The 118,744-nt window shown below is 39.8% G+C and overlaps 2 protein-coding genes and 2 non-coding genes across 7 annotated transcripts; 2 read left to right on the top strand and 2 right to left on the bottom strand.

The window, feature by feature from the left end:
• Nucleotides 1–23,007: 23,007 nt before the first annotated feature.
• Nucleotides 23,008–72,080, bottom strand: OSTF1 (osteoclast stimulating factor 1). Its single transcript, XM_036893425.2, has 10 exons — nt 71,814–72,080; nt 47,399–47,445; nt 40,004–40,054; nt 37,429–37,492; nt 35,729–35,782; nt 33,829–33,936; nt 32,849–32,898; nt 29,867–29,945; nt 28,862–28,960; nt 23,008–23,593 (listed from the first exon to the last, which is right to left on the bottom strand). Exons 1-10 carry the CDS (start codon nt 71,845–71,847, stop codon nt 23,535–23,537), a joined length of 645 nt encoding a protein of 214 aa, XP_036749320.1. The 5' UTR covers nt 71,848–72,080; the 3' UTR covers nt 23,008–23,534.
• Nucleotides 72,077–110,388, top strand: NMRK1 (nicotinamide riboside kinase 1). Of its 4 annotated transcripts, none has more exons than XR_008996502.1 (10): nt 72,077–72,499; nt 76,414–76,467; nt 80,521–80,611; nt 80,889–80,937; nt 82,495–82,639; nt 82,719–82,790; nt 83,400–83,506; nt 87,234–87,317; nt 97,330–97,440; nt 106,245–110,388. XR_008996502.1 is itself a non-coding variant. In XM_036893426.2 (9 exons), exons 2-9 carry the CDS (start codon nt 76,439–76,441, stop codon nt 97,347–97,349), a joined length of 597 nt encoding a protein of 198 aa, XP_036749321.1. In that variant the 5' UTR covers nt 72,077–72,499; nt 76,414–76,438; the 3' UTR covers nt 97,350–97,903. The 4 variants fall into 4 exon arrangements, 2 of the variants coding, with proteins under 2 accessions (XP_036749321.1, XP_036749323.1); XR_005026380.2 differs by lacking the exon at nt 106,245–110,388 and adding an exon at nt 83,687–83,979 and having other exon boundaries at nt 97,330–97,903; XM_036893426.2 differs by lacking the exon at nt 106,245–110,388 and having other exon boundaries at nt 97,330–97,903.
• Nucleotides 84,010–84,128, bottom strand: LOC118916480 (small nucleolar RNA SNORA5). Its single transcript, XR_005026405.2, has one exon. It is a non-coding gene; the product is annotated as a small nucleolar RNA SNORA5 (small nucleolar RNA).
• LOC118916481 (small nucleolar RNA SNORA12) lies at nt 89,660–89,740 on the top strand. The gene has a single exon (XR_005026406.1). It is a non-coding gene; the product is annotated as a small nucleolar RNA SNORA12 (small nucleolar RNA).
• Nucleotides 110,389–118,744: the final 8,356 nt, after the last annotated feature.

Raw genomic sequence — 118,744 nt, forward strand, 5'->3', positions numbered from 1 at the left:
TTTTGTTTTTTTTAAACAAATTCTAATGGTCTTGGTGTTCCTCTAATAATATCACCTTTATTCCCTTGTATTTAATGCCTTCATTGATTGAGAAAGGAAAGTGAGAGCTAGCCGTGGGTACCATGAACTGACACAGCACGTGTTGTACTCAGGACTGTTATCCACCATGTGTGTCACTGTGGGAACAAAAAATCTGGGATCATACACGCAGTTCACAGAATTTGCTCAGAGAGACTATTTGATGATTTACCTCTTGTGTTGTTCTCTATTCTTCAGCTGCAGGAAGCTCAGCCAAGGTTTGGCCCACACTTAGGTGAACGATGAGTGTGAAGGATAACTCCCTCAGGGTCCTCACACCCAAGCCAGCCTTGATATTTTGGTGGGGCAACCATAGCAAACTAATACATTCCTCAAGGCATCGTGGTGTCTAATTTTTAATTTTCTGTCACCTAAGCTAGGCTTACTACTATCTTTTTTTTCTATCAAAGTCAACCCACCAAAGATCACCAAAACACATCTGCGGTAAAAATTTTAAAAAGTGAAGGCTCATTAGCTTCCTGTAGCACAGGGAAACACAGGCCGTGAGAACTGTGACACCTCAAATGAGGGCAGTTCGGGAAGGATACTTACAGAGTTTAGGGGACTGGTGCTTATCTGCAGGTGGTTTTAGGGCAGAAGAGAATGAGCAAGGGCTGGGCAGGGCTGCGTCAGAATTTGTAGACAAGGTGAGTTACTGGAATGATCAGTGGTTTTTTACTCAGAAGATACAAGTCCTTATACAATTACCATTAGATCAACTGTGTGACTTATCTTGAACACTGGGGTCTGAAGGGGCTGGTATTCAAGGGCTTAGCTTGTTTTCCATGCCAAGGGCTGGTACAGTTTGTGGGTTTTGCAAATTATGGTATAGTTTTGCAAGTTGTGGTTTCTCTTTCATTTCTCACCACTTAGAACTTCTTTGTGCTTACCTCAGCGATCTCAGACGTGATCCAGAGAGCTGACAGGGGTAAGCGAGCACCACATCAGTGAAAAGTGACAATGCTTACTTTCTGGGTAATTCCAAAAGTACTTATCTACTTAGGAACCACCGTGATCATAAAATCTAAGAGACAATGTGTCCTCTGGAAAACTCAAGGTTCAACACACTCAATTAACACAAATTTACTTTTTCATGTTAACCGAGATCCAAACAGAATTACTTTAATAACTGAGCTCAAAAATCTAAAGTGGGGCTCTAGAGTCAGACAGACCTTGACTCAATTTTCCTCTCCTTGGCATGTAAGCTGTGGGATGTTGGGCAAGTCATTTAACACCTCTCGTCAATTTCATCACCAGTAAATCAACAAACAGGACTTCTCTCCTGGGGTTATTGTGAGAACTAAGTAAGTTAATGCACATAATCTAGTTACCTGTTGCTACATAACAAATAACTCTAAAACTCAGTGGCTCAAAAAAGCAATTTTATTTTGCTCATGATTGTGGGTCGGATTTGGTAACGGTTTGGCTGGGCACTCACCTCTACTCCACAAAGCATCAGCTGAGGTGATGCCAGAGGTTGGAGGAGCCACTTCCAAGACTTCTGGCAGGTGGGAGTTCACTCACTGTTGGCCAGAGGCCTGGTTCTTCTCCGGCGGGCCACTCCCAAGGGTTACTTGGGCTTCCTGACAGTCTGGCAACTGGGTTCCAAGAGGTCTGAACACAAGCTGAAAGGCTTTTTTTAACATAGCCTTATGTCCCAGAGTGTCACTTCTACTGCATCCTACTAGTGATACATGTCACAAAAAACCAGCACAGATTCAAGGGGAGAAGAATTAAACTTTACTGATCACTGGGTAGAGTGGTAAAAAAATCTATGGTCATCTTGTATCTATGACACATATTAAGTGTTTAATATAATAATGACAGCACTCTGTGGGCTAATACAGTCTTGAGTTATTACTGAACTGAATATATGACACAACACAGCTTTAGTTTCCTAAAAGGAGCAAAGGAACATAAAGTAAACATATATTTTGACTTTCACTTACAGGAACTCTATATTGCCCCAGGAAATGTTTTCCCAGGCTTCTTCAATAATCATAGCCACTATAGGTGCTACTGATGGTTTTTCGGAGATGTATGAATTCTAGCAAAGCTAGAATTTGTTGTAACATTTTTAAAATATTCAATTGTCTCCAGATTTCTTAAAGTCATATATAAAGCATTCTCTACATTGGCCATCTCTTGCAATGGTTGTCAGGCAGAAGGTGGGGAACAGCTTCCTCAGACAGTAAGTTAAATCTCTCCTCTCATCCCAACCCCTATCCAGCTCTCTGTTTCCATGGGATTAAGCTATAACTGATGAACTAAGTGCCTGTGTCCAGCCTTGAGAGACTAGAGGTGCCCTACTGATTATTTTCCAGTCCCATTTTTAGAATGGGAGGAGAGAAGACTTAGGGTGACAATAAAAATTGTCTCCAAATATCTGAACGGCTATCATATAAGAAAAGCAAACTTAATCCCAAGGGAAAAAATTTCATTTTTCAAACTTGAGTCAGTGTGTGGAAGTCATAGGACAGTAGACCTTGCTTCAATAAAAACATATTTTCTGTGTTTTAGAGATATTTGAAAGTGGAAAACAGAGAGTGGCATTTTCCCACTCCCTAAGGGTTGGTAACAGGGTCTGGATAACTCTGTTGTGAGGATGTCACACACGATTCCTGCAACTGTTGCTCATCTCCAACATCTCCTGTTCATGTTGATATGTTTTCCCTCTTCCATGAACCACAAATGTTCTAAATGACATCTAGAATGCTGAATCCTTTCCAGAAGGTTTTAATTTTACTTTGCCACAATCCATCAGCCAGAAGAATCACTGTCTATGGTAGCTACAGCCTTATGACATATATTTCCTCATAAGACTTAAAAGTCTCAATGACTCCTTGATCTATGAGCTGCAGAATGGATGTTGTGTCAGCTGGCAGGAAAGAAAACATTAAGCTTGTTGTACACCTCCACCAGAGCTCCTGGGTGATCAGGTACGTTGTGAATGAGCAGTAATACTTTAAAAGGAATCTTTTTCTCTGAGCAGTAGGTTCCAACAGTGGGCTTAAAATACTCAGTAAGCCATGAAGTAAACAGATGTGCTGTCATCAGGCTTTGCTGTTTCATTACAGAGCACAAGCAGAGTAGATTTAGCGTAACTCTTAAGGGCTCTAGGATTTTTGGAATACTAAATGAGCACTGGCTCCAACTGAAAGTCACTAGGTGCCTTAGTTCCTAAAAGGAGAATCAGCCTGTCCTTTGAAACTTTGAAGCCAGGTACTGATTTCTCCTAAGTTGGAGACCTAATTGGCATCTTCTTCCAATAGACGGCTGTTCCATCTACATTGCAAATCTGTTGCTTACTGTACCCACCTTCACTAATTCTCTCAGCTAGATCTTCTGGATAACTTGCTGCTTCACCCTGCACTTTGGTGTTATGGAGGTTTCTGTCCTTAAACCTCATGAGTCAACCTCTGCTAGCTTCAAACTTCTTCTGCAGATCCCTCACTTCTCTCAGCCTTCACAGAATTGAGGAGAGTTAGGGCCTTGCTCTGGATTAGGCTTTGGCTTAAGGGAATGCTGTGACTGGTTTGATCTTCTATCCAGACCACAAAAACTTTCTCCACATCACCAATAAGGCTGTTTTGCTTTCTTATCATTCATCTGTTCACTGGAATAGCAGTTTCCATTGCCTTCAAAACTTTTCCTGTGCATTCACAACTTGGCTGTTTGGTGCAAGAGGCCCAGCTTTCAGCCTATCTCAGCTTTCAACATGCCTCCTCACTAAGCTTAATCATTTTTAGTTTTTTATTGAAAGTGAGAGACATGTGACCCTTCCTTTCTCTTGAACATTTAGAGACCCCTGCAGGGTTATTAACTGGCCTAATTTCAGTATCATTGTGTCTCAGGGAATAGAGTGACCAGAGGAGAGGAAGTGAGAGAGAATGGAATAACGACTGGTCAGTGGAGTAGTCAGAACACACACAACATTTACCAATTAAGTTCACCATCTTATGTGCATGTGATCTATGGCACCCAAAACAATTACAATAGTAACATCAAGATCACTGATCACAGATCACCATAACAAATATAACAACACTGAAAAAGTTTGAAAACTTTTGAGCATTACCAAAATGTGACACAAAGACACTAAGCGAGCAAATGGGTTAGATGGTACAGATAGATTTGCTTGATGCAGGGTTGCCACAAAACTTCAATTGGTAAAACACAGAATCCACAAAGTTCCATACACAGGTATGCCTGTATCTGATTCTGCCTCTACTAACACTGTTCCCAGTGCTCCCACCAGCCCCACCCCAAAATCTGTTCTTAAGTCTTCCCTATATTAGTAAGGGAAGAATCATCACATAACCAGTTTAACCAGACACTTAAGATTTCTTATCATCCGTGGCTCCTACATCTCCTTCATTCTATCAGATTCAATTTTCATTAACAAAGTTCTGTTGGGTCCACGTACGAAATAAATCTAGAGTCCATCCACTACCTACCTTTTTGCTGCCAGAACCGTAGTGTGAGACACCGCGTTGGTCTTGGAATGGTCATTAAGAGGGTCTCCCTAACAGTTCTCCTCATCCTTCCCTTGCTAATTCTCATTCCACTTTCCACACAGCAACCACTGTAGCTCTTCTGAAAATAATTTTTTTTCTTACACATGCAGTTCCACTTATTCTCCTACAAAGGGCTCAAGAAGAAAAAGGCTTACAGAAAATTAACCTAACTGTAACAGCAGCTTAGGTATCAACTCTTACTACTTCCAAGAGGCAATGTTTCTGTTCTCATTAATCATCTTTTCTATTGTCCATTTCCTTATCATATGTCAATGAAAAGCCTAAGGAATATATCCCTCATCTGCCAAGGAAATCCACTTTTTGACCTGTGTGCTGATCAAACTTCCATCATAGTGGTCTTTTAAAAAGATTAATTGATGCACATGATTCTTGCACTTAAAACTTTTCAATGACTTCCCTGTAGACTGAAAAGAAAATCTAACTCTCCAGTGGGGCCTACAGCCCCCACGGTACCTCTCAATCTATGGTAATGGACCAGTTTATTTGTTTTTTTAAATTTCCAATCCCTTTCTGATTGGTACTTTTATAACATACAATAAAAATGAATTACTAGAAAAGAAATGAAACCAGAAAACAGGACATCAAAATACAAGTCAAAAAATTTTATTAAATAGCTCTGTCAAATCATTTAAAAAGGATTAAGTGTTTACTTTCAATTTCTGTATTTATCCCATCACAGGCCAGTTCAAGGATCAGCACTGACCTAGATGATCTGGCACCTGCCTAACCCTCCAATTTTGGCTTAAGGACTCTCTTGTTCTTTCACTGTGTTCCAGCCCTACCTTCTATATCTTAAACAGAACTTCAGGACACATTCCTTTCCTGGATCTGGAGCTCCACCATTTCCCCCTGGATATTACTTCTCATTCAATCCCATTTAACTCCATCTTCTTAAATGCCTATCTCAACTGTTGTAAATAAACCTGTTACTCCCTAATGCGACACACAGTATGTTTTCGCATACCACTTATCGTAACTCATACTATTTGTTTACTTGTTAACTATCGCCTAAACTAGACCTCAATTCAATAAAGGCAAGAAACGTATTACCTTTATTCACCACCAATCCTTGGCATAAACTGGGCACTCCATAAATATGCAGCAAATGATTGAGTGAATGTGTAAATGACCGAGCTTTTCTGAGAGAGCACACTGATAGCCATGCTATCTGTCCTCAAATATTCAGCATTTGGGCCAAGTCAACCCAGTCAAAACAAAATACAAAAGTATGCCATTATTCTATGACTTTGTTCAGTGGTTTAAATTCAAAACTCCCTGAAGAATAGCACTAAATCCAAAACTATTATATAATGGCACAACTGTCTGCCCTTAACCAACATCAGTGGTACTTTTGTGCAAAAGAAAAATCATTCTGAGTCTCTCCTATCTTTTTAAATAACTTCACAAATACTCTTTTACTCAGTGTAAGACTGTGGTATTTATACTCCAGTCAGATAATAACATTAACCCATAGGGGTCAACATTTTAAAGTTAAGATCTGTAATAGCACAACTAGAAGAAGAGTAGAGACCTGCACTACAGGTTTTTGTTACATAGCAGTTTTGTTTTAAGATGTTTTTGCTGTGTCTTTTATTTGTAAGCTGTTGTACAATTATCTGAATATGAAAGACAAGTCAATCAAAAACAAAAATCTCCAAGCATATAAGAATTCTCAAACCTTTATTGAAAAAAAAAAACCTTGACAAATAGGTAGTGTCCTAGCTGACTACTCTGAAAAAAATTAAGTTATTTCATTTTTCTGCTTATAACTCTGGGGGAAAATCCCAGGGCAAAATACTTTTGAAACCAAAATCAGTCAAAGGGAGAAATAAAGTGGGAGAAACCCATTTATTGCCTACAAGTAGATGTCCACTTCTGCTCACCTGTGTCTCTTGCGACCCAGACCCCAACCTCACCTGTCCAGATAAGCCCTCCTCACCCCCTCTTGTAATTACCTATTCATATGGAGATGGCTACTCCTCTCCACCCCTTGGAAATACCTGTTGGTTTGGAGAGGCATTAAGGCCAGGCAAGAGATTCTGAGAACACTGCAGTTTTACCCACACACACTAACTGGTGTCAGTAACATGGTAGAGTAGGCAGCTCCAACCTCTCATTTCCCACAGAAACATTAATAAACAAGCAGAAACTCTCAGAAGCACCTCTGTCAGAACTCTGGCAAACAAATACAAAATCAAGAAAAAGGCACTTCAAAAAGTCAAGTCAGTTTTGTGGTGATTTTACATGACTTTGCCTCACCTCCTCCCTTACATAGCAACTGTTTTGGTCTTGAAGCGGTGGCTGCCTGTGTTCCTAGTGTGTGACACTTTTGTCTAGTTCAGGAGGGAATAGGGCATACTTTATTGTGAATTGTGCATGTCTGTTCTAACCAGTCTGGGGACTACCTGCAGGACTGATGCAAGCCAATTGTCTCTGTTTGCACAGGTCAGAAATCAGGTCAGAAAAGTGGCAAGCAATGCTCAAAAACACTGCAAGCCAAACTAAAAATTATCAGACACCTGAGGCCAAAGATTACTGTCTGAACATTTGATAAACTGCCTAAGGCAAAAATTAAGTAAGAGGTTTTTTTTTTAGCCAATTAGGACTTCCAAAGCAGCAATGTATAGTGGAATATTTAGAAAGTCACATGCATGCCCAGGGCAAGACATATGCAAAGAAAAAAAATCTGAGAAGTCACTGAGTTTTCACCTTGTGCTGATCTCTAAATTAGAAGCCAGCCTGGCCAAAGTACTGAAAGAGAAACCCAGCACAGAACCAAACTGCAAAGACTGGGCGAGGTGGTTTTTTTTCCTTTCCTTTCCTTCCCCTTCGCACCCCTTTCTCTTTCTCTCCCTCTCTCTCTCCTTGTTGTTTATTTTGTTTAGTTTCTGGCTTCTGACATTCAAGGATATCTGTCAAAACACTAGCTCAACACAAGCTAAGGAATAGAGACTGCAGTTACCTCAAATAATAAGAAAGTCTTTGCAGCAAATTTTCCAAAAACCACTTAACAGACTACTACAGCCTCAGCAACAACAAAAAAGCAAACCCTAGGGAAAGAGAAGAATCTGACTTCCAAAGTTATCACTTATAATATTCAAATGTGTGGTTTCAACAACAAAAAAGGAATCACAAGGCATAAAAAGAAACAGGAAAGTACAACCCATTCAAAGTAACAAAATAGATAAGAAACTGTCCTTAAGGAAGCCTAAACATTAAACTTATTAGACAAAGACTTCAAACAACTGTCTTAAGTATGCTCAAAGAGCTAAAGAAAACACAAAGAACTAAAGGAAATCAGGAAGATGGTGTATGAACAATTCACAATATCACTAAAGAGATAAAATTTGAAAAAGAATGAAATAAAATCTGGAGGTGCAAAGTAACTAAAATGAAAAAAATTCACTAGAGGGTCCAAAGCAGATGTGAGTAGGCAAAAGAATCAGAAAACCTGAAAACAGGACAATTGAAATTATTGAGTCTGAGGTGCAGAAACAAAAAAGGAAAAAGGAACGTGAGCAGAATCTAAAAGACCTGTGGGATACAACATCTGTATTGAGAACCTTAGAAAAAGTAAGGGGCAGAAAGAATATTTGAAGAAACAATGGCTAAAACTTCCCAAGTTTTGTGAGATATCAATCTCCAAGTCCAAGAATCTCCACCAACTCCAAGCAGCATGCTCAGAGATCCATACTTAGACACACTGTAAGCAAAAAATCAAAATAGCTCCAGGTGGCAAAGGGTTCCCAGCCCAAGCTCCCTATGAATCTGCTGAAACCAAAGGAAGACGAGAGGAAGGGCAGTGCTGGGGAAAAAGCTTTTATTGCTCGTGGCTCAGTCTTTCACTCTGTGCTTTCTGCCCCCTCTTACTCAAGCTCCTCTACCCAGTCCAGCTCTCTCCATCACTGCTGCTGGGACATGAGGTCTCTTCCCCTGCCCACCCCTTGGGCACCAAACCAATGATGTACCAGGAATGGAGGAGAGGAGAGAATGGCCGTTTTCTCTCCACCCCTTGCCTGGGCAGTGGCCCTGCCATGGTCCATTGATATGCAGACAGGCCCTTACCCTCACACCCCTATGAAAGCCAAGCGCACTTGGGTGAAAACTTCCATTTACCCCACACTGGCAAAAGCTAAGACAGAAAACTTTGAAAGCAGCAAAAGAGAATGTCATTATATATGCAGGATCCTCAATAAGATTAACAACCAATGTCAGAAACCATGTGGGCTGGAGGACAGTGATATGACATAGTTTAATTGTTAAAAGAAAAAAAGTGTCAACCATGAATTCTACATCTAACAAACCTGTCATTCAAAAATGGTGGTGAAATCAAGACATTTTTAAATAAACAGTGAAACAGTATTTTTTATTTTTATTTCCTACAGGATTAAAGGCAAATGCAGTAAAAATATATAAAGTAATGTCACTGGACACACAATATATAAAGAAATATGTGACAAAAAATTACAAAGAGGGAGAGCACAGCAGTACAGGAACAGTTTTTGTATGCTATTTAAGTTATAAATTTAGGATGTTAAATATAATCCCCACGGTAACTTCAAAGAAAATATATTAAATATATACAAAAGCAAATGAGAAAAGAATTAGAATGATCTGCTATGGAAATCAATGAAACACAAAAGAAGGCAGTAATGGAGGAAATGAGGGACCAAAAAGTTATAAGATACATAGAACACAAATAACAAAATGACAGAAGTCCTTCTTTACCAGTAATTAAATATAAATGGATTAAACTCTCTACTCAAAAGGCAGAGGTTAGCACGATGAATGAAAAACATGATCCAACTACATCATGTCTAAGAGACTCATTTTATAGCCAAAAGCACAAACAGATTGAAAATAAAAGTATGGAAAAAAGTATTCCACGCAAGTAGTAATCCAAAGAGCACTAGGTCCAAAATCAGACAAAATAGAAGTTGAAATTTGTTAAAAGAAGGAACAGAGATATTATATACTGATAAAAGGGCTAATTCACCAAGAAGATAAAACAATTATAAATGTATATACAACAGACACAGAACCTCAATATATGAAGCAAACACTGACAGAATTGAAGGAGAAAAAAGACAGTTCTACAATAATAGGTTGAGACTTTATAATACTTTCAATAATAGATAGAATGTCTAGGCAAAAGATCTGTAAGGAAATATAGGACTTGAACAACACCATAACCAACTAGATCTAACAGACATATATACAACCCTCCACCATACAACAGCAGAATGTACATTCTTCTGAAGTGAACATGGAACATTCTCCAGAATAGAGTATGTAAGCCACAAAACAAGTCTCAATAAATTTAAAAAGATGAAGCTCATACAAGGTATATTTTCTGATCACAATATGGGGATGAAACAAAATCAATAACAAAAACTGAAAATTTCACAAAAATATGGGTATTAAACACATTCTTAAACTACCAATGGATCAAAGAAGAAATCACAAAGGAAATTAGGACATACCTACAGACAAATGAAAATGAAAACACAATGTAGTGAAACTTACGGGAGGCAGTGAAGGCAGAGCTCAGAGAGAAATTTATAGCTACAAGCAATTACATCAGAAAAGAAAAATAACTCAGTTCAATAACCTGATTTTATACCTTGAGGAACTGGAAACAGAAGAACACACTAAACCCAAAACTAGCAGATGGAAGGAAATAATAAATGTTACAGTGGAGAAAAATAAAATGGAGAATAGAAAGATAATGGGATCAACAAAATCAAAAGTTAGTTCTTTGAAAAGGTCAACAAAATTGACAAAACTTTAGCTATACTGACAAAAAAAGACACAAATGACTAAAACTGAAATGAAAGTGGGGAACATGACTACCCAGAAATAAAAAGGATTATAGGTGAATAGCACAAACAACAGTACACCAGCTAACTGGATAACCTAAATGATATTAACAAATTCACACAAATTACCTACACTGAATCAAGACGAACTAGAAAATCTTAACAAACCTAACTAAAGAGATTGAATCAGTAATCAAAAGCTTTCCAACAGTGTCAGTCCAGCAGTGCCAACAACCCAAAACCACAGATGGCTTCAGTGGTGAATTCTAACAAATATTTAAGGAGTGAACATAATTTCATCTCACATTTTTTGAAAAATTAGAGGAGGAGGAACACTTTCCAATTCATTCTATGAGGCCACCATTACCCTGACACAAAAGCCAGATAAAGACATCACAAGAAAATTACAGACCAATATTCCATATGAATGTTAACACAATAAACCTCAACAAAGTATTAACAAATTGAATTAAGTCTGTAAGCATCATATTAAAAGGATTGTACACTATATCACTAAGCAGGGTTTATCCCAGGAATGTATGGCTGATTCAACAAAAGTAACCAATTAATACATAACAGAATGAGGGGGAAAATTTCATGATCGTCTCATTTGATGCAGAGAAGCATTTGACAAAATACAACACTTTCATGATTAAAAAAAAAAACCTATTGCCAACTCTGATAAATTCAGGGATAGTTGTGAACTTGCGGAGTTAGATATCACACAAAAGGCGTGGCTAACCCAGAGCAGAATGGGTAAGGAAGTAAGATTTTAAAAGGTAAAAATATTCTGGGCAAGAAAAGCAGCTTTAGCAAAGTTGTTAGTGGTTGAGCAAGATTGGAGCAGAGTTGGGAACAGAGTGGTGGTAACTGAGGGGTAGTGAGGAATGAGGTTAAGGAGATAGACAAAAACCAGACTTAGCAAAGCTGAGAACTTCTTATCTTATCCTATAGAGAAACTGCTGGATTTTAAGCAAGGGGGTAATATAATGATGGGCACTCCGTGAAGAAAACTGTGGCCTTTGGGTGGTTATGATGTCTCAGTGTATGTTCATCAGTTATAACAAATGGACCCTCTGCTGGAAGATGGTAATAACGAGGGAGGCTATGCATGTGTGGGAGAGGGGGTATAGAGAACTCTTCTGTACCTCTCTCTTAATTTTGCTGTGAACCTAAAACTATTTTAAAAGAATTAAGTATTTAAAAATAAAAGTAGATGACAGACTGAAAATGTTATAGGGTGGATGGGAATCCTTGAGTTTAAAGTAAGACATTTAAAGCCATTATTCCTTATCTACCACTAAGTACCTTCCTTAATTTGGCAGCCTGGATCACTGTACCTAATTAACCTTCCACCCTCCCCAAAGTAACTTCAAACAGAAAAAACTTATCATTAAAATGTGGAACTAAGACCAGATGATTAATAAAACTTCTCTGCCTCTGGATTTTTTTTTTCTATAATTGGGTGAATTGTGAACAAGTATATCTTCCAGGCACACAAATTTCTAGATCAGCAAGTAAGATATGTCCTACATCCTTTTATACTCCAGTTTCACCCATGGTAGATAACTGAAAATAAAAATCTTAAAATAAAGAAGTTGAAATTCAGAGAAGAAGGCAGGAACTTAACATTTACTGAATGAATAATAGGACAGGCATTTTTCTGTATATTATCTCTTGAAATCTGCACAACTGTCCTGCCTGGTGGCCAACAGTACTCTCATTATTTAGATGGGGGAATAGAGGCTCAGAGAGGTTCAGTGATTTACCTGAAGTCACCAAGCTAGTTTAAAGCTAATCCAGGACTCAACTCCAGCTCTCCCTAAAAGAGAATGTATTTTTCTCTATGCTATGTTTTGTTAAACTACTGCCTCCTATAACAGAGGAAGTCAGAATGTTCCCTCTGCTTTGACACTTTCTGAGAATGTCTTGTTCTATCTGAAATTTCTGAGAATTTGTACAGTGACAAGTTCTTAAGAAATCTATATTTAAAGTATTCTGTACTTTTGAATCATGGGGAATGATTCTGTCAAGGATAGAAACAGACATTCTGGACTTCTTACAAGCATTTCAAAAATGGCCAATTTTACATAAATCACAAAATAAACATATCTTTATACAAGTTTATGTATTTCCTTGATTTATAGTGACAAGCCTCTGTTTGGAAAGCCATTTTTGATTTCAGAATCCAAATAATATTGATTATACCTTGGTGATACCTACAATTAGCCAAAAGTAATCCTATCTTTTCCTGAAATCTGAAAGAACACTTCATGTTTACTCATTATATATATATATAATTTGTATACATGATCTTGATAGATAAGATATATTAATTTTACATGTATACATAGTACATAATAAGAAGTATGCATTTGGCTCCCCCCTTTCCTGGCACACAGATCTTAAACCCCTGGGAATCTCTGGAGTGATAAATATCTTTTTGCACAGTATGACCAATGGGTGGGGGCTCTTGAAGAGCCCCAGGATGGAGTCTTGCTGACAGGAAACCAATCATGTGATTATAGTGTTGGAATTTTCAGCCTCACCCTCTTCTTCCAGGAAGAGGAGTGATGGTGGGGTTGAGTTAATAACCTACTGCCAAAGATATAATCAATCGTGCTTCTGCAGTGAAGCCTCCACGAAAAACCTTGAAATAAAGGGTTTGGAGTAATTTCTGGGTCAGTGAATATACAGGTGCTGGGAGGCTTCCCCTGAGAAAAGTCATGGAAGCTCCTTGCCTCTTCCCCCATAACCTGCCCTATGTATCTCTTGCATCTGGCTGTTAGACTAGTAAATAAACTGTTTTCGTGAGTTCTTTGAGCCATTATAGTAACTTACCAAACTGGAAGACAGGGTCATGGGTACATCTGATTTATAACCAGTGAGTCAGAAGCACCGGTGACAGCCTGGAGTTGTGACTGGCGTCCACAGTGGGTCTCAGGCAGTCTTATAGGAGTGAGCCCTTTACCTGTGGGGTCTGGCACTAGCCTGATGTAGATAGAGTCAGAACAGAACTGTAGGACCCCAATTGGAATCCAGACAGTTGGAGAATTGCCCGGTGTGGAAGTGTGCACACTGGTGTCTGGAGTGTGTACCGCAGAGGGAAACAGTGTCCCTTTTTAGCCTGCAGTGAGGCCTGTCGCAAATTCTGCTTACACACGGCAGTCCATAAGACCAAGTGGTGAAATTATACTGACCTTATTCACCTGCTTATTTTCAAAAGCACTTACTAGGTGGCTGGCCATCTGGGCTGAGTCTGGAGGCCTCACTACAGTCCTGGGGGGCGAGAACAGGAAGGAAAGGAGGCCAGAGGCAGAAACCTGCTTTTGAAAATGGTGCAACAGCAGAGACGCGGGGTACTCATCGCCGCTCCACGGCACAATAATGAGATCCAGGTGCCCAAGCTTCAATTGCCCCTCCATGCCTGGGTCGTGTGCACGTGCTTAAACGAGCCTTCTCCAACCAGATCTGGCGAGATTACCCAGCTCAGGTGGGAGGGCGCCAAGTAGCACATGAGTTCCCCGCGGTGGATCAGGCCGCGGGTGTCCCCTCCCCGGTGCCAGACGAGTGAGTGACCCACGCTAGCCCAGAGGGCGGGCCCTGAGTGAGTACTCTCAGGGGTGCCGAGGATGCCCAATGATTACAGAAAATTGCCGATGTACATACAGATAAAGCCCAGTTATTATCTAGGCTGTCGCAGAGATCTGTGCACCTGGGCCTTGGGTGTGTTGCCCAAGAAATGGTTCCCAGAGAAAGAAAGAACATTTGAAAGACAGGCAGAGAAATCATGAGTGCAGGAAATGATCCAAGCAGACGTGGGAGGTTAGAGTCCAGGCACCTAGAACATTTCTGATGTCTCACTCCCTAGCAAAGATGGAGGGTAATCTGATTTGCAATCAGTCTTTTAAAAAAGCACGTACTAAACACTTACTAAATGTGTACATAAATGTTTATAGTTTTCCATAATTGCCAAAAGCTGGAAACAACCCAAATGTTCAGCAACAAACTGTTACATTCATAAAATGGAATAGTAGCAACAAAAAAGGAAGGAATTGCGTATTGAAACATGCAACAAATTTGGATAATCTCAAAGGCATTATGCTGAGTGAAAGCTAATCTCAAAAGATTACATACTGGATCACTCCATTTATATGACATTCTGGAAAAGACAAAATTATAGGAATGGAGAACAGATCCATGATTGACAGAAGGATAAAGTAGGGGGAAGTAACTACAAAGGGATAGCACAAAGAGTTATTTGGAGTGATGGAACTATTCTGTATCCTGGTTGTACAAATCTATATAGTCATTAAAATAAATAGAACTTTACATAGAAAGGGGGGGGAGTCCACTTTACTGTGTAACTTTTAAAAAATTATTTACAATTATTCCATGCCAGGCATTATACTCTCTGAGACAAAAGCAGTGATGGACTCTATCAAAAACAACGAGAGAAGGCATGATGGATATACACACAAAGTGACTGTGGCACAAAAATATTTGATATAACTGAAAAGTAAGAACAGCAAATATTATAGGAGATTAAAAGAGAAAGATCCTTTCCAGCTTAACTAAAGAGAAAACGCTTCTCAACAGAGGTTGCGGTGGATCTGTTTCAAGATCAAAAGAAGGCAGATGATCATTTCCACATGGAAAAGGGTCAACTAATAATCATGCCACTAGTTTGCGTGAATGAATAGCACGGAACGGGCCTGAAAGCAGAAAGTATGCCTGGTCAGACAGAAGATAAGGAGTTTGGGGAGAGCCTGAGCTGTGGTGCAAACCATTTAGCACAGCAAGGCTTTCTGAGTAGCAGGACCCACCCCTGGGACCATATAGAAAGTTAACCTGGTCCCTTCTTCATTTTATTCCTACCAGTTGAGTGTTTGCTTTATTTATAAGTGTGGGGCACATCTTCATCTTCCCTCCTTTTGTTGTAGCAAAAGATAATTATGCTCTCTTTTCTGTAGTTCAATTCTCAAATCTCCAAGAATATCTCTCCCCACTTATTTTATTTTCCAGCAACCTCTACTCAGATGCTCCCCTCATAAAAAGGGACACAAACTCCCCCTTAAGAATCCAGGCAGGTGTAGTGGAAATGGAATGGAAAGCACGTATTTGAGAGACATCATTTTGGAGTTAGGATTGACAAGACTGGATTGCAAACTTGATGCAGGAATGAAGGGACAAGGAACAGGGAAGAAAAAACAAACACAGGTGTAGAGACAAGGTTTTAAAAGGATGAAATGTAGCTAGTGATTATCTTGTTCTTGTCCAACAACTGCATTTAAATATAGTTTGTTTTAATCAATATTTAGAAAAATCTTTATTAAAGAAATACATGCTGGACTAAACTATGTTTTCTACCTTTATCTTGCATCTACCTACCACTTCAGCATTTTATTAAAAATAATAATAATAATAATAATAATAAGGGAGAAATGTGGGATTCACATATAAATCAAGTATAAAAATCAAACGAATAATCACAATTGACCTGTTTATAGTTCATGATGCGTGATCAAAACCGAAAGTTTCTGTGATGACTGCCCTTGCACTGTTCACCATGTAAGAACTTGTTCACTATGTAAGAACTTGTTCACCATGTAAAAACGTGTTCATTATGCTTCAGAAGATTGGAGACTGTTGAGAATTAGGCTTGGGGTTGATTAATGATTGTGCATTGAGTCCCCTATACAGAATTTTATTGTTGTTAACAACCATATGATCAATAAATATGAGAGATGCCCTCTCAAAAAAAAAAAGAAAGAAAGAAAGAAAGAAATACATGCTGGGCAGTAAAACAATATTTGAGAATGGGCCATTCCAACTTTAAATAAAAGCTTTTTTTCAAAGGCAATAATATTAAGTATTGTAATCCATTTTTTAAAAGCTCAATAGACCACCCCTTAAATCACAATTAAAAACTTATTGATGTGGAGATGAGGTAAGAATTTTCAAGGATTTTACAAAATAGAGAACAAGAAAATAATACATGATTGAAGAATTCTTTAAAAGTGTGTATTGGTAGCTTTTCTCACAATAAAGAAGTTATGTTGAAAGAGAAAAGTGACATATAGAGAATAAAGTTTGTTATACAGCTTGCAATAAAAAGGAAAATTTGATACTACTGAATGTATATTGTTAGTTTTAGTATTAAAATGCAAGTGTATACAAAGGAGACCTACCAACTGATATGAACACAATGAGATTTTTCCTATTGGTCTGAATTTATGTGAAATCATTATTAATACTGCAATCAACAATATATGTAAACCATTAAAGTAAGGAGCCACATCAATAAACACTGAGAACATGAAACCAGCCTTGAATTATTCTGAAGTTATTACAAAGTTTACAGGGCTCTTGGTTCAAAGGAAAACATAATAGTCACAAGTGTTTACTGAAACATTCCCTATTCACCATGGTTTCATTCTTGGGATTCTTCAGTGGGTCATAACAAGGCTGCTAGAAAAGTACTAAGTAAAACCATTGAACATATGTAGTTACTATTTTAAAAAAATGTTTTAATTGCAGTATAGTTGTCAAGAGTTTTAGGTCTACAACATGTGATTTGACAAAACGCTCATCTGTCACCTATGAAGTTACTATATTATTGACTATATTCTCCATGCTATACATTTCATCCCTGTGACTTATTTTATAATCATATGTTTGTACCTTGATCTCTTTCCGTTTTGCCTGTTACTATTCTTCAAGTTAAAAAGGAAGCATCTTAAACATTAAAATCTTAATGAATATTTGCTGAATGTCCAGCAATATTCACGGCTGACAGATGAAACAGAAAGCAATGAACACTGATATCCTGTCAATGGACATATCCTGGAATTGTGTCATCTTGTTATTGCAGTAGTTCAGACACCATAAAAACTAGGAAACAGGCATTTCAACTCCTTTTCATCTAGGATAAGTCATAGGGGTCAGCCACAAAACATGGGTAATAAACTCAATCATTTCAAATTTCATGTAAACTAACATTTCAATGTCTTCCCATATCAACCTATCGGGAGATAAAAGGTTTAAGAAAAATTTTTTAGGCTCTTCCCATTCCCTGTGTGCGGCTAAAATGTTGAAGGAAAAGAAAAGGAAGCGTAGAGAGAGCTGAAAATACGAGACCTGGAAAATCTACTAATGGAAAAAGTGCCTACAGTGGGAAAATGAGCTCTCACACAGCAACAAGATCTAGAAATACCCATGGCAACTATCTCAAATCCCTCACATCTGATTCCTCATCAGTGATCAGCTCTGTCATCACCGTGTGTTTCTAATAGGAAGTCACTTCTGGGTCTCAGCCTCCATCTATTACAAAACTGGGAGAGGGGCCAAACATTGGACTGAATAAGTAACATCTGAGGACTTCACATACTAAGGACTGTTCAAGGACAAATCTTAAGAACAATTCTCAGCAGTTATCATTTTCTTGCTAAAACTTTCCTAATGAGGAATAAATGCTTAGTAGTTAAAGGCAGTAGTTATAGTAGTAACTTATGAGCTCATATAGCAGTACAGAAGTAACCATGGCTAGGTAATAATGAAAAATAGATAAAGCACAATTTCCAATTTTAGGAGAAGCAGACAGGCATTCACAAATTTCAAACAGTATCTGTAATCAGTGACCAAAAGATTAAAAATACTTGAAAATGCAGGTGTAAAGATACAGTGAAAACCTCCCACTACACACATTCACATATGCAGCTGGGTCCAAGTAGAAAACCTCCAAGTGTCCTTTCATCCTGAGATCCACCATCTGTCCCCCAGTTCTGAGATGAAGGGGTTCTTCATGAGTCCTGCCACAGATGAGGGGTACCACACGCTGAAAGTTGACAAGCACCTACAGTGGGTTATGCTGTAATTTGAGCTTCTCAAAAATCAGCTCTATCATCAAGTTCCTCTAAAATATTGATGCAGCAGTGACACGCGAATTCACATGAGAGCCCAACATCACCTGATCCTCATAACAAGTGCACCAAGGGGACCAACAGTCCTGGCCAATGTCACAGGACTCAGAAATGACAGGGTGAGAGCTGGAGGCCAAGTTTTCCCTGGGCCCTGGTGTCCTGGTGATGCATCCTCTCTACTGGAGAGCTTCTAAGAGCTGTGGATTTCTCTAAAGCTATTTCTATTTTCAGTCAATGACTGGCCTTTGGTTGATTCTTCACACCAACCTGTCTCCAAGCAGGCCTCACTTCCTCACAGACTTACCCCTGGCACAAGAAGGCATTTCCTTGCGGCCCTAGCAGTTCTCCCTCTGGAATGGGAAATGTTGAAATACTATATCCAATTTAGTTCTTAGTCTACAGCCTTCTTGTTCAAAGGCTTATATGCTACTTAACTTCTGTCTTAGATCCTTTACCTCATTGACAGTGGGAAACCAAATTCTTGAAGCCTAGACCTTATAAGGGAAACGTGAAGTTGCAAAGCTAATCCATTTGATAGATGGAATGTGTACATTTTGAAGGCACGTAAGACCACGATGATAATACCAAATACTTTTCCAGTTTGAAATCATCACATACCAAATGTCGGGCTCCTGGTCTTTCAAGCCCATTGAATCACTCCAAACAATGTAAAACTGAACCTACAGCAGACATACTCCTTGCTTGACCTTTGAATTTTCCTGATAACAACAATAACCAGGTCTTTTCAAGTTATCTATCTCTTCCTTGTAGCTCTCAATTAGTAAATTGAAAAATGCTACTACCACATGTAAACATAACTAAATGACTGGAAGGAAACATCATTTCCTCCACTCATTTTTAAAGTATTTTAGGAAATCCCACCTTCACAGTAATGGCAGTGTACCTTTGAAAAAACGTGTTGACATATCCTTCATATGCACACATTTATTTGTTTTTAATGAAAATTTCCTCATTCAGGCTTAGGAGTATAGCAAAATTTTTTGAGCATTACTCTGTCAGGCATTATCCTAAGTCATTTCCATAGGTTATTTTATTTAATCCTTCTAACTTTAAGTAGTAGGTACTTTAACATCCCCCATTTTTCAGCTAAGGAATCTGAGTGTCTAGGTAATTTGTCCAAGGTCCATCACTCAGCAATCAGAAGCTGAGACAGTCTTGAATCCAGAGAGTTCCACTCTAAACCGAGATTCTTAGCCACTTTTTGAAGCATTCTTGTGACTTCATATCAGAACTATGGGTAACTTAGAAAAGGTTACCCTTTCTCCTTTGCTGTTCAGTCTTTCCTCTTTGCCTCTTCCACTTTCCTTCCTGCTTCCTTTCAGGCCCTTTAGTTCATACCTTTGAATTTCTTCAGTTCTCCTTTTCAGCCACAGCTAGGAACCTGACTTCACTCCATTCCCCCTCAGGGGGCAACAGTGCAAGTTTATGCAGGAGCCTGAGCCAGTTGGGAACCCTAAGCAGACGACCAACGGCAGAAGGCAAGAGCAGAAATGCCTGGGAAGTCTGAGGTTACCTGCCTGTCCACAACAAGCTCCCAGACTTGGGTAAGACAAGAGTCTCTGACCCCTCCCAGGGACACACTTTTTTTCATGGTTACATGGAAATAGGTGAGGAGCTCTTGGACTGTCTGAGAGGCATGTTGTATGTAGCAATGCAAACTCAGAGCAAGGTGAAGAGCTGCTAGTCTAGCTTGCCTTCTTTAATATTTACTCATAGTCTCTGCAGAGAAAGGAAATTTTGGAAACTTGTTCATTATATCATTTTTCTTCAGGGTTATTGGGAACCAAATAGGTTTGCTGAAAATTTTCTGAGAAAAAAAAGGGGGGAGGTGATCCTTTATTTATTGGTTTAAATTACACATTTAATTAAATTAGCAGATATGCTGAGTTTATCGGACACTACATCCAGGACTTGAGTTGGAAAAGGAGCTGGTCTGTTTCTGCATATTTTTCTGGCAGAATATGAATGGCCTCATCTGCCAAGGGTAGTGGGGAGCAGGTGCATTAGTCAGGTGTTGGCCAGACCTGCCCTTCCACCTTCAAACAGTGTGACCTTGAGCCAGTTACTTCTTCAAACCTCAGCTTCTCTTTAAAAAGACAGGGGCATTAACGTTCACCACCCCAGGTTTCTGTAAAGATCAAATGACATCATGTCTATGAAAATGCCTAGCACAGGAACTGGCAGACAAGGCATTTAATAAATGGTAGTTCTATTTAATTTTATGTCATTTTGAGGGAGGGGCAGATGCAAAGGCTTGTTATTAAGAAATAAGGAGACAGAAACCATGAACTTGTGGTCTGCAATTTTTCCTTCACTTAAGAAACCTTCACCAAAGCTATACTTTCAGTTAAGATAGGGAGTGCAGACTCTTTTGCAATACTTCTCCCACCAAAACCTCAACTTTCAGTAATCAGACACTTTGAAGTTTTACTGTACCATGTATGGCTGTCTGGTGCATGACTGCTACATACATATTTACAATGTAAAATTCAGGAGAACAAGCACAAAATCAAAGTCAACCGGGAAATGCTGATGATCAGATGTGAATGTTAGGCTTTGTAGCCTATCAGAAAAGAAGTCATCATTTACAGAAATGAGAAATACAGGGCTCACAATAAGAAGGAATACCAGTGAATCAGAAATTCTACACCATAAAGAACGTTTATGAAGAAAGCACACAAAGGTGTTATTTTCCTGCACCTAAAATAACCTAAGAGTTTCATTAGCACTATTTCCAATTTGGTTTTTAGATTAAAAAAAAAGATAGGGTCACTGCTGCCTTGTTCAACATGTCCCTTTGGGAAACAACATGGACAATCTACTGAAAAAAAATAAGCCAAAGGTAGGCTCACTAAAGAAACACAGAAACTGACAACTGTAATGCATGGTAGTCCAACAGATACTTTGCAACAGACCGGTTCCAGAAAGGAAACTAAAATGGGAAACTCTCATAAACTATTCTTCGCATAAGGCTACTGGGCACATGGCTGGACACGTATCTCACTGTACAAGGGGCTGGAAGGCATTTTCTATCTAAAGTGTGCAATGGCTGAGAAGGAGTTCAGGCCACAGTGACTGTCAGAAAGCTCAGGTTACAGCAAAGCCTCCAAAGTCATTTCCAGAACATAATCAAAGCTCTCTCTGCACAGCATCAGATCAGTGACAAGTTCCTAGAACTAAATTTTGTTGCTGAGCTCAGCATTAAACAATCTCTGAAAAACTCCGATCAGCTAGTCTGACTACACAAGAAGCAAAAGTAAATTTTCTCTTGGAGTTTCAACCACAGCTAAATGTGTTGTCCTTTTTTTTGTTTCACCAAAAAATTCATGCATATATCTAGGTTTACCCTCCACCCCCACAAAAAAAACTATAACTGGCCAACTTTTTAGAATTCTCATAAGTTCAATAATGTTAAAAGCAATAACAGTAAAGCCCCGCTATTCTTTTCCTCAAATATATAAATAAAGTATCTATGTCAAGCACAGATACTTTCATAAAATGATTTAGATTCACGCAAATGGTATTACCCGCCCATGTTAAAATATGAAAAGTGTTTAGTTGGCATCTATTTTAATTACCACAGGCCCAAGTAAGTATGAGCACACAGTTAAAGATTTCTAAAAGCTTTTTGTGAAAGTACAAACCTGATTAAGAATGAATCTAAACATTAAGTGGGAAAAGATATAATTTCAACAAGGATTTCCTATCTTCAAGTTTATGCTTATGAAGAAATATAAATGTTTAACTCAAACTTAATGAACATATTTGTTTTAAGACTAAAATAGCCTCTTTTATAATAAATTTCAGATTTTGTGCGCATCCTTTGCTATCACTACATACACAGATTTCTTTCTACTAAAATTTAGTTGGGGTATTTGAAAGACCTAAAATAGGCTTCTCAGGGTTTCCTTTCTCAAGGCACCACAAAGAGAAAAACCAGTCACAGACAGAAGAAACTCTTATAGAGGCAATTGTTCACTTCCTGAGCTTACCCACTTCCTTCTTCAAACATTTCCTTCTCTTCACCAATGTGTTTTTTGAAATTAGTATCAAAGTGTTCTTGCAAAATATGCTTCTGGGCCTAAAGCCTGGAATCTAAGCAAATGCCGATAGCCCTGTCATTTTTAGTATCATCACTGTAGTGATACAAAGTTAGACTTTCAAATGAAGAGTCACTTCAAAGGTACAGAAGGCTCCCTGCAATGTTAACTGATATTTTAGCAAAATAATCTGAATTGTTATAAGCTAGAGCCATGCTTTCAGAAAACAAATGTTATCAAAGTGAAAAAACTGAATGAAAAAAAATTTCATGGCTCATGGCTACTCCATTAAGGAAAACTATAGTTAATCTTCCATGATAAGTAAGGAAGCCAATTTTTAATCTTTCAAACCTTAAGCAAATTATAATTAGTTGCTAGGTTTCTTCATACTACATATAACCTTGGAAATAAAACTGAAAGTCTAATAACTATTAAAGTTATATATTTTATTAGAAATGTACCTTCTCAATGATGATTGCCCTGACTTTAATCAAAGCAGATATATAAAGCTGAACAGAAATTTGGCTATTATAATTCTTCTGTGTTAACAAATATGATTTAAAAAAATAAAATAAAATCAGTCTTTACCTAAATATAAATATAAAAAGCTTTATTTATTTACTGGCAAAGAGAGATTACAACAAAAACAGACAAAAGGAATAAAGTCTCTCAAAATGTTTATTTTTGTCAGAATAGCTGACAATTTTCTGCTAAGTCTTTTGGTCTATTATTATAATAAGCATTTCCCCCTTGAAAAATCCATTTAAAATATCTCAATCCTTGAGGTAAAGAATTTTTTAACTGAAAAAAAATCCTGATTTTTTTTAAAGAAAAAAATACTTAAAATTCCTTTAGCTTGATAAATAGAAATAATCTCTTTTTGTTCTACTCTGGTGAACAAAAATGTACTTTTTACAGCAAAGTATCCAGTCACTTATTGGCAAACCGAAGGTGAAAACTACTCATTTACACATGCTACTCAAACACAGTGCAATACTGCCACGTTCATACACACTTTTTTTTTTTAAACAGTTACCAAACACTCTTCTGGCAAAGACAAGGTTTGGGAATGGCAAAAGCAACAGAAGTTTTAGATCTCATAGCTCCAGAAGGGAATTAATCTGAGTCTTCATCATCGAGATAATCCTCGGCATTGCTTAATGTTCGAACAGCATCTAAAAGGAAGATGGGTGGGGGAAAGCAACACGGAGAAATTACAAATTGCTTGGATTTTGTTTTCACTTTCAAAGCTCTGACAACTCAACAAATTCTAATCTTTCCTCACAGACCCAAGACTATACTTTCCCCAAGGATCTTTTCCAACTACTGCTCTGCAGCCTAACTGTTCAGTGTCTGCTGCCAAGGATGCTGACAGATGCATTTGTCTGCATGTTCCTCAGACATGCAGAAAAGTAAAGCATGTGGAGCTAAGTACCAGCAGTATATTCTGCATGAAATGCAACCAGCCACATGCACCATGACCAAAGTGGAACATACTGGAGGGCCCTCCACTCTGACAACTCTGCTCCCAACCTCCTCTCCCAGTGACAAGTGCACTTGTGGCTTCAGTCAGTCGACAGCCTGCAGCCTGACCTGAGGGCAAGGTCACTGGGTAGAAAGACAGCTAATGAGGGGAAAAAAGGAAAAGAAAGAGAAAGAGAATGGAAACACAGAAGCTTCAGTTTCATTTTAGAAAATACTGATTATAAAGTATACTCAGAAGCAAGAGACCGAAATGAAAAATAAATAAAAGTTTGAAACAGAAAGAGCTGAATCCCATCAAATATGAAATCAGCCTTGAATAAGGTTCAAAAAGAAGACATCTGATCTCTAGCCACCTGTTCAACCGTCTAGTCAAATTCTTATCATCAACAGGTTACACTAGGAATAGATTTAGGGCATGTGAGCATAAGTATGATTAGAGCTCAAAAAAGGATGATAGCACCCAGATCATAGTCTGTAAATACTATATTCCCCAAGCTCATTGGAGATAATTTCTGATTCCAAGTCTGGCATAGAAGATGTAAAAGATGGACTTGGAACCTCTTGTCATGCCATAATATAAGGAACCTATCAAAGAAAGCGTTACTCTGAAAGGGTCCTGGATCCAACCTGAAGATTATCAGTAAGGATACTAACTATAATGGATTAAAAAAGCAAACATTTCAACATGCATCAAAGAGAATTCATTGGTCCCCTTCAGAGTATAATATGGAACCAGCACATTATTTTTGAAAACTTTTAAGTAATTGGCAAAAATAAAACCTTTAGTCTGCCCCTACTACACAAACTATTCTTCTGAGTAACCAGACAGTTGAGGGGAAATCTTTTTTCATAGAATATTCCCGCTAATAACTGTGAAAGAAATGACAGAATTAGAGTATCACCATTTTGCAACCATTAGTGAAATAATGGATCTAGACAATAATGATCAATGGATGTGAACATCACAGAATGAGTGATAACCAGGTATTATAGGCCTGTGATGGAAGAACATGATTTTCTTTATGAAGTAGTCCTTCCTCTACCCCTAAGACAGATAGACAGATAAATGAAATCTAACTCCAATTGAACCTCTAGATCTAACACCAACTAACAAAAAACAGAGAGGAGAGAAGACATGACAGACACTCCCACGGGACTGCGTCATGCAATGCGCACACTGGAAAATCCAAGGAAATAGACCAGTTTCTTTAATAAATAATTGCAAAACTAAAAAATGGGGGAAGGGAAAGAAAGGAAACACTGATTTTTTAAAAAACACCTAGAAGACAAATCTGTCAATCAGAAACTGACCTTATTTAGACTCTGACTTAACTGTAAATAGATAAATAAATAAATAAATAAATAGGTAAAGGATAAGCATATATGAGAAAAGTGGCAAGTTTGGACAATGACAAGATATTTGATGATAATAAGGAGTAATTATTAATTTTAAGTATGCCAATGATATTGCAGGGTTTTTTACAGAATCATTATCTTCACAGGTTTAGGAAAATAATTATTGAGAAAAAAGAAGGGACAAGAGAGAGTTAGTACAAGGGAGGTAGAAACTTATTAATCTTAATACAGGAGAGAGACAGACAGAAAAAGGAACAAATGCAGAATAGAAACAATGATTTTCACATCAGCTTCCGAACTACTAGAAGTTTCCAGGTTGAACTGTATTCTTCTCCATTCTCCTTAAGAGGAGCTCTGGAGACCTGGGAGGAATACATTTTGTTCCACAAACCTCAGGACTGGCTGCAAACTTGGTAAACAAAGCCTTTTAAGCATACAATGGTTACTTCTGCACTTTATTTTAGCCTCATTTCTCTAGTTAGCAAGAGAAAGGTGACTTGCCATGGTGCATACTGACTGAGCAGAAATCAAGAGACAGGAGTGAGTTGGGTAAATAAATTCTGCCCCCTTCCTTCCTTTCATGGACTGCTCTGAGGCAGTTTCTCTGGAAACTTCTCACATAGCCAAGTGCTGTGTGATGAGCTCTGTCTCTTCACAGCCCACCTCGGGGCATGGCCAACATGGTACTGCAGCTCCTAATGGTGCCTTCCACTCTCCCTGACCTCACTGCCATTTTTCCTCAGTCTCACTGCCCTCAATTTACACAGTCAAATCCAGCATCGGCACTTAAAAAGTAAATAGATGGTGAACAGATAAACACAGTGACATGGATAAATACCATATACAATATTAAGTAAAAGAGGTCGGACACAAAAAAGTACATACTGTTTGATTCCATTAACACCATGCTTGAGAACAGGGAAAACTAGTAAGAGAAAAGGATACTGAGGGAGACTTCTGGGACGTGAGAAATGTTCTCTAATTTGATCTGGGTGTGGAAACAGCTGTAAGCATGGTTAAAAAAAATTCATCAAGCTGTAAAGTTAGGATTTACATACTTAGATTTATGTACTTTACAGCTCAGTTTATAAAAATTGGAAAAAATATTTAAAGGGCTGAATCCTCAAGTATGGTCCTGACTCAATCCCTATATCCCAAAGTTACCCTTCATGGTAACTGCCACACTTGAATTATTTTGTTCCTATAAGACATCCAAAATGTGCTTTCAAAAGGGGATGACAATATCAGAATATACCTTTTCCAGCTTAGAGTTCATACTAGTAATTGGCTATATGGCATAATATTCACACTCTCATTGCAGCTAGGATCAAAATGCAAAATAAAACTTATTTTTAAACAGGATGATTGGGGAGATAAAGCAAGAAAAGAACAGAGAACATGATACCATGAAAAGTGAAATAGGAAAATTCATTTCTTGGTTCTATATTGCCAGGCCTCAAGATTACTTCATTAATGAATCCACTATCTAATCAATACAAATTCAGGAAGGTAAACTAAAGGCACTTGGGAGTGAATAGAGATAAAGAACACCCAGCTCTGAGCCCTATTCTACAAAAACTCAAAAAACGTGAGGGAAGAGAAAAGTACGCCACCCGCCTCCTCCAGCCCCAGCTGCTCATGCAGAGGCTTCATGGTGCAGCTCTCTGGAGCCTGAGTGAGTGTGGTATTTTACTTGCCTGTCATGATTAAGCCCAAAGTATACATGAGGCTCCCATAACCTTCAGCTCATAAGAAACCTTACTTCTCAGCCAGGACATTCTGAAGGTCCCATACAGCAACAGGAAGTCTGTGGCAGAGAAAGGAAGTTGGGCCATAGTCCTACTTCCTGGCCCAAACGAGCCAGCAGGAAGGACGAGGCCCATTCCAAGTAAAAGTACCTCTCCCACGTGGCTGCAAATATGACCTCTCAGTCAAATGTAGCAGGGGAGCACCACTCAGTCAGTAAATACTTTCTCCCTCATTTAGTAGACCTTATATCCATCTATGCACGGGTAATGACTTTAAAAAAAGACTTGCTCTGCCAGTAAGCATTCATGGCTTAAATAATTAAGGAATCTCAAGCTGCTTAATGGTTTACACTATATCTGAATTGAAGTTAAAGAAAAATCTGAAACAAAGACATTTGTTTAAAGGGAATAAAGGACAAAAGAAACAGCAGATTTGTGGGGAGGGTTGTATGGGAATTTGATGATCAATAAGGTGGATAATTCTAGGACGCTCCCTTAGTGAGTCATGAAAAGAGGGAGGCTATTTGCTATTTTTGATTGACTAAAGCAAGAGACCAGGAGACTGACTTCATCTTATTGCTTTTGCTAGGAATAGAATATGGGACAGTATAATACTGTCTTTTCTCATAAATCAAAGGATACCGGAGGGAGAAGTAAGTTTACCAAAGGTTCAAGAATTAATGGGAATGCAATTTAAGTGATAAAACCAGAAATCAGTATCTCAGTACACAAGTTTGGGAACTCTGTAAGTGATAGTACCCTCACGTTAAAATGGAAACAAATGCACTGAGCCTCTACAATGGAAACCTCTCAACAGCTGTTTTGGTGATTTTCCACCAACATGGATTAGTCTAAACTTTAGACTCTAAAGCAATACAAAATGGGCTGCAATGGCAAACGGCAATGCTGAAGACTTGCAAAAAGAAAGTCCTCCATTATACTAGCTCCTTTCTAGAAAATAGTATCAAGTAGTGGCTTATACTTCAAAGTGAGCTAAAGAGAAGAGACTGAACATCCCCTCCAACCAAATCACCTTGGACGGTTCTTTTTTCTGCCTCTCTGGGTTTCTCATGGGCCAGGAGGCTGATGATGACCAGAGGAAGGAAAAGAAGAAGTGGACAGGAAAGAGTTCAAGGCACATGCTCGCTGCATTTCTTTGAGGAATTGTATTAGAACGATCCTGGAGGGACAGGTACTGAGAGGTCAAATCAACACCCAAATCTCTGAATACTAATCATAAATGATGCAAGTGTGCTTAACACCTTTGTTCTAACACCTTCCCTTCAGCACTTTCAAAACAACCACATAAACCTTTTTTTTTTCAAACCTATTGTTCCATATCAGTAGATATTTTTTATCTTTAGAACATACACCTAAACTTTACCTTTAAAAACCACCCATAATCTATGGATATCAAAATATTCACAGAGTCTAGAATAACTTTGATGATAACTTACTGATATCCTCATTTAAATTAGGAACAAAATATAAACATGGAGTTCTTTGGTGCTTAAGTTAGAAAATATTTAGGGATAACCACTCATAAAAACACATCTGAAATAAGAGACCATGGTTCTCTGATAAGGAATGTAATGGAAAGCAAAGTGATTATAATTTGATTGTAAGGAACAAAAGAAACATGCAAAAACAGTAGAAGATCAATGTCAATTCAAATTCATTTGCATGAAGAAAGGTACTCTTCTATGTTGAAGGTTCCAATTTAAATTAAGGATATAAAATCTAACTTCAGAATCACCTGAAGAGTTTACCCAGAAAAAACTTTCCCCCAATACTGACATGATAAACCTCAGTCATGATGGCACCAGAGGAGAAAGAAGGATTAAAACAAAATACCTGTTCCCTGTTTCTTTTTGAGGAGAGATGCACAGGCAGCGTTAGTAGCCATGTCCAGGGCCAACTTCTTCTCATTGTTTCTTAAATCTGTTCTAGCACCTTTCCCAACAGAAGAAAAAGCAAATTAGGTGTTTTTTGAAGACTAGAGTAGCAGCCAATCCACTTTCCACCAAAACTAATCACTTTGGGCAAAGCTAACTAGAGAATCATTCTGGCCCTAAAGTAGGCTTTTATATTTGGCATCTTTAATCAGGGAGCTTATAATTAACCTGTGATAATTATGCACAATTAAAACATGGCTTTTCCTTTTGAATCTGTCTAGAATTGGATGTCAACTTTTCAGCAAGGGACTTTACTATCCCCATGGTAAATCAGACTCCAGAATGACTTGGCAAGAGCGTTTGGGAGACTGAATTCAATATGCCCTCTGCCTCTTCTTCTGTACACCAAGGTCTTTAGATAAAGACCAGGTAAGTGGAGGTGGATGGGATTATATTTTATATCTGCAAGCATACCCCCATGCAAATCAGCAGTACAGCAACATAATAAAACCTAGAGGCAGTCCATTGTTCCCACAGGCCATCTTCTTAACACCACAATCCATGATACATTCTTACTGTTGAAGATTCAAAAATACAGAAATGTGCTGAAGAAAACCATTTCAGCCCCCAACTCAACCACCTCCTTCCTCATCTTCTACCTTCTGCAGAGGTAATGTTCCAGCAAAGGGCATCAGTCCTTGTATTAACTAATAAGTAATTTTCAGTAATTCTTACTAAAGTAATAAATGTGATATTAAAGCTTACCAAGCTTTTAATTTAAAACTAAAAACTTATACAATTACCTCAATTTCATATCATAACAACTCTAATACTAAGTAAAAGTTAAAATCTCAGTTTTAAAATAAGGTGCCACCTACTCTTTCTCCTATTTCAAATGGTGTAATTGGATGCAGCCTGTTTTTCACAGTAAGTGAACACCAAAGAAACTGAGCACACACTTTACCTTTTGCCAGAAGCAACTGGACAATATCTGCATAACCCTTCCAAGCAGCAGCATGCAAAGCTGTGTCCCCTAACTTGTTCTATGGTGGTAAAAAGAGAAAACAGCACTTTGAAAACAGAATGGGGACTGAAAACACATCAATTTAGGGTTACTCTAAGTAAACTTAAAATGAGAACAAAATTTTAAAAATCATATAAAATTCCAGAGGGAAAGGAGGCTCAGAGACGTGAGATGAGTCATTTGGGGAGACGGAGTGGGATGAAGGCGTAGAAACTGACTTGGCAGAGCACAGGTGGAAACACAGATGCCTGCAGATGGAAACTCCAGGAGGAAGCAAGCAGATTTGTTCCAATAGAAACCTAGTATGAATTAGGAACTGGAGATGCCTGGAGACACTGGAAAAGGAATGACGTGTGGGGTGAAAACAAAAGGGTACCGGGTGAAAGTGTTTACAAGAAGGAATTCGAACTCCAGAACCCCAGATCATCTTCCTCTCTCCTTGCTGCCAGGTGACCCCATACAGATGGTAGAATTACTGTGTTGAGAAATTAGCCAGATGGTGTCCAAGCTCATGGAACTTGGAGGAACAAGAGAAGGTGGCAAGAAAGCCATGAACTAAAAACAGGGGTTAGCTGAAAAACCCCCAATCTGAGCAGCAAGACCCCTCCTCGAGCTGCCTTTAACTATCCCACCGCCCTTCTGTGTACCGTCTAGCAGCTACCTCCAGGCAGGAGGCTGTAAAACACATCTCTGGTGGAGCTGACCGGCCCACATGCAGGGGAGGGAGGGAGTCCTCATACTGGCACCTGGGTATTAAACCAGCAAAACAGCCAGGACCTCCCCACTTCACCCGAGAGAAGCCCCACAAGCATGCAGAACCTCCAATCACATTTAACATGAATGGATGGACAAAAATACCAGTCATCTCAGGAACGCCTCCACTATTTAAGGAAAGATAAAAACAAGCAAAATTAATGAATCTCAGAGGTAAAAGACAGAATACAGTGAATAGCAGAAAATGTTTTAAAAAGCAACAATTAATATATCAGAGACATAAGATGATACAGCATAATGGAATAAGAGAAAGATGCCATTTAAAAGTAATAATCAGAGTAAAAGAAAGGTAGACAGAATTCTAAGATGGTCCCCAAAATCTCTGCCCCCTGGAATACCCCCTGAATAATTCCTACCCACTGAGTGTGGGTGAGACCAGTGAATGTAACAGGATATCACTCCAATAATTAGGTTTCTAACTGGTTTATGTTGAGTTCATCAAAAGGGAGATTGTACTGGGTGGGCCTGACCTAATCAGGTGAACCTTTTCCCAAAAAAGGTGAGCACCAGAGACGCAATCTCCTGCTCGCCTTGAAGCAGAAAGCAGATGGCCATGTTGTGAACTGTCTATGGAGATGGGTGGTCTCTGAAAGGTAAGGACTATAGTACTACAAGTCCAAGAAACTCAATTCTCCTAGCACCAGGAATGAGCCTGGAATAGGATCTGAGCTCCAGGTTAAGGACCCAGCTCTAGCCTACCTCAATTCCAGCCTGTGAGACCCTGAGCAGAGAACTCAGCTATGCCATACCCAGAATAATGACCTACAGAAAGTATAAGGTAAATGGTGTTTTTTTAAGCTGCTCAATTTGTAGTTTGTTAGACAGCAATAGAAAACTACTACAGTTCTGAGTTATTAAAAACATTACCAAAATAAAACATAAAGATAAAGGTGAGAAAATCACTGAGAAAACCTAAGAAAATTGGAGGCTCAAGCTAAGAGGTCCAACATAACTACCAGTGGGAATTCTAGAACCAAAGAACAACAACAAAAAGCCAGATTAAAACTATGAAAGAAGGAATACAAGGTATTTTTCTAGGCTAAAAGAGTTCCCCATCATTACTGGGGAAAGAACAACACTAAAGCACACCATTGTGAGATTTTAGAACACTGAGTAGAGAGTAAATATTCTGAGCAAGAGAAAAGCAGGTCACACACAAAAGAATGGGAGTCAAAATGGCATCAAACCTCTCAAAAGTAACCCTGGAAACCAGAATCCCATGGACCACATCTGCAGAACTCTCAGGGAAATCATTTTCAACCTAGAATTCTGTCAGCCAAATCATCAATCCCAAGGTCCTCTTTCTCTGGAATCTCCTTGAAGATGTTCTTCCACAAAGGGAGGCACAGAATCCAGAGAAGTGAAGACACAATAGAGGAGAGAGGTAAAGGGAAGGTTTCCCAGGAAGCCAGCCAAGGACAGCAGAGACCACACTGCTCAGCTTAGAGAATGAGGATGGAGGGCTTCGGAAGTGCCAATCCAGTGAGAAGAAAAAGGCAGCTGACTATCTTCCACATTTTGGAGAAGCAGATCAACAGAGTATATATATAAAACAGTGTAGGTCTTAGTGAGATACCAAACGAAAGAACATAAAAAAAAAAAAAAACAGCTAAATAAAAGTCAATAATTATAGAAACAAAAGTGTATGCAAGCAGTAAACAACATTTAAATAGCCATAAGACTGTAAGCATTATAGAGTAATAAAACCAAAGACTATAATATGGGTATGACACACTGAGGGGACCAGATGAGGGGAGGCTGGGTGCTGTGGGTCTGGAAGATGAGAGTTGAAAAGCAGCTGATAATCTTGACCCTTCACCTACCAGACACTAAAATACTCATGAAGATGATGAATTATGAGACAGCCCTGAGGCACATTCCTTAGTAACAGGAAGGTAAGAGGCAAAAGAAGACTAAAAGCCAAAGTGACTTATGAGGAGAACAGTAGGCATTTGGGGCTTTATGCAATTTGTATTTTAGAATAATAATAATTTTTAAACTATGGCTTATAACATTTTGATGAATGATAATAAATGGGAAAAGGTCAGTTGAAGACCCTAAGACAGGATTTTACACGCCCATAAGCTGCACAAAGAGAACAAGGCAGGTGTGTTGAATGACTTCCGACTTCTGTGTAAGCAATCTCACCTGTTGGTTCAGTTCAATGTTTGGTTGAGCAAATAGCACTTCCACTATATCTGAAATTCAAATAGAAGAGATATATTTTTTTTTTGGAATGAGAAGTAAAAGTCTGACAAGATGAAGCATAATAATTTTAAAAGAGAGGATTCTATATAATAATCTTCAAGAAAATCCTCATAACAAGATTTTCAAAATTTATGTAAATACAAGACTTCAGAATCTAAAAAGTAGAATTATCTAGGGAAAAGGGTGTTTTTTTTTCCCCCAAATAATTTGCCCTTTCCATTTCACATGACATGATTACAGAAATGCTTCTACATTCACTATGATACTTAGTGAATATAACTAATATAACTTATCTGTGTTCATTAGTTAAAATAAGATAGGCTTCTTTGGGAAGATAGCCATTAATTTTCCTTTGGCTATGCTATATAATTTGCTGGGTTCTTTTTTTCACTGTGTTTATTTTCTGTGTGTATTGTAGAGAGAGGTAGAAAGAGAGTGGGTGTTGAAGATTTTTGGTCAGGCTGAAATACATCTTGAAATTTCAGTTGTCATAGTATTGATTATAACTGAGAAAGTTATACTAAATTATTAACTTCAGCAAATGCTCTTTTATCTCCTGAATACAACAGTTTACACTAAACACAAAAGCAAATTTTGGGAAAACTAAGCTACAGGAGTCAATTCTGCCCCTTTCTTCTGTAAGATTAGATAGTGGGGTTTGTTTTTCTATTACCATTGTGTTCCTATAACATTTCCTAGAATAAGGGAGCAAAGTAAGTTTCCACTCCTTCAAGTGAGAGGGGTCTATGCAGTGAGGCTGACCAAACACATTCAAACTACTGTTTCACAGAGCTGCCAGGGACAAGGCTTTGTAGGATTTGATAAGAATAGCCAATTCTTTTCTTCTGTAAGTCCAGCTTCCCTAGACGAAGCACACATTCAGTAGCATAGACTTTTATGATAACAAACAAATGTAATACCTTTGTGACCCCCATGACAAGCCCAGTACAGTGCAGTGCTTCCAGCTTTGTCTAAGCCATTAACACCAACTCGGTTGTCCAAACACTCTCTCAACCAGCTCAAGTTGCCTGAAAAAAATTTTACATTTATAAAATCACAATTAGAGTTTTGTTTTTGTTTTGCTTTTAAATCAATTTCATTCTGCATACATTTCCACTTCCAATGGATTAATCAGTAAGTCTGAAATTAAGACCTGCCCAGTAATGAATTCATTATAGTACATTTAATTTCCAGTTTATTAATGGAAAAGATTAACATACATTTTTTTTTTTTTTGCAGGGCTTGGGTGGCTTAAACAACACAAATTTATTTGTCACAGTTCTGGTGGCTGGGAAGTCCAACATCGGGGTGCCAGCAGATTGAGTGTCTTGTAAGAGCCTGCTTTCCTGGTTCCTGGACACTGCCTTTTCACCCTCTTGGTGGAAGGACAGAGAGAGCCCTCTGGGGTCTCTACCAGTTCCATTCATGAAGGTAGAGCCCTCTCAAAGGCCCTACCTCCAAACTGGAGGTTAGATTTCAACATATGAAATTTGAGGAGACACAAACATTCAGTCTATGGCATGCACACGGCCACACTCAACCACGTAGTTACAACTGGTAAAATACAAGTAAGTTCTATGGACTGTACAACATCAGTTTTTAATGGTGAGTTAATGGGAAGAGGTGCCTAAATAAGTATGTGTATAGTATAAAAATATATATATATATAAAATACATGTATATATATTATATATATGTATACATACATACATATAGTGAAATCCTGGAACTTAGGGAAAAAACTAGACGAACCTAAGAATGGGCAGATACTACTCATTCCCCTTTAAAATGCATTTTCCATTCTTACAAGAAGGGAAACACTAAATAACCTACTAAAAGTTCTGCTCTTATACATTAAACTATAACTATTAATTTAAAATCCTCCAGCTAATGCCCTAAATATCTAATTTACAAAGAATTTTTTAAATGTCAGTTTAGTAGTTCTACTTATGTACAGTTCCAAAACAATAATTTTCTTTTGCACATTCAGATTCAAAGAGATCTAAAATAGAGTGAAAGAGAGTTCATTGAGACCTTATGGAAACTCCCCTTCATCTTAGTAGGGTTTCTCAACAGCAGCCTTAATTTGGGTTTGGAAAAATTATTTCCAGTGGGGCTGTCCTGTACACTGTAGGATGTTAGCAATATACCCAGCCTCAACCCAAAGAGTGCCAGTAGCATTCTTCCAGTCATGACAGTCATAATGTCTCCAGATATTGCCAAGTGTCCCAGAGTTTGGAGGGAGCTATCAGCCCCAGTGCAGAACCACTGATCTACAGGATAAAGCCCCAGGCTAATACCCATCCCTCCTTCAACCTCCCTCTCCGACTTTACCCTCACCACACAGGGCACTACACCAACACTCCCCTAAATGCTGTACTCCCAAAAAGCCTCCATACTCGTGCACCTCCATTCACTCATTCTGGCCTCTATATCCTGCTTAACTTAGAATTTATCACACCATCTCATAATGATCTGTCACACACCTCTCTCCCCTGCCAGATTTTGAGCTCTGGCAGTTACACACCATGCCTTTCCACTTGCCACTGAGCACTAGGATAGGTCAAGTGCTTAGAAGTGTTCGTTGACTGACATTTAAAAAATTTAAATCACATTTCACCTATCTAGGGTGAGAGAAGGCAGAACAGAGATTGCCTCTGCGGGAGGAAGGGAAAGGAACTTCCTAGGATGACAGAATGTTCTAGATATTGACCTGGGTGTTGGTTATGTGGATGTATACATTTATTAAAAGTCAATCAACAGTATAACTAAAGTCTGTTCCACTGTACTGTGTATCTCATCAAAAAGAATCACACCTACCTCTTTTTGCAGCCTCATGCAATGGATTGTCAATGGATTCTGCTTGCTCAGCCACTAGATGGAAAATAAAAAGTACAAACCCAATGCTGACAGTGCCACTCAAAGGATTCACTGAAGCCACTTCACAGTCACCTAGCTTCTAGAGTGCTAGGTCCTTCCCCCAAAGAGCTTCCCAAACTTCAAGTGGTTTAAAAAATAGCAGAAAATCAAATGGATGTTTTCTCCTTTAAAAGAAGCTGAATTAAGTGTTAGAGGGAAGCAAGCTAAGTAATAAGGCAGTAACACAGCAATTAACTGGAAGTATAAATAAAAACAAACACACAATTAACTAGAAGCATAAATAACAAACAGAGCAAAGGCCTACCCATCAATACACTCAAGTATTAAATAAACTTAGCCACAAAAATGCAAAAGAAAGCATCTGATGTTCATTTTTATAGTCTGTAAAAACATCCTATTGTGAAGATGGCTGAGAATAATTGTTTCCCTTGTGTGTGTGCACATAGTGCCAGGGAGAGGGAGAAATAGTTTGTTCCCTGTGTTCAGAAAGGGCAATCAGCATATTACCTGCCTCTAAGGAAGGTGTGTTCAGAGTTGTCCTAGAATCAGGAGGAGCGACCACATGAACTCTGTTGGTCAAATGAGACTTCGGACCCACCCTCCCAACCACAAAAGGCCGTAACTGGACACTCCCTTGGCGAGTGCCAAAGCAACAGAGAACACTTTATACCCTTGGTGTCTATGACTGACTGGAAATGGAGTGCATAGTGGAGATATCTTTGGGATTTCAAAGGTTAGAGAAGCATAGAAATGTTTGAAGTCTTTTTTAACCCAGAATGGCATCACACTTAGACCAGGGCAGTGGAGCACCCATGTTGGGATCCAGGCTTCAGCCCTCGCTCCCCTCTTCCCTAGGGGCTTTGCACTGCCTTCCCTGAAACAGTCTAAGTCCCACTCCACTACTTGGAACTGGTAGCTGACGCCAGCCCTGTTGGTCTGAGGATTCATCTAATACTACAGTGGAAAGGAACCTTAGAAGTGACTGGAATCAGACCCTCTCATTATATAAATGGGGAAAGGTCCTGGGGGAGTAGTTAAGGGCCTTCACTAAGGCCCCTTGTTATTAGGAAGTAGAAGAGAAAGGCTTCAAACCCAGGACCCTTCTTTACAAATCCTGGACTCTTTTCTTTCCTGAGCCCAGCGTCAGTATTTCTGTTTGTCCCTCTTCCAGCTAGCAGCAGTTTCATGGCAGGGGCCACAGCTCACTGCCTGAGCTTCCCAAACTGCCTGACAATACATTTAATGAGCATCACTGCACTAAATGTGAATTAACAACGCCGGGTTACTTCATCACAAAAGAAAGGGCAGGCCTCATCAACAATCTGTGAAATTCAGTTTAATAGCAAAAAAAAAGAGAGAGAGAAGGAGAAAGAAAAAGAAAAATGTTCTAAGAGTTGACTAAAGATAAACATTTCCTTGGAAACCGTGGTTTCTTTTGCAAGAATGCTACAATGCGTTTTCTTAAGCCAAGGAGACAACTTCAGGTACCTCTAGGGTCCATGACCATTCTACTGACAGGAGGCTCACGGAATAGAAAGTGTTCTAGACTCCACTGATTTCTCAGTGTGGCAGCAAGCACAGAGGGCTCAGAAACCAGACAATTGAAGTGTACAAAGTAAAGCCACCATGGCCAAGCTTACCATAGTTGCTTGGGATTAATCCAGTCCTGCCTTTGGAGGTGCCTTTCCACCAATTGGTATCACTCTAGTGAAAGAAGAGTTAAATGAATGGTACCAAATCCAGCTGACATTCCATCACTTTTAAAAGCATTTGGCACAAGGGGTGCACCTGCTCTACAAAATGTCCACCAGCCCTGGTTTCACTGATCAGGCTTCCTCACTCCCTAGTTATGGATGTCCATTCCCCTTATCATTAAATTACAAATAAACACACATCGGCCTACAACAGATCAAATACACTTCATCATGCAGCCTCAACAATCAAATAAGCCAGGGATAATATGATAGCATAGAAAGAGAAGAAAAAAACTTTGTATTATATAAACTACCAATAGGATTTTTTTGTCCAGAGCCTAATTTCTCTTAGTTTCAAGATTTGAGGATTTTTTATTTGTTTAGTTGCTTTTCTAAAGGTCTTTTTATTTCACATGTATTATTTTTGGTAACTTTTTATTATTATTTTATTATAGAAAAACTCAAACCTATACAAAAGTAGAAAGAACAGTAAAGTAAAATGAACCTGTGTATCCCCATTTCCCAACTGCATGAATTATATACTCATGGTCAATACTATTTCATACATATCCTCATCCACAACTTCCCTCCCCTTGGGATTATTCCAAAATAAATTCTAGACATCATATTATTCTATCTGTATTTCACTATATATCTCTGAAAGATAAGGACTTTTTCAAAGATGTAATTATAATACCAATATCACAGTTTAAAATTTTTTTCAACAATAATTCCTTAATAGCAAATATCTAGATCAATACTCAAATTTTCCAGTTGTCCCATAATTTAGAACCCAAATACAAGCCATACAGTATGATTGACTGATTTGCCTCTTAAGACTCATTTAGTCTATAGGTTCCCCCTCCACTTTTTTCCTACTCCTTCATAATACATTTGCTCAAGAAACCAGTTTGTTTGTTCTCTAGTTTTGAAGTTTGGATTTTGCCTGTTGCAACCCTGTTTACCCAAAAATGTGTTCCTCTGTCCTCTTATTATCTATAAATGGGTCATTTCTAAGTTCTAAGGCTTAATTCGATTAAGATTCTTTTTTTTTTTTTTTTTTGGCAAGACTGTTTCATAGGTAGTTTTGATTTCTTCCATCAGGAGACACACAATGTCTGGTAGTGTCTCTTTTCATAACGTTAGTAGTCACTAAAGAGCATTGTCTGGATCTATTATTTCATGGGGGTTACAAAATGGTGGCTTTCTGATTCTACCATTCCTTTTTCATTTAAATCATAAGAATATCTCTTTAAAGAAAAACCTCCCTTCAGCTCTCAGATTACCCAGAGATGAAATTCCTGGAGAAAAGGTAGAATAAATGCTGATTCTTCTCCTTAACAGTTGTCAGAATAAAACATTGGTTCCCTAACATTCTCAGAGAGTAACCAAGGAGGACTGGTTTTTTTCTCAAGTATCATTAGGAACTCATGAATTTAAACATAGTAAATGTGTTTCAGTCCTTGGGAACTGTTGCCCTAGCTGCTCAAACTGTCCTATCTTTCACTAGTGACACTCTCTTCAACTCAGTTCCCAGGTCTTTCGAATGTGCCCCTAGTAGTCTTTGGTGGTTTCCTTGCTTTCTAATAACAAGACGTTCTGGGATTATCTTGTACCTTTGCTGTCCCCAACCTGGTACCAGACATTTCTCAAAGGAGGCTTGTTCCTTTTAATGGGAAGTAACATTATCAGGATGGTCATTTTCTAGGCTTTTTCAAAAGGCAGAGCATTTAGATAAAATACAACATACTTCAATTCACATGCACAGCTACAGGGTTTTGACTTAACCTCATTGATCTGACTTCTGTAACTCCTTCTCCTTTTTTACAGGCTGAAAATCCCAGTTTTCAACATGACTTGACCTACTGATTCATTTGCTCTAAATCACAATATACATGTAACAATCTCAGAATAGCAATACCAACATTTCTCCAACAAGATCATGATTTAAAAGAGCTTAAATTTTGTTTTTGGCAGGTCTCCTTCCTATATATTCTACTAGAGTGTTGAGTCAAACTGCTGAGTTTTAAAAGCACTTGGAATAGTTCCTTTCTGTGTGGTTATGCAAACTATCTGGGGTAAAATTAAGCTCATTTGATTCACTCTGCTTTTAATTTTCAGGGATTGCTTTGTACCATTTAATTTTATAACTATGCAAAACAAGAGTTTACATGATTCCAATCAGATCCCCAAAACAAGGTATAATATTTTTCAAGTTTATATTCCATCTATGTTCCTTCTACACTATTTCCCTTCCCTCACATAGAAGAAACTATTTATAAAATTTTATTTTGTAACTCTTTACAAAAGTTCATCCAACTATTTTCCTACTTAGAGTTGTAAGGGCTATTTCCAATCTTATGCTATTACAAATTTGTGCTAAAATGAACAGATTTGGACATATGTCTACTGGGCATATATAGATAAACATTTAAAATAATTTACAAAATCACAGCTACACAAAGCAGTCTTACACATATTTAGTTCACATAAGGTACTATAAAATATTAGTTGGGCTTACCATGTCAGTAATGTAGATAATATCACCTTCCTCAAAGTATAATTCATCTGGCTAAAAGAAAAAAAGCATTTAAAAGTTTGACTCCATGTGATTTCTCATGAATATAATGATCATGATAATAATGATACAAATTCCAATTCCTAAAGTATCCTTATATACAATGTGGTTTTTATATACCTAAATCTGCAAATAAACCATATAACAAACCATTACTGACAAACTAACACATGTGTAGAAAGCTGAATTTTCCCCAAGATGAACTTCAAAGAATAATATATATAAACCAATAAGAATTCCCTTCCCTCACCTCCCCTACACATCTTCTATTCTTCCACAATAAAAGCAGGGCATTTTTATGTCAGAACAGCATATTAATAAAATTTATTCCTTGTAAAATTTCCAAAAGGTGATACATATTTTTTCAGAAAAGGATGTCTAGAATTAAAACCATGAAAAATAGCAAGAATCATGTCTCTTTCCTAAATGATTAGGTTTCAGTGCCTAAATACTTTTATATCAACATCTGCTATCTGCTTATTTTGAGAAAACCATTATCTATCTCTTCATGTTCAGAAAAAATGAACATTTCATGTATGAGAATAGTTAATACATAATGCAACAATTAATAAGGGTGAAGAGCAGCAAGACATGAAGCAGGAATCAGACAGCCCAGACCATAGGCAGCTCTAAGGGGTTAACTGGTTATATAGACAGTAAGTGCTCTGCCTTGCACCAGCCAAATGTCCTACAGACTCTGAATAAAGCCACATCCTTTAAACATCCTTTCTCCATCAGTAGATAACACTTGTCAGAATGACTTTGAGTAAACAGGACAATGTCTATTGGCACTGAGTTTCAGATATTGGGAAATGCTCATTTACATCATCACACTGAATGAAAAATGTAAGGCAGAAAATTTCACATGGGATAAGATCATAATTATGTGTGAAATATGTATAGAAAATTTTCCATATTTTCTATCATGAGCATGTATTGCTTTCACAATTTTGGTTTTTAAAAAAGGCTTTTCTTTTTCTGATTATACTTATTCCACACAAACAAAAATTATGCTAGTGAAACAAAGCATCTCACCCATTCCTTTTTCCATTTGTATACCTCCTCTCTCAACTGCAGGCTAGGGCCATAAATGTGATGCTACACTAGTAATTTATTTCATTTCAAAGCTGATTTTTATTATTACTATAAATATTTCCTCTTGAATGAAGACTGTATCAGCTATATCATACTTTAAGCAACCACATACATACTTAGATGCATTATGCTCTGAAATATAAAATTTAGCAAATGATGATGAATGATGGCAAAAAAAATGGCTGAATTCCTTTAAAAGACACTTTCTGAAGCATTTGTTGCATTTACATTTTTATTTACAGAGACTAGACCTACACATAATGAAAGCTATGCAAAACTAGTTGAACCTATGTAGACTTGATGACATACATTTTAACATTATTTGAAACAGTTACTTAGGAGGAAAAAAAGGTAAAATACTTTAAGATTTTCTAATCTTTCTCCAAAATGTTCTGATGATTTATGATCAGTATTACTGCCAATATGGGATGACTACAGAAAGTAGGCAGAGAAACAAACTATTTCCTTTACTTGTCCTGCTTTCATTTAAGTTAAAGGTCATCTCTACCTTCAATTCTGGCTGCTTCTAAAATCGCGGAAGTCAGGTTTGCCTAAATTTCCACACGTAATAAAATCATTCACCCCTCAAACAAAAAGGCATGTTTTGAAAAAGTACAAAATAAGTAACTTAAAAAAAAACAAAGCACACACACACACAAATCCCTGTGATTAGTCTTTCTCATTAAAAAAGAATAAAGCCCCAAAATAAGTGTTTAATGGGCACAGGGTATTCAGTTGGGATGAGGCAAATATTTTGGAACTAAATAAAGATAGTGGTTATACAACACTGTGTGACTATACTAAATATCACTGAATTGCTCACTTTAAAATGGTTAATTTTATGTTACGTGAATTTTATCCCAACCTTCAAAAAAAAAGTAATAAAGCCAAGAACAGTTAAACCTCTGAGTGTCCTTTAGGTAATTCTTGTCCTCTGTGGTTTGGCAAAGTGCATCACTTGCAAAATGTCACTAAGTCATTTTGTTACTTCTCAGTGCTATTTTGGTTTTTAAATGAAGGGCTGCTGTTCAATAGTGGCATCTGCCACCAGCCACCTATGCCATCAGACTTGTTTGTCATCTGAGGCAATCGGCAGTCAGTATGACTCAGGTAAAATAGAAGGTCTCGCTATTTTTTCATCTTGAGATAGGAGAGTGGACAGTGTATTCTCTTTTTAATCAACCTCCAAGACACACAATACCACTACCAGTAAAATACCTTCTCCCACAGAAACCAGGGCAGTTTTTCCTAACCTCGCCAAGGACGAGGTCCACCAAATTCTTCAAGCTGTTGGTGGCAGGAAAGGCAACAAGCTAATCTCCTGAGTTTTAAAAGGTAGATGGATTTTACCTACAATATTCACGCTTCCCATTAAGAAACCACACTGTGGGCACTTAATGTGAACTGTTTGATGAATATCTACTTTTAAGTTCCTGGCATCCTATTCATGGAACAGAAATGGGAAACAGTGACCCAATCGAGTAAGCACTTCTCTGTGTCTAATTTGTTCTTGCATTTTCAACCACATTCCCCCTTTCCTCTCTCCTTGAAGAACCACAGGATATCTGAACATGTAAACTGTGGGCCCCTGGGCTGTAACAGCAGTGAGTACAAACTTGGTAATGTATTTTTTCATTCCTGGTCCATACATTCTTGCTAGCATGTAATTCCCAGGGCATTAATTTTGTTAGCTTATGCAAATATATATCTTATGAAATGTTTTACAAAGGCTGTGACATACTTTTGAAATTTTTCAGATTTGTCAATCTGGAGCCCCAAGAGTTAATATGAAGACAAAAACAAAAACAAATCAAATTCTCCACAGATGTTTTTATTTAACACTGCACAGTATTGTTACGTGGCAGGCATTTGTCTGGACACTTACAAATAGTAACTAATTTAATCCTCACCAGCAATACTGTACATCCTATTCTTATTGCCACACTATAGATGAGAAACTCGTCCATGGCCACAAAGCAGCCACATGGAAGAACCTGGACTTGAACCACAGCAGTCAGATTCTGGGCTCACTACTCTCACCACCACCTATGCTTTCTCTTATGCAGAAGGTCATGTGTTGCCATTACTGGTCATTATAGAGTCGTTTCCAGGTTCAAGGCAGTGGCCGTGGAAATACGTCATCCCTCCCACCTCACCACCAATGATGCAGCACAACAAAACCAATAGCACACTTTACACTTATACTTAACCTAACTGGATCCTCACAGCAACCCTTAGGGCAGGGCTGGGGCGTGGATATAATCTCCATTTCATAACCAGGCTCTGAGATGTTGAAGAACTTGCCAGAGATCACACAGGGCTGGGCTTCTACTTCAGCTTTTGGAATCCCATTCTAGAGCTCCTTCCTCTACATCTAGTGATACAAACCCAGTGAAGCCCAGCAAACACATGTTTGTTTTCTGAGCAGGGTCCCACTGGTCTCCCCTTAGAAATCAGGCTGCCTCCAGCACACAGGAAGTGCTGTCCTCTCTCCATCAGCTCCTCTTCACACTGGTCTCTCCAGTCCAGCAGGTCTCTGTGTGACACCTTATTGGATTGGGGGTTGGGCAACAATAAGAACCAAAGGGCTGGGTGGTGCCAGGACTACCTTGTCTTCAAGAAAGAAAGAGGAGAAATGGGTTGGCATGAGGAACTGGGGGCCTCAAGCTGCCCCAGTGGATCAGCAAAACTGGAGTAGGACACTGCTGTCCCTGGCGGTACAGTTGCTAAAAACTGGATGCAGACCTCCCTGGAGTGCTGCACATGTTAGCAGCGGTCCTGTGGAGTCCAGCTCAGCCTTCCATCTTGCCTGGCCCCGGTGTTTACGGAGGCCAGCTCAGTGGGGGACGTACAGGGGTACATCTCTCCTACTAGAGAAGATGGTGACTGGTCACAGGGGAGAAAAACTGATCTGAGCCTCCAGCACTGTCCAATGGAAATTCTCAGTTAGAAAAAGAATGTAAGTTCCAGCATGGTATTCAAATATTGAATAACTAGCACCACCCAAGCACTTACCCAGTCAGGAAGGCCCATGGGAAATAGAGGCTACCTGCCCAGCCAGATGCTTCCCCTTTAACATCTGGATTGAAGGGAGGTAGAAAGAGATGGAGTGGGGGGCAAGGGGTAGTCACCACTGACCACCCAGCACACACAGGATGAATTACCAGTGCTGTTCTGCAGCTTAGGACCCTCGGGACCCGAGATATTAAAAAATAACATTTTAAATATGGACTATTCAAAAGACCTAATTAATTAAATATCTGTTTTCTCCTGTGCATTCAATAATTACTAAGGTTTTTAAAAAGCAGTAGAGAAACTCCATCCTGGAGCAGAACTGGAGATGAATTAAAGTTATCAATATACCAACCAATCAAAAATATTTATTAAACAACTATGAATACAGCAACCATTTCTCCTTCTAATAATAATAGCAGCTTCACACAATTTGCCTCATTTAATTCTCATTAAAACTCTATGAGATCATTTGTGTTCTCACTTTACAGATGAGCACCCTGGGGCACAGAAGTTAGGTGATTTCCAAAGTTACCAGGTCCACAGCCGCTCAAGAGGCAGAGTGGGTCCTGAAACCTAAGGACAGCTCTGAATCCCTGTGTTCTTCTGCCCCCCAGACACTGTCCTGCTGAGGACTGAAAAGCCAAGTGTAGAATTTTGAGGGGGGAGGGCACCCCACTCCTAGCGAGTGTGGTCAGAGAACCTTTATGGGAGAGGAAGTATGTAATGAGTCAGGGCCTGGAGTGGGGCAATGCAATGAGTCCAGACGGACTGGAGATGGGTTCCACCGGGCATCAAGTCCAGACTGGAAAGGTCCAGGAATGGAAAAAAACAGAGGAAGGCAGGGCTGAAAGGAGTCTGAACCATAGAGGACTCTGTCCTTAGTCAAATAATGGGTTGAAGCAAGTGATGGGACCAAAGCTACATTTTAGAAAAATTAGTCAGGCAGAAAATGCAGATGGAATGGAAAAGCTGGTCCCTGTGTTCCAGAAGCTAGGAAAGGTTGCAAGGTCATGGAAACCGGAGGAGGAGAAGGTCAGTGAGAAAGGACGAAGTTGATGACCAACAAGATATTGGGGGGAAAGAGGAAAGCATCAGGACTCACCTTAGGTCTCAAACTGAGGAAATGCAGGTCTCTTTCTAGAGTTAGGGAGGCAGCAGAGAATGGTCTATTCATTGCCTGGGCCCAGGAGGGCAAAAGATGACCACCTCCTCTCTCCCTCCCCTATCCATCTCAGGGTTCTTGCAACCCAGGGAACAACTGATGAGGACAATCAGAGGCATGGAATGACAGTCCTCCCTGTGCACAGGGGACAAAGACAACTTCTGGGCCTCATACTTCCTTAGCTTTTTGTGTCCCCACCTCTGCCTGCCCAAAACTTGTATGCTGAAGTTCCTAACCCTCAGTAACTCAGAATGTGAAGGCATTTCCAGACAGATTGTTTAAAGAGGTAAGTAACTTAAAACAGAGATCCTTGGAGAGGGCCAAATCCAGTGAGACTGGTGTCCTTTTAAGAAGAGGAGACAGGGGCACAGACTAGTACAAAGAAAAGACCATGGAGAGAAATTTTAAATTTAAAACTTTAGAGGAAATTCTAAGAAAATAAATCTCTGTTGGCTAAGCTACATAGTCTGTGGTGCTTTGTTACACCTGCCTGGGCAAATGAACACACCACCCATTCCCACCGTCACCGACAAAGAGGAGACTAAACACCTGAGACGTACTGCGACCCACCCAACCCCTTTCTTGTTTCAGAAACATTCTGTTTACAGAGTCTTGGGAGAGCTCATCTGAACAGGAGCACCACTCATACCAGCTGTATTAGGAGCTGCCCTTTAGTGGCACTCACCATGTGGTAGGCTTTAAACACTGATCCCAGTCTCTGCTCACAGCAAGGTTCTACCGTAGGATGGCTAATATCACTCCCATTTGCAAGGGAGGAAACCGTGGCCACAGGTTAAGTAAATGTGCACCATGAGTAAATGACAGATTTGGCATTTGAAGGCAGGCCTCAGCCTGATGGCCGTGAATCAGTGCTCAGTGTCACTTGTTCTGAGCTGCCCTCAGAGGTGCCTGACTCTGGGGACATCAGGGTCTAGGTCAAACCCAGACAAGCCAGCAGCAAGCTGAGCCCACAGAAGTGATGCTCTTGTCTCTGGTGGGGAGGGGGGAAGTCAAGGAGGGGTTTCCTTTCCTGGTCTCCTTCTTCTCTGCCTCCTGATTATCTAGTCTCCTGGCTTCTACTTTTGTTCTCTTAGATGGCTTTCTACACCTCCGGCAGAACGATTCTTCTAAAACTTAACTATCTGATGAATCCTGGACTCAAACCCTCCAACTGCCTCCCATTGTAACCAACGTGAAAGGCAAAATCCAAACGACACCCCCAAGGCCCTACATGATATGCCCTCCCTTGCCTGCCTCCCTGACCTCATCTCCTTCCTCTCTCCCCCTTGTTCATGACTTTCTAAGCCCTGCTGCCCTCGTTGTTTGTAGAAATTGCCAAAGAAACTCCTAGCACTGGAACTCCCTCTGCCCTCCTTCAGGTATCTATTCAAATGTCACCTTTATAGAAAAGCCCTCCCTGACAACCCTACTGAAAATACTCCTCTTCCCGCCATGAACCTCGTGGCCCCTACTCTTTATTTATCTTCAGAGCACTTATCAGGCCCTGACAGTCACATTCATTTGTCTATTTACTGTCTGTCTGAGCCCACTGGGATGCAAGCTCCCTAAGACTGCCCTTTCTGTTGCCATCATACTATCCCATGGCCTGGACCAGTGTCTGGTACATAATAAGTGCTCACTAAACTACAGGTGGATGGGTGAATGTACAGATGGACACCAGAAACTGTAACAATGGAAGATGGACATAAAGTTGCTCTGGACAGTTGGCAAAAGGTACCATTATAATGTAGCTTGAGGAAGAGGGTCAATGGGAGGAAAAAGGAAGGTTAGCATGAGATTCAGAGGAATGATGACTAAGGGTCATGTGCTTTATATTTTAAAGTGGGTGGTATCACCACATGGGGACAGGCACCACAGGGGAGAGACCTCAAGACGGGAAGACACTCAGGTCAACCACGGGGCTTAGTGGGAATGACCAAACATCCATTCCTATGAACTGTTTATGGCCATCAAAGGAAAGGCAGGCCCATTAGGCACAGGAAGTATCTAAATGAAATCACCTTCATTTTTCATGCCAATTTTAAAGTTAAAAACTGAATACTTACAGTTCTGGGTTCAAACGTATAAAGAGCTCTGAACACTTTAACTTGCCCTAAAAGAGAGGAAAAAAACAACACATGACCAATTCTTTCATTTTAAATTTGCTCTAAATAGTATTCTCCACTATAGTCTTCAGAATTCCGAATTAAAAGCCCATGTGAGAAATTTATTTTGGAATTAAGTGCCTTTTTCCACACAGGAGGTTATTTTTTTTACTTGTTAAATGGAAGCATGAATAAACACACTCCTCTGGGGGTTGATTTTCTTCCCCCTCTCAAACAATAGGAGCTACATTAATTATGTGGACTTAATGTCTGTTCTATCTAGAGCCCTTCCAACTCTAAGATGTAAGTTTAAAAATAAAAGACTGGTGTTTCACATAAATACGTAAGTGACAGTCAACAGTGGTTTAATATTCTTAAGTCAGTGGTTTAGGTTGTCATATTTTCCAAAAGAAAAGAAAATACCACAGAGAAGAGAGTACCTGTTAGAGAAATCTGTGATTCCACTAAGTCCCTACACAGGGTGTAATAACCAAGCAAAGAGGAGGTTATGCTCATGAGAGCTCTTCTCTATTCTGCCAAACACTCTCTGTCCTTCTATGCCCCTGTGCTGCTTTTCTGTAACACCCTGTATTAGAATAATTGATCTGCTGGCCTGACTCATTTAGGGGCAGAAATCCAGATTTCTTCCATTTCCCAGCATCTACCTGGCACACAGTATGCTTGCTAAATAAATACGTAAGTAGAAGAACAAACTCAAAGGGAGGAAAAAGCCTACAGATCAAAAAAAAAAAGGTCCTTTTTTTGTGAGATAGATGTAGAAGGAATATCAAAACAGGCTACCTATTTAAAATGTGATCACAGTTCATTTTTAGCACTGGACGACCTCTGGAGATGACCACTTAGTAACCTTGTACATGACCAGCATTCAGAACAGTGGCCCCAGGGTGGGATACAGAAGACTACTTTGTAAATTATTGACATCTTTATTTTACTCTTTTTCATTCCTGTTTTAACACATTTTATAATATAACAGAATACATACACAATTTATAAATACATATACATTTATTAGGAGTACTCAAAAACTTTTGCTGATAGAATATTAGGTGTTCTTGGGACAAGTGTTTTTGTTTTATGAATGAGATATCCAAGTAAGTAGCACAGTGCCTGGCACACAGAAGGCACTCAGTTATTTATTGAGTGAATGAAGAATGAATGAATAAAGGAATGCAAACATGCACTTAAAAAAAAAAGTCTAAAAACCAGTAGTTTTGAACAGGACTGTCCGGTATAATTTCACGCAATAATGGGAAAGTTCTATATCTGTGCTAGTCACATATAGCTCCTGAGCACTTAAAATGTGGCTGGTGGGATGGAGAAACTGAAATTTTTTCTTTAATTTTAAGTAAGTTGAATTGCCACACATGGCTGGTGTCTAGAACATCAGAAAATGAGAAATGATGTAATATCCATTAAGAGGGGACTACATAAATCAACTCTCATTCTATCCACATGACAGAGTCATTAAAAAAGTATGTTGCAGACGGATCCACACACAAACATAGCAAAGAGTGTGTGCAAAATATTCAATGAAAAAAATGTACATTACAGAAGAGTATGCCAAAAACCATCCTTTATGTTGACAACACAAACACACACACTCACACACACTTTGAATGACAGCACAAATTCACATTCTCTTTTACATTAATGTTTATATTCATTACATTAGCAGGTATTGCTTTAAAAATCAACTAAAACAATACCTTCATGGGAGGGGGAGGGGAGGTCATTCTTTCTTCTAAACGCCCTAATCTAAGAAGAGCAGCTCACATCCCCTCTTAGTGTGTCTGCAAGAAACATTTTTGTTATATGAATTCTAGTGCCACCTCTTTCCGGATCTACTAGGGGGAGGTAAATAGACGGAAGCAAAAGTGAAAATTTTTTTTGTTTGGAGTTTATTTACCCACATCTACAGGCCTGAGAAAGCAAACATCAAAAGGAAGGACAAGCTGCCAGAAGAAATATTTTCTGCTGACCTGACTGTCTCTCTGAGAGGGGAGATTAGTTATCTTGATTATTTCAAATGTGCCAAAGAGAAGTTATACAAGGAAGCAGTCTTCTCAGGACCAAAATCAATAATGACAGAACTTTCTTGCTCCTTTGAGGAAATGGCAATGACATGTGCTATGGTTAACTTTGGAAAACAAGATCCAATGTCAGCAGAGTGAGCTTAGGCAGAATTCAGGACAAATTAAAGAAACTGAAAGAAAAAAATGTGGAGTGTGACTGAGCCACTAATTTTTGTAATTGTGTCTTTTGTGATCATCTTATTTAAAATGTTCACAACTAAAAGGAAGTGGGAGGTTTATTTGCATTCTGACATATTAAACATTGAACTTCAGGCAATTATACAGGAGAACATTCTCTGTGTAACACTGTAGAAAATACTTTCACATATACGATCCTATTTATCGATTTGTGTTGCGCTCCTTTTAATCTATATTATTACAGAAGTTCTGAGCCTTAATTTACTCCATTCTCAAACCTGAGTCAAGCAGAAATGAAAGAAAGCACAAGAAACAGCCAGCGGATATGAAAGAACTGCATAAAAAACAAAAACACAAGACTTTCATCATCACAGTTTACCAACCTGGAGAATTTCTCAAGAGAATACTACTACTACTTAATTCACTGGTCACTTTTATATCATATTTAATTCAACAATGAGCAATGTTCCACAGGTGTACAGGTTTACACAGAGCACAGAAGCAAAGAAAACATGGTACTCTGTGTTTCTATAGTATTGTCCTTGCAGACATCTAAAACAAAAACTAAACATCTTGATAAATCATCAAGAGCACGCACTGATCAGTTCCAAATTTACTTGAAGGCAGATTTACAAAAGTAAAACAATTATGTCATTGTACATGAAGGGAGGCTACATTAGGTGCCTTCTGTGGGCACCTTCTATCTTGATCTTTTTTCTCATGGAAGTCTGGTTACACATAACAGAGAGAGAAAGTGGAGCTGAGAGGCCCTGAAATCACCTTGGAATTCACCCTGAATGTAAGACTGGAAAGAGGCCCAATCTTGTGTCTGATGCTTGATGGGACTTTTGTGTGAACTAGCATGTGAATGGTATTAAGGATTTCAGTAGGGATAAGCAGATTACCATTACACCAGCAGCAGCTGGCCCCTGGGAGCTTTTCATTTTGCTGGCTCCTCACCTTGCCAGGCACACCATTCCATTTTCTCTGTAATCCCACTCAGCCCCCATACAGAAAGGCTGAGTCCAGTGGTCATCCACAAAACAGTATTTCTCTCTCCATTTACGCTGACCCCAGACTTAAATAAACTAATCCTTGTTCATTGCGGTTGAGGCAGAGAGAGGGAAGGGGATCTTCAGGATGGGGTCTTGCATAGGCAAAGGGTAAGAGAACTTTCTGTTTCTGTGGTTTGCAAACAGAATATGTCCTGGCGCACATCCAAGGCCCTGAAAGAGCACTTAGAAGGACGTGGGGCTTACAGATGTGAACATAACCTACTTTATTCTCTGTTGATGAAGGAGTGGAGAAGTCTCTAGAGTGAGCCCCTAAGACAGCATTAAAAAGGGACTGCTCGCTGTAATGGATAGACAGATGGTGAACAGCAAGAGGAACGACTACTTAAAGTATCAGCACTTTGTGATCTGTTAACAGAATGACTCTTTCATTTACACTCTGCTTAAAAATGTTTCGAGGCATGTGGCATTTTAGAAGGACTCCATTTAAAATGGCTACAATTACTACTACACACCCACTAGGTAGTTACAACTAAAAATACTGACAAGTGTTAAGAGGGATAACAAAACAACTGGAATTCTCAGACACAACCAGTGGGCATGTAAACTGACACAACCACTATGGACAATTATTTGGTAGTAACATTCATTCAGTTTTTAGAAATCTTAATAGGCCTTTGAGATCTTAAATTGCGTTTCTGGGAAAGGAACATCACTAGAAAACCCTCCTGGCATCTTTAGTGGGACTGAAATATGGCATACAAAAATGGCCCCTCCCGAACCACGCCACTACTCCCACAGTACAGTGAGTCTCAACATTTTGAAACTGAAGATTATAACTTATTCATAGACTGTGAAACTTAGTGTCTTTTAAAAATATTAAACAGAACAGAAAAGGCCAGAGTCCTCTGTACATAACAGAAACAGTTATGGTTTGTGAAATTTTTGTTTCATTGGGACTAGACAGATGGATAGGAAGACAGATGTTTATTTTAGAAATTTACCAAACATATTTTGGCATGACGCCAAACAGCCAAATATTAAAATCAAGGTTTACCAAAGCCAAATGTTGCCTTTATAGAAAAAATGACTGGGAAACAAGAATAAATCTGAAACTTTATTTAAAAAATTAATTATGATTACAGTTTTATTAATAAAAATTCTGGTAGATTCATGTCCCTTGGTGCCATCAACTGCAACCTGATGAGACTTTTGCAAAACTAAATAAATGTGCTCTCTAGAACAAGACCTGCGTAAAAGCAAGGCATTTTGGTGCTAGCTCTGCCAGATAATATTGCCTATGGTGATTTTGCCACCAAGTACTTTCCTTCCTTCCTAATAGGAACTGACTCAAGTCGAGACTTAGCCTCAGCTCCTGGGCTTGAAGGTTGGCTTAACGGTGATGATGCAATTTCACTGAAGACAATCCCACAAAGGAGACAATGCCAAAATGAGTAGCAGTCATGCTCCCTCAACATTAATTCTCAATCTATACCTATTATCTATATAATAATTTGGGGGTGGGGCACATAAAATTCACAGCCTCACAATCACTGTTGATTATTGCAATGCCTTAAATTCTCCAATAAGAAATAAACATTTATACTTTCAGTTGACTGAGAAGAATTTCCACATTAAAGAACAAAAAGGGGACATAAGTGAATCTAGACATAAGAGAATATTAAGATAACAATACACCCCAGTGTCATGCCTACTCTGTATTACTGGTGCCACTACACTGGTTACACAGGAGTGTTTCCTGCGTAATCCACAATCCTTGTTCAGGCACAAGTCTGTGCTTGTTGTGCCAGGAATGACAATGAAGTAGGCATTCCACCATTTGGTCAATCAGCCAAAGCTGAATGGCAGATTGAAGAAGAAACTTAAGGTTAAGGTGAACTACTATTTTGCGTCCCCTCATGGTTGTATGTGTACACGTGTGTTTATTGTACCAGGTCATCAAGTAAAATATGCATCTTACTGAAAATCAAGGTCAAAAAAAATTTGAAAGCCACTGCTCTAGGTTATCTGATCAAACCAGGGACTTGCTACAGATCTCTCTAAAGAATGAGTAATACTTCCTCATTCCAAAATTCAGCTAGCATATAAAAATACTCTCCCATCTTCCCCAAAGGCAGAGAGCTAAAGCCAGTATTAAAGCTTTCAAAAAGAAAGGAAAGGAAGGGAATTATTTGAACAGGGAGCATCATGGAAAAATTAGAATTTACCATATGTGTATAGTTCTCACATATGTCTTAGAGAACAAAGAGAGCATTAACTTCTTAATTTATATCCTAGTGGTATGAAAAAAATGTGTCCCCACCTCCAAATATTCCCAGGATAAGTGAAAGTATTAATGTTATTTCTATCAGACATATTTAAATTATTCTACTAAGCACACATGATGAAACAGGATGTTTTCTGCTCAAAAACAAAACAGGAGTCTATGTGACAGTATCCAAGAGTCAAGGCCATCATTTTGATTGCTGGGGTAAAAGGAAACAGCTGTGCTCCGGTGGGCCAACAAAGGGCTCCCCTGGGCTTTGTGGATTCCAACGCCTATATATGAAGTGCTTAGTTCAGAACATGCTTCTTGGTGAAGATCTCTACTCCTGTCATTCCACAAAAGCACACTGCTTTGGAAACTAAAACACAGAGGCTATAATCTTTGCAAGAAAATCATTATAGTAGTACAGCAATGTCCCAAAGTTTCTGACATAAAGTTTCCTACCTCACACTCACAGTCTTGAATTAATGAAATCAATCCAGTGAATTCTATTTGCATATATACCTTTAAAGGATATAACTAATAAAAAGAGACTATGAACATAATGTTTTCATCACTCCTTACTCCAATGCCACCTTTTCCCTGCCACCTCCCATTGTCCAGCCCCCTCCCTGCAAAATACCCTAAAGACTTTGAAACGCGTCTTGATTTCAGCTGCAGGAATGGCATTCTCATTAAAAACAGTAGCCAGTGTGTTTTCTGACAAGAGGGTTCTGTCTATTAACAGTGTGCCTTTCTTATCCATTTTTCCCTTTGCTTATAATTTTCAGTGCCTTTCAGCAACTTGGTTACTTTTACATCTTGAGGGGCCACAGCTGTTGGTCACTTTTATTGCTTCTCCATGGTGTAACATAAAAGTCCCAAAAAGCAGAGTTCAAAATGTCAAATGACATGCCCCTTGCCAACCATGTCTTGACTACCTAAACATCACAGAGAGGAAGAGATAGCCCCTACAGACTCTTCATCCCAAGAAGAACTGCTTCCACAGCCAGTTTTAGGAGACTGTGGGGAAGAAGGAAAGAAAAGTCTTTCAGTCCTCGGAATTTAACTAAAAAAGGCTACACTGGTCATGCCACCTTCTGCAAAAGGCAAGATGAGTCTAAGGGCTAATCCATGACATCAGCAATTGTTTTTGTATGATCCATAAGCTAAGAGTAGTTTAATATTTTTAAATGGTTGGGGGTAGGGTGAATCAAAGAATAACAATTCAAGATGTGAAAATTATCTATAATGCAAATTGCTGTGTCCACAAATAAAGTTTTATTGGAACAAAGCCAGTATTTGCCTACTGTCTTTGGCTGCTTTCCCTCTACAATGACAGAGTTAAGGAGGTGCAACAGAAACCATTTATGACCACAAAGCCTGAAGTATTTACTATCTGACCCTTTATAGAAAAAGTGTGCCTCTCTCTACCATAAGGGTCCCCTTTTTCCTTAAGTTAACAGTGAGACCAAAGGAACATTATGCCATAATAGGAAGGGTTCTGTCTGTCTCTCACTGACCCATGAGCTGTCTGGGTCTCAGTCTCTTCCTGTAAGAAATGACTGGTTGGGCAAGAGAGTCTACACATCTAGGGTTGAGAGAGAAAATTATCTAATGCTACAATCTCTAATCCAAAATGGAATTACTCATTTAAACTCATGTTTATGGGATACCATGCAAAGTGCTGACTTGGCAGCAACTCATTAATCTTCAGAACAATCCTGGGATGTAAATACCTTCTTAAACCCATTTTGCAGCTGAGAAAACTGAGGTTAGAAAGGGTAAGTAAGTAGTCCAGGTCTGCATATCTAAGGGGTAGAAATGGGGTTTAAACCCTGGCCAGCTGGCTCCTGAACATTCTGGATACAGTTGAAAGAAATCTGAGCTATTAACGCTGGCATGCTAGGATTAAATGAGACTAAACGAATCAATATACATAAAGTATTGAGTGCAGTACCTGAAGCGTTTTGTTTGCCCGTGTTAGGTATTATTTAATTATTATACATTTTACCTTATTTGAGGGCTTAATCATTGTGTCTTTATCCTTCCTGGCAAGACAGTCTTACCAAAATCCTATTCCTAAGCAGAAGGATATTTTATCATTTACAATTCCCCAGCAGAGAAATCTTAATGTCTTCATTAAGCAAAGCATAACATTTAGTATTCTCTTACTGGCTATTAAGGAATTAAATGTGAAGTTTAAGTTGTCATTTCTGAACCCTATAACTATTGTCTTTAGTCAGCTCAGGCTGCCGGAACAAAATGCTAGAGACCGCATGGGTTAAACAAGACAATTATTTCTCACAGTTCTGGAAGCTGGGAAGTCCAAAATCAAGGCACCAGCCAATGTGGTTTCTAGTGAGAAGTCCCCCTGGCACGCAGATGGCCCCCTTCTCACTGTGTGCTCACACGGCCTTTCCTAGGTGCGTGCACACAGCAAGATCACCCTCCCTCTTCTGGTACAGCCACTAATCCCATCAGGTGGGCCTCATCCTAATGACCCCATCTAACCCTAATTACTTCCCAGGGCCCCATCTCCAAATACCATCACACTGGGGGGTTTAGGGTCTCACATATGAATTTGTGGGGGGAGGGAGGATATACACATCCAGTCCATAACAGCTATGAATGTAGAGCTACAAAAAACAAGAATGCAGAACACATAAATGTATAATATACTGGAATACAGGGTACCACAATAATAAAAAAAATGTTTATCAAAACCTTTGAAAATTAGCTTTTTGGGGATTGCTTATGTTTTACTGTAATGTAAAAAGGGCTGGAGATAACATCACATATATAATTAGCTATGTAAAACAAAGAAACACTGGAAGGAAACATCTAATGTTAACAGTTACCTTTCCATGGTAGAACTATGAGTCATGTTTATTTTCTCCTTTATTTTCTAAATCGTCTACAAAGAATAGGAATTCTTTATATAACCAGAAAAACATGTTTTTAATGCCCTATGGAAGGACAACTTTAAAAGATATTTGTCCTTAAGCAGCAGAATACCTTTTATTATGAGTCCTCTTTTGTCCTCTGCCTCCCCAGTCTCGCCACCAAAAAAAATTTGGCAGAGAGAGAACCAACTGCAATACGGTGTATGGTCACAAAGGTGAGGATACAGGAAACAGGTAAGCAGCACAGCCAGTGGGGAGACTCCTAGGTCAGGGAAGGCTGTACAGGAGGTGGCATCTACTTTGCTTTTGGAAAGACACCACAAGTTACCAATGCAAAAAGAGGGGTGGGAGCAGGGTATTATTACAGAGTAGTTTGTAGACAGAGGCACTAAAGGCCAAGAAGGCTGGTCTAGGAATGTCAAGTAGATCAAAGTGCCTGAAGCCTGGCAGGAGAAATGGTGGGAGATTAGGCTGGGGACAGGAGCACAGATAGGCTTGCAGGTGCTCACACTCTTCTGAGACCCACATTAAGAAACATATTGCACATCAGAACCCAGTAAACACACACACACACATACATACACACACACTCTCATAAAACTAAAACAGAGTTTGCAAGAAATACTTACTTTGAGTGATTATCATATTTATGATTCTTGTTTTGTTCTGTTCTCTCTCTTTCTCTCCTACTGGCCACCTGCCCCCCTCACAGATATCTACATCTCTTGGCAACAATAAAATGCTCTCCAAATATATGAAAAGCTTTGGAAATTTTTTTTTCAAAAGAATTTTTAAAATTTGAGCAAACGATAAATAAACAAGCTTAAACATCAGAGTTCATGAAGGTCCAATTCCTTGGAAAATTACAACTGCAATGTTTAGGAAATTAAAATTTGTAACAATAACAAAAAAATGACCTTGGTGCTAGCCCTCTATAAAATCACATGCTAGCAAGACAACATGATGATAAAAACATCTCCTTTATGTAAAGCAGAACCCCTTAAAATCTGATATAGGAATAAAGATATGCATTGTATCTAAGAAGAAAAAAGAGACTCTCTAGAGATAGAACTGAGCTTAAGCAAGATGCTCACTCCAAGTTTATCTGATGGACACATAGGGGCCATATGGGTAGCTGAAGGCATTTTACTATTTAGTTAATAGTAGTGCTCTGTGGGGAAAATGGCAATATTTCCAGACTCTCTCCCCTGGCCTTAGTCCATCTCCGTATTAATAGGTGTTTACAAGGGGCGGGTGGGACGCGAGTGCTGCCAGGACAGGAGAGAAACAGACAAGCGAGAGCAGTGGCCAGGGAAAGGGATGAATAGAGCCAGGCCTTCAAATAAAGATTATTTTCCCCCTTGACTGATTTCAGGTTTGCAGGTTTACTTGCCCCGAGGTGGGAACACGCTTTCCCCTCGGAGTTACACCTACCGGTAGTTGGCAGGACCTCTGAACCTGAAATTCGTCTTCATGGGTGCAATGCTTGGGCAGGCTGCTCCTAGGGATGGTGGGGACCCCCCAGTGGCTGGTGTGGCTTCACCCGGGAACATCCCATCCATGGGGCTTCCAGTCTGGGAGCCCCTAGTGGGGAACTGGTCTAGGGTAAAGTGCCTCCTAGATGAGTGGGCCCCTCCTCAGAACTGGGGAAGGGTGGAGATACCAGAAGTCATGGAATTAGCCCTCCATGAGATAGGGGACTGCTTAGGGGCCCTGAGTGGTTGTGTGGCAGCAGGAATTGTGGGGTGGTTGTTTCTGGAGACATTGAAAAGGGTTACCCAGGAGAGAGATGCACTTCGGTGTCGCTTGGGATGAGCTGGGCAATGAGCCAGGGGATACGCTTAAGAAAGAGAGGCAGTTACTGAGAACTGAGGTGGCGCTGTTGAAAGACACGCTAGCGGAGAGGGAGGAGGTACTGGCAGGAGAAGCTATGTTGCAGGAGAACGTGAGGGAGGGGGTAGCAAAGAGCGGTGCCTTCAGCCCCTGAGATGGTAGAGGAGACATCAGGGAGGATGAGGGAATGGAGCCAAGGGCAGAACTGTTGCTGAGGACACCACCCAAGGCACCAGCCCCTCCCGTATTAAAAGCCCACCCAGTTGTTATTAAAATAAAAACACAACAACTGTGGGCTCCTCAGGGGGAGAAGCCGCCCCCTCCCCAGGTTGTAAAGCACTCCATACTTTCCCGCATACCCAGGATGAGCTGGTGGATTTGAGCATCGGGTTTATATAGAAGCTGTCAGAACCTCTGCCTACCTGGCTTTTGTGTCTTTGGGATATGGGGGTACAGAGCATTGTTCTGTCAGGTTCCAAAATGGGTAGACTGGCTTCCCAGACAACTTACCTATTCCTCTGGCAGTGGTTGCAAAGTGCCCATCATACCTCAGGGAATGGGGTGCTTCTGGATTGGCTGACAGCAGCCCTCAGAGCAGTTTGGCCTAATCAGGGTGATTTACCATATTTATCCACTAGCTGGAAAACACATGCAGAGCTCCAGCAGGTGTTACAGAGGTTGGGCATGAAAAATATTCATCTATTATATGGACCCCAGGGCTCTGATGAGGAGCTGTTCACTGTAGGAATGAGAAATCTGGTGCTCCACACAGCTCCCCCATCTCTCTTTGGGTCCCTAGTGACTATTCTTGCCATCCACACAGAGAAACCCACAAGTGAGGCCACTCATCGTACTTTAGCAGATCTGGGGGAGGTTGAAATAACAAGAACACAGAAGGAAGTAGTCTATGACTGAAAGGAGAGGTGCAAAGGGCCCCATGAAAGTCTCAAGGACCCAGATGTGACTTGATTTGATAAAGGTGGGGACAGTGAAAGGAAAAACTTGATGGGCATCCCAAAATAATTGTTAGAACTGTGGCACCAATTAAAGCCAGAGCAGTGGTTCCAGCCACTGAGGTCCAGGACACAGAAGCTGGAGGTGAAGCCCCATATCTGGCCTGTGTGCCTGCAGGACTTCCTGGGGGGAGTGTAGGGGGATCATACAGAACCTGCCTGGACCCTTGCTGGAGGATAGATGGGACTTACGGTTTGACTGAGGGAAGGATCAAGGCACCTACCTTGGAGGGCTGACTGGCCTCTTGCAACAGAGGCCCCATGTTGAGTAAATGATTAGTCCTCAGTGAATGTTTAGTGTATCTTGGTTTTAGTGGACGCAGGAGCTAGATGCTCCTTGATTTATTGTGAGTTTAGTGGTATCATGGACCCCCACCTGACCCCACTGCTATACAGGGGTGGGGCTGTCAGAGTGTAATTAAGCCTGAATCTCATTGAGAATAGGGAAGTCTAACATTGTATGAGATGCTATGCTCACCTCTGATTCTCTTACAGATAACTGTGGCATTACTGCCAAGAAGTTTTGGGCCTTGTAGGCTACTGGAGAGAGTTTATCCCACACTTGGCACAAATTCTGATGCCCTTGTGCTCCTTGGCACACAAACGCATCAGGTGGGGCTGGAATAAAACATTTGCAGTTACTTCCACCATTGCAAAATGGACAGACTAGGTGTCTGTGTAACTGGGACCTCTAGCAGCAACTTCTTGACCATTTGCCTTGGCATCCCCTGGGAATGATGGAGCAGACGACTTGGTCCAGGGCAGAAGAGAGTGTGGGCTATAGTCTGTCAGTGAGGCCTGCCTCTGCCTGCCAGGAATGCATTATGTGACTGAGTCCCACAGCACCCTGGAGACTACATGGGCCTGGACATTTCGACCAATGGACAAGCAGTGGATGGCCCTTTTGGCACCCTGGGGACAAAGCCTGAAAGCTGGTCTCCTGTGTGTTCCTGGAGTAACAGGAGAGCAGCCCACAAAGGTTACAGTACTGTATCCAAATGGTAAAAGCACTTTGTGGGGAGGTTGTGTCTTATTACTGTGGCCAGTGCCTACGTTTCCAGTAGCACTACATCTACCCCATTCCTGCCACTGTCCTGTTATAGGACCACTCCCTTGCATGCATCCTACCTGATAGACAAGAGTTGCCTGTGCTGGTTTTTGTCTACAGTCTTTGTTGCTTGAACCTGCCCCCTGGGTGTAGCTGCTGCTTACTGGGTATGCATGGAGCTCCTTACCAGTTCAGCTGCTGGCCTCCCGTGGAATGGACTTAAACTGTGTAGGACTTTGAACCTGACTAGATCCTTGGGCTTGAGGATTATCATGATTTTATTGCTACCTGTATTTCTGCTGGTTATAGTGCTCCAACTTTCTTGCACAGGGGCCACTGCAAAAGATGGGGAGCAAGCAGAGTGTGAGGCGAGATTTCCGGAGGAGTGGTCTGTGGGTAAAATCACAATATTTCCAGAATCTCTCACCTGGCCTTAGTCCCATCTCCCTATCAATAGGTGTTTACAAGTGGCGGGTGGAGAGGCGAGAGCATGTCAGGACCCAAGAGAAATGGGAGAAAAAGGGGTGAGTGAGAGCAGCGGCCAGAGAGAGAGATCTTCAAATAAAGGCATTTTCCCCTTTACAGATTTTGGCCTCACAGGTTTATTTGCCATGCGCTGGGAACATGCTTTCCCCCCAGTTACACTCATAATAATACAGACTCTGGACGTATGAGACTTATTATCAAACACAACAGGAAAAATTAGAGAGCAAAGAATAAGCAATAATTTTGAAACTGAGCCCCTCCTAGTTCAGAAAACAAAAGAACTCAAGTTTTCTTATGTAGCACATACAAGAATTTCTGCAAAAGTCCACATCCAAAACTATAATACAACCAAAAACAGGAAAGTGGGTTTGTTAGAATAGGCAGTTAGTTAGATATAAGCAGTTCAAGAAAGGGAACAGCCCATCACCAAGGAAGACTCCTCCCTGGCCAACCCCTCAGCCTTCCTTAGTTCCCAGTTCCATAGTTAATGACACTAGCTTATCAGAGGTCCAGACAGTGAAGGACACCTAGATTGTCTAGAGGCCCAGGACCACTGGGGTTTCCCTGATAATAGGGCATGTGCAAGACCAATGACCTTGTCCAAAAGTAACCCCACCTCATTAAAATAACATCTAAATCTAATTAGCATTGCCATTTTGGCCCCCTGTGAGCTTCACTTAGGTACTTAGGGATAAAGTGCCTGTGCACTGAGGAAAAGGTTATATAACCTGGAGCTGTCAATCAAACGACATAATGTGCAGGGCAGGACTTCCTATCATCTTATGAACAAATAAAACCCAACCTAACCTAATAGCGGGGCTGCTTCTGGTTCCTAGACAGCTGCTCTCCTGTCTCAAGACTGTACTTTTCACTTTAACCCAATAATTGTTTGCTGCTTTTTCTTGCTATCTGGTCTCTCAACCGAATTCTTTCCTTCAAGAAGACAAGAATCAAGGAAACACGACCCATTCCACCAGTAACAGGTTCAGAGAGCTCATTCATAGAAAACCAACAAGATGTCTAAGACATTCAATTCTTCCAAGATCACCTATTCACTAAAACAGCCTTTAAAGTGGGAATTATTTCCCTAATTGCATCCTCTCTCAAGTCACACAACAGTGCTTTTTCAAAAGGTTTACTAAGTCCTAAGGGTCCATTACTATCATGAAAGCATCCTGAGCTTCGCCTGGTGGTCCTGAAAATGTTAGACCTGACACCTCTGGTGGGAGCTACACCCGCTGGCCATTGCAGGGCAAGCCCTGGCATCTCACTGCAGGCTCAGCCCAGGCCAGGGGTACCCCAGCTGATGAGTTATTTCTCCCAACTTGCCTGGTCCTGAAAGTCAAGATTGTTTATGGAAAGGAGGTGCTAGACAGAAGTCTGGAGAGTTTACAAAGACCCAAGGAGTCCAAGCGACCCAGAAAAGGCCGGCGGGAGGATCTTAACCCAAAGAAATGTTCAGGTATTTCCCCAAACCAGATCAGATATTGGGAGGAAGAGGGGCCCAAGAGAATTGAGTCCTTAGTATTTCCACTAAAGAATGAAGGATAAGGCCAGACAAAGGAAAAACTAAGGTTTTCTGGGGTTGTAATTAAAATAGGGTAATTACAGGACCATTGTTACAAAAATCTCCCTTCCTCTCAAGGACTCACAAGAGCTGCGATAACACTCTTGAGGGTCATTCAGTGACTAACGTCAGACACTCCAAGGCCCAAGGTACCTTTCATACCGACTCCTGTGGTTGCAAGTTGCTTGTGGACTTTCTTCTTAACCATTTCTAATTCACAGACACCCAAATGATCATTTGTCCTTTTATGAACATGGGGTCATGCGTGGGAGGAAGGCAGGGGATTGGGACATTGGAATTTGCCCTTAAACTTTTAGGAGTGCCTTGGTTCCCACTCCTAAGCCCTTGAGCCTGCAAAACTATTTGCCATTTACCATGTGGATGGGATGACAGTGAAAATAACCTCTCTGCCCACAAGACAGAAGTGCTCTTTAGGGCTTTCCACCAACGTGAGGAAGCTGCCTAAATTTCAGGCTTCCATAATAATTACTAGGAATTTGCCCTCCTTCAGCACCCAACTGTCTAGCTGTAGAAGTAACCCACCTTCTCTCATCATCTGTCCTAACCAATTTCAGTTCTTTACCTATGTTCTCAAGATATTTAGTGGGAAATGAATACTTAAGAGCACTGTAATAATTTTAAACCACCAACAGAATTTTGAGTTCTAAAATTAGAGCAACAAAACTTACTCCTATCAGTACAATTCAATGCTCTTAAATTTTTCATTATATCAGAATCCCTGTAAGTACATAAATGTTCTTTTTTTAAAGAGGCTTTTGCCTTCTTGTGTGAGACCCACATAACTGACAGAGTAATGGGTGGGCTGAGAAGCACTCTCAGAAGAATCATCACCCTTCTTCCAGAGAGAGGCACTCCTTCCTGGAATGAAATGTGAAAATTTCCATAAAGCAAGGTCCAAACTTGAATCCATGGCTTAAAACTGTCACCTCCAAAAAAAGACAGAAAAAAGCAAGATGGGAAAAAGGAGGATTCTGACCAATATTTGCACAGAGTTAATTATTAAAAATTAACTAAAGATATGTTTTTAGATTTTAGATCTATAGAGTTAATATTAGTGAGTTAAATTCACTTTATACATTTTCCAAATACATTTTAAAAGTCCTCAGTGTCTCACTGGTGATTCAGGACCGACCACATTTTGCAAGGGTCTTATTGGAATCCATGCGTGTAGAGCCCAGACACATTTCTGCAGGGCCACCCCAATGGTGTCTTCCTCTGGACAGCTGCAAAAACAAAACAAAAGAAACAAAAACAAAACTCCACTGGCCTGTGTAGCCAGAGTCTAAGTGAAACCAGATCAGACTTAATTAAGAATATATTATGTCCCCACCCTAACCCTCTTCCCATCCTTTCTTCTCTCTCCATTTCTCATGGAAATCTGGACTTACAAAAAGCCCTGGGACTATTTAATTCCTCCACATGGTTGCATTCCCACAGTGCTGAGCATTGGGAATAGCAGGAAGATGAGAAGTGGATCACTGAGAATGTCTCAGGGCTCAATAAGAAGCAAAGGATGAAGTTATGTAGAAATTTGGGGAAGTATTTGAAAAGCCAATCTAAGGAAATAAAGATTTAGAACCAGATCTAGAATCAAATGAAGAAACTGAGGCCAGAGTGGTCTAGGGACTTACTTATCAAGGTGACTTAGCAAGTAAATTAGAAAAATTGGAGCCATAACTTCATCCCAAAGCTAATGTCCATTTTCCATTACTATATTCTGCCTCCCCTTCCTCCGAACCACAGCTTGGCTCTGTGATACCTACCCTATTAGCCCATCTTTATACCTAACATCCTTTCATTAAAGAGTGGTTCACTTGAAAAGGGAATTCCTTTCAGGAATCTTGTTTGTAGTTTATTTTATCTTTTAATACAAGAGCTTTGGGAAGGGGATTTCCATGAATCACTGGATGGTTGAACATTGCAGGTGAGTTTGTTTATCAGATGTAAATGAGTTCATTCCCTGAGCCCTGTGGAATAAAGAGTAGGGAAAAACCAAGTTCCAGGTGATGTCAGTGAGGAAAACTGGAACAGTCCTAAGCAAGATGCTATTGTAAGGTTTTCTGGGCATGTGGCCCTGTCCCTTGATATGCCATAATCAGAGCTCAAACAACTGTCCATGGCATTCAGGTCTGTCAAAAGTTAGGCCTTAAGAAGGAAGTGCACCCAAGGGGAAATCCACTGAAGAGGAGACACAGACCACACCAATCTCAATGTCATAGTACATCAGTGTGGATAAAGTGAAGGTTCCTATGGCCAGAATTCTCACAAGCCCTGGTCGGTCAGCTCACTACACATGTGTGGGCAATATGTCGTTACTGTCTCTAGACAAAGAGCTCCTCCCAGTGCTCTGGGCAACACAGTGGCACCGCTGCAAGAGAGCAGAGACAAGACTGGAGTTGTGGCAGTGCTGAGGACAGAGGCTGAGACGGCTGCGGGGACAGAGAGGCCCAGAGGTAGAGACTGGCTCACTGCATGCAGACTCGCTCTGAGTGAATGGGATTTTGGTGATTGACCTGCCACCATGGGAGGAAAATTGGGTATAAACCCTTTCACCCTAAGAACATTCTACTGTCATTTCTTTGGTCACATTGAATCCATAGTGAACTTGCCTGGGGCTGAAACCCATTGGCAAGACAGCACACCACTCAGAAAACGACCTTGGAGGGAGGGTTTCTGATGTGATACATACCCTCAATTTCCTTGCCTGAAAAACTAGTGAGCATAACTTCAGTTTAGATCCTCCCAGAGCCACTGATTCATCAAACAACCAGCCCAAAAGGCACTCAGCAAACCCTGTAAACCTGGGTGGGTAACATTTTAGAGACAGTCATAAGAGTATGGTTTTCAAGCAAAGAAATATTAGACTGTGGAATCTTCCAAATCTGGAGTCTGAGATACCTGCCCAATGTGCCAAAGGGCTAGAGGCGCTTCTCCCAGCCTAGCTGCCCCCACCATGCTCAGACAGCTACAATTTGGAGGCGTACTCCCCCAGGTATGGAGTGGGTCAGGAGGTTCCTAGAAGGCACAGCCACTCCAGAATACTCTCCTAGCTGGAAGTCAATGCTTTGTCTCATGCACATGAACTGATTTGAGTGTTTCCTCCTGGAGGAAGGAATCCTGAAAGAGAACCCTTGTGTTTCTTGGAAACTCCTGGAGGGTAGGGCTGCCAGAAAGACTCTAAAGTCTTTCAGATCCTTGGAAGGATCTGAGGCAGACCCTCTAGCAGAAGGATAAGCTGCACTGATCCCTAAGAGTCTTCCTTAATTTGAACTCAAACTGCTTTCAGACTCCCTGGGAATCCAGAACAGGAGACGAGGAAAAAAACACTTTGAGAGCATTCTTTGGTCTCAAGAATACCAAGCCAAAGTAATTTGTCAGATTCTAAGGGATGCTATTGAGTTTGAAAATCCCCTGCTAATCAAAATGCACAAACACAAAACTCTCTGCCAAATCCTACCCCAACAGTAAGTTGAGGACTTTGCCTTCTGAGTTTCTAAAACGTCTACAGATGCCCAAACATCAAGTGGGAAATGACTGGCAAGAATTAATAAGGAGATGGCCACAGCAGTGCACCAATGACTTGTTTAAATGACTTGAAGCTGTGACCCTCTTTAACCCATGGCCGCAAACTAAACACCCACAGCTACTGTTAGCACTCTGACAGACAAGCAGATATGTACAGGGCTGACATGCGGACATATAAATTCTAGCTTTCTGTGTGGAGTGGTGCTGTTTTCCACAAACTGTTAATGCCAGGCAAATGGCTTTCTCTTGAATTTGGAACAAATTTCCCCAGTTCACAGTTCCATGTGTGCACATCAAGTCTCCCTGGCTTCTCTGAGAGGAGCTCAACCCCATGAGGTCAGGCGAATGTGGACGGGAAGACTCACTAAGTTGTCCCATTTTTGCTAAAACTTCCCTTTTTCTGCCTAGCAAACTCTTAAACTGCACTCAAGTCCCTGCTTCAGTGTCCTCTCTTCTGTGACACCTTTTCAGCTTCCTCAAGCGCCTTGCCTTGAACTCCCTAGCTCTCTGAACACACTTTGACAATATCTCCTGTCATGTGCATTGTAATTTTTCTGTTTAAGGCATGCTCACACCTCCTTGGTAGAAAGGCAAACTGGTATAACCTCTCTGGGGAGCATTTTGGAAATGTCTTCGAAAATGACAATCAATGCACATACCCTCTGATGTAACAATCCCACTACCAGGACTTATACAAGTGGCAAGGCTACTGTAACAGTACTTCTTAAAAATAGAAGAGTGAAAACATTTTAAATGTGCATTAATGTGGGTCTGGTTAAATAAGTACAATAGAACACCATGCACTTGTTCAAAAGAACCAAGATATCTTTATTTTCTTCCCAAACTCCTTTGTTTCATCATCTTTTTTCCCCCAGCTTTATTGAAGTATGAGCAACAAACTGATAGAGAATCTTAGGTCACATAGCCCACTGAATGTTATTTCCACATCTGCCCCTGCTCCTCCCCATGGGCATTAAGCAATAGAGGACAACTTTGGTGATGGTTTTCAGTGGAAATAAGGTATGAGGTGAAGGGGATCAGAATACACCACCCAAAAATATGCCACCTTGTCCTAAGGATTATTTTGAGTGGAAGGCAACTGAGAAAAAGCAGACACAGGAAGAATTCTCTGCCCTCCTTCTATGTGCTTAAAAGCAGTGTATAAATTCCCCTTGTGAAGGTGTTCTGCCCCCATACAAGAAAGGAGAACAACCCGTATCACCAGAGAGCAAAATGGCACCTAGATGAGTCTGCACAAACAAACCTTACTAACATAACCCTTATCTTCTATCAATTTCCCCATATATTTACCTTCCCACAGCTTACTAGAAACCCCAAAGCCCCCTTCCTTTGTCTAGTCACTTCACAATGTAAAGCCCTCTGTTAGCAGCTTCCATGTGTAACCACTTATTTGGGTTTTTTCACTTATGTGTAGCCCCTTTGCAGGTAAAATTTAAAACATCAATTAAATTTGCATGTCTTTTTCTCCTATTAATCTGGATTTTTGTCATTTTAATTCACAGGACCTAGAAACAGAACTTAAGAGGGTAGAGGAAAGTTTTTTTTCCTCCTGCCTTAAGGAGGCATGTCAGAAAAGTTCACCACGCTAGTTACACTGAACTCAAGCCATGAGAATGCTGAAACACAAGAGGAAGGGGACCCCACTATTTCCAGATGTAGTGCTGAAGGACACTGCCTCCAGCCTTTGCTACTTTATATGGAAGCTACCAGGTATCTTTGTCTACCTCCTTCCAGACAAAGACTTCATTAAGTATCAAGACTCTTTATGTATCTGTCATGAATTAAAAAGTTTAATTGCTGTGCAGCTACAAAGAATAGAAGACTATTCTACTCAAAAAAAGGTCTAATAGTCTAATACAAATCCATCGAAAGAAGGGAGTTACACAAAGCAAATACAAATAATACAACCGCATAAGTTAATAAAGGTAGCTGCCCAACAAAAGCCAGTCCAACCTATTAAATTTTTCACAGGTTTCTCTGCCCAAAATGCACAGACTCCAACTCAGGCTTGTATTCTATTCCCAGGTCAAACCAACCACTTCCTAGCTTTGAGATCATAAGTAGTTTACTTAACCTTACTAAGTCCTACTTCATCCATTAAATGGGGATATTAGGATCCACTTCACAGGGCAGTTAGAATAATTAAATGAGATAGAGCATATAAAATGCTTGGTACATTGCCTGACACTAAGGGCCAAATAAAAGTTACCTATTACTATAATCACCATCATCACCATTCTGGAATTTTCAAGATGCTTCTCAACCTTTATTCTACTGTCAGGTATAAATGGAGCATCAAGTTTAGGAAGGAAAACTATTCACATGCATATTTTCAAGCCAACCCCATACTCTCACCTTTAATTCATTTATTCAGAGAGGGAAAATTACACAAAAGTTCAGTTCATTTTAGAAGACCTTTCTCCTCTCAAAGGGGTTAAATAAGCAGCATATGTCTGACATCTTTGAAGTTTATGATGTTTTTACTGTGAATGCAAAAGAACCCAAAACACTGACATTTGCTTCTTCAAAGTCCCATGAATTTATTTTCACAAGACACATGAAATATTTATGCCACTTTACTTCCAGCACCAAAATCAATAAGCCATTTAAAAGAATTGGTCAAGGTCAGACATCAGTTTTCTAGCTATAGCGTAGGGTTATTAAATGTGCTTAGAATGAGATAGATGATTCTAGTCTAAATCTCATTCAATATCCTTTGGCCCATCTTTACATCAAGTCTTAGAATAAGATACCTTTTTATAAAGTCTTTGTGAGAATACAAGTTGTCTGATAAGGTGGGTTCAAACCTAATTGAACTGCAAGGTTTCACAGGGTGGCTGAAAGGCTGTGATGGTTCAGAAAAAGGAAAAGAGGGTCACTTAAGACCATGACATTGTGGCACATTTTAGCGACTGAGTATGGACCATGGTGGTATATCCAGCAACTGGAGGGGAGAGTTTTCAAAGGCAGACATTGAATGGCCAAAAGTGATCCTCCAGAAAAAAAATCAGTCAGCAAGGAAAGGTCTAAATGTGACAGACCTGATTTTTTAAGCAGAGCATAGGCAATACTATATAAAGACTGTAGGAAACATATACCAGCCAACAGCGAGACACTTACAACTGAAAGTGAGACACAATTCTAAGGATAATTGCTTGTATTTTCTTTTTTAAATGAAATTGGTTTGAAAAAAAAGAATAAAATGAGAGAAAATAGTGGTTATCACTAGATAATAAGTAGGGATGAGCTTTATATTTTTATTTATTGTTTTTCTGTACTGCATTTCCTAAATTTTCTATTTTAAATAAATATGGCTTTTATTTTTAATTACAAGACTTTTTTAAAACATAATCGGTAAGATCAGACATCCAGTTGTGGATCTAGGCCAATCTAAGACATTTTCTGTAGACACCCAAACCTCCCCCATCAAAACCTTCACGGACAAGACCTTATTTGATTTTCTCTTGAAACCCCAATGTCTAGCACAGGGCCTAAAATATTAGCTGCATGTATTAAGAGTAAAGTGCTTATTTTTATGGGGTGTATGCCAATCATCTTGATAGGTACCTTAGCCCACAGGATAACTTAATGTCTCTTGATACTAAAATCTTCCAATAAATCCTTTGTCTTCCCTGCCTAGCATCTCTTCTTTGTGGAATTGAGCCATGCCACTTGCCCACATCTTGCTCAGCAGGAAGCTACAGTGACTGCCCCATGATTTCCCAACTGTGTTTCTCGTAGAGATGTTCAGTCCACTCCAACACTATGTGAACTCATGGGAGGATGTCAGATCTCAGGGCTATTAAAATAACTCTTCTCAGAGCAAGTAAAATATTCTAATTTTATGAACACTAAGAATCTTGTAATTGATCTTTTATCTCTTTGCTTGAAGCTGAGAACCAAATCTACAGCCCTTCTTCAGAAACTCTAGAGGATTTTAGGACAGGTGTGTCTATAAGCTCTTTTCCTTTGGTTTTCTCTTATTCTTCCCTCCCTCTATAATGATCCTGCTTTCTTTACCTTATTCTTTATTCTTTACTCTAATTTGAGATGATGCAGGGTATACACAAACCAAGAATCAAAAATTAAATGCAACCTCCTACCCCCAATTCCAAGCTTGCTGCAGACATTTTTACCCATGTAGCTTGCCTGCAAAATAGGAAAGTAAAGCTCAGCATGACCCACCAACCAAGGCGGTGACCTTTATGTGCACTTCGGACAAGAAAGTCTTACTGAGAACCAGAGGCACTTTCCTTTCCACTTCCTGTCCACTAGCTCTAAAATACACAAGACTACGTATGTGAATTACGATTAAGAGCCCAGACTCTAGAGTCAGGCTACCTAGGTTCTAATCCTCACCCCTCCTCCCCATCCAGCTGCTGACCTTGGGCAAGTTAAGTTAACCTTTCTGTGTCTTGCCTTCATTTCCCCACCTGCGCAATGGGAACAATAATGGTACTGACCTCATGGCGTTATGAGAAGCAAATGAGTTAATACATGTAAATTGATTAGATCCGTGCCTGATACACAGAAAATGTGGGCCAGTACTATAATAGGCCAGTTCTGCTTGAAATTAAGCCAGGTAACACAAAGTTTCAAGTCTGATTGAAAGTAGTATTTCTCACTGTAAATAGTAAACTAACAAACTGATTTCTACAGTGACCTTAATTGAGTTCGGATCTCAGTTATAAATCAGTGTGGAGTGAAAGCTCCCTGTAAACAGCAACCACCTTCAACCACTTGCTTTCTGATTTGAGAAGGAGAAAGGAGTGGTGTCCGACAACAAAAATGGTTCCTGAGAGTGTATCTCTAACTGGTAACAATATGATCCCTAAGCCACAACCCGTGTGTGTATGAGTACTCACATACACACGCGTGCACACATACACATGGCTGTTAATGCTCCTTCGGCTGTAGCACAAATATCACTTAATGTCTACAGAGATGAAAAATCTCATGAACAGCTTCTAGAGACAGTCTTTAAAATAAAGCACTTCGTTTAGCTCTCAAAGAACGACTCTGCTTTGTTGGACACTTCAGGTCCTGATTTACATCCGCTTTTAGACAGCTACCACCTCCTACATAAGCACTTAAAATGCAAATTTCTCATGCGAGATTCCTCATCTAAAGCAGCACAGAGCCCAATGCTGGTAGCCATGCCTCTTCCTTGCTCACAGCAGAACCAAAGTCCCAGCAACTTCAGGTCCAGCCCACCAAAATTTAAGCGCTCAGTGAACAACTATGCCATAAATGCAGGTATGTACATAATTTTCAAATAAAACGACTTGAAACTGCCATTATATAATGACAAAGAAAGGAAACTGGATAATCATGAAAACTGTACTGCTTGACTGAAGTTTTAAAAAAACAAGAAAAAAATTAATCACTGAAACGCTACCCCCTGCAACCATGGTTACTTTGAAATTTGGTGTAAATGGATAAATTTCAGCCTGTGCTATTCTGAAGTTACGTGAGACTGGAAGAAAAAAACCTGAGTATTATCAGAGCAACTCATCTTCCATTTCCTATAAAGTTTTCCTGTGAAGACCTACCAAATGAATTTGGTTTGTTACAGCATTGTTTGTTACAGCAAGAGTTTGTTACAGCATTGCATTGAACTTCGTTAGTCCCTTTTAATTTCTCATTTCTCCATTTCACATAAACTGTAATACTAAATAGAGTCACAAAGAACAAGAACAATCGACCAAGAAAACGGCTTTGAGGAACTTAATCATCTCAACCTCTCCAGTTCAACACGCCAAATTCACTGCGGTAGTTGGAGCAAAGGACTTGTGTTGCCTGATAAGGTGACACCTCCCAATCGCGACAGCCGAGATTATTCTGCCGCAGCCTAGCTGCTTCTCGCCACGAGCTCGAGTAGTTTTCTAAATGCTTTTCCCAGCATCCCGAGGTCAGTTTCAAAAGCTGCTCCTCTCAAAAGTCCCAAAGGAGACTCGCTCACCCAACCCCACCCTGCAAGCAGCGCACTTCCCGTTCGCTCTGAACGGTCAATAACTTTTAACTTGACAGTGACACACACTGATAAAAAAAAAAAAAAAAAAAAAAAAGAGGAAGTGGCTAAAAGACCATTTCAAGGCATATTTGGTTTATTTTTTTTAAGGGAGATTAGTGGCCTTGTCTTCAAGACAAGCTTCAGTGGGACGCAGCCATCACACCCTCACACCCGTCGCAAAGTTGCAGCGAATGGCAATGTTGCAAAACGGAGGGAGACTCCCCTTTAAAAATATTGTTTTAAATACTTAAAATACTCCTGGTATCTAAAACCATCCCTTTCCGATACCGAACGTAACAAAGCCACCCATCCCGGTGGATCGGACCCTGAAAGCAAACCACGGGGCCATATACGTGCCCGCTCTGCCCTGCTAAGTGGCAGAGGAAGCGCAGGGCGCCCGAGCGGCCAGGGGACTCGGCAAGCCCTCCCTTACCTGGTTTGACCGGTTTGGGTGGCGGCTTCGACATCTCGCTTCCTGGAGCTGTTATTCGTGAAGACCAGGCACGAAAAGCCGGCCGATCGCCCAGCCAGCCGGCACTCGCCGGGCCCCAAAGTTTCTTTCTGTCTGGCTCGCAGCGGGATGCCTTCCAGGACCCGCGCCCACCCTCGGCTGTCGGACCCGCGGACGCAGAGAGTCGCTCCGCGCACCGCTCCGCTCCGCCCCGCCCCGTGGCCCCCGGAGCGGTCCGGGGCGCACCGCCCCGCCGACGAGGAAGTGGCAGCCGCCTGGCCGAGCGCTAATTGGCTCCCGGGCTGGCAGCTTCGGCGCGCACGGCGGCGCGCGCGGCGGCGGAACCAGCGCGAGCCGGGGGAAGGCACCGCCGCGGGCTCGCGCCGGGGCTAACCCAGCCGCGCGCGCTCGCGACAAGCAGGGGCCGGACCCGGCAGGGGCGCGCGCGGAGGCGCTCTCGCCGCAGTCCCGCCCCGCCCCACGGGGGCAGGAGCCAAGCCGCGCGCCCGGCCCGCGTGGGACAGAGGCCTGGGTTGACGACCTCTTCCGGATCGCCTGTGACCGGGCAGGGGCGAGGAGGAAGAGTGCGGGCGTCTCGGGTGCGGTGGTGTGTGACAGGCGCACGCCGGGCCCTCGCCTCTGCCTGTAAGACTTGGAATTGGCCCCCGGTGAGTACCTCCCTGACTCCCCGCTGGTGCCCGGAGGAGTTTCCAGAGTGTTCCTGCGCTGGAGCCCAAGCGTGGTGGTGACCTGCAAGCCCTGTGGGACCCTTACCACCCTGAACGGGCTGACACACAGCCTGCCACAGAGGACGTGCACTCGTGGTGGCGCAGTACTTTAACGCCCGTAGTGATCCTGAGAATGGGGGTCTCCCATCGAGCTACTCCTCTAGCATAGGGGTTGGCTGTGCGGGCCTGCTCTTACTGCACGGCCTGGTCATTGAGAATGGTTTTGACGTTTTTCAGTAGCTGAAAAAAAGAAAGAAATCGAAAGAAGTTTTTGTGACACGGGCAAATTATATAAAACTCAAATTTCAGCGCCCATAAAACTGTGTTAGAACACTGGCACGCTCATCTGCCAATGTATTTGTCTGTGGCTGCTTTTACTTGGCAACAGCAGAGCTGAGCAGCTGCCAGCAAAGCCAAAAACATTTTTTTATCCGGCAGTTCACAGAAGTTTGCCCACCCTTGATCTAGCCGATTGAATCTCCAGTGGAACATGAGGGCTGGAGCATGCAAGAAATGCCGTGTGCGTAAATTCAAAATAGCACGAGTCAATAGCATGAGCCAATTGTATGGGGAAAAAAAAACTGGAAAGAAAAACCTTTACATGAGAACCTGGGTTTTAGAAAATGCAGCTTTTAAGTTTCTACTAGGGGTTGGTGAAAGATAAAATGATCCCATGGGAAGGGACCATTCCCTTCATATTCATGGCATATTCAGAAACTCCAGCCTTGGGAGATTTCTGGTTGCCGAAAGGGAACAAAGTTTAAATAATAGTAGGAAAAGTCTTCACTGTGGCGTGGGAGAAGATTCTCATAATATCTGTTGAATAAAATAAATGACTGGGAAGCCCTGAAAAACTTCACTCTTTAAAAAAATATCAGAGTGGTCTTTAGGCACATTGAAAAGCACATTTCATTAGCATGTTATCCATTCATATTAGGGAGTTGCTGTCCTTCTTGTAATATTCTGCACATGCCACCTCTGACCATTTTTGCAGTTTAGAATTCAGAGCATACATGTTTAGCACTGAAACAAATAAGCACACACCAGTTATGAAGACAGGACTGAACAACATATTTTTGTTAGGGTAAAAACAGTATTTTAAAAAAGTTAAAATGACTCATTTTGGGTTTGTTGTTGGCTGTCTTAGTCAATTCTCCTGCCCCCATGCATACCCTCTTTACAGGTATTGGGAAAATAAAATACAGAAATATCCCATGAGATTGGAAGTGGTATTTATTCCTAATAATTGGATGCTCTGGACTGATGAGGATGGAAAGTCCAGTGAAGCACACATTGTGGTTGAGTAAGCTTGTATTTGTTTCATGCTGCCGTGTACATTTAGAGCCTGACAGCTCTTGATTGCAAGTGTTTTAAATGTGATTTAAAACTCATTCTTAAAGCAACAGGCAGTGAAATAACAGAACATGGTATGGAGGTGGGCAATGCCAGGAGTGAACCTAGAGTTCACCTGAAGCTGCCGCCTACATCCAATACTGGCTTTGAAATAACTCACCTTTGGTATTTATTGCTTTGCCCATCCTCAGCCCAGCCACACATCTTGCTTGTGCTTCTCCCAGTTCCCCACCCCTGCCACCACATTATCACCTGTTCATTGCTCAAGGACTGTCCAACATTTACCCAAACACTGTTTTGGACAGGCTAAAACCACTAACCTACATAGATCCAAGGGTTCCTGTTTCGGTAAAGTTTGCATTTGACTGTGGGAGTTCTCTCCGGAGCTCAGGAGATTTTATAAGTAGTTTCTTGACTCTTCCTCACTCCTGACTTCTTAATTGGTAGAGTTTCCACATAAATAACCCCCTCAAGCTTATTTCCAGTACTTCAAGCACTCTTACTTGCTGTTTACATGTTATGTAATTGATACAGCATCCTCATGTGTATGCACAGATGTGGCAAGAGGCAGGGGGACCCATAGTCCTTGCCATTCAGTGTGCTCAGCAAATATATACCCCATCAATAATACATCAATAAAAATGCCATCAATTATACATGTGAGCCTTACAATTTAGCCATATGCAACATCCTTTCTTTGCTGTCAGTAATAAAGTGCTTTTTAGCAGTGTGCAAAAAGGGAAGAAGTTAACTCTCTAGGTTTAGTTTCATATCTGGCTTTCCTACTTACTAGCTGTGTGACCTTGGGCATGTCAGTTCATTGTCTGGGCCCATTTTGATTTCTGCGAAATGAGGGGTGAACTATGATCTCTGAGGCTGAGAGTTTATGGTCTCACAAACTATCTAAACTTAAGCAAGGTGGCAAGAAATGGCAGAATTGTATCATTTTTTTTTTATTTTAGCCTGGTGAGGATATCAATCTACTATCATCTATTGCCAACATAATTTCATTGGAGGAAAGACATTTACCACCAAAAAAGTAAAGAAGATACCATCTCAGAATGAAAGGCAGCCTTTTCCTTTCCAAAATGTAGAGCTGGCAGCCTTGCCCTGACATAGTAATAATAATATTCCTTTGATACACTTCAGCAATTTGGGGGGAGGTATATATTCAACAGTGCAACTCCAGGTGAAATTCAGATGTCCAGCTTCTTCTGTTTTATTATTATCACAACCGTTGAATTCTTGTCTCATGTAGGTTTGTTCATGAGAGTGGAACCACCCTTAAGCAATTAGCTCTCAATTTGGAATATTCTGGATAAACTGAGAAGAAGCCAAAGAACAACAGCTCTCTTCACCAGGCTCTTCCCACCATGTGCCCCTCATTGAGCCTGGACACAAGTCAGGGATAGGACTCAGGGGGTTGCTGGGAGCCTCCAGCTCAGGAGCCACTCACCCTGGGTGGCACAGCCTAGGTCTCTGATCACCCAGCCAAGAGCATTTTCATCAGTCCAGGCCACGTCAGGAACCACTGCTCTAAAGCTCCCTCCAGCCGATCTTCACCTTTTCACTTCAGGAGGTGAAAATGGTTCACTAGAGTATCCACAGAATGCTTAGTGAACGTTGGGGGCCATATGTGAGACTACCCTCCATTCCCAAGGCCAGGGGTCACAGAGCCATGGCCTGTTGCCAAAACCTGACCTCCACCTGAACATTTGCAGTTTCCTGATAGGGAACACTCACTTTGAAATCCAGTAAGAGGAATATTATCCCAATAAAAAAAGAATCCCATTCTTCTCATTAGTAGACTTGTATTATCAAAAAGAAAAAGATTATACTTAGTTATTATTTTGTTTTGACTTTCATCAAAAAAATTGTGGAAATGTGTTTTCTCTCTTGTTATGTAAGTACCTACATAATGACCTTGATTCTCTGTCTTGGCTCACAAAGCCTCAAATATTTACTACCTGGCCCATTTCTGAAAAAGGTTGTCTACCCTGGCCCTAGATTTTGGCTTTTGGGTAAAGACAGAGCACCCTTAAAGGGAACTAACTTCCTTGTGCTCCCCGTTTCGGAAGGGAAAGGAGAGAGCAAGCTGTGCTGGTTTCCTGCCATGGGGGTAGTGGATCATCTCCTACTGGTAAAAGGCAGCCTAGCTAAGAAAGTATGAGACTCTGGTGTGCTCTGTGGCCTGCAATTCTTCTGTGCCCTTGAAAACAGACCTTCAAGGTCAATGCTTGGTCACAGGGGCCCTTTCAGTTCACTTGACTTCAGCGTACAGCCTCAGAGCACACACCAGCTCTTGGCACTTAGCAGTGGAGCGAGGCAGAGAGAAGCCACTGGAGTGTGAAGCTGTTGTGCTGACTGTGGGTCATCCAGGGGTGGGGTAACCCAGAGATCATGGTCATCTTTCCCCCTCAGCTGTCTCTCCTAATTCAGGACTCTTTCTTTTACCTTTTTAGACATCTAAATGATAAGCATTCGATTTTTTTTAATTTTAGGAAGACGTGATTTTCAAAGCTAATTATGAAAACATTTGTCATTGGAATCAGTGGGTGAGTAATTTTGCTGCAAACAGACGGTTCGAGGTACTTAGGATGCCCTACGGGTGTTTTCATGTGGACTTGGTGGGGAAGGAAAAGTAATGAGGATTCCTGAGAAGAGAAGGGCCACTGTTGAATATAAAACAGTGGCATGCTGGCTTTGTAAATGGCAACAGGAGAAGGGAGTCAGTAAGAAACTTTGCGTACTTTCCCATTTATTTTATGGAGCCAACACAGGAAGTAAGACCTGGTCAGATGCTACTTTGGTTCAAGATGCTTTGTAATTCTCCATTTGGCTGCTCCTCCAGCATGATGTAAGAAAAAAAATCTGTCTTTTCTTTCCTCTTATGCCCAGCTTCAGACATGTGGAATATGGGACTACCTCACCTCCACTCCTTTTCCCCCATCCTGAGCATGACTTTACATCCTGAGCTAGTTCTAGTTGTCCTGACATAATTATTAGTTGTGTGCCCCACTCCCTCTCTAAAGTGTTTCCCACATTACATGGTCACCCGACCTATGGTAGGTGAGGTGGGCATGCAAACAAGACATCAACAACTCAAGAAAGCATTAGTTATTTCACTACTGTTTTAAGTTCATCTTTCTTCTGAGTGCATTCATGTTATGTGTGGTCCAATTAATAAAATCTTTGAGGCTATTAAAAGTTTTTAATCGGCAAGATCATTGTATTACTGTATTACATTAGTAAGTCATCAGAAGTAAAATTGAATGAATTCACTGTCAGAACTCTGCCTTATCTTGCTGCCATCTAATCAGAACTGAAGTTTAGCTTTTCTCTGCATGGCCTCTCTTGTCCATCCCCTCTTTCCACACTAACTGCCACCATCCTAATTCAGGCCTTCATTCCCTAAGTCCCATCTCCCCATCTTAATCTTTCCTAAATACTTCTACCAGTTTAATTGTCATACAAAAACTTTTTAAGTTATTCTCTCACCTGGTGAACAATATTCAGTGGTTCCCAGTTGTCTAGAATGAAATCTGAATATCCTAGTATATGAAGACCATACATAAACAGTAAAAGAAATATACTAGCTTCAGGGGAGGGCGAGCTGCAGAAAAGGCTTGACACAGGAGCGTAGGATATCACTGATTACCCAGTTTCTCTTTGTCTCTGTGTATTCTTCCATTTGGTTTCATCCTAGAGTTGGCTCCCATTTTTGGTCCCAAGGGGCTACTATCACATCCCAGTAAAGTGCTTCCCTTCTCCTAGTTGATGGGGCTCCCTGTGAGGAGCCCAGCCACCTACAGTCACTGGGTGGCAGGGAGGGACTTAACTTGATTGGTTTAGGCCAGTGGGGCCCTGCTCTGGAGTTAAGAGTGGCATTCTTCCAAACCAGAACTTGGAAAGGGGTGAAACCTGGGGATGCAACCATCAAGTCTACTACAGCATCCAATCCCACTTTGATTCTGCCTATGTGAATAAAATTCCCCTCTTGAGAGTATTCCACCACAGCGTCCTCTTTAGAAACTGCCTCGTACTTCCTGGCCACGCGTCCTGTACTACCCCATGACTCCCTGAGAAAGCTGCCTCTTCATGCTCTCTTCCTCGGCACTTGCCGGGGTTTCATTATAATGCCTGCCTGCTTCTGTGACGGTCCTGCCGGACTCATGCGGTGGCCCCTGCATCGTCCTTCCTCCAGATTCACTGCTGTATCTCTCTTGTTTACTTCTTGCTGCCCTATGAAGTAATTATTCAACTAAGACTGCAGGAATAGTAGGGGTTCGAAAGGATTCATGACCCTCTGGAAAATTTGTATGTGGGAAGATGTTCATTTTCTGGGAAAAGGGTTTATGACCTTCATCAGATCCTTGCAGAGTTCCATGATGTTAAAAAAAACTTACGGTTCATGAGCATTGGAGTTAGACCTTGTATCCCGTCTCCCATTACTTGTTAGTTGTTACCCTGGGCAAGTTTTATGAGTATACAACTTACCAATCCTTAGTTTCCTCAACTGGGAAATGTGAGTATTAATATCTACCTGTTGCAGAGTGGATTCTCCACTTAAGTAACTACAGACAGCTTTTTTACTTCTCCCTAGTCCACTGCCATGTCCCAAATACAGTGACCCCTCTTGTTACCTGGCATGTCAAAAACAAATGGACCAGTTACACCTTTAAGTGGGCATTGTGAACAAGGAAGGAAGTGGCCCCAAGTAATACCCATGAAATAAATCCTAGGATAAAACACACTCCTGTCTGGGCCCTTCCCCCTAATACTGGATAGCACCTGCGGGGAGGTGAGCTGCGGTGCATGGTGATTTTGAGCACGTGCAGCAGAAGAGTGGAGCCTTAAGGTGTCACCTGAGCAGGAGGGTTGCTTTCCAAGTAGATGTCCTGGGCTCAGACCTGTTAAATCTTGTTAAATCGCTCTGCCATCTTGCTGACCTGGACTGCCTTTTAGCTGGTCCGTCTCCAAATCTACAAAACTGGAGTGTTTGTTTCTAACTGGCTAAGTCAGTGAGAAGGAATCTAATTACTGTTGGTTTGACTGCATCATCTTAACAAAAGAGGTAAGTCTAGAAAATGACACATTTTTCTAGCCAGATTGCTCATACTGTAGTAAAGTTACCCCTATTTACTATGTATTTTAAACAAAAGTTCAGTATCTAAACTGGAAATTGAATAAGATTACAGACATTTTAGTTAAAGGGAAAAAAATTTATAATAGTATTTACTCAAGGCTTAGGGCAATACCCACCCACTTTTCCCTGTTTTCAAAGAGATCACCCATGTGCTACCCAACTGTGTATTTTAAGGTTAAATGAAAAAATTTTTGAATGAAGAATAAGGTACTTAAGGTAATAATTGAATTATATTCAGTAAACAATTTTGATGGATAAATATTAGTTCCTTTTCCCTTTTCTGGATTATCATCTTATTGTAGTTTATCTCATCTGGGATTAGACAGGTTCTTGCAAATAAATGTGCAGTTAGGAGTTTTTTGTGTTGTGGACATTTGGTGGTGTGGTGAAGATTTAACAGTAGTGGTTTTAAGTGCACAAAATAAAATATAGTACAAAGGAAGCCGGTTAATGTTGAAATAGTTACAAAAGCATTTTTAAAAACAAACTTCTAGTGGTGTGATAAATATGCTTCTTTGATAACTCATTGAATAGCAGTGTCCAATGGTGGTTCTTAAAACTGCCATAAATGTGAAATAATAAGTATCAAAAATGCTGCAAGATATCTTGCCTCGACTGCAACATGTTATGAAAATATCCATGATTTCTATTGGTGACAGAGTCACAGGTACTGTTTGTTACTTACATTTATAATTAAAGCAAATGCTAAAATTCTGTTAGAATGTAGTGAAAGTAAAGATGTAATATCTTTCCAATTAAGTTCACACAGACCATGAAACTGTCCACAGATCTTTTGGAGCATCAGCCCCAGGTCAAAAGAATTCTGACGACTAAGTAAAGAAGTGCCTCCCCAGTGCTATGCACAGTGCTGGATGCTGGAAAGCCAGATACACTGAGGAATTAGTCATGGTCCCCATTCTCACTGATGTCCAGCCAGAAGGGACAAGTAACTGACCGGTATGATAAGCTACAGTGGACCTGCCAGTTAGTCTCAAAGTGGACTGAGATTAAGGAGAAAGGAGGCATCAGAGAACAGATGTGAATTCATTATAATAAGCCACTCTTCCATTTTCCCCACTGTGCATTGAAACAAAAGCAAAATGACCAGATGCAGTTTGATATACTTACAACAAAATGTGCTAGATACTCTCTGTATAGCATAAGAATCCTGTGAATATTTTGCCATAGACAAAAAATTATTTTGCTTCCAACACAATAGCTGCATTTTTCAGTCTTAGAATAGTCATTACCTTTTTTCTCCTTTTTTCCAAGCTTATTTATTATCATTTATTACATTAGATCTACTTATGCCTATGGTTTTGCCAACATAGCTATGAAAAAATTCTTTTTAGAGATTACATATTGTTTTAAATATACTTTTCCTAAGATAATTTAAAAATTTTTTTTTCAATGCATCTGCCATCTTAGTATTTTCATTTTCTTCTCCTTTTTTTTGGTGCAGTGTGACAAATGGTGGGAAGACAACATTGGCTATGAATTTGCAGAAACACCTCCAAAACTGCAGTGTCATATCTCAGGATGATTTCTTTAAGGTACCTATAAAACTTCTTAGATAACACAAAACAGTTCTAGTAGCAAAGTTAATTATACCCAAAAAGCCTTTCTTGAGTGATACAGCTTTTGCAGGAAAGATAGATGCTGTGCAGTAGTACACTATATTCACTAGATGGCACCACTTGTCAGTGCTGCTGCTTTGATTTTTACTTTACCTCATCATGCAAAGCTTTTGTTAATTTATCGCCTCTTCATTCTATAGTTGTATTATTTCTGGACTGCACGGTTGTGATGGATACTTTATTATTTTTCCAGCCAGAGTCTGAGATAGAGATAGATAAAAATGGATTTCTGCAGTATGATGGTAAGTCTATGAGCTTGTAAAACATGTACTAATGTTCATTTTCAAACCCAAACTAACTTTGGTATCTATGCAGATGGTCTCAAAATGTGTTTAACTATATTGCTGTGCTTTAAACCTGCTTTTTAAAAGGTGTCTGATTTAAGTTCAACTATTTAAATAATGAAACCTTTTTCCCAGGGTATTCGGTTCTGCCCTGCTTGAGGCATATGTAACTGACTGCACTTCTCTCTCCTCTCCTACCAGTCTTGCCTGGAGCAAAGTCTAATAAGCACATCCTCTGTGCTTACCTTCCCAGTGACCAAGGTGTACTGGGCAACAGTCTTTTCTTTTCACTGCTCAAAAAGGATATTTTTTAGATGGATTCATCTCCCTCCCTTGCCCAATCTAACACTGCTTTAAAGCCAAAGAATTAAAGTCTCTCAATATACTTATTTTCCTGTAGAGAATACCATGCTAATAAACTATATTTAATGGTCTTAATCAACTTCTATGATTAACAAGATGATCATTAGTGGTTATGCAACGTAACAACAGAAAGAGCTCTCTTAAAGAGCCACAAAGTATGTTCTTTATTTTTAACCTTGATAACCTTGGAGGAAAAATGTTGTGTAATCAGTTCTTAATGTCACATGATAGCTTTGGAAGAGGTAACATCCTGTGTTCTCACGTTCTTGTGTCTTGAGCTGCAGCCAGAGTATGTTTTTCTTCTATTCCCCTCCTCTAAAGGTTGTAAGGAAAATTATTCAAAGTAAGAGTTAAAAAGGAAAAACAGTTTCAACAATTGACAAAGAATTATTCCTAATTCAGATGTTCTTACAAACTATTGAGAAAAACACTAATATCTCAATTGAGCTTAAGTGGCTCTAGTTCTGGAATAGGGCTCAGAATTTGTATTTTTGAAAAGTTTCCAGATGATGGTAATGCTGCTGGTCTAAGTAAGTGCCACATTTTGAGAATTACTATTATGGGATATTTTCCTAGGATACTTTTCTGGAATTATAATTGTAAATTCAAAAAGTATGCACATTTTAGAGTCTGAACACGACATATTTGTGTCCCTTGTAAATTGTTTTATAATTTCCCTCCTCTCATTTATCTGTAAGATCCCTTTTTATATTAAAGTTAGCAACCTTTGCCAAATACATTGCAGATATTTTCCTCAATGTGTCATTTGCCTTTCAAACCAATTTATAGATACTTTGTCATCCAAAAATGTTAAACTTTTGTGTAGTCAGTAGGGAGTAAAAGTTACAGATAAAGCAAGATCAGCCATGAGTTTACAATGGTCAAAGCTGTTAAATTACTGGGACATGGGAGTTAACTGTGTTCTCTACCTTTGTATATATTTGAGATTGTCCATAATAAAAATGTTTCAGACATGCCAATTTATCAATATTAGAGTTTAAATTATCTAAAATATTTGTTAGGTATTTTGAACGGTAAATAAAATAGTGTTTTAGTACATATTTATAGAGTTCTGGATATACTCATCATAAAAAGCCCCCATTGTAAAACTTGTGTTGTACTAATTTCGTGTTTTTGCATGTTTGTTTGAAGTGCTTGAGGCGCTCGACATGGAAAAAATGATGTCCGCCATTTCTTGCTGGATGGAAAGTCCGAGACACTCTCTGGTAGAAGATGGGGGAAGCACTGAGGAAATTTCCATATTAATCATCGAAGGTTTCCTTCTCTTTAATTATAAGTAAGCATCCTTGCTCTGATATTGACTCTGAATGAATGGGGAAAAAAACCTTTGTGAACTAAATATGCTGTTATTTTAGGCCACTTGACAGTCTATGGCGTAGAAGCTACTTTCTGACCATTCCATATGAAGAATGTAAGAGGAGGAGGAGGTAAATTTTGAAATCACCTTTATGGATTGTGATTTAAAAGACAACATGTTGGAGAATTTAGGAAAACAACATTAGTAAGCAATGTTTATATGTCTCTTTCAAACAAGGGAAGCCCCAGCTCTTCCACACAAAGAGCATACTTCCTTCCACAAATGATCATTGACATGAAATAACACATATTACTTTTCTCAGAAAAGGCCCTTATATAAAAAATAGTTGGCTCATTTCTCCTAAATCTTCAAATGAAGCGATTCCGCATTGATTATGATTTTAAATTAGTGGGCCTATATTCCCCTACTGCACACAGAACACCAGTTTAAAGCTTAATCTAATGTAGCAGTTTATCTATCACTGTTTGCATTGATATTTGTCTCTCCATTATTTTATTAGGCACTAAAGGGGTAAAAGATAATTATGCATGATAGTGACTTACAAAAATTAATTTTTGGATCAGAGAACTAACTCCATTTTACTGTCTCTGTAACTGACATTGGATGGGTAGCCTTAATCCTGTTTAGATTTGATTTCTGAGTGATTTTGCCATTATCCTGACCCTTGTTATTTTACTTTATCAATTGTGTGTTTCTGTCAACATAAATGTTTTGCTAGTACGAGGGTCTATGAGCCTCCAGATGTCCCAGGGTACTTCGATGGCCATGTGTGGCCCATGTACCTAAAGCACAGACAAGAAGTAGAGGACATCCCGTGGGAAATTGGTAAGTGCCTTTTCTCCCTCCGTGAAAGGCCTTTTATGTGTCATTGCCTCAAAGTACATGAAAGAAAGGACTTTTGGAGACATTTTTCTCATGTGTTGCATTATAAAGGGACACTTGAGCCAGAACACTCTGGGCTCCCCTCTTCCATAACTGGGCCTTCTGGTTTCTCTTTCTCTATAGCTCTTGTTGAAAGCTTGCCAACTTCTAGATGGTCATTCATGTAACAGACACTTAATTGAAATCCTTCTGTGTACAAGGCACTGCCCTGATCACGTCAAGGAAAATAAGGCAGACCCAGCCCCTGGTCTTACGAGCCAACATTGTACAGTGCATCACACTAAAGACACTGGCTGCATGAGCCTGTCCTTTCTAGCTGTGCAAACTACTGGGACCCTGAGCTTGGGGACTGTCTGAGTTCCAGCAATCAGGGAAGCCTTCCTTGAGGAAGCAATTGTTAAACCACATTCTGACAGGTTTGTTTGTTTTTTTGATTTTTAATGATGCCATGTCTGCAGCCAAACTTATCCTCAGATCCCAGGGCATGGGGCCTGGAGCCCATGAGCTTCAGAATTTTCTGTGGCAGCCATCTGGGCTCACAGAATGGGTGACAGGTTTAACTGGACAAAGAGAGGTGGGTTGGGAATATAGAAGATCACCCCAGACAGTGGGTATGGTACACAAAAAAAGGCCAGGGGAGGGAAGGAATGAGCAGCTCCTGAAAGAAGGTTAGTGTGCTGTGGTAGAGAAAACCAAGAGAGAGGTGATGCTGGAGGTTTCGGAGGCCCCAAGGCCCGCAAGGCCAGCTAACATCCTGGTTCGCTTTCCCAAGAAAAATAGGAAGCCATCATCAGAGATACTTTAATCGAGGACAGGTAGATATCAAACTTGTTTTAGTAAGCTCCCCCTGGCTTTGTGGGCATGTGTACTCAGCAGAACAGGGCGATAGACTGGGTATGGGGGGTGCAGGAGGTTGAGGTGTCCAGGACAACACCCCAGGAACTGGCAGTGTTACTTCAGAAAACAGAAAAAAGTGAAAGGGTTGCAGCTTTGTAAGGGAGGGATGGGAGTCTGTTTTGCACATAATGAGCTTGAGATGCCTGAGACTAAAGTAGCCATTAGGGTGTAAACATCTGGGTCTGTGAGCCCAGCTAAAAACAGATTGCTGGGAAATGGAGCTCAGCTTCTCCAGTACAGGAGGCTGGAGAGAGAAGGCTGTTGGATGGGGTAGAGGAATCAGATCTGACCTATACTCTTCTGAATAAAGGGCATTACCCCTGTTGTGAGAAGCCCCTTGGCCTCCAGGGCAGCTCTGTCAGAGCCAAGCAGAAAGCGCATGGGGCATGCCTACCGTCCAGCTGCTCTTTGATCTCTTCTTCAGTCCAGCTCAACCCTCCTCCCCGTCCCCAGAGCCACTGCTATTGTTCTGGCCAGACCACTTCCAGCTTTGAACACTGGTTGCAGGGACATCCTCTTCTTACTGCTCTTCTCCCTCTCCATCTAATTGCAATCTAACCATGACCCTGCTTTGCTTAAAAACCTTCAAAGCTAGAACAAAAAGACATCCTACAGTATGGGAGAATATATTCGTAAATGACATGTCTGATAAGGGGTTGACATCCAAGTTCACGCACCTCAACAAACAAAAAGCAAATAAGCCAATTAAAAAATGGGCAGAGGAGCTGAACAGACACTTCTCTAAAGAAGAAAGTCAGATGGCCAACAGGCACATGAAAAGATGCTCCACATCACTAGTCATGAGAAAAATGCAAATTAAAACCACAATGAGGTATCACCTTACACCAGTTAGGATGGCCAACATCCAAAAGACAAACAACAACAAATGTTGGCAAGGATGTGGAGAAAGGGGAACCCTCCTACCCTGCTGGTGGGAATGTAAACTAATTCAGCCATTGTGGAAAGCAGTATGGAGGTTCCTCAAAAAACTCAAAATAGAAATACCATTTGACCCAGGAATTCCAGTCGTAGGAATTTACCCTAAGAATGCAGGAGCCCAGTTTGAAAAAGACATATGCACCTCAATCGCAGCACTACTTACAATAGCCAAGAAATGAAAGCAACCTAAGTGTCCATCAGTAGATGAGTGGATAAAGAAGATGTGATACATATACACAATGGAATATTATTCAGCCACAAGAAAACAAATCCCACCATTTGCAACAACATGGATGGAGCTAGAGGGTATTATGCTCAGTGAAATAAGCCAAGTGGAGAAAGACAAGTACCAAATGATATCACTCATCTGTGGAGTATAAGAACAAAGCAAAAACTAAAGGAACAAAACAGTAATAGACTCACAGAACCCAAGAATGGACTAACAATTACCAAAGGGAAAGGGACTGGGGAGGATGGGTGGGAAGGGAGGGATAAGGGGCATTATGATTAGCACACATAATGTAGTGGGGGTGGGGGGGGACATGAGAAAGACAGTATATACAGAGAAGACAAGTAATGACTCCATAGCATCTCACTACACAGATGGACAGTGACTGTAATGGGGTATGTCAGGGGGACTTGATAATAGGGAGAGTCTAGTAACCATAATGTTGTTCAAGTAATTGTACATTAACAATATCAAAAGAAAAAAAAATCCTACTAGAAGGATAAGGTAAGTTCCCCAAATTCACCTCATTTCCTTTCTCTGAGTATATATGGGATAAATTAAGATGCTTGTACATGCAGCAATGAAACTCTAAAACAAGTTAATCTTTAGTATCTAAGATGGATCTTGTCTAGAGAAATATTAAACTGTTTTGGCAGACTCAATAAAGTTTTAATCATTAAGAAAAAAAAAAGAACTTCAAAGCATCTACAGCTCTTCAGGATAAAATCCAAGACCTTCAATGAGTAAGGCACAGCCTTGCTCTAAAATCTCATCTCTCCACTGTCCCTGCCTTCCTACATTCTACCCTTCCCGAACTGCTGCTTTTTCTTAACAAAGTTCTCTGCTACGTCCCTATACCCACAGTTTCTGGCTATAAAGTACTGTCCTCCTTTTAACCTACATCTAACTTTTCTCCAAAACTGACTGTGCTAGTTTTGGTAAAAATATTTGTCTCCTGGCCTGGAGAATTTTGATTAAGCACATATGTGGCAGAACCCAGACCCCTGCATGGTTTAAGAAGCTTTGCAGGTAATCCTGAGGCAAAAGGAAGTTGGAGAACTGTTCCCTTAAGTTACTCTTTTTGGGAGGCACCTTTATGGTGCTCCCAAAGTGCTGTATGCACAATGCCACTTAATTCCCTTCCTTCCTTCCTTCCATCTTCCTTCTTTTTTTTTTCTTTAACATTCTCACTAATTTTTCTCCCTTCACCCATCCCCCCACCCCTTTCCCCTTTGGCAACCACCCCTCTGTTTTCTGTTTCTGAGTCTGTTTCTGTTTTTGTTTCTTTATTCATTTGTTTTTTAGATTCCACATACAAGTGAAATTTTATAGCATTAGTCTTTCTCTGACTTCTTTCATTTGGTATAATAATACTCTCTAGATCCAGCCATGTTATCCAAGATTTCATTCTTGCCATTTTCTACCTACTGCTCCTATCTGTAATCTATTTCTCTCTCTAATGGCTGTTAATTTCTTTCTTAAGTTACAGTCCTTGGTTCTTTGGTTAAACCCATTGGTATTCTCAAGAGATGTCAGATGCCAGAGTAAGCTTCCTATATTAAGAAGCCTGTTAGCATTTGAACTGCTCTCTTTTCCCTTCCTCAGTTTACCTAGATGGAACAAAATCTGAAGAGGACCTCTTTTCACAAGTGTATGAAGATCTGTTACAAGAACTAGCAAAGCAAAAGTGTAACCATTGTCCTACTGAAGTAGATGGTGAAATAGTCCATCAGCCAGGAAAATAGTCCATTAACTACCCAATTATACATACTAGTATGCTCATATGGGAGTGATTATATCCATTCATTCATTACTTTAAAGATAATTCAGAATCACAAACTCTGGATCAGTTTGGGAAATTGATTATTTTGTTTGTGAGTTTTTTTAGGGTAAAAATATGTACCCTTTGTTATATTTCTTAATGATATTTATGTTGTTTATCTTAAATTGTTTAGTAGGTTAGTAGGTGGCTGTTGTTTCAATGGGACTGAAATTATCCTTTGGGCAAAGTGAAGTTAAAATGCTAATGATCTTGTTTAGAATGCCCTTCTCCTTTATTCCTCTTAAAGGTTGTCCATGAATTTATATTTTCCAAATACCTCAAAAAATTAATACAGCATTTTAATAATTAGTTGAGTGCTTAATTAAGGTTCTCATATTAGATGGCACATTTTGTAAGTGACAGAAATCCCCCTGTATTTGGTTTAAGCCAAAAGAAGGTCCAGGGGTAGCGGCTTCAGGCGCAACTGGATTAAGGAGCTCAAATGTGATCCTTAGGGCAGTGCCTCAGTTCTTCTTTCTTTTTGGTTTTAACTTGAAATCAACCTCTTTCTACTGACAGACATGATATCTCTTGGCAGCCCCATCCACCTAAGTCCAACATCCCCAGTGAAAAAAGACAGTTTATCTTTTTTCAAGATTTTCCACAAGCTGCTAAGTCTTGAAGCTGGGTGTTGGGAACAAGGAGCTTATATATTATTATTATTACTACTTTTATGTATGTTTAAATTCTTTATTTTAAACAGCTTTTTAAAAAGCAGTTTTCCTTTTTAGGCCAGCCAAGAAGTCCAAGGGAAGAGTTTAATTGGTCCTGCTTAGGTCACATGCCTTTTGCTAACCCAGCCACTGTGGCCGGGGAGATACATATTCTACTCTGATTAGCTAGGACTGGATCAAGTATTCATAATTGAATACCTCTCCTAGGGGCTTGTGATTTAAAGGGAGAAATTCCCCAAAGGGGAAGCAGGACAGGGGGTAAAAACCATACGAAGGATGAAAAAGCATGCTGGGAGAACAAAACTATAGAATAAGAGGCTCTTATATTTGAATTAGAAGGGTTTTCATGGCTAACACATAACAAATAAAATCATCAGCTAGCTCAAGAGAAGATGGCATAAGTCACTTCTTCAGTGAAAAGTATTACATGCTTTTGAGAAGCGACTACCCTTGTTCAAATGTCATCATCTCAATAAGAGATTTCCTTTGTCCTCATAAATTCCTGTCTGACCACAGGACTTAGCCCAGCCAGGCAGCCCATTGATCTGATCCCCTGAAGCAGAACCTCTTTTTGGAGCATTGTTGGCACCCTTTCTGGCCCTGAAGAGATACTTCCAGGGGCATTTCAGCCTCTGGACATCTTTACTGTTCCATCCTCTCACTAATAGCCAGTGCTCAGGTCCACTTCTCCTTTAGCAACTATGAGCTACCTTATGATCTGCCTGCTGATAAAGATGAAAAAAGCCTTGATCATGTAGCTCAGGCAAATCGCATCTAGCTCCAAACCAAATGCCAGCTTTTGCCATCAGTTACAAGGCCCAAGAACAGCAGATATGTTTTGACAGTCCCTGAAAGCCCACAAGAAAGCACACTTCCGTGTGTGTGACAGCCTCCTCTTTCCTTCCCTGTGTACTACAGGCTCATAAGGAGTATTCAGCTATGCCTGTTCAGGTCTTGCTTGTGTTCTAGATATTGTATAAAGATAAAAGAGAAAACAATAACAGAAATGTTAGAAGCGCCAAAATCCAAAGCAGATCAGCTTTTCCTACCTCCATGATTTATGTTAGTTTTTTCTTTCCAGTTACATAAATAAGTTATGGTATTATTTACAGTAACCCACCACCTTTCCCAGTTCTTCCAACCACAGTTTCCTGGCAAAGCCAGCCTAGAGGGATCCTTAGCATAGTCTGGTTTAACCCATAGTTTGGGACTGAGCTAGCTGGGAAACCTTTCAGATGTTTCAATTGACTATTCTTCAAGTTTCGCATAACATCTCGTAACCCTACGTAACTAATTTTCCATTCTAAGTATATAAAATTGTAATTATGATAAAATAATAACAATGAAAGGGAAATAGCAAAGATTGAATTTAATTATTAATGAAACAAATAACCCAGGAGAGTAAGAATATAAAATATGTTTAATCTTTACTTAAATCCAAAATTTGAGGCTAAATTTAGTCATTCCCTATTCTCACTATAATAAGGCAGTTTAGCCACCAAGAACATCTGAGGTCTTTTGAGAGTATTTATTTTCCTTATGGTGCTTTTCTTTCTGGCATACTTGTTAAGTTTTCAAATGGGCCTGGCTCTGCCATGTGTATTATATATACATCCATTGTTTTTGCTATTCATATCAGTCTTTCTTTTACATGGTTACACAGTTAATCACTATTCTTATTTCTGTTTTTAAACTAACAGTTAATATTTAAGCTGCTTTATAGAGTTCATTATATAGTGAAACTGAATAAAACATTAGCTCTGCCAGTTAAAGGAATCATGTCTGAGTTCTAGTTTTCTCACTGAAAGTGAATTATAACACTAGACATTGACATCTTAGTGCAAAGATGGCATACATCTAGTTTCAAATCAAAGGAATAAGAAATTGTAAAATAAAAATCTAATCAAATGTTTTTCTTTTGGTATTTTTCTACAACAAATTTAAAATATAATGTTTAATTTAAAGTAATTATCTAGAACAATAGTTCAGATTAACATAGGATTCTTGAATCATTTCCCATTTGTTGATTATTTAGTGTTGTTACAAGTTTTTCACATTGGCAAATAGCATGATATAAAAATATCCACACAAATTGCTGGTTTTTTTCTTGAGTCACCTATTAAAATTAAGTATAAAAATTGAAAAATTTCATAAGTAACACTTGCTTGGTCAAAGAGTATAATCATTTTTACTTTACATACTTCAAAAATTAAATACTATACTACAAAATCTTGTTTCTCCAACATGAAGTGTGTAATAACAATGTGGTAGGTTTATCATTGTGTTTCTAAGCCAGAGTCACCGTGCATTCAGCTAGACTTCCTTGTTTTCAAAAAAGAAACTAAAGGTAACAGTGCTCTTGCCCCAAATCAAGGATAATATTCCAAAATAATAATTTTACTGCAGCCAGCCACCCTGTGTGATATTATCCTTATTCTCAACTCTTTCATTCTTTGAAGCCAACAATTATTATGCCAACTCCAAATAACATTGGATATTTGATCTCTTAATATAGGCTTAAATTTAAGGATTGGAAGAAGGAAATTTGGACTCTTAGTTCTTTATGAAAATCCAGCACTTCTGGAAGGGGGGAAAATGATGGCAGAGTAGGAAGACATGGTGGAAACCACCTCCCACACACACACCAAGGAAGCACCTACAACAAATATAACTAAACCTGAAAAAGACCTGAAGACTGCAGAACAGACCATCTAACCTGGTAAAGAAAGAGTGAACCACACTGAAAAGGGCAAAGTGGCAGAGCTAACATCAAGCAGGACCCAAGCCCTTCCCTCATCCCAGCCCATAGGCAGGAGTAAGAATAATGGAGCAGAGCTGGGAGGGGATAGGTGCTCAGGTACTCTGCACACCCAGCCCTGGGGATCTGCTCTGGGAACACAAGTCCACAGCTTCTGGTGATCAGAGGCTCTGGGAGGCTGTGAGACTCCAGCTGCTTGTGGAGGACAGACAAGTTCAGCTGGTCCCACTGAAACCCAACACACAGGCAGCAGTTTGAAAGAGTTAACCAACAGCAGAAGGGGTGCCAGAGGGGCAAGGATTAGACAGAGCTCTCTCCACAGGAGAGAGGCCAGTGGATGATACCTCCCCAGCCCTCCCTCAACCCAACAGTTTGGGAACTCACAGGAGCCCCAGATGCTCCATCTCCCTCACTAGGAGCTCAGCCCCAAGGCACTTCCCTGCACACTTCTGGTGCACCAGCCCACTCAGCCCAGCAACATCATACTTTGCATCCTGGCAGGCAGAGAGAGGCACCTGCCAGAGCCAGCTCCAAGCACGCCTCTCTCCATGCAGGTGGCTAAGCCCAGTGCTGACTGAGTCGCCACCATTGTATGCCTACACAACTCATTGCTCTAGCATTCCCTGCCAACACATGACTCAATTAGCACAACCACCCCGCACACCCCATTAACCCAGCAGCTCCATCATTGCTGCAGGGCAAGCAGAGGGTGGTCCTGCCCACAATGGTCCCAGCAGAAGACACTGCTCTGATCACAAAGGGCCAGCTGGGGCAAACTGCTGGCTGCAGTGGACTGAAATAGACCGCCAGCAGACAGAAAGGCAGCCCTAGCCATTGCCCACCAACAGCAACTGGGGCTCCACCACAAAGGAGAACCAGACACTGGAGAGTACAGAGTCTTGAGCCTCTAGGCACCACAGGACACCTTCTTCATAAAGCCATTATCCTCTAGACTAGGAAGTATAGCAGATCTACCTAATTCAAAGGAACAAACACAGAGACCCTGACAAAATGAGGAGGTAGAATACATTCCAAACAAAACAACATGATAAGACATCAGAAAGAGGGCTAAAGGAACAGAGATCACCAATCTTCTTGATAAAGATTTCAAAGTAACAGTCGTAAATATGCTCACTGAGCTGTGGAGAAGTATTGAAGGTCTCAGGAAGGACTTCAACAAAGAGATACAAGAGCTAAAAAGCCACTTAGAGTTGAAGAATACAGTAACTGAAATACGTACAATAGAGGGGATGAATAATAGATTGCTGCAAGTAGAGAAGACAATCACTGAGATGGAAATTGGAGAACAGGAACACAACAAAGCTGAGGAACAAAGAAAAAGAATCTCTAGGAATGAAAAAATAAGATAGCTGTGTGGCCAATCCAAACAAAACAATATTTGCATAATTAGGGTACCAGAAGGAGAGAGACAAAGGGATAGAAAGTCTCTGAATAAATAATTGTTAAAAAGTTCCCCAGTCTAGGGAAGGAAATAGGACACTCAGGTCATGGAAGCTTAAGAGAGCCCCTAAAAAAAGGAACCCAGGAAGACAATACCAAAAAATATAATGATTAAAATGACAAAGATACGGATAAGGAAAGAGTATTGAAAGCAGCCAGAGAGAAAAAAGATATAAGTAGGGAAACCCCATCAGGCTATCAGCAGACTTTCAGCAGAAACTTTACAGGACAGAAGAGAGTGGCATGAAATATTTAATGTATTGAAACAGAAGGACCTCCAATCAAGAATACTCTGTCCAGCAAGATTATCTTCAGAATTGAAGGAGAGATTAAACATTTCCCAGATAAACAAAGGCTCAAGGAATTTATAACCACCAAACCAGTGTATTACAGGATATGTCAAAGGGACTTCTGTAGACTGAAATATTCCTAGGCCTAAATAGTTTTCACCAGTGAAAATAAACCCACAGTGAAGGTTGTAGATCAGTTACTTACCAAGCAAGTACAAAATTAAAACAAAAGTACAGCCAACTATACACAAAATCAGTCAAGGGGTATACAAAAAGTGCAAATTGTGACATCTAATACTTAAAGTGTGTAGGAGGAATAAAAAGAAAAAAGTACTTTTAGATGTGTTTGAAATAGAGTAATCAGCAACTTAATATAAGTGTTATAGTGTCAGGAAGCTATCCTTTAATCTTATGGTGATCATAAACCTAAAGCCTATAACAGATAAGCAAAAAATTCAAAATAAATCCAATCTCAACACTAAAGAAAACCATCAAATAACAAGAACAGGGTATATAAGAGGAAGAAAGCAACAGAGGAACTATAAAAACAACCCAGAAAATAACAAAATGGCAATAAGTACATACCTATCAATAATTACCTTAAATATAAATGGACTGAATGTACCAATCAAAAAACATAGAGTGGGAAAATGGATAAAGAAACAACATCCATCTATATGCTTCCTACAAGACACACATTTATGACATACACAGACTAAAAGTGAAGGGATGGAAAAAGATATTTCATGCAAATAATAGGGAGAAAAAAACAGGAGTAGCAGCACATATCAAACAAAATAGACTTAAAAAAAGTAATGAGAAAAGGACATTACATTAGGGGTCAGTTCAACAAGAGGATATAATCATAAATATTTATGAATCCAAGAGCACCTAAATATGCAAAACAAATACAGAATTAAAGGGGGAAAGTGATCACAACACATTTCAATAGATAAACCAGATGAAAAATAAATAAGGAAACAGAGACACTGAACAGTATATTAGATCCAATGGACTTAAGACATCTACAGAATACTCCACCCCAAAACAGCAGTATACACATTTTTCTCAGTGTACATGGAACATTGTCCAGAATAGATCAAATAATAGGCTACAAGAAGAGCCTCAATAAACACATAAAGATTGAAATCATATCAAGCAGCTTCACAGATCACAATGGTATGAACTAGAAATAAGTTACACAAAGAAAAAAAACCTGAAAATACATGGAGGCTAAACAGCTTGCTTCTAAATAATCAGTGGATCAATGCACAAATCAAGCAACACATGGAGACAAATGAAAACAAAAATTGAACAGTCCAAAATTCATGGGACACTGCAAAAGTGGTTCTAAGAGGGAAGTACATAGCAATACAGGCCTACCTCAAGAAAAAAGAGCAATCCTAAAAAAGGAGAGGGAAGTACATAGCAATACAGGCCTACCTCAGGAAACAAAGACAATCCTAAAAAAAAGTCTAAACTCGCAATTAAAGAAACTAGAAAAAGAAAAAAATGAAATCCAAAGTTAGTACAAAAAGGGACATAATATAGTTCAGAGCAGACATAGAGAAGAATAGAACAATAGAAAAAATGACAACAAGAGCTGGTTGTTTGAGAGAATAAAATAGATAAACCCTTAGAGTTATGAAGAAAAAAAGAGTACACAAAATCAGAGATGAAGAAGGAATAGTTCTGACAGATACCACAGAAATACAAGGAATTATTAGACAATACTGCAAAAAAATTAAATTATATGTCAACAAATTGGGCAACCTGGAAAAAATGGACAAATTCCTTGAAAAATACAAACTTCTAAGACTGACCCAGAAAGAAACAGGAAATCTAAACAGTGCAGTTACCAGCAATGAAATTGAATTGGTAATCAAAAATGTCCCAACAAAAAAAAATCAAGTACCAGAAGGCTTCACAGCTGAACTCTACCAAACATTAAAAGAGCTAATACCCATCCTTCTTAAAGTTTTCCAAAAAGTAAAAAACAAGGGAATACTTCCTAATACAAAAACCAGACACACTACAAAAAGGAAAATTATAGACCAATATCCCTGATAAACATATATGTAAAAATCCTCAACAAAATGTTAACAAACCAAATTCAAAAATACATCAAAAGGATCATCTATCATTCCAATTGGGATTTATTCCATGGATTCAAGGGTGGTATAATATTCATAAACCAATCAATATCATACACCATATTAACAAAAGCAAAGATAAATACCACTTGATCATCTCAATAGATGCTGAAAAAACATTTGACAAAATTCAACATCCACTCATGATTAAAAACTCTCAACAAATGAGTATAGAGGATACATACCTCAACATAATGAAGGCCATATATTACAAACCCACAGCTAACATCATACTTAATGGTAAAAAACTGAAAGTTTTTCCTCTAAGATCGGGAACAAGACAAGGATGCCCACTCTCATCACTTTCATTCAACATAGTACTGGAGATCCTAGCCACGGCAGTCAGACAACACAGAGATAACAGGCATCCAAATTGGTAAGAAAGAAGTTCAACTGTCACTGTTTGTAGATGTCATGATATGCATAGAAATTCCTAAAAAACTCCACCAAAAAAACTATTAAAACTATAACTGGATTCAGCAAAGTTGCAGGATACAAAATTAATACACAGAAATCTATTGTGTCCCTATATACTAACAACAAAGTAGCAGAAAGAGAAGTCAGGAAAACAATTTCATTTACAATTGCATCAAAAAGAAGAAAATACCTAGGAATAAGCTTGTAAGACACTCATGAGAGAAATTAAAGAAAACACAAATAGAAATCTATCTGTGCTGATAGGAAGAATTAATATTGTCAAAATGGCCATCCTACCCAAAGCAATTTACAGGTTTGATGAAACCCCTATTAAAACACCAACAGCATTTTTCAATGAACTAAAACAAATACTTCTAAAATTCATATGGAACCACAAAAGACCCTGAATAGCCAAAGTCATCCTGAGAAAGAAGAACAATGCTGGGGGTATTATCCTCCCTGACTTCAAGCTATACTACAAAGCTGCAGTAATCAAAACAGTATGGTACTGGCGCAAGAAAACATGCATAGATAAGTGGAACAGAAGAGAGAGCCCAGATATAAACCCAAGCATATATGGTCAATTAACATATGATAAAGGAGACATGACTATACAGTAGGGAAAAGACAGCCACTTCATTAACTGGTGTTGGGAAAACTGGACAGCTTCATGCAAGAGAATAAAATTGGAATATTGTCTAACTCCATACACAAAAGTAAACTTGAAATGGATGAAACCTGAATGTAAAACATGAAATCATAAAACTCTTGGAAGAAAACATAGGCAAAAATCTCTTTAATATAAGCATGAGCAGTTTTTTCCTGGACACATCTCCTCAGACAAGGGAAACAAAATGAAAAATGAACAAGTGGGACTCCATCAAACTAAAAAGCTTCTGTACAGCAAAGGATACCATCAGCAGAATAAAAAGACAACCTAGAGTAACATTTATCTGCTAAGGGGTTAACATCTAAAATATATAAAGAACTCATATAAAGAACACCAAAAAAACAAATAACCCAATTAAAAAATGGGTGGAGGACATGAGTAGACATTTCTTCAAAGAAGAAATACAGAGGGCCAACAGGCATATGAAAAGATGCTCCACATCACTAATCATCAGGGAAATGCAAATGAAAACCACAGTGAGATATCACCTCATGCCAGTTAGAATGGCCACTATCCAAAAGACAAGAAATAACAAGTGTTAGCAAGGATATGGAGAAAAGTGAATGCTAGTACAATATTGGTGGGAATGTAATTGATAGAACTGCTGTGGAAAGCAGTACGGAGGTTCCTCAAAACACTAAAAATAGCAATACCATTTGACTCAGTAATTCTACTTCTAGGAATTTACCCAAAGAAAACAAAATCACTGAGTAGAAAAGATAGATGCACCCATATGTTTATCACCACGTTATTTACAATAGCCAAGATATGGAAGCAACCTAAGTGTTAATCAATAGATGAATGGATAAAGGAGATGTGGCACACAATGGAATATTATTCAGCCATAAAAAAAAATAAATCTTTCCATTTGCAACAACATGGATGGATCTAGAGGATATTCTTTTGAAGTGAAATAAGCCAGGCAGAGAAAGACAAATACCACATGATTTCACTTATTTGTAGAATATAAAAACAAAGCAAAACAAAACAGCAGTAGACTCATAGACACTAAGAAGTGACTGGTGGTTACCTTGGCGGGGGTTAGGTGGGTAGCTGGGGAGGATGAGGGGGATAACAGGGTACAGAAATTCTCAATCATAATATAAGTTGGTCATGGGGATGAAAGTACAGTATGGAGAATATAGCCAGTGATTCTGTAACATCTTCCTATGTTGACAGATAGTAACTGCACTAGTGGGGGTGAGGATTTAATAATATGGGTATCTGTTGAACCACTGTGTTGTATATTTGAAACCTACATAAGATTGTATATCAACTGTACTTCATAAAAAAAAATCAGCACCAGAATAAAAGAAGAAAAACCAGCATTTCTGACTCCAGAATCCTTGAGTCTTAACATCACATTAAGATTTATTATTGACAGTGTGAAGATTTAATAAAAAATGAGAATTGGACTTACCTATTAATTTCTTTCTTATTCATATTTATTCCCAAGGTTTGCAAGTAACAGCATAATGATGGAGGGCACTGAATCTTTCCTGGAGTGAATTAGAAAACTTGAAAGAATATATTCAAGAACCTTCACCAAGATACATAATGTACTTTGGTATGATGATAGCTGTTATTTTGTTTCTATGTTTCTTTGGTCAAACATGATTTCCCCAACATGTGGAACAGTAAATAATTATCTATGCCAATAGATAGAAATTTACCCTAATGATTGTTCTCACTCTAGGGAGAATACAGATACAGCATAGCTTACAAACACTGAGTCAATTCCTTAGACCAATGATTATCAAATTTTTCTGAATGGAACCCACAAGTAAGAAATAAGGTTTATATCACCATCCAGTATATGTGTAATCTATTGTTTGTGTATGTGTGTATGTATATATGAATATTTGTATTCACAAAGCATTTGTCCTATATACAATGCACTATGATATTTTTCTATTTTTGATTTGTTTTTTAAATATTGGTTACCATCCCATACCAATGCCCACCTCCTACAAATAATGGCATACCAGGAGTAGCAGTCACATTGAATAAATCAACAATTTACTACAGTGTCTTATGTGTGTGTGTGTTTTGTTTTATTGCTGCTATTGTTTGGGTGAGTCTGAAACCACTGGATCATTGTGTCACTTGTGTTGAGACCTTGTTACAAATAAGGGTATTTTCTTATGTTTTTTTCAAACCAATGGTCTAAAGTCATAGAAATAAGTTAACAGTTACTTCAATGATATGTAATACAGGGAACCTTTGTTGAAAAGCACAGGCAGATCTAGATTATGTAATTTGGGGAGGCCTCTTTCACCACTGGCATTTAAATTATCTACTGATCAATTTTTTGTTTATTAACAACAGATTACTCACAACCCTCTCAGTTCTTAGCAATGTAAAATATATTGTTACATTAACATTTTTATAAATTGAAATATAGTTGATATACAATATTATATTGGATGCAGTTGTACAGCAGAGTGATTTGGAAGTTACATACATTTCTGAATGCTCATCACAGTAAGTGTAGTTGCCATTTGTCGACATACAAAGATATTACAATATTATTGACTTTATTTGCTATGCCGAGTTAAATTAACTTTAAGCATTGTCTGCAGACTCATTGGTCAGCTCTCATTATTTCTATTTCTAATGTGCTTGCACTCAGTGATGATTACAGGTTTTTTGGTCATACACACTACAAAAGAACAAGAAAACCTGAGCTCAAACTACAGTTCATCCACATAATACCTATATGACTCAGTCATATAGCTCACTGCTGTTCAGCCACCAGGACTTCCTCTCCTCAAATGTCCCAGGACCTTCCTGCCTCACAGCGGGCTCACGTGCTTAGATGAAGACTTAGATGCTCCCAGTGCTTAGAGCAGCAGACTTCCCTTACCTCCACCCAGCCTGCTGAGTCCTACCCTCCCTTCAAGCCCCTGACATCCCATTTTAGGGAGGCAAAGTTCTCCTACTTTTCCTTCAAAGCATTAGTCACAGTTGAAATTATGCTGCCCCTTACCAAATCACTGGCTTAGTGGCTGTCTCTCCAGCTCCATATGAGCTGCATGAAGGCTCACCTACCTCTGTAACTTAGTTACAGACATGTCCCTGCTAATGAGCATGATGTCTGGCACATGATGGACACAATGCTGGGTTCTTTTCGTAAATTATGGTCTCAGGAATGAGTTCATATGTAGCCTGTATATTACTTGACTAATAGTAGCTTAAACTCATTGGCGTTTATTTTTTTCACATAACAAGGAAATCCAATGCAAGCATCCAGGGTTTGTGCAAAGAGTTGTCAGAATTGGGGAAAAAAATTAAACGGACACTCAGTTAAATTTGAATATCACACATGAAAAGATGCTCCACATCGCTTGTCATCAGAGAAATGCAAATTAAAACCACAATGAGGTATCACCTCACACCAATAAGGATCGCCACCATCCAAAAGACAAACAACAACAAATGTTGACGAGGTTGCAGAGAAAGGGGAACCCTCCTGCACTGCTGGTGGGAATGCAAATTTGTTCAACCATTGTGGAAAGTAGTATGGAGGTTCCTCAAAAAGCTCAAAATAGAAATACCATTTGACCCAGGAATTCCACTTCTAGGAATTTACCCTAAGAATGCAGCACTCCAGTTTGAAAAAGACAGATGCACTCCTATGTTTATTGCAGCACTATTTACAATAGCCAAGAAATGGAAGCAACCTAAGTGTCCATCAATAAATGAATGGATAAAGAAGATGTGGTACATATACACAATGAAATATTATTCAGCCATAAGAAGAAAACAAATCCTACCATTTGCAACAACATGGATGGAGCTAGAGGGTACTATGCTCAGTGAAATAAGCCAGGCAGAGAAAGACAAGTACGAAATGATTTCACTCATATGTGGAATATAAGAACAAAGAAAAACTGAAGGAACAAAACAGCAGCAGAATCACAGAACCCAAGAATGGACTAACGGTTACCAAAGGGAAAGGGACTGGGCAGAAGGGGTGGGAAGGGAGGGATAAGGGCAGGGAAAAAGAAAGGGGGCCTTACAATTAGCATGTATAATGTGGGGGGGCATAAGGAGGGATGTGCAACACAGAGAAGACAAGTAGTGAGTCTACAGCATCTTACTATGCTGATGGACAGGGACTGTAATGGGCTTTGTCGGGGGGAACTTGGTGAAGGGGGGAGTCTAGTAACCATAATGTTCTTCATGTAATTATAGATTAATGATAATAAAATGAATTTAAAAATTTGAATATCAGATCAATTATACAAATAACCTTTTAGTATAAGTTATATATTTAAAATGACATATATAAGATAACTTTTTTTCTGAAATTTAAATTGAATTGGGCATCCGGTATTTAATCCAGCAGCTCTACTTTAGCAGCAACTTAAAAATGTCATGAAAAGTCCAGGGTCTGTCATCATTGGCCTGTGGCTCTGTCACCGGGAAGTCACCGGAAGGCATCAGTAGCTATGGGCACAGTGTCAGCCCTCAATGCAGGCAGGCAGAGGGAGGCACAGAGAGCTGCGCACCCCCCACCCCAGATTACCCAGCAGTGTCCCGGGCAGACCACTCCATGGCCAGAACTGGCTCTCACAGCCACTTCTCCTTGCAAGGGAGGCTGGGAAGAGGATGTCATGATAGATTGGAACCAATTATGATTCACTGTCTGGGAATGTTGCCACAGGGACAAAATCCAGCCTCTTAGCAAGGAAGGGGAAGGAAACAAGAAACTGCAAGTGTCTACTGCAACCTTTTCTCTGCATACCCACTCTGGCCTTGATTTTAGCATGCTTGGATGGCTGTAATTCCAAATCCTGTTACCTAAACAATAGGACTGCTTAAAAATAAAAATCTAAATATGAGTTTTCACACTTTAGAATAAAAATCTTGAGTATTCATTTCCAAGAATATCTAAAATTACCCTCTTCTGCCCTTCATCAGAGAGAGATGTCCCTGCTGGTTGAGAATCATTACACTTGACTTTTTTCGCCCTTTTGGCCTGTGAAAATAGGTCAGAGGAAGACTATCTTGGAGAAAAAAAAACAATAAAACCCCTTAACAGACATTAAGAATGGAAACATTCAAATCATTTTGGGAAGAAATAAGTAAGTTTTTGCTTACAGCTATCAGTGAGAGATAAATCAGAAATTGGAAATAAAGAATACCAGGACTTCACTGCTGGATGTTCAGTTTTCATATTACAGAAACTATTGTCAAAGCACTTAATGGGATATTGTGTCTACTTCAAAAGGCGTATGTTCTTTATATATTGAAAAGAAGTAAATCTGCTGAAGTCTTCACTTTCTGTACATAAACAACCTCAGTCCCTTCAGGATGAACTTGCTGTCAGAAGGCTTGACTGTGCTTAATATCAAACACAGAGTAAAGAGATTAAAAGAGGACCTCACGTGCAGACTGTTACACTAAAGGGTGAGATTCAAGCCCAAATTAACCTTTTAAGGATATGCTTGTGACAGTACATTGGAACATAAAATATTGGAGCAATATCAGCTGGTCCAACACACTGTATTTTAGTATGGAAATTAAAACCAGAGCTAGTGACTTGCCCAACCCCACGTAGCTAGTTTGTGGTGGGACTGGGGCCAGGCCACAATCCCTATACCACACACACACACACACACAAACACACACACATTGTACAATCCCTATACCCCCCCCACACACACACACACATTGTTAATTTTAAAGCAAAGAATGGCAGGAAAAATGCCTGTGAGAATACTTCTCTTCCTCTCCCCTTTGAAGAGACCAAACTGAGGAGCCTGGAAAGACAAGGGCTGTGTCAGGGAAAAATGAAGCTTTCTGCTCTGGGCTGCTGGAGCCTGGTCAAGGAGACAGGCTGACTCATGAGGTCATCTGTGGGGCAAGGAGTCATGGTGAGCTGATGTGAGCTCCATGCTGCTGTCTGGCTGTGCTGACCCTAGGTTTGTGGCTCTAGCTGCTCTTTCAATACCCCATGCACGGTGAAGAGTTAGGAATAAGCAAGGATATGGAAAAGGTAGGAAAGGCATTACTCTCCACATCTGTGCACACACAGGACTAGATGAAAATTGCAATAGCAGCTTTGGGGCCCTTATGACCTCAAAGCAGCCATGATGAAATAATCAAAAGGAAAAACAATTTCCAACAGTAATGATGCTTCTGTGATGTTCTTCAAAGACTTAAATTCTAATACTGTGTTTATTTTGCTGTATTTGAACTTCTATCTAGTGGCCTATAGGTTTACAATAATAACTGACCTTTACTGAGTACCTACCATGTACTTGGTATGGTGTCAAGTGCTGTTAAGAAATTTTCCCAAGCTTGGAAATAGGCAAAAGAGGTTACTGCATATCCTTTCAGGGTTATCCAAGCACGGTCTACCCAATGCACCTGTGGGTTAGCCAGTTCTCCAGAAGTGCACACCTTTGTTTGAGTTGCCATTTTCTCTTGATTAGGGTATTTTAAGTCTCATAAGCGTAGATACTAACTTGTAGAAATTGATAGCGAAGCTTTCTCCACTTCAACACTATTGGCATTCAGGCCTAGATAATTGTTTTTGGGTTTTTTTTAGGGGGTTTTTTGGTCCTATAAATTGAAGGATGTTTAAACACATCCCTTTTCTGTACCCACCAGATGCCAGTAGCAACCCCTCCCACCATTTTTGATACCCCAAAATATTTCAGACATGGTCGAATATACCCTGGAAGACAAAATTGTCCCCACTTGAGAATAAATGCTGATATCAATAAAAATTAAATTTGTCTACTAGAGATACAAATAATTTATCTGGTAAAGAAAGATAACCCTAAAAGTCACAGTTTTATTGCCTATACATTAACCAGTTTTTTATCTAAATTGGCCATTATTCAAGCCTTTTCCTTCAGTTACCATTAATGCTTCGCTGTCTCCAGTTTTCTTTGAACCAGTCTTACCATCTTACCATTTCCCTCATTAATATGTCAAATGAATCTTTAACACATATTCACTTTATATTTGTATGGGTCATGTTTTTAACTGTTTGGAAAGTATATTTTGACAGTACTTTACAACATTACTTTATTACCACATAAATATGAGGCTTAGAGAGGTAGAAAAACTACCTAACTTTAACACTCATTGAAACCAGATTGGGAACCAAGTCTTCATGACTCCAAACAGTAAGCTCCTAACCATCATGCTGGTATTCTGAGGTTAGTTGTAAAACTTTGTGACCTGGCTTGCTGTTGTCACCACACTTAGCTTGCAATTAATTGTACTTCTATGGCTTTAGGCCACCCAATTTTATACTGTGAAAGGGTTTCAGAGTTCAAAATCCAAGAACTAATCAGAGTGGCCCTCTAACTTCAGAACATTCTTTGGTCACCTTATCATAATATCACTGAAGTCAGCACAATAGGAGGTTGACAAGGAGTACCTGGATTCTATAGCTACTCAATTCAAGATGCTCTGTTCAACACACCCTTGAAAATACCTGTGAGTGAGTTGCAGCTCTCTTCTCTCTCCAGACAAAAGACAGATTTAGCAGGAATTCTGTTGGGACTTGCTGATTCTGATAATCACTTTTTGTCCCTCTTCCTGTTTTGCAAACAGGGGATGTGGTAGAATAAGGCATAAAGGCATCAAGGATTGATGACATCAGCACTTAAAGCTGCTGTGTCTAGGCCTAAGCTGATCTTCATCACTCCTCTGTCTAGTCCAATAACATGTATTGCAGCAGGCGGCATATGGATAATTACTGGGCTCCCTGATTAAAAAATCATTTGCCTGACTCAAAGTTCTTAAGCAGTAGCCTAGCTTCATGCAAAATACATGGAATAGTAAAAATAACTATCACTTCGAGTGCTTAGTGCATACCAGGTACTATTTAAAACTCCCTGCATAGATGATCTTGTTTAATATTCATTAAACCCCTAGAAGGAGTTACTATTATTTTTCATATGAAGAAACTGCAGCACAATTTGCCCAACGCCACACCAGTAGTGGCAGAGCGAAATTCAAATTGAATTTCTGAGTTCAGGCTCTTAACCACTGCACTCTACCATAGCAGGGATGATCAGCTATCCAACTGGCAGGAATGGAATGAGGATATTAAGGGGGATAGAACTTCACTGAAGATATGGTTGGCTGAGAGTTCTGGAGGCCAGGATGCATGGCTCATGTGATACAAAAGACCTTCCAATCCTCTATTACGATGTCCTTCCTGAAGCAGAGGTGGTACAGGGCTCAGAAAAGGAGTTCCTCCTGTCATCAGTCACCTTGACAATGCTGCATTGAGGACATCTTGCCGACCTAGCCTACAGAAATAGCAGATTTATTTTGGGAGAGACCTGACACTAATATTGGATAACACAGTTATTATTTTTACTGCTTTCAGTAAACCACAAAAAACATGGAGAAGTAATGTTGACTCCTCACAGTTGGAAACCTTGACTTTGTTCCCATTTAGGCATATTTGTAAGTTGTAAAAGTGTGTGGCAAGTGTGAAGTCATTAGTAACAGAGATGATGTTTACCACTTGAAAATGATTTGTTTCCCCCAAACACATATGGGAACACAAAGTAGTTCCCATCTTTCTTGCCACCTATTTTTCTACATCCAAGAAAGTTAAGCCAACCTTAAAAAGTACTACCTCACTTGACAGCAAAGGAAAATGGGGTGCCAAGATGAGATTTGGGTCCAGTCAAGTAGTCTGCATAGGAGCCAGATTTTTTTTTTAAATACTTCCATGTTTAATAATGATCATCAAAGGGACATCCACAACAGCTTGGCTTTTGTTTTGTTTTGTTTTGTTTGTTTGTTTGTTATTCATTTTATCATTAATCTACAATTACATGAAGAGCATTATGGTTACTATCTCCCCCCTTCACCAAGTCCCCCTCCACAAACCCCATTACAGTCACTGTCCATCAGCGTAGTAAGATGCTGTAGACTCACTACTTGTCCTCTCTGTGTTGCACATCCCTCGCTATGCACCCCCCACATTATACATGCTAATTGTAAGGCCCCCTTTCTTTTTCCCTGCCCTTATCCCTCCCTTCCCACCCCTCCTGCCCAGTCCCTTTCCCTTTGGTTACCATTAGTCCATTCTTGGGTTCTGTGATTCTGCTGCTGTTTTGTTCCTTCAGTTTTTCTTTGTTCTTATACTCCACATATGAGTGAAATCATTTGGTACTTGTCTTTCTCCGCCTGGCTTATTTCACTGAGCATAATACCCTCTAGCTCCATCCATGTTGTTGCAAATGGTAGGATTTGTTTTCTTCTTATGGCTGAATAATGTTCCATTGTGTATATGTACCACATCTTCTTTATCCATTCATCTACTGATGGACACTTAGGTTGCTTCCAATTCTTGGCTATTGTAAATAGTGCTGCGATAAACATAGGGGTGCATCTGTCTTTTTCAAATGGGGCTGCTGCATTCTTAGGGTAAATTCCTAGAAGTAGAATTCCTGGGTCAAATGGTATTTCTATTTTGAGCATTCTGAGGAACTTCCATACTGCTTTCCACAATGGTTGAACTAATTTGCATTCCCACCAGCAGTGTAGGAGAGTTCCCCTTTTCTCCACAACCTCACCAACATTTGTTGTTGTTTGTCTTTTGGATGGTGGCAATCCTTACTGGTATGAGTTGATATCTCATTGTGGTTTTAATTTGCATTTCTCTGATGATTAGCAATGTGAAGTATCTTTTCATGTGTCTGTTGGCCATCTGAATTTCTTCTTTGGAGAACTGTCTGTTCAGCTCCTCTGCCCATTTTTTTAATTGGATTATTTGCTTTTTGTTTGTTGAGGTGCGTGAGCTCTTTATATGTTTTGGATGTCAATCCTTTATCAGATCTGTCATTTATGAATATATTCTCCCATACTGTAGGGTACCTTTTTGTTTTATTGATGGTGTCCTTTGCTGTACAGAAGCTTTTCAGCTTGATATAGTCCCACTTGTTCATTTTTGCTTTTCTTTCCCTTGCCCAGGGAGATATGTTCATGAAGAAGTCGCTCATGTTTTTTTGTCCAAGAGATTTTTTCCTATGTTTTTTTCTAAGAGTTTTATGGTTTCATGACTTACATTCAGGTCTTTGATCCATTTCGAATTTACTTTTGTGTATGGGGTTAGACAGTGATCCAGTTTCGTTCTCTTACATGTAGCTGTCCAGTTTTGCCAGCACCATCTGTTGAAGAGACTGTCATTTCCCCATTGTATGTCCATGGCTCCTTTATCATATATTAATTGACCATATATGTTTGGAGCCAGATTTTTAATAAAAAAATCAATCAAGATAGACATTCCTAGAAAACTGGATTTATTTCAGTATATATTGTATACATGGTTCTTTTTCAATCCAATATACTTTCCTCTGTCCTCTTTTCTTTTTCTTCTAATAGGCTTGTAATGGACTGCTCACCAGTGAGGGGAAAACCCACTCCTAGGGTACCGCCTGCAATTACAGGGTCCTCTGTCTTCTGGGGAGTCCCAGGCTGCCAGAAGATGACAATTAAGTCAAGGATGTAGCATGTGGAGAAAGCAACAGCAATGGTTGGTCATGCTGATAAGTAAAGCAGCCGTGTGGAAAGCATGTGGAACTGTAAGTAAGAAAACCTGGGTTCTTGTCCCAGATCTGATGCTTGACCATGGGTATGTCATTCTCTGAGCCCAAAGAAGCTAAGCATTCCTCAAAATTGAAATAATTAATATGGACCTCAGGTATTTGGTTAAAAGGTTTAATGAATATAAAGCATCTAGTCAAATGCCTGGCACCTGGTGGATGTTCACTGTTATTAACTCCAACTTTCAGTCCCAACCCTTTTGACTCCATCCTATAAAATCTGACACTGAAAATTAAGTTAAAGATGTTAAAGGGTTATGAAGACAGATCCAAGCCTATCACCACAGCTTGAGTTGAGTCCCGCATAACCCTTGGGGTTTTTCAAATTATTATTTATTTTTTCCCTTTCATGCCTTCCTTTGATACTCATTTTAATCATTTTTACCCTTTAAAAAAATATGAATGGGTTTAGTGGAACGTGTGGTATATTTGCTCTGGGACCTAAACCTCTGTATAAGGATGGTCCTCAGCCTCTGCAACAACAGGTCATCTAACCTGTGAGTACCACCCCCACCTCCTACTCAAAGACACATAGCTGATCTCAGCCATAAACTTGTCAGGCTGCTTCTGGGGAAAACCAGCCAACATATGGTGAGGATATTCAAGCAGCACTGTGCAAAAATCCATGTGGCAAAATAGTAGAGACATCGATCAATAGCCAGCACCACTTGCCAGCCATGTAACTGAGTCACCTTGGAAAGTGAATTCTCCAACCCCAGGCAAACTTTTAGATGACAGGAGCGCAGCTGACACCTGGACTTCAATTTCATGAGATCCTGAGGCAGAACCTGCAGTAAGCCACTCCCAAGAGAAAGAGAGAAAGAATGAATAAAGGAATGTATGCCTGGCAGGTACCATGGGATGAGATGTAAATTTACAAGATATCCTATTGGCCCCTCCACAAATACACATATAGTATGAGCATGCCACAGTGCTAAATGTGGGTTGACTCTTTAGAAAATAAAATCTCTAAATGCAAGCCAGTTATTTCATCTGGTGCTCAGCAGAAGAAACAGAGATCTGTTCCAACACTAGAGGAAAAACTGATTGTGCTGACTTATTAAATGTGGCAGAGAATGCTTCCCAATTTCCATCTGCCCCTTCTTCTATAGCAATAAAAAATCTTGATTTTCCAGTTGGAACATTATCACCTGGCTAAAAGAAACTTAAGAGTTTCTCTAGTTATTTGAAAAAGAGTATAATGTGGTAATGATAACCAGAGCTTTGGTGTCTGTCATATAGAACAGAATTAAATATAGCTGTGTGACCTCAAGCAAATTATTATCTATCATGAGGCCTAGTTACCTTGTCTATAAAACATAATGATGAACTTACACTTTATAAAGTTGCTGTAAAGATTAAATTTTTAACCCACGCAAATGCCTTAAATTTAGCATAGTAATCTGGCACAGGATATGTGCTCATTAAATGGTAGCTATTGTTTAAAAACATAAAGAAAAAATCTAAAATGTGAGGCATTGGAAGTTTCTTGATAAGACTCAAGTACAGCTCTTAAATTAACTGCTTGCTCTATTAAGCCATTATTCAGTAATTTTGAAATTGTAAGCTGGTACTCAGCTTTCTTTTACTACTCTAGACTTCTCTCCTTTGGGAATTCTCACGTTCTCCATATTTCACACTTTGAATCATTAAATCTCTCCAGTTTCCTAAAATGAAGGAGAATTCATCTTTGATCTAGTGATCAGAGGAGGGAACCTGGAAAGGGAAGATGAATCTCTGCCTGAACACAGATGTCAATCCTCTCTCCAAATGAGAGGCAACTTTACATGACACACTTGTCACCTTTCCTCTTCCCTCTTCTTTTCCTTCTGCCTATATATAATTGGTACCCCTGTCAAATAGTCTTAATTACATTTCCTTTGGAGAAAAACACATTTCAGCTGTCTTGGAAAACCAGTTTAAAAGTTGCCTTAAAAAAATACTAATATCTACTGTCTAAAAATAGGTAGTTACAAGGGCATGCCAGAGTTTATCTGGACTGGAGAGGTTGGGTGGAGATCTCTTCTGCTGCAGCCTGGTCAAGAGAGAGATGGGATGACTGCATGTAAGAAATAAATGGGTTTCTTAAACTTTATTTTTCCCTTTGAGTGATTTTGGTTTCGAAGTTATTTTGCCTCAGGATTTTTCCACCTGGAGTTACACCTACACTCATCCAACCTGGTTGAGAATTCTTTCTCTGTCAGAGCCAAGAATCCTTCCCTGTTCAGGTTGAGGTTTCACCTAATGCGCAGGGAGAGACCACCCAGAGAGCTGCCCCACAACAGCCTTATCTGATTAGAACATTTGGAAAGAATAAACTGGGCATGCTCAATTCAGCTCTCGATCTCATTTTTTTTCCTCTTGAGCAAGCACAATTTCTTCTGTTAGTCATGCCATAAAGTCCTTCCCAGTTGGAAATGTTGCCCTGGCCATCGCTGCCTATGACTATATGAGTAAGTGTAATTAATTCTGGATGAAGTTAGGAGGCCCATCTGACTCTCATTTTAAGGTACATTCTTCAATATGGGCTTCTCAGTAATAGAGGGGATATTTTGTCCATCATATCTCCCTCTCCTTTGTCTTATTGATCAATTTGTTCTAAACTGAGGTAGGAAATTGGTTAGTGTATTAATTATATTTTCTAAATGTCTGTATTCTTGATGCTCTGACATATGGGGCCTCACTTACTGGGCAGAGACTGCCCCTCTCAGGGCTAGCTAATTCCTAGAGAAAGCAAACAATCCCCTGATCTTTCATATGCAAACTGACCAATCTAGAACCCCCACCCACCCCAACTTCTTCCTTACTCAAACTCTCACACACCAAGCCAATATTTCCCTGCCCTAATCAACCCAGGGCAAAGTAACAGACAATTTGGGACAGCCCAGAGCCCACTGAAATTATTCCAATTTGCCAATCGTAAGCCTGCTAACCCTGCCTTACCTTGCCTTTCTGTGAAAACCAGGATAAAGGCTTGTGTTTATGCTTTCCCTTTGCTCTCTCTGCTTCTTTCTCTCCTGTGCTTCCCTGTGTGGCCCTGCAGGGTGTGGCATGCCCCCTCCTCTTGGGGACTAAGAGTAACACACGCTCTCTTCAGTGTCTGTCATCTCCTGATCTCTTGGCCTCACCATACCTGAATAATAACAAAACGTACATTTTAAAACAGGGGGAGTTATTACTGGTTCCTTCCAAAGGTTAGAAGAGGTCTCTTCAGAAGGTGATGCAAAGCATGACTTTAAAACACAGTCACTGATACCATTTCCCCTTCTTTCCTGCCATACTTGTTTTTAAATTAGGGAGATGGGAACAGAATTTCCCAAAGAGCTGGGCCCTGGTTAGCAATAATTTGCCCAGTTTTCATTTATTCTTGAGATTCTAACCATTGACTTCCAAAAGAAAAGTAACATAGCCAAGAATTTATTAGTCAATCTGTTAGGTAGACAGATAGACATGAGCAGCCAGAGAAGGGGAATATAAGGTTCAAGGAAAAAACCATCCAGTTGTAAGAGTCCCACTTGAAGACAACAAAGGCTTTGTAGGGAGATAACTTCCTTGCCTATCAGGAACAAGCTAAATTGGTTCCAACCAGATCACAATGCAGGCACAATCAAACAAAGCTAAGAACCACCCAAACCACACCTCCTCATAATCTCATTAAAATAAAACTGCAATTTGCTCCTCCCCACTCCCCATGGCCTTTTCTGTGTGCATTTTGGGAAAAGAAATACATATTATTCAAAGAAAGGGAAGTGCAGGCAACCTCAGAAAGGAGGCATGCTTAAAGCTGAGGATTCATGTCTTTTACGGATTTCAAGAATGGGTTAAAGGGCCAGGGGGAAGCATAGGCTTGACATGTGGTCTCATGATGTCTATCTCTGGTGAGAGACATGTCACCATCCATAGTCAGTCCTCTAGATACTCTGTAAGATACTCTGTAAAAAAAAAAACAAGGAATTCTTTTATCCTGTTCTCCAAGATAGTGGTCAACCCCAAGCACAGAGGAAACATACCATTTAGGACTGCTTTCCTACCTTAAGATAGAGTTGATTGTTGGCTAATTGCCATAAACTATATTAGGAATCTTACCTCCAAACTCCCTGGTTTTTAAAATGGAATCTTAGCCTTAAGATGTCCCTCCTCAGCCTTAAGGAGTCCCTTATGTTCTTACTATACTATTTATATCATAGGCAGGAAAAATTGATCATGATGCTTATCCCATGTCCCTGCTCTACCTCAGGACAACCCACCTTCCCCAGGAAGAGTAAATAGAGAAAAGTAAGGGGTATAGTTAAAGGGTATCTCACCACGACCCTCCTTACTCCAGAAAGACTCAGGAGATACGGGCCCACACAAGAGATTTTATTATCTGAAGAGAAAATAGCTGCCCCCAGAGAGAGGGAGCAGCAGCTCGTGGGTGAGGAAGCACGTTTTTAAGGAGTAGGGGTAGGATGTGTTCTGCGTTGGTGATTGGATCCTAAGGGGTGGGCAACCATCTGGTCACTGGTGACTGGATCTTAAGGGCTGGGGGTCTTAGCGCGCCAGAATTTGCCTTCATATAGTTTGACTAAACTCCATTTTCATGGATGGAAATGGGAAAGAAAAATTACCTCCCATCAAAAAAACAGTGATTTTTCTAGAGATTTTAGTAATATAGTGAAATTCTGGCACTTCCTTAGCCATGAATCCCGCTTCAGGTTTTACATTTTAAATCCAGAGTTTCAGCTAATTGACACTCAGAAGACTGATTTATTTCTCTCTCATCCCCCATTCCTAGGGCCTCTTGGAAGGCTGCAAGTCTAAAAAATTTAGGGTGAACTTTCCTACCATCTGGTGAGAATATTTTGCTTATGTCTCTTGGTTGTATTCTGTCTCACCTATTTCCATTCTTTTTGATTGGACCAGGGAAAGGGCCAATAGGTCTAGACACTGGGGAATTATCACCTGGTAGATACAGTAGTAAAGAATGACCTAGATATAATGTTTGAGGCCCACAAAGGCATTAAGATGGTGTGGAAAGAAGGGAGAAAGTCACTTATGGCAATATCAGTGTTTAGTCTCAACCTTATTTCATCTATGACAGGGTTGGCAAATTATGTTCCACTGGCCAAATCCAGCCTGTCACCTGTTTTTTTTTTCTAATAAAGTTTAATTGGAACACAGCCACACCTATTCCTTTATGTATTCTGTGTGTTTGCTTGCATGCTATAACAGCAGAGTTGAGCAGTTGTGAAAGACTTTATGGCCTTCAAAACCAAAAATATTTACTAACTGCCTCTCCACATAAGTTTTCCAACCCTTGCTCTATATATGTTCATTGGATGCTAATAGATTGCTTACAGTGTGCCAGGAATAGGGACAGTCTGTGCCTTAAATGAGCTCACAGTCTGCTGGGGAACCAGATATTTTAACAACTGTTAAAAAACAGAATTCAAGTAAGTAAATTTGAAGGTCTAATTGACTTTTTAAGTGATTCATGGATTGGGCAGCATCTGTCTAAGAAGTAGAGAGATATTCCAAAGGGCTACAGAAAGGGACAGGTTTTTTTAAGGCAGTGCAAGGAAGTTATAAACAAAAGAAGGATTATTTTGGGTGAGGTCACCTTCATTTGGGGACTTACAGGTCTTAGTAGAAGAATTACCTCATCATCCTTTTGGGGATAGAGTGGGCACATGTGACATTATCTTATCAATGCTGAGCAGAAAATCCCTGACTGACTACATCTCTGGGGGAGACTGAAACTATAATCCGATTAGATATTAAACCCCAGTTTGGTGACTTGGCCTAGCGGAAGAGACTCCATGTTAGGCCTGTGTTTTTCTTTTTAACACAACTAATTACAAGCAGTGTGAGAAACTCAGTAACAGAGGAAGAAGAACTCTGACGTTGTGAAGAAAGGAAAGACTCTTTGGGGGGTGATAAGGTAGGGGGATGGGAGGAGATTCTTTGGACTTAACTGGAAAGATTGCCGGTGGCTCATTGGGATGGATGTTTTAAATTATGTTAAGGAACTTAGACTTCATCCTCTAGGCAGTGGGCCACCACTAAGGGAATTGAATCAGAAGAGCAACATAATCAATTTATTTTTGAAAAAGAAAATATTGTGGCATCTTACTACACTGATGGACAGTGACTGCAATGGGGTATGGGGAGGACTCAATAATATGGGTCAATGTAGTAGCTAAATTGTTTTTCATATGAAATCTTCAAAAGAATGTGTATCAGTGATACTTAATAAAAGTGAATACAAAGAAAAAAGAATCATGTGAAGTCTCTCATATATCTGATACACGAGAGAAGTCTAAACTCTGGCAGATAAGTTAGGAAGTGTTGCAATAGATCAGATTTTTTGACCTAGGCCAAGCCCTGTTCGAAAGAATTTTTATGTAAGCCTATTTATTAGCAAGTAAAGTACATATCAGGATTTCATTTGGCTTCAAGCATAGAGTACAATAATCTGAAGCCAAACATTAATTATATATACATATCTAGTTAGTTATGCTTATAGTGTGGGTATATATTAAATCAGAGAGGATTCATTCCTTACAGAGGATTTTTTCACTCCTACTTTATTCTTTTCTTCTATTTAAATTAAATTAAATTCTTTTATTCTATTTATTAAATTAAATCTTCTATTAAATGAAGATAAGTTATTATCAATTGCCCTCGTAGCAGCAAACTCTTTTCCATCCCCTTTTCTCCCATTCACCTTTCTTCTTGATAGGAGGTAAGAGAAACCAGATTGATTTAGCTATCAAGTATTATGTATTTCAGGATTATAAAATGATATGAATTAGTCTAAGCCTGTCAAGGTAATTTTACTTACTTTGCCTATGATTACTTTAGAATAGGAATGTGATGCACTGATAGAAAGTCTGCTGAGAGGCTTCCAGGAAAAGAGTCGCTACTGGAGAGAAGAGACATGTATAGGAGGAAATAGACTCTTCTTTATTAGATTTATTGTTTCTGGGTATGATGCCTGGAACTGTGGCAACCACCTTGAGACTGTGAGGGACTAAGCTAATATACTGAAAATAGCAGAACCAAAGGATGGAAAGGACTGGGTTGATGATATAGATGACTCAACCTGAAGATGTTGCACCTTGGTGCTCCATGCTATTTACGAGAGTAAACGTCCTTATTATTTAAGCTTGTTTTAGCTCAGTGTTCTGTTCATATCACTGACAGCATTCCACCTAACACAGGCTCCCAGAGAGAAAGATATATATGAAGTTTTAGTCTACCAGTAAAAGGATTCATATGTGTATGTTCTGTGTTTTTTCTAAAGCAGTACTTTTTTTTTTTTTGAGAGGGCATCTCTCATATTCATTGATCAAATGGTTGTTAACAACAGTAACATTCTGTATAGGGGAGTCAATGCTCAATGCCCAATCATCAATCCACCTCAAGCCCAGTTCTCATCAGTCTCCAATCTTCTGAAGCATAACGAACAAGTTCCTACATGGTGAACAAATTCTTACACAGTGAATAAGCTCTTACATGGTGAACAGTACAAGGGCAGTCATCACAGAAACTTTTGGTTTTGATCACGCATCATGAACCATAAACAATCAGGTGAAATATGAACATTCGTTTGACTTTTATACTTGATTTATATGTGGATCCCACATTTCTCCCTTTATTATTATTATTTTTTTTTTTTTTTAAATAAAATGCTGAAGTGGTAGGTAGATGCAAGACAAAGGTAGAAAACACAGTTTAGTGTTGTAAGGGAGCAAATGTAGATGATCAGGTGTGTGCCTGTAGACTATGTGTTAATCCAAGCCAGACAAGGGCAACAAAACATCCACAGATACAGAAGATTTCTCTCAAAACGGGGGTGAGGTTCTAAGCCTCACCTCTGCTGATCCCCAATTTCTCACCTGATGGCCCCCCTGCGACTGTGCCTGTCTTAGGTTGTTCCTCCCTTGAGGAATCTTACCCGTCTCTGGCTAACCAGTCATCTTCCGGGGCCATACAGGGAAATGTAAAATTGGTAAGTGAGAGAGAAGCCATATTGTTCGAAAGGTTAGCTTTTTACTTTAAAGCAGTACTTTAAAAAAATTTTTTTTATTAAGGTATGATTGATATACACTCTTATGAAGGTTTCACATGAAAAAACAATGTGGTTACTACATTTACCCATATTATCAAATCCCCACCCATACCCTAATGCAGTCACTGTCCATCAGTGCAGCAAGTTGCCAGAGATCCACTATGTCCGTTCTCTCTGCTACACTGTTCTCCCCATGATCCCTCACCATGTACCATGTGTACCATGTGTACTAAACATAATACCCCTCAGTCCACTTCTCCCTCCCTCCCCACCCGCCCTCCCACACCCCTCCCCTTTGGTAACCACTAGTTCATTCTTGGAGTCTGTGAGTCTGCTGCCATTTTGTTCCTTCAGTTTTGCTTCATTGTTATGCTCCACAAATGAGGGAAATCATTTGGCATTTCTCTTTCTCCGCCTGGCTTATTTCACTGAGCATAATGTCCTCCAGTTCCATCCATGTTGTTGCAAATGGTAGGATTTGTTTCTTTCTTATGGTTGAATAGTATTCCATTGTATATATGTACCACATCTTCTTTATCCGTTCACCTAAAGATGGACACTTAGTTTGCTTCCTTATCTTGGCTATTGTAAAAAGTGCTGCAATGTACACAGGGGTGCATATGTCTTTTTGAATCTGAGAAGTTGCCTTCTTTGGGTATATTCCAAGAAGTGGGATTCCAGGGTCAAATGGTATTTCTATTTTTAGTTTTTTGAGGAACCTCCATATTGCTTTCCACAATGGTTGAACTAGCTTACATTCCCACCAGCAGTGTAGGAGGGTTCCCCTTTCTCCGCATCCTCGCCAACATTTGTTGTTCTTAGTCTTTTTGATGTCTAAAGCAGTACTTTTCAAATGTTAATGTACTTATTAATCACCTGGGAACCATGTTTAAATGCAGGTTCAGATTCAGGGGGTGAGGTCTGAAATATTGCATTTCTAACAAATTCCCAGATGCCCATCATACTGGTGCAGAGCCCTCACTTTTGAGTAGGAAATGTATACCTATAGCTCATTAAAGGTGGATAGAGGGGAAACCTCCCAGAGACTGATAGGGTTTTTAAAGGGAGAGACAAGAGTCATGATGGGGTATAATAGCAATTCTGGTAATTCAAACACAAAGTTCAATATTATGCCTTATTAATAATTTCAGAAAAGTTACAGGGTAAATGGTGAAAGCAGGACAAGTTCTTGGAGACTGACGCTGCAGAGAAGAGGAAAGTAGAAAGTGTCTTTGTTTGTATGAGATCCCCACACAAAGCACAAATCCATGGTTCCTGCAGAGCATTCAGATGGCTGTGACAGGCCTTTTGCCCTGAAAATACTGTGGTACTTCCACCTTCACTGTAGGTAATTTAACCCAATTAAAAAAAAGAAAGAAAACTGTAAAATAAGTGTGAGGGAGTCCAAATTCTGATTTTTCTGCAAAAAAAAAAAAAAAGATTACTACTTTGATGCTTTTTTGGGAAAAAATAGACAAAACTCTTTCCAAATGTTTTTTGGGGTACATTTGCTTTGCTGGTACCCTAAGCATGCATGAGTATGCCTGTTGTGTAACTCAGCCCTGGATTTCCAGATAGGAAAACATAGAATAATGTCAGTTCAACATATCCCTTTAACTTGACATGTTCTCCAACCAAAGTAATTTAGTGCTTATGGGTTGGGAAAACATCTTTGTAAAGACTGTTTTAGTGTTCCTTTCTGGTATGTAAAGCAGCCAGTCAAAAGGTAAACCAACATAATATATTGATATAACCTGTCAATGAGCTATCCACCTGAGGAATGTGAGGCTAATAAGAATATAGTTAGTAAAAATAGATGAATAACCGTACAGATCTAAGCCTTTATTTACAAACATTCGTTATGAAACAACTTTGAGAATGATGAGGAAGTAATTTTGTTGGTATGACTAAGAAAATGAAGGGATGCTTTTATTAACCATTTTACCGAAAGCAGAAAAACAAGTTTCAACTTCCTGTTCAGACGATAGAGCCTGGAGTTTCCTTCTTCAATCCATCATGTTGAACAATTGTATACAGAAGAAAAGATCAGCTTTCGAAATGGTTTCAAGGAATCCCAGTGTGGATACCAAGGTGTTTAAAAATATAATTTAATGGGCAAATTGAGAGCAGAAAAAAAAAACAACTAAATATAGAAATCTGAAGATATAAAAATTGCTAACTAATAGGGCAGTTTTCTGAAGAAGACTGCTGAAATCAAAAGATATTACCTATTAATTATCTTCAAGTCATAGAATGTTAGAGCTAGAAGGATCTTTAAGAACAGTTCTTTCATTTTATAGATAAGCACACAGTCCAGGTAGGTTAAATGACTTGTCTAAGGTCATATACTAACTTATTTCAGAGTCAACATCATAATCTAGACCTCCTAGGACAAGTCCAGTGTTTTTGCTCTGCACTACATTGTCCCTTATAACTGGGGCCCATTCTACCAGTGTTGACCACAGTGTTAATTAATGACCCACAGTCACTCTGGCTGCTACTGTAGATTAGTTCTCTGAACTCCCTCTCATTCCATTTTTATGCATGCTTTCTTCTCCTTTGGAGGTTAGAAAGCTAAAAACCACATTCCCTACACTCCCTTGTAACCAAGGTTTAGCATGGAAGGCAGAAGTGAGAATGGTGAGGTGATGGCCACATATAGGGAAACTAGATCTTAATGCAGAAGCATCTGGTTTTTCCAGGGTGGTTATAGCACATGTTTTGTCTGGTCCTTAGCATTGTAAGTGATGAATGGTGGGCACTCATTGTATTGGTGTCCATTAAAATACTTTCTTTTGAAACAACAGGTATGGCTGCTGTATTATTCCTATAGGGCATTCAAGCTTGGTTCCCAGGTCTTCCTAAAAATTTTGTGTATCAGAATTTTAATAAATCATTTTCTGCTTAAACTCTCTAGAAAGGATTCTGTTGTCTGCAACTAAGAATCCTGATCAAGGTTGAGTACTGTCCAGCAGAATCTTAGTAATAAAGAAAGTCCTTTAACAGATTAACTATTGAGAAGAAAACTGAAATTAAGCAAATTGAGTGTGAAGGCTTGAAAAAGGGAGGTAAAGGTCAGGAGGGAGGAGGCAATGGTGTAAGTCCAGGTCTGAATCTGAAAGTCTGAGAACAGGAATGCAGATGTCTGAGGGCAGAAGAAACTGTCTCAGCTCAAATTCATCCTTCCTCTGCTTTTTTGTTCTATTCAAGCCCCCAGTGGATTGGATGATTACCCCTAACTCCGGCACTGGTGAAGACAATCTTTACTCAGTACTAATTTGAATGCTAATCTCATGTGGAGACACTCTCATAGACATACCCATAAAAAATGTTTTACCAACTTTCTGGGCATCCCTTACCCTAGTCAAGTTGACACAAACTAACCATCACAGGAATACAACTCAGGTAGTGCTAAGTACCTTGAAGGAAAACAAAAGTGGATAAGGGAGCTGAGCTGGATGTGAAAAAGATAAGATGCCTTGTAATACAACATAAATTGTGATACATTTGTCCAAGGAATACCTCAGAGCATGAAAGTGAACATGCTATAGCTTTCTATAACAACGTGGGTAAAATTTTAAAACATAATATTGAGTAAAAGAAGCAAGACATGATGCCATAAGAAAACAATCAGCCAAATCCAAAATATGGGATATTCTGCAGGTCAAATAATGTAGCTTTCTCAAGGAAAAAAAAAAAAGTCTACAAAATGTTAAAAAGGGAAAAGGGAAAGCAGGGATTCTTGAAAAATAAAGGAGAAATAGTAGGCAAAATGTTCTGATTTTTAAAAACAATAGACATCTTTAAAGCAATTGGGTAAATTTGGATCAGCACTGGGTATTAGATAATATTTATATTAATTTTGTGATAGATATAATAATTGCATGTTGGCTATCTGAAAAAAATATTCAATCCTCTTAGATATGCATACTAAAGTATGTTGGGAAAAATAACATGTCTTGGAACTACTTTAAAATACCTCTGAAAAACGTCATGAACAAACAACAAGGTGAGGTTAGATAAAACACAATTAGTAAACTGGATAATTGTTAAAAATGGGTGAAGGGGAAAAGCGAGAGGGGCGGAAGATGGCGGCGTGAGTAGAGCAGCGGAAATCTCCTCCCAAAACAACATATATCTATGAAAGTATAACAAAGACAACCCTTCCTAGAATAAAGACCAGAGGACACAGGACAATATCCAGACCACATCCGCACCTGAGAGAA

The sequence above is a fragment of the Manis pentadactyla genome, chromosome 3 (assembly GCF_030020395.1).
Source record: "Manis pentadactyla isolate mManPen7 chromosome 3, mManPen7.hap1, whole genome shotgun sequence".
Classification (NCBI taxonomy): Eukaryota; Metazoa; Chordata; class Mammalia; order Pholidota; family Manidae; genus Manis; species Manis pentadactyla.

Coding starts and splice junctions, on each gene's coding strand:
- NMRK1 (XM_036893426.2), top strand. CDS start 76,439: ATGAAAACATTTGTCATTGGAATCAGTGG. Junction 82,640..82,718: donor TTCCTTCTCTTTAATTATAA/GTAAGCATCCTT, acceptor CTGTTATTTTAG/GCCACTTGACAGTCTATGGC. Junction 87,318..97,329: donor AGAACTAGCAAAGCAAAAGT/GTAACCATTGTC, acceptor TTTATTCCCAAG/GTTTGCAAGTAACAGCATAA.
- OSTF1 (XM_036893425.2), bottom strand. CDS start 71,847: ATGTCGAAGCCGCCACCCAAACCGGTCAAACCAG. Junction 29,946..32,848: donor ACATTGAACTGAACCAACAG/GTGAGATTGCTT, acceptor TTACCACCATAG/AACAAGTTAGGGGACACAGC. Junction 28,961..29,866: donor CCAGTTGCTTCTGGCAAAAG/GTAAAGTGTGTG, acceptor CTGTTGGGAAAG/GTGCTAGAACAGATTTAAGA.